This window comes from Scyliorhinus torazame, chromosome 16, assembly GCF_047496885.1.
Source record: "Scyliorhinus torazame isolate Kashiwa2021f chromosome 16, sScyTor2.1, whole genome shotgun sequence".
NCBI lineage: Eukaryota > Metazoa > Chordata > Chondrichthyes > Carcharhiniformes > Scyliorhinidae > Scyliorhinus > Scyliorhinus torazame.
In genome coordinates this window covers 159014941-159159119 of record NC_092722.1, presented here as the reverse complement: position 1 = coordinate 159159119, position 144179 = coordinate 159014941, and the positions used below count along the sequence as shown (strand labels likewise).

Here is a 144179-nt window from a genome sequence, read left to right as displayed (position 1 = left end):
TCCTGAATACTGAATACCCCTGGATGTTCAGTTCTCATCCCTGGTCACCCTGAAGCCATGTTTCAATAATCCCAACTATATCATAAACATTTACATTTATTTGCGTGATTAATTCATCCACATTATTGCGAATGCGCCGCACATTAAGGCACAAAGCTTTAAGACTTGTCTTTATAACATTCCCTGTCCTGTCCTGTTCCATTAATTTTCCCTGTTGCCCTGTTTGATTCTGGTGCCTGGTTTCTCTGCTATCACTTTTCTTGTTCCTCTTTCTGTCTTTTGTTCCCTCTCCTCTGACTCCTTGCATACGTTCCCATCCCCCTGCCATTGTAGTTTAAACCCCCCCCAACCATTCTAGCAAATACTCCCCGCGGACGTCAGTCTTGATCCTGCCCAGGTGCATCTTGTCCACTTTGTACTGGTCCCACCTCTCCCAAAACCAGTCCCAATGTCCAGTAATCTTAAACCACCCCCTCATGCTGTCTGTTCTACCATGTATTCATCTAATATATTGTGCTATTTCCTCTCTGACTAACATGTGGCACTTGCAATAATGCTCAGATCCCAACCTTTGAGGTCTGACTTCACAACTTTCTTCTTAACTCCCTGGGCGCAATTCTCCGCTCCCGCGACTAAGTGCCCACGCTGTCGTGAACGCCGTCGAGGTTCACGACGGCGCGAAACGGCCCCGATCTCGACCGATTCAGGGCCCGAAAATGGGCTAGGATCGGGGCCGTGAGAAACTCGGTGGGCGTGTCGTGAAAGCAGCATCGTCAGCGCGCGCCTGGCATTGGCGCCGCATAAAAGTGTCGCCGCGTCATCCGCCGCGTAACTGGCGTCACCCGCGCATGCGTGTGTTGGCCAGCGGCAGCCGGTGCCAACCCGCGCATGCGTGGTTGCCGTCCTCCCCGAGGCCGCCCCGCAAGAAGATGTCGGATGGATCTTGCGGAGGAAAGGAGGTCCTCCTTCAGAGAGGCCGGCCAGCCGATTGGTGGGCACCGATCGCAGGCCAGGCCCCTTTAGAGTCCTACCCCGGTGAAAGAACCCCCCTCACCCCCCCACAGGCCGCCCCCCGCCAGCGTTCCCGCGCTGTTCCCGCCGGCAGCGACCAGGTATGGATGGCGCCGGCGGGAAGCTGTCGTTTTGGGCAGGCCGCTCGGCCCACCCGGGCCAGAGAATAGCGGGCGTAGCGGAGAATCGCCATTTTGGGTGTCCCGGGCGATTCTCCGGCCTGCGCCGCACAGAACTCGACGGGGCCGTTCTCGCCGCTTGGGTGAATCGCGGGAGGCGTCGGACCGGCATCGCAGGGAAAAATGGCGCGGCAGGCAATTCTCCCAACCAGCGCGGGAGGGGAGAATCGCGCCCCCTATATTTGGCTTTTAGGATCTCATCCCTTTATTTAACATGTGTCCTTTGTACCAATGTGTATGGCAACCACTGGCTGCCTTCCCCTTACAATTGAATCACCCATAACTACTGCATTCCTACAAATTTTGCTTCTCTCCCTTGCATTAGAATCAACCATGGTGGAACAATTTGACTGTTGCTGCTTTCCCATGAGTGGCCATTCCCCCCAACAGTATTCAAAGCATTATATCTGTTTTGGGGAATGGCCACAGGAAATTCCTGCACTTCCTGCCTAGACCTGTTGCTCCATCTGATGGTCACCCATTCCCTTCCTGTCTGCGGATTCTTAGCCTACAGTGTGACTACTTCTCTGTATGTGCTATCCACGCTACACACCGCCTCGCGGATGCTCCACAAAGTTCCCAGCTAACGCTCCAGCTCTTAAACCAGCTGGCGATACTTCCTGCATACATGCTGGTCCGTGGCATTGGAAATGTTCTTGGTTTCCCACAAAGAGCAGGAGGAGCACACAACATCCTTTAAATGAAACCTTTTGGAACATACTTAAAATCAAATAATATCAATTACTCTAGGGCCATTTTCCCCTTGTCCTCATTACTGCAGAATATAGCCCTTACAAATTATAAACAACTTATAAAATAGTAGTGATAAAAGCAGTGAATATCTACCCACCTGTACCCACCTAATCAGCTACTTTCACTTGTTCTGCCTCACATTTGAACCCTGAAATCACCTCAGGAGCTCCAAACTCCAATTTCTCACTGCACTTTTCAATCTCCTCTCACATTCTCCTTTAGGTGCTGTCCTTGGTAAACAGCACGCAAACCTCATGCTGTCTTCTCATTTGAATGATTTCAACATGCAGTGCAGTGAAAACATTATATTGATTGACTGCACACTCCAAAGGAGGTCCAGAGGATAGTGTGACTAGCACATATTTTGACTCACCTGTACATCTTAAGGCAGCCTGCTCCTCTTACTGGGGAGCGACACGCATTATATAGAAAATGTTGGTGGCGGTGTTCTCTTACATTCTTTCACAGGATGTGGCCATCTCCAATTGGCCTTGAGAAGGTAGCAATGAGCGCTATTTTGAACTGCCACAGTACACTAGGTACGCGGTTCCATAGTGGTATTGTTGCTGGATTAGTAATTCTGAGAGGGTAATGATCTGGAGACCTGGCTTTGAATCCCAGCACGGCAGGTGGTGAAATTTAAACTCAATAAAATATCTGGGATTAAAAGTATAACGATGACCTTGAAACCATTGTCAACTGTGGTTGACCAAAACAATGGTTCACTAATGCCCTTTAAGGAAGGAAATCTGCCATCTTTATCTGGTTTGGTCTACATGTGACTCCAGATCCGCAGCAATGTGGTTGACACTTAACTGCCCACTCAAGGTCAATGAGGGATGGGCGATAAATGCTGGCCCTATCTACGACGTCCACATCCCATGAACTAATTTTTAAAACAGTGAAGGAATGTATTTCCAAATCAGGGTGATATGTGACTTGGAGGGGAACCTGCAGGTGGTGTGTTTCCATTCATCTGTTGTCCTTCTAGGTGGTAGTGATTGCAGGTTTGGAAGGTGCTGTTGAGGGAGTATTGATGAGCTGCTGAGGTGCATCTTATACATGGTACACACTGCTGTCATTGTGTGTTGGTCATGGAGCGAGTCAATGTTGAAGAAGGGAGCTGGGGTGCCAATCAACTGGGCTGCTTTGTCCTGAATGGTGTCAAGCCTCTTGAGTGTTGTTGGAGCTGCCCTCATCCAGGCAAGTGGAGAGTATTCCATTACACTCCTGACGTGTGCCTTGTAGATGGTGGCCAGGCTTTGCTGGTCAGGAAGTGAGCTACACATCTCAGAATTCTCAGTTTATGACCTGGTCTGGCAGCCACAGTATTTATGTAGCTGGCCCAGTTTAGTTTCTGGTCAATGGTAACCCCCAGGATGTTGATTGTGGGAGGGTTCAGCGATGGTAATGTTGTTGAATTTCAAGGGGCGATGGTTTGATTCTCTCTTGTTGGAGATGGCCATTGCCTGGTACTTGTGTGGCATGAATATTACTTACCACTGCTCAAGCCTGAGTGTTGTCCAGGTGTTGCTGCATTAGAGCATGGACTGCTTCAGTATCTGAGGAGTTGAGAAGAATGGAAGGTACTGAACAAAGTGCAATCATGAACATCCCCAATTCTGATCTTATAATGTAGGAAAGACCATTGATGAAACAGCTGAAGATGGTTCAGCCTAAGAGGTACCCTGAGGAACTATTGCACTGATGCCCTGGGACTGACCTGTACGCATGGAGGAATTGGCTACAAGGAGCAGCAGACCAGGTAGAGCAACATGCAAGAGAAAGGGCACTCAGTTTTTCCAGTGCTGCACGAATGTGTTAGTAAAACAGATCAAGAGGAGAAAGTCAGGTTTCTGCAACAAGATACACCAGAGAAAGGAATGGGAGTATCTGGCCAGATAAGCTATTTGCCAGGATATGGCCCTGGCAACCTGCCACAATAAGTCTAATGACCTCATGAGGATGGTCAAGGTCAGCAAATTCAGCATCAGAGGACATTTTCTGCGCACTATACCAGCAACCTCTCACACCACTAAATACACCATTATACCCATTGGCACTTTCTGGAATTCAGGCCTAGCATTTAGATACTAGATGAAGCTGGATGAACTTCGGATCATTCGAGAGGCAGAGGTGGTCATAGATAGAAGCTTCAGGGATGTAGTTACTCCGAAGAATAAAGATAGATGGAGACGGTGAGAGGGGCTTGGAGGAAGAAATCAGTACAGGGATCGCCTGTGGTCGTTCCCCTTAGTAACAAGTATACCGCTTTGGATACTGTTGGGGGGGGGGACTTACCAGGGGTAAACCATGGGGTGCAGGCCTCTGGCACAAACTCTGTCCCTGTTGCTCAGAAGGGAAGGGGGGAGAGGAGTAGAGCATTAGTCATTGGAGACTCCATAGTTAGGGGGATAGATAGGAGATTCTGTGGGAACGAGAGAGACTCGTTGGTGTGTTGCCTCCCAGGTGCCATGGTGCATGATGTCTCGGATCATGTTTTCGGGATCCTTAAGGGGGAGGGGGAGCAGCTCCAAGTCGTGGTCCACATAGGTACCAACGAAATAGGTAGGAAAAGGGATAGGGATGTAAAGCAGGAATTTAGGGAGCTAGGGTGGAAACTTAGATCTAGGACAAACAGAGTTATTATCTCTGGGTTGTTACCCGTGCCACGTGATAGCGAGATGAGGTACAGGGAGAGAGAGGAGTTGGACACGTGGCTACTGGGATGGTGCAGGAGGGAGGGTTTCAGATTTCTGGATAATTGGGGCTCATTTTGGGGTCGGTGGAACCTCAACAAACGGGATGGTCTACACCTGGACCAGAGGGGTACCAATATCCTGGGGGGGAAATTTTCTAATGCTCTTCGGGAGGGTTTAAACTAGTTCAGCAGGGGCTTGGGAACCTGAATTGTAGCTCCAGTATACAGGAGGTTGAGAGTAGTGAGGTCATGAGTAAGGTTTCAAAGTTGCAGGAGTGTACCGGCAGGCAGGAAGGTGGTTTAAAGTGTGTCTTCTTCAATGCCAGGAGCATACGGAATAAGGTTGGTGAACTTGGGTTGGTACCTGGGACTTCGATGTTGTGGCCATTTTGGAGACATGGATAGAGCAGGGACAGGAATGGTTGTTGCAGGTGCCGGGGTTTAGATATTTCAGTAAGTTCAGGGAAGGTGGTAAAAGAGGGGGAGGGGTGGCATTGTACTGTCAAGGACAGTATTATGGTGGCAGAAAGGACGTTTGATGAGGACCCGTCTACTGAGGTAGTATGGGCTGAGGTTAGAAACAGGAAAGGAGAAGTCACCCTGTTAGGGGTTTTCTATAGGCCTCCGGAAAGTTCCAGAGATATAGAGGAAAGGATTGCAAAGATGATTCTGGATAGGAGCGAAAGCACCAAGGTAGTTGTTATGGGGGACTTTCCAAATATTGAGTGGAAGCGCTATAGTTCGAGTACTTTAGATGGGTCCGTTTTTGTCCAATGTGTGCAGGAGGGTTTCCTGACACAGTATGTAGATAGGCCAACGAGAGGCGAGGCCATATTGGATTTGGTATTGGGTAATGAACCAGGACAGGTGTTAGATTTGGAGGTAGGTGAGCACTTTGGTGATAGTGACCACAATTCGATTACGTTTACTTTAGTGATGGAAAGGGATAGGTATATACCGCAGGGCAAGAGTTATATCTGGGGGAAAGGCAATTATGATGCGATGAGGCAAGACTTAGGATGCATCGGATGGAGAGGAAAACTGCAGGGGATGGGCACAATGGAAGTGTGGAGCTTGTTCAAGGAACAGCTACTGCTTGTCCTTGATAAGTATGTACCTGTCAGGCAGGGAGGAAGTGGTTGAGCAAGAGAACCGTGGTTTACTAAAGCAGTCAAAACACTTGTCAAGAGGAAGAAGGAGGCTTATGTAAAGATGAGACATGAAGGTTCAGTTAGGGTGCTCGAGAGTTACAAGTTAGCTGGGAAGGACCTAAAGAGAGAGCTAGGAAGAGCCAGGAGGGAACATGAGAAGTCTTTGGCAGGTAGGATCAAGGATAACCCTAAAGCTTTTTATAGATATGTCAGGGATAAACGAATGACTAGGGTAAGAGTAGGGCCAGTTAAGGACAGTAGTGAGAAGTTGTGCTTGGAGTCCGAGGAGATAGATGAGGTGCTAAATGAATATTTTTTGTCGGTATTCACACAGGAAAAAGACAATGTTGTCGAGGAGAATACTAAGATTCAGGCGACTAGACTAGAAGGGCTTGAGGTTCATAAGAAGGAGGTGTTAGCAATTATGGAAAGTGTGAAAATAGATAAGTCCCCTGGGCCGGATGGGATTTATCCTAGGATTCTCTGGGAAGCTAGGGAGCAGATTGCTGAGCCTTTGGCTTTGATCTTTAAGTCATCTTTGTCTACAGGAATAGTGCCAGAAGACTGGAGGATAGAAAATGTTGTCCCCTTGTTCAAGAAGGGGAGTAGAGACAACCCCGGTAACTACAGACCAGTGAGCCTTACTTCTGTTGTGGGCAAAATCTTGGAAAGGTTTATAAGAGATAGGATGTATAATCATCTGGAAAGGAATAATTTGATTAGAGATAGTCAACACAGTTTTGTGAAGGGTAGGTCGTGCCTCACAAACCTTATTGAGTTCTTTGAGAAGGTGACCAAACAGGTGGATGAGGGTAAAGCAGTTGATGTGGTGTATATGGATTTCAGTAAAGCGTTTGATAAGGTTCTCCACGGTAGGCTACTGCAGAATATACAGAGGCATGGGATTCAGGGTGATTTAGCAGTTTGGGTCAGAAATTGGCTAGCTGGAAGAAGACAAAGGGTGGTGGTTGATGGGAAATGTTCAGACTGGAGACCAGTTACTAGTGGTGTACCACAAGGATCTGTTTTGGGGCCACTGCTGTTTGTCATTTTTATAAATGACCTGGAGGAGGGCGTAGAAGGATGGATGAGTAAATTTGCAGATGACACTAAAGTCGGTGGAGTTGTGGACAGTGCGGAAGGATGTTACAAGTTACAGAGGGACATAGATAAGCTGCAGCGCTGGGCTGAGAGATGGCAAATGGAGTTTAATGCAGAAAAGTGTGAGGTGATTCATTTTGGAAGGAATAACAGGAAGTCAGAGTACTGGGCTAATAGTAAGATTCTTGGTAGTGTGGATGAGCAGAGAGATCTCGATGTCTATGTACATAGATCGCTGAAAGTTGCCACCCAGGTTGAGAGGGTTGTTAAGAAGGCGTATGGTGTGTTAGCTTATATTGGTAGAGGGATTGACTTTCGAAGCCATGAGGTCATGTTGCAGCTATACAAAACTCTGGTGCGGCCGCATTTGGAGTATTGCGTGCAATTTTGGCTGCCGCATTATAGGAAGGATGTGGAAGTATTGGAAAGGGTGCAGAGGAGATTTACCCGAATGTTGCCTGGTATGGAGGGAAGGTCTTATGAGGAAAGGCTGAGGGACTTGAGGCTGTTTTCGTTAGAGAGAAGAAGGTTAAGAGGTGACTTAATTGAGGCATACAAGATGATCAGAGGATTGGATAGGGTGAACAGTGATAGCCTTCTTCCTCTGATGGTGATGTCTAGCACGAGGGGACATAGCTTTAAATTGAGGGAAGATAGATATAGGACAGATGTCAGAGGTAGGTTCTTTACTCAGAGAGTAGTAAGGGCGTGGAATGCCCTGCCTGCAACAGTAGTGGACTCGCCAACACTAAGGGCATTCAAATGGTCATTGGATAGACATATGGACGATAAGGGAATAGTGTAGATGGGCTTAAGAGTGGTTTCACACGTCGGCGCAACATCGAGGGCCGAAGGGCCTGCACTGCGCTGTAATGTTCTATGTTCTTCTATGTTCTACTTTACCTCACCCTCACACATCTTCCAACACTGACTGCCTCACACTCGCCACTTGCTACTTTCACATGCACCCAGCTTTTCAACCATTATAGACATGTCACCAAAACACAGTGGACAGCATTTACCAACCACCCGCCGCGTATTTTATGGCGGCGGAGGTGGGCCCGCCAGCAGCATCTACCGACCCCGCCGCTGTCAACAGGATTTCTCGGTTCTAGCACCCCTCATTGCCGGGAAACCTGCGCGCCAGCGTGGGACCGGAATTTCCTTCCGTTAGGAAAGTTAGGAACTGTGAAGGAAAGGTGATGAAGGGATGATTTCTTATGGGAACTGGAGTCTCACAAACAGCCTGTCTAGAACAACAGAGCCCCTGATGCCTACTTCATATATATTTATAGCCCTTGATATTTTTAGTATCTAAAATCTATTGATTTCTGTTTTGAATACACTCAAGGACTCAGCTTCCACGGTCCTCTTGGGTAGAGAATTCCAAAGATTCACCACCCTCCTATAGAAGAAATCTCTCCAAATCTCAGTTCTATACAGTGTAGCTCTTATTCTGAGACCGTGGCCCCTGGTTCTAGATCCCCCCACCCCCCAGGGGAAACATTCTTCATGCCCTTCTTCCTCCTCCCTCCCCAAGGTGACCTCAGAAAGCCTTTTGGCGCCCTCATAACAGCTATGTTGTGGACATCCGGTCTGTGACTATGAGAGGCCACTCCCAACCCCCCCTCAAGAGGTCTAGACGGTGGAGCCATTGTTTGAGAACATCAGTGGTTTGCTCTTCTATGTTCCTTGTGGCTGTATGGCTCTTGTTAGAGTGCAGCATCCTCACATGATCAGGTGGAGGAAAAGAGTCAATGGGTCCATATTGGCAGAATGTGATTCAAATCAGCCTCAGAGGTTGTTTTATGATATGATCTGCACCCTACTGATGGCATGACTGTGCTATCATCCTTGGAAGAATGGCACACTGCACAGGCCATTCTGGGAGCATCAGGAATTGGTGTACCTGTGATTTACACTACAGCTACCATAACCCCGATTGCAGTGGGACAACGGAGCCAGATTCTCCAGCCCACATACTGATGGAACATTCTCCACAACAAAGCGTCATCATAAAAGTTCAGGTAAATCCAAACGGCAATTTATTTTAAGCCAAGAGAAAAGGCTGTAACATGGCATACAGCACAAAGGTCCCAACCGGGTCTACTGATCATGCCAGTCCCAATCCGGATATCTGGGTGGGTCCAACCCAGTTTGCAGCAATGAGTACATGGAGAGTTTTCAGGGCCCCAGCTGAGGACAGAAAGCTCCGTTGAAGAAATGCGACTAAAGTTAATTTTTGAAGGTTTCCTACATTTCATAGAAGGATCATAGAATACCAACAGTGCAGAAGAAGGCCATTCAGCCCATCGAGTCTGCACCGGCCCTTCGAAAGATCACCCTAACTAGGCCCAATCCCCCGCTTTATTCCTGCAATCGTACCCTGAGGGACAATTTCTAGGGCCATGTATAACACACCAGGTTAATGGTCTGAGAGTCTCTCCTCTTTTCTGTCTATTGGAATCCTAAATTAAACAATCGCAATATGAACCCAAAGCACAAAACGAGTCATAATTATAGACAGATTAGCACTGGTTTGGAACTTGCACACAAAGATGTTTGGAGTAGGGTTGACTACATCAAAATGTTTTATGCTCACTAAAAAATAAACTCTGATGCAGCAGGGGATGTTTTGATGAAGTTGTGGTTAAGGCATATGGAGAAAGCTTTCCTTTCTGTGCTATGCGTGGTGAAATTATAAACACATTTGTAAAAGAACATTGCTATAAATGCAAGGTTTCTAATGTTGTTATGTTTATGTATGTCTTGTTAGCTTAGGGTAAAATGGAGGAATTAAGAGAGGTCATGTGATCTGTGCCGAACTCTGCTGACAACAAGCCTGGGTGGCTCAGTCGCTAAAGGTTAAAAGGAGGCCCAGGTTGTTTTACGGGAAGAATGTTGTAAAAAATGACCAGAGTGGCTGGGCTGACGATGTTAGTCTCCAAGTCCCAGGAAGGTGTCAGGAGGGTCAGGTTTTGTAAACAGTAATCCTTTAACCTGTCCATTTAATTCCAAGGTAAAATAGAGTTGGGGTGTCTAGAGGGCAGCTAATTCACTCGCAATTCACCTGGACAGAAGACCCATGTGATTCATGTTGCCATGGAGATTGGCTTTGAGGGGGAAGAGGTCATCAGAAGCCATTGTACTATTGGGGATTACAGGTTTTCCGAAAGAGCCTGCAAGAGTCTGAGAGAGAGCAGAGAGATAGAGGCCACAATTCTCCCAAAATATTACTAATTGTGGTCTCTGGTAGGAAACTTTTATTGGACACATTCTCCCTGTGTCTGGGTGGGTCTCACCCCCACAACCCAAAACGATGTGCAGGGTCGGTGGATTGGCCATGCTAAATTGCCCCATAATTGGAAGAAAACAATTGGGTAGCCTAAATTTTGAAAAAAGAGACACTATTTTTGGAGGTGGCCGAGTTTCTCAATGGCACTTAGAGGAGCGGGGCCTAAACATGCCGGCAAACCCAGCTTCACCGAAATCGGGCTGGCCTTTTTAAATATCCAATATCCCTTGTAGACATTCTGATAATTATCAGACCCTAAGATTTGTAGGCTGGAAATTCAGTAGATTCAATGGATTCTGTCCATTTAATACTGACCAGACTAGAGTTGACAGTGTCTGTTTGAGGGCACCTCATTTACATGTGCTCGCTATGTGGTTACAGGGCCTGGGCCAAATCATACCTCCTGTTCAAAGAGGGAGGGGCTTTCCATGCCCAGGCCTTCACCCCAAGGCATGAGCAATCTTTCCTTTGGACTCTTGCCATGTGGAACAATGCAAGACATACCTCTTCAAATATTTTGGCCATGTCTTTAGGGTCCAAGGCATTCTTAGTGACCAAGGCATCATTCGAGATTGAGCTCCTTGTACCAGGCTCGAGTCCTGCACTGGGTCTGGGCTGAGGCAGAACAATAGGAACTTCTAGGGTAGGGAATTCCTTTCCACAGTTTTGGCTTTAGACCACTCCCAGAGTCAAGATGGTTCTGTAAAGGGTTGGTCGTGAAAGTAGCAGAAGGCCTGCTACATTTCCAGTGGCGTCTGTCAGACTTGTGTTGGAGCTATGCTGGGAATAAGGTGGCACCTCTGACTTACAATTATATTCTCACGGTCACAGCTGAAAGCTATTCATGCATTTGGAACGCAGTTACTGCTGTTATGCAGAAAAACACAACAGTCATGGGGATTCATCAATATTCCACTAAGGGCAATAAAATGATTCCCCAGTTAAGCTGTTTTTGCTCGTATTTGTTGCTGGAGGAATGTTGGTCAGAGACCAGCAAAATTCCTTGCTTTTTGAATTGAGCCATGTAATCTTTAATATCTAACTGAGGACGAGCAAAGAGAAATGCATGTATTTCAATTGGTAGGGCATTGGTCTCTGCGCCGGGTCTCCGGTTTGGAATCTCCTTTGCTTTCCATTTATATTTAATTTAGTCATAGGCACAAAAGGAATTCTATCAAAGTTTGTTGCTGATAACAATTTGGACTGCTTTTTTTTGGTGAAACCCCCCCCCCCCCCCCCGGGTACTTCTGCTGTCGGTTTCCTACGCTGTTCCCTGCAAGCGATTTTCTCCGCCGGGGGATCCCTGATCACCCCCCCCCCCCCCCCCTTGCCCATTTCAGTCTTCTCTGCTCTCCTTCCCGGCTGGCCCCCAGCCCGCCCCTTCTCCTACTCTCCCTGGTGCCCCCTGTCCTACGCTAGCTACGCTGACCCCTGCCTTTGGCGCCTGACTGTCTCCCGCCCAAGTGCTCGGGCCCTCCCCCCACGGACCCATTAACCTGATTGTATCTCCCCGTGCCCTTTCAAGTCCCTTAACCATCCCCTAGCCCATCCCCCCATCAGAGGCCCCGATCTCCCGCCAATAGATACCAAGTGCAGGGCCCCCCTTGCAGGCCCCCCCCCCCCCCTCGTTGCAATCTCCCAAAATTACCCTAAGCAGTGCGCCCTCCAGCCCCCGCTCACTGTCCAGGCTGAAAACAATCTTAGATAAAGCATTACAGAACAGGATAATTTAACAGACCACCGCCACACAACAGCTCTGCGAGCCCAGAGTCCTTTAGTTCAAGTCCAGCTTCTTCTTTTAATAAAAGTCCACTCCTAGTCAAAGCAAGTTAGGTTAACAGACCGCCGCCACTGTAGAGCACTGAAAAAACTAAGTGCCCATTAGTTCAAGTCCAGCTTCTTCCCTTTAATAAAGGCCCAAACCTGTTCTGGTGTCTCGAAGTAGTAATGAAGTTCCTCAAACGTAACCCAAAGCTTCGCAGGATACAGCATTCCAAACCTCACCTGCTTTTTGTAGAGGGCTGCCTTTACCTTGATGAATCCTGCACGCCTCTTGGCCAGCTCCGTTCCCAAGTCCTGGTAGATGCGCACCTCGCAGTTCTCCCATCTGCTGCTCCTCTCCGCCTTGGCCCATCGCAGCACACGATCCCTGTCAGCAAGCCGGTGAAAGCGAATCACCAAGGCTCTCGGTCAGTCACCCAGGGTCCTGGGCTTCCTTGCGGGGGCTCTATGCGCCCCATCCAACTCCAGGGGTCGAGGGAAGGCCTCCGTTCCCATCAGCGCCCCGATCATACCCATCACGTATGCACCCGCATCCGATCCCACACAGCCCTCGGGGAGGCCAACGATCCTCAGGTTCTGCCTCCTGGCTCTATTCCCCAGCTCTTCAAGCTGCTCCTGCATCCTCCTCTGGCAGGGGTTCAGCTGCTCCACCTCGAGCTCCAGCTCGGTTACCGTGTCCGCCTGGCTGGAGAGCTTCACCTCAACCTCCCTTAGCGCCTGCTCTTGGACCGCCTGCGCCTCGACCATTCGGTCCATCACCGCCCTCATCGGGTCCAACGTGTCCCTCTTCAGTTCGGTGAAGCAGTTCCTAAAAAACCCCATCTGCTGCTCCCTTGGCCAGTGAGCCTCCGCTCCCTGGTCCCTGCCGTCCGCCATGCTTCGCCGCCCGGTCTGGGGTCCCCGCTGCTCCTGCTTTGACCTTTGCCACTCCACTCGACCACTTCTGGTCCAACTGTCCATACCCCGGGGGGAAAATCTCTTCCCTTCGTCTCCTCCACCGATTATGGTCGTCAGGTCCCGAAAAAATCCTGTGAAACAGGTCCGTTTGCCCATCGCGGGCGGGAGCGATCCGACCTGCGACCTGCTTCGAGGGTGCCACCGGAAGTCCTAATTGGACTGCTTAGCAAACTGAGAGGAAGAATGTGTGGGATTGCATTTTATAATAAGGGTCAGACCCCTGGCTCTGCAGCCCCAGATTTCCTAGGCGGGATTCTCCAAGCCCACGCCGGGTCGGAGAATCGCCGGATGGGGGGGGGGGGGGGGGGGGGGGGGGCGCGAATCCCGTCACGCCGCTCCGGAGCCGGGCCGCCGATTCTCCATTGAAAGCAGACCCCATGGCGATTCCGCCGGCGTCGTTCGCGTATGGTCCTAACCGGCGAGACCTCGGCATTTTGGCTGCGGGGGCCGTCCTGGTGCGCGGGGCGGGGGGAGCTGACTCCGGGGGGGGGGGATCTCCACGGTGGCCAGGCCCGCTATCAGGGGCTACCGATTGGTGGGCACGCTCATTCCGGGGTGGGGGACCTATGTTCCTCCCTCCCGGGCCCCAGGAGGGCAGTGGCACCCAGGCGCGGACCCTCGCCGGCCGTGTAGGGCCGGCTTTCGGCGCCGGAGCAGCGCACAGCACTCTGGCATCGTTCTATCCCCCGAGGAAGGAGTGAATGACTGGGCCTGGAGGCCGGTTGACGCCAGTGTCGTTCGCACCGGGTTTGACGCCAGATTCCCGGCCTCTGTTTTCAGATTCCTAATGGACCAAAAATATTTTTTTAAAACAGAACCGGTTAAAACCAGCGGAGAACATGTGTAACCTCTCACTGCTTGTCCAGGACTGCCCTCTTGAGTTGATCTCCAAAGTTGTTTGGAGCTGAATGGGATCAAAAAGTCCAACGTCTACTGACAGGCCCATTGCTCCAGCTTCCCCTTGTGAGCTGGGCTGGCTTGTCAATCGTCGGTTGGGTCTTGCAATACTGTGAACCTGCCAGGCTGAGGTGTCAGATCACCAAGTCTGCCATGGAAAGCAGGCTTGTTCAGGCTGGTTCATTGCCAGACAGGTGGCATTGTTCCCAAAGATGTCCCACTTGTTCCTACAACACCTCCCCTTCCCCCCCCCCTCCCTTCACGCACACACATATACACTCAAACCATGCTTTCAAGGAGGCCAGTCACTAGTTGTTGAGCTTGATAATGGATAATAAATAATCCTTGGTTCATTTGGTTTCTCACATTTCTCAGAATCTTGAAAAGTTCTTTTGGTTTTCAATGAACCTTACAATTCCAGAATAAACACCAATGAAGCACTTTCATGTCTAGCTTCATGGAATAAATGAAAGATGAAGTCGAATTACTTTAAGTAACGGATATGAATATCTACACATCTGAGTCATTTTACCAAGTACTGGATTCAGGTCAAACTTTGGCCAAATGCAGTGAACGAAAATATATATTTTTGCATCCAACAAGAAAAAACACAGCTGCGAAGAAACCCAGGACTCACGTCAAAACTAAATTACTTAATCGTCTGTCATTGTCAACGGAAAACAGAACATGTTCATAATTATAATTTTAATCTTTTAAGTATTTAACCTAATGTCATATTAAAAGAGGAACTAAACCGATAATACAATTAGGATATTTTCTGACGAGTAAGGTGGCAATAATTTAAATAACCGCCTAATTCAGTTTCAAAGTGATTCATTGTAAGATATATAATCTCAAGTGAAACTTGATTAAAGTGACTAATTAGCTGCTTTTAGGCCATAGGACCATAGGCTGCTTTCCCCATTGAGAGAGAGCTGACTAGTGGTGATTTAACCTGTAGGTCACCACACCTCAGGCGAGGGGCAAGGCTGAGAAGGAGGGGCCTTCGTGAATAACCTTGTCCGATGTGGAAATTGAAGTCATGCTGTTGGTATCACCAAGCAGCTGACCAGCAACTGAACACCCCTCATTTCTATGCTGCGAAAAAGAAAGTTTGAATTATTGCCCGATGAGCTTCATCACTTCCCTTTCCTACCAATATAATCATCCATTTAAAAAAATTTGCTGAGACATTTCTTCTAGACTGGATTTTCAACTGGTTTTCCTGTGAAATCTTTGCGTATCAAAATACCCAGCTGTTGTTTCCCGAATGAATATGAAACTACCGTGACCTTTTATCGACTCTTTCCTCTGCTTTTTAGGCCCCGATTGTACGGCCTCATTGCGTCTGACTGGGTGACGTGACGAGGCCGGTAAAATTTACGACACTCGGGAGCCTCATGAGATCTACCAAGATCTTGCGAGATGTTGTGATGGGGACCTCGCCCTCAATGAGTGACATTCAGATTTGCATATTTAATTATGCAGTACGTGCATTTAAATATGTTCGCGCCGGAGTCTCCCAAGGTGTGGGATTGAACGAATCCTGGTAAACCCCGCCATGGCACCCTTTAGCACTACAAATATAGACCAGGTGTAACGGTGCATTGGGAGGTCTCCCGGGAGATCGGAGGCCCCCAGGTGGTCAGGTTCCAGGCAGGGTGTTATCCTGGCACCCATGTACCACTGGGCACCTTGGCACAGCTGCCCTAGCATTGCCACAGCTGGCACTGTCAGGCTGCCTAGTTGGCACTGCCACGATGTCAGGCTGGCAGTACCAAGGTTCCTGGGTGCCAATTTGCCCATGCTGGAGATCAGCGCCCGGGGTGCCCTGCCCTTATGACGGGTGGTTGGAGGACCCCCAGATGGGTAATTTGGGGCATTGGGTGGTCCGGTGGCCACATTTGGGGTCAAGAGGTCGGGGCCATTTAAAAATGAAGCTAAGTGCGACCTCGGCGGGGCTTTCCTCGCCGAGCCCCGAAAAAGAAACAGAGTCCCATTTAATAGCGGGGTCGTTCTCGGCGCTCCAGGTGCCAGAAAACACCATGCTAAATGTGCCCAAAATGGGACTTTGCTTTTTCCCCATTAAATCACTTAGTTTTATTTAGGGCGCGATCATCTGGCCACGCTGCGCCAGAAAAGCAGCTTCCTGCGGCGCAGCGTGGCCGGTGAAAGCCAGGAGACCCCGCTCCCGGGATCTACAAGGTTTGCTATGCCTTGCGAGATTCAACGCAATCTCGCGAGATGTTGCAAGGGGAATCCCGCCCACAATGGGTGGGATCAGTTTTTGGCAAATCTGCATATTAGAGTGAGGCAGTAAACCACACTCGAAAGTGCAGATTCCCAATGTATCTGAGGCTTTGGGATTCAATCCCTTCGCCTTGGGGAACTCGGGCAAGCGCCGTTTGGTACTAGTCTCCATAAACAGGGACTACATGGAACGGCACCTGTGGGGGCCTCCAAGGGGATTGGAAGCCCCCAGCTGCATGCCTTTTGGGCAGGGTGGTGCCTTGGCACTGCTGGTGTCACATGGGTACCTTGGCAGTGCCATCTGGGTGCCAACCTGGTATTGCCAAGGTGACCAGGCGGTTCTGGCAGGGGCACTGCCAGGGTGTTGGGGAACCTATGTTGCGTTAGGGCAGGGGGGGGGGTTGAGTATCCCGATCTCTTGCTACAATGGGAAGTTCAGGAGAGCACAGCTCCCTGTTGTATAAAATGGGGCTAAATTCCCGTTTAGGCCCCTTATTCAAAGTGAGGCGCGCTGAATAGCCATGGTTTTCAGCACAGCGAGTGCCGGCAAACACGCCGTTAAATGCGCTCACTCTGGGACTTTGTTCCCTTTTGGGAAGATTGCGCCCCAACTCTCCAAGGGGTCCGCTGGAGAAAGACAAGACCATCATTCTGTTTTAGAAGACCCTTGAGAATCTTCTTATGCCTGACTAAGCACATTTCTCCCTTAATACCCAAGACAAGTTTAAGGTAATTTGTAACAATTATACTTTTATACAGTAATATTCCATGACATTCTATGAAGCAATAATTATCATGTAAAATGCCAGAATTCTATAATGTATAAAATATTTCACCTCAGGGCATCCACAACGGTGATGAAAGTTCAAGTCCGTTGCCACTTTTGTTACTTGCAGATGTTTTTGGAAAGTTTTGAAATAGAGCCAGCAATTCCATTTGCAGGCGGTCCATTATGCTGCTTGCCCTGGAGCACAAACATGGGTGTGGATTCTGCTGCATTAAGACACCATCCATTTTAAAACCTGTCACACTTTCTGTCATCATTTCTAGTAACTCGGAGAAGCGGACGGATTAAACGTGAGGCAGTAAAGTCAAGGTGACATTGCATGCCCACGTTCCTTTTTTCTGCATCATTAGCACCAGTTCTGGTTGTCATTTGAGTTAAAATTATGTCCTGTTCTGTTTAGGTGCTGAAGACAAATCGCACAAGCCAGCAATTAAATTTGGAGGATATTTAGAAACACTGTTTTGGTATTTCTTCTTGTTTTTCTTTGTTGCTGCCAAACTATTATTTCACCTGGCTTCATGCTATTTACTGTAGGGCTACCATTTTCCACTGCCCCTCTCTCACTTCAATCTGAGCGCTATGGGTTTCCCATTGACAATTCCTGCCTATCTTTATTTTTTTGAAAGTAACGGAGAAGGACCTCAGACTGGGCTGGCCCCCTGAAGACACAAGATACTCACCAGCTTGCACCTCTCTTTCAACTTTTCTTCCCTTTGAAAAAGAGTGCAAAGGGTAGGAATTATTCATTCCCCCCGTAACATGCAGATAAATGCATAATAGGTGCAATGACAAGAAAATGTTTCAAGCAATCAAGTTTCAGGTCAGGGGTGACTGCAAGCAAGGATGTGAGTGAAGGAAGATTTCAGATGCAGGCTTGGGGGCAAAGGGTGCTTAATTACCTTATTTGTGGTAACCATGTCAGCTGCTTTAATACATTGTGAAAAGCTCTGTAATAACATGCTGATAAGAAACATTAAGCTTACTGCTCTTACCTTTCCTGACCTGGTAAAGTTGTGAAATGTTTTGGGGCGTTGAGTTGCAGTGCATGGGCTGTTGGAGTTGGCATTGACCACCTTGACCACTTCCCATCACAAGGACTCAAGTGGTCTTTTAGCTGCCCTATGCCCAATTTGCAAAGTGAGCTCCTCTCCTCTGTCCAATCTCTGCTGCAGTACTTTTGCAGCAGAATCCACAAAGTCGGTGGGGGGTGGGGGATTGGGGGGGGTTGCTTTCTGCCTGATACCTTGGGCGGGATTCTCCAATCCCACGGCAGTGTCCACGACGTTGTAAGCATCGTCGCGTTTTCCGATGGCGTGAACAGTCCGCTCCCATGTCTAATTCTGGCCCCTATAATGGGCCAGCACGGCGCTGGAGCAGTTTGCGCCGCTCCAGCTGCAGATCCCGGTGCGAACTGTGCGCCGCGGGATCCACGCGCAGTTGCACCAGCGCCAATGAGGACATGCGCAGTGGCGCCGGCGCCAGCATGCGCATGCACGGTGGCCTCCTTCAATGTGCCAGCCCCGATGCAACATGGTGCAGGGCTACAGGGGCTCGCGCGTAGGAAAGGTGGCCCCCACCCACAGAGGCCGGCCCGCTGATTGGTGGGCCCCGATTGCGGGCAAGGCCCTATCGGAGGCCCCCCCGCCGGGTCAGAGAATCGCCGGGGGCTGGTGTGAATCCACCCCCCCCGCCGGTTGCCGAAGTCTCCGGCACCGGATATTCGGCGGGGGCGGGAATCGCGCCGCGCCGGTTGGCGGGCCCCCCCGCACGATTCTCCGGCCCTTTTGGGCCGAAGTCCCGCCGCTAAAATGCCTGTCCCGCCGGCGTAGATTAAACCACCTACCTTACCGGCGGGACAAGGACAAGGGGGAGGGGCGGGGTGATCTGGCCCCGGGGGGGTGCCCCCACGGTGGCCTGGCCCGCGATCGGGGCCCACCTGGGGCGGAAATTCGTCCGGCGCCGGTCTAGCCCCTTAAGATTGGGGCTCGGCCCCCAAAGATGCGGAGCATTCCGCACCTTTGGGGCGGCGCGATGCCCGACTGATTTGCGCCGCTTTGGGCGCCAGTCGGCGGACATCGTGCCGTTTCTGGAGAATTTCACCCCAGATGTGGACGGCGCCGGTGGGTCTCTGCCTTTTTAGAGTGGCCGCTCGGCCCATCCGGGCCAGAGAATCAGCGGCCTAGGCGCATAGAGCGGTCCACGACCGGCGCTGCGCCAAATGCGCTGGCGCCAATGGCGGCTCGTGTGCCGGCGTTGGGGTGGCGTGGCGCGGTTGCGGGGACTCTCCGGCCCGACGCGGTGTTGGGAGAATCCTGCTCCTTACCTTATAGACACGCCTACACTGCTGCATTGACGGGCAGCTTTTTTACACTCTGCAGCAGAACATCATTTTCCACCTGATAAAAGATGAACTTGCCAACACTGGAAATTATTGTGATGTCAGCACTCGGACGTGGGATCCATTCTGCTCCATTTCTGGCCAGATTGTCTTCTGATTGGACAAAAGTGTCTAGACAGCAGATTTCACCAAAAAAAACACAGCAGTTTAATTTGAGCTGACATCCTTGCATTCAGCTTTGGATCATTACAATCCTATAGCAATACCAAAGGAACAAAGAATTGCGCGGCGATTTCAATCTGCATTGTTCCACCACTTGCTCACGTTAACCTTTTCAAACAGGTTGGACAGCGTGGCATTGTTCTCTCCTGTCAGACGGTAGCCCATCAAAATTGTTTTGAACATTCAAATAAAGCGTTTCTTGTTGAACCTGCTTATGGTAAAATAACTCCCTAAAGGCAATGTGGAATCCATATTTCATTTCAATCTGCTGCTATTTTTGGAAGTGTCTCCTTTTTCTAGTAATATTATAGAATTGTTATTCTGGAAGATCCAAACAGAATGTTCTTCTGACTATTTCAACAGTTTTGGCGACAATGATTTAATAGAAATTCCACACCCTCTTGTGTGGCTTTTTTCCAGGACATTTTGTTTAGGCACTTGCTGAGGTGGAGAGGGAATTGCCTCAAAAATGTTATGATATATGAGGTGAGATTATTTTCCATGTCCTGTCTCTCCAAATTTAAAATGCAGACCGGGATTCTCCGTTTTGCCGGCACCCGGGGGTTTCCCGTCGGCGTGGGGCTGCCCCACAATGGGAAGCCCCGTTGACCGGCTGGGGTAACGGAGAATCCCACCGGTCAGTCGGGGCAGAAATATGGGGCGGCGGGGTGGAGAATCCCGCCCGCAATTTCTGGGGCGGGATTCTCCGACCCCCCGCTGGGCCAGAGAATTGCTGGGGACAGCATGGATCCCGCCCCCGCCGGTTGCCGAGTTATCCGGCGCTGGGGTTTTGGCAGGGGCGGAAATCATGCCACGCCGGTCGGCGGCCGCTAGCAGCGGCCCCCTCGGCGATTCTCCGGCCCACAATGGGCCGAGCAGCCGCTGTTTTAGTCAGGTCCCGCCGGCATAAATTAGACCTGGTACTTACCGACGGGACCTAGCTCTGTGGGCGGCCTCCGGGGTCCTCGGGGTGGCGAGGGGGGGTGGGGTGCTCCCACGGTAGCCTGGCCCGCGACTGGGGCCCACCGATCCACCGGCGGGCTGTGCCGTAGGGGCACTCTTTCCCTCCGCACCGGCTGCTGTGGACCTCCGCCATGGCCGGTGCGGAGATGAACCCCCTGTGCATGCGCAGGGATGACGGCAGCAAACACTGGCGCCACGCTCATCCACCGGCTGGCAGAGGCCCATCAGCGCCGGTTGGCACGGTGCCAAGCCCCTTCCACGCTGGTTGGCGCGGCGCCAACCCCGCCAGCGATGGCCTAGCCCCTGAAGGTGCGGAGGATTCAGCACCTTTCGGGCGGCCCGACGCTGGAGTAGTTCACGCCACTCCTCAGCGCCGGGACCGCCCACCCTGCCGGGGAGAGGAGAATCCCACCAGATCTTGTTTTCAGGGATTGTGGTCTCCGTCCTCCAGAAGGTTCTGTATCTTTATTTACAACTAAGCCAGCGGCATTTTCCTGTGCTGCACACCCCCTCCGACAGCGGCACTCTCCGTTCTGCAGCCAGCCAATGGGGTTTCCCATTGTGGCCACCCCACACCGTTGGAAAACCCACGGCCATGGGTGCGCTGCCGGCGGAGAATTCCAGTGCCCACTGGAAACCTTTCATCTGAGATTTGCCAAGAACATATAATTTAGTATGCACAGAACATTTGGAAGTAATGAAGCATGTTCACTACCGAAGCCAATAGCGGTTAATACAGGTTTGAAGTTCCTTTCCGCAGGATAGCATTTGGCTGGAATTCTCCGTTTTTGAGACTAAGGGGGGATCTTGGGTCCTCTAGCTAGTAGAGGGATTCATGAGGCCCGGAGAATCGGGCATCGGGCAAAAAACGGATTTCACGCCAGCCTTCAAACCCACTGCACGTTTCCCAGCCAACCTTGCTGGGCGGGTCACCCCATCGACCCGGTGGGAACATGCAAAGTCCTCGGCGGGATTCTCCGTTCCTGAGACTAAGTGTTGACCCCAGGGCAGGATTCGTGGATTTCCATAACAACAAGATTGGTGCCGCACCTGGACTGATTCTGCTACTGTTGATGGGCTAGCTCCTGTGCCACGTGGAACACAATCGATTCTAATGAGAATCTGTGCCGGATTTGCAGGCTTCGCTATTGACAATCAGGAGGCTGACAAGCTGCAGCCGCATATACACACTTCACTCCCCACACACACCATCCCAGCCAACGAGGTGACACTGGTCGTGCTGGAGAGCGCTCATACCACTGAAAGGTTGGCTGGGGCCAGAGGGCACCTGGGGGGTGACCTTGGGGGGCACCCATACAACCCGTGGCCCTAGGTTCACAGTGGGCAGTCAGCAGCGTGTGCAGCTGCATGGCTGCCTTACAGACTGCGGCAATGGTGTTCCATGACTGTCCACCCCAACCCACAGCCCACGTCCTGACCACCCCCACTACTCTTCCCGGCCCTGGCAGAAGACTCCCCTGGTCAGTGGCACAATTGTCAGTAAACTATGCCGATGCTGGACACTTTTGGTACCCTCCCTCTCTCCCTCAGCTACCACCGCGCCTGTTTCACGATTTTTAAAAGCTCAAGTGAACCTCACTGCTGGGAATGTCCACCAGTGGAGGCGGAGAATCATGGATGCCCCAGAGAATACCGGGTCAGGCTCACTAATGATATGCAAACGATGTTTACTGTATGTGTGGAGCGGAATGCACTGACGCCTCTGTTGAGGCACCAAAGAATTGGGATTTGGCGCGAAACCGGCGCCAGCTGTAATTTCGACGTCGGAACCGATTCTGCATCCAAACTCGCTTCCTGATTTCTGCGTCAGCTGGTGGAGAATCTCACCCCTCATCTACATTCATTTGACTGTTCAAAAATCCATCTTTGACTTAAAAACATTTAACTATGTTATGGGCGAGGCGTTTTCAGAACCCCAAAATGTATGATGGAGTTCAACCAACCTCCCCCTTTAATGTATTTGTTGCTTTTCCTGGCACACGGCTTGTTCCCTAGGTGTGGGATTACAATTATGGACACGTGGGTTTTTATACACAAAACACCGTTTATTCCATGAACTCAACTTAACATCTTAAATAAACATTGGATCTCTTAACACCCCTTACTTCAAAGATAACTCCGAAAATATTACAACAGTAAATAATCCCTCAAAATGTTCCTTCAAACTTTCAAGAGACTTAACACATTCAAACAGAATCACATCAGGTTAAAGGCTTTCCTATTTTGAGTTTAAATCACCCAAATGATACAGAGATAGTCTTTCATGGCAGAGATCACAGCAAATCCAGCTCACTGCAAAACACGGACATTCCCCAAGCTCTTTTCCTCCAAACTGCAGCTCTCTGGAAACACACAGACACACACAAGCTGCTTTTTCAAACTGCAGCTCTCTGGAAACACACAGACACACACCAGCTCTTTTTCAAAAACTCAAACTTCAAAATGGCTGACATAAAACCCAGCTCCACCCACACTCTGACATCACTGCATTTTCTTAAAGGTACATTGCGTAAACATCCATTTCTTAAAGGCACTCTCACATGATAACTAGGTAGTCTGAACTGCTTCACTCGGCAGGGAATTCCACAGATTCACAACCCTTTGGGGGAAGACATTCCTCCTCAACTCAGTCCTAAATCTCTTCCCCCTTATTTTGAGGTGATGCCCTCTCATTCTAGTTTCACCCGCCAGTGGAAACAACCTCCTTGCTTCTATCTTATCTATTCCCTGCATAATTTTATATGTTTCTATAAGATCCCCATTATTCTTCTAAATTCCAATGAGTATAATCCCAGCCTACCCAGTCTCTCCTCATAAGCCAATCCTCTCAACTCTGGAATCAACCTAGTGAATCTCCCCTACACCCCCTCCAGTGCCAGTACATCCTTTCTCAAGTAAGGAGACCAAAACTGTCCTCTGCACACTTTATGCTACCACTCATCTTAGTGTCATCTGCGAACTTTGTTACATTACAATTGGTCCCCAACTCCAAATCATCTATGTAAATTGTAACAAATTGCGGTCCCAACACTGACCTCTGAGGCACACCACTAGCCCCTGGTCGCCAACCAGAAAAACACCCATTTATTTCCACACTTTGCTTTCTGTAAGTTAACCAATCCTCTGTCCATGCTAATACATTACCCATAATGCTGTGTACCTTTATCTTATGCAGCAGCCTTTTGTGTTGCACCTTGTTGAATGTCTTTTGTAAATCCAGATACACCACATCCACTGGTTCCCCGTTGTCCACAGAGCACGTAATGTCCTCAAAGAATGCCAGTAAATTAGTTAAACATGACATGCCTTTCATGAGCCCATGCTGCGTCTGCCGAATGGAACAATTTCTATCCAAATGTCTTGCTATTTCTTCCTTGATGATAGATTCAAGCATTTTCCCCACTACAGAAATTAAGCTAACGGGACGATAGTTACACACCTTTTGTCTGCCTCCTTTTTTAAACAGTGGCGTCGCATTTGCTGTTTTCCAATCTGCCAGACCCGCCCCAGAGTTCGGCGAATTTTGGTAAATTACCACCAACACATTTCTTATTTCCCTCGCTATCTCTTTTAGTACACTGGGATGCATTCCATCAGGGCCAGGAGACTTGTCTACTTTTAGCCCATTTAGCTTGCCCAAAACAACCTCCTTATTGATAATGATCATTTCTAGGTCCCCATCTGCCATTGCCTCCTTGCCATCAATTATTGGCATGTTTATTCTGTCTTCCACTGTGAACACCACACAAAATACCTGTTCAATATCTCGGCCATTTCCTCATTTCCCATTATTAAATCCCCCTTCTCATCCTCGAAAGGACCAATACTGACTTTAGCTACTCTTTTTCGTTTTATATATTTTTAGAAACATGAATTTACAGTGATAAACAATCATAAATAAGTCAAAATAACTGAAGTTCATTTGGAAACTTGTTGACTATGGACGCGATTTAGCGTCATAGTCATGCCCGACTTGGTGTCGGGATTGGGCCGTTAAATACTGCGAGAGGCCTATCGCGAGATTTGCGATGATCAAAATGCCTCACGAGATTTAATGAAACCTTGAGAGATGTCATAATCTGGAACTCGCCCTCACTGGGAGTGATCCAGATCTGCATATTTAAATGGCATATCAGACTCATTTAAATATACATTTGCAGGATTCTCCCAGCAACCGGGGCCCAGCGCCCAGAAAATGGTGACCTTGCCAGGGCACCATTTGGTACTGGTTTCCACAGGCAAGTGTTCCCAGAGGCCTCCCCAAGTTTGGGGGGGGGGGGGCTGTCAAAAACAGGGCTGTGGGATTAGATGGAGGCAGCCAGACAAAATGGCCCACCGATATGCAGGGAGCCTTTCCTGCTGGGCTTGCCAGCAGGAAATGACTCAAATGTGGCCTTGATGGAGAGAAACTCCCTGAGGCAAAAAAACAGCAAAGTGCCATTGAATAACGGCCGGTGTTTCTCGGTGCAGCAGCCGTGGAGAAACACCCCACTAAACGCGCCCATAACCGGACATAGATTTTTTTCCATTGAATCGCGCCCTACATGTGAAAGAGAAAAATCAAATGATGATAGCACAGAAGGTGGCCTTTTGGTCTGTTACGTCCATGTTGGCTCTCTGCAAAGGCAATTCAGCGTGTCCACTCCTAATGCTTTTACCACAGCCCTGCATTTTCTTTCCTCAGGTTAGTATCCAATTCCCTTTGGAAAGCCACAACTGAATCATATGCTCAGGCATGGTATTCCAGATCCTAACCAATTGGTACATAAAAAATGTTTCTTCAAATCACCTTTTGTTCTTTTCCCAACAACCTTAAATCTGTATCATCTGCCAATGGAAACAATTTCTCCCTCCCTGCTCCTCATGATTTCTCCCGATTTACCCCTCATGATTTTGAACAGATCTATTATATCTCCTCTCAAACCTCTCTTCCCTATGAAGAACCCCAGCTTCTCCATTCTATCCTCATAAATGGAATCGCTCATCTCTTGAATCATTCTTGTGGTGGTCACCACTAGTGGCATATTATATGTATTACGGCACTGCCCGTATATTCAGGGTACAAGGGTAAATCCCTGCCTGCTGACTCCGCCCAGCAGGCGGAGTATAAAAATGTGTGCTCTCCGATGCTGCAGCCATTCTGGTCCCAGCTACAGGAGGCACAACATCTTGCTCAATAAAGCCTCGATTGTTCCACCATTCTCGTCTTGTGGTAATTGACGGTGCACCAATTCTCTTAAAACTTTGTTACACCCCCGCTTTCACATCCTTCCTAAATTGTGGCGCAGAGAATTGGATTGAAGTTGTGGCTGAAAAAGCGTTGCAGAACCGATCATCATAACTTACTTACTTTCATTATTTATGCCTCAGTTGTAAAGCCCAGGATCTCATATGCCTTTTTATTCACTTTCTCAACCTGCCCACCATCACTTTCAATGATTTATGTATATATACCAAACGCCTCTCTGTGCAGCTCCTTCAGAATCGTCCACTTTAGAATATGCTGTCTCTCTTCCTTCTCCCTGCCAATATGTGTCATTTCACATTTCTCTACTCTAAATATCTTCTGCTCACCTGCCTTTAAATTCTGCCTGCCGATCAATATCCTCTTAGCCTTTCACTATCCCAGTTTTGTGCGATGTGCGGATTTTGCAATTGTGCCCTGTAGACCCAAGTCAAAGTCATTAATATAGAGCAAGAAAAACAGTAGTTCTTGTTCAGGACCCTGGGGAACACCAGTGTGTACCACCCTCCAGTCTGAAAAACAACTGTTCACCATTACTCACAGTTTCCTGACACTTAGCCAACAACATTAATTAATGAAAGAAATAACTTTTAATTACAGTTTCCCCCACTACAAACACCAAAGTTGTATAAAAGTTCCACCCCACAAAATTGATGATATGGTTTTGCTCGCCTGCTGCTAAATGACTCAGTTGTGATTCAGTCTCTGTTAGCAAGCTGTGGCTTTAAGTCACGCAGATTTCAACATTTAATAAAAGTAGGGTGCCAACTGACAAGGAAAGGAAGAAATGACCCAACAATTTAAAGTAACCAAAATATGTATACCGCTCATTTTTAAAACAAATTTGAAACAATGCCATATGAGGAATCAAGTTTTGCAACACTTGAAATAAAAATGATTTTGGTGAGTTGACTGTATAAGTAGATTTCTATCTTGTGAAATGACCTGAAGGTTTCTGAAAAGGCATTACCATACAAAGTGGGAAAGAATTGAAAACATCTTAAGGAACTGATCTGTGGTTAGAGTTTGTGCCAAAAAAGCAAAGATGGTTTTCAGAAAGAGCCTTCGGAAACTAGGGAAGGCTGCCTATTTAACTCTGTTGATACTGGAAAGATTTTACAAACCTATCAAAAGGCCATAAGGCATAGGAACAGAAGTAGGCCATTCTGCCCATCGAGTGTTCTCCACCATTCAATGAGATCATGACTGATCTGATAATCCTCCGCTTCACCTTCCCGCTTTATCCCCATATTCCATATTATCCCTTGATTCCATGACTGATTAAAAATCGGATTATCTCAGCCTTGAACATACTTAACGACCCAGCCTTCTACAGCCTTCTGCGGACAGGAATTCCATAGATTCACAACCCTCTGAAATTCCTCCTCATCTCTGTGTTAAATGGGCAACCCCTTAATCTGAGATTATGCCCTCTGGTCGTAGACTCTATCACAAGGGGAAACAAACTCTCAGCATCTAGCCTATCAAACCCCCTCTGAATCAATAAAGTCACCTCTATTCTTCGAAACTCCAATGAGTACAGGCCCAACCTCCTCAACCCCTCCTCATAAGAAAATCCTTCCATACCCAGGATCAGCATAGTGACCCATCTCTGGACGGCCTCCAATGCCAATATATCTTGCCTTAGACAAAGTGACCAAAACTGTTGACAGTGTTCCAGGTATGGTCTAGCTAATGCCTTGTATAGTTTTAGCAAGACTTCCCTATTTTTATACTCTATTACCTTTGCCTTCCCTATTACCTGCTGAACTTGAATGCTAACTTTTGTAATTTATGTACAAGGACACCCAGATCCTTCTGTGCTTCAGCTTTCTATAATAATCTTTATTATTGTCACAAGTAGGCTTACATTAGCTGCAATGAAGTTACCGTGAACAGCCCCTAGTCGCCACACTCCGGTGTCTGTTCGGGTACACACAGGGAGAATTCAGAATGTCCAATTCACCTAACCAGCACACCTTCCTGGACTTGTGGGAGGAAACCGGAGCACCCGGAGGAAACACACGCAGATATGGAGAGAACATGCAGACTCTGCACAGACAGTGACCCAAGTGGGAATCGAACCTGGGACCCTGGCGCTGTGAAGCAACATTGCTAACCACTGTGCTACCGTGCTGCCCATGCGGCCCATTCTGCAGTCTTTCTCCATTTAAATAATATTCAGCTCCTTTTTACTTCCTTCCAAAGTACATAACTTCACATTTTCCTACATTATATTCCATCTGTCAAGTTTTTTTCCCACTCACTTAACCTATATATATCCCTCTTTGTGTCATCCTCTCCCATTTGATTTCTCACCTAATTCTGGGTTACCTCCATACTTGGCTATAGTGCCTTTTCTTCCGGTCCAAGTCATTAATATATATTGTAAATAATTGTGGCCCAAGCACTAATCTCTGTGGCACTCCACTTATTGCAGGTTTTCATCCTGAAAATGCCCCTCTTATCCCAACTCTGTCTTTTATTAGTTATCCAATCTTCTATCCATGCTAATATGCTCCCCCCAACACCATGGGCTCTTATCTCATTAAGTAGCCGTTTGTCTGGTACCATATTAAAAAACATTGTCATGAGCTTCTTGGAAATCCAAGTATATTTATCAACTGGTTTCTCTTAATCTATCCTACTTGTTACCACCTCAATGAATTCAAATAAATTTGTCAGGCTTGATTTCCCCTTCATGAAGCAATGCTGACTCTGTTTGATAACATCATGTACATCTAATCATTGGGAGTTTTCCAATCCTCTGGGACTTATCCAGAATTTATGGACTCTTGGAAGGTTACCACCAGCATATCCACTAGCTCTGTAGCTACTTCCTTTAATATCCTAGGATGCAACCTATCAGGCCCAGTGGAGCTATCGGCCTTTAGTCCCCATTAGTTCATTAGTTTCCCTGGTACTTTTTCTCTAGTGATTGTTGTTGAGTTTGTTTCCTCCTTCTTCCCCCTTTGCCTCTTGATTATTTAATATTTTAAAAAATGCTTATAGTGTATTCTACCGCAAAGATTGAAGCAAAGTATTTATTTAACTTTCTTGACATTTCCTGGTTTCCCATTATTATTTCCCCAGGCTCATTGTCTAAGGGGCCTATGTTCACTTTGGCCTATCTATTCCTTTTTATATATTTAACAAACTCTTACTGTCCATTTTTATATTGCTTGCCAGTTTACCCTCATAGTTTATCTTCTCTTTCTTTTGGTCACCTTTTGTTGGTTTTTAAAATGTTCCCAATTCATATTCCTTTATGGTTGAGTAACTTAGAAGTTCTTTACTAACAATGCTTAACAAAATCAAGCTTTGATTGACAACCCCTGGACTACTTCAAAGAGAGTTAAGTGCTTTCCATTCATCTCCCTTCATGGTTGAGTGACTTTGAAGTGGTCAGTTATGAACCAACAGCACTTAACTCTGTTTGAAGTGGTCCAGGAGCTGTCAATCAGCATTTGATGTTTATATTGCAGCTAGTTTCACAGATGACCACGTCAAAGTTTCTCAACCATGAAGGGAGATGAATGGAAGAATGCTCACAGCTGGGCGTGTATCAATCACAGCCTATCAAAATCAATATCAATGAGAAATGTATGAATGGCTTGTAGATCAAAGATCTGAGCGGGTTTAAACCCAGCTGGCAGGTTTTCTCTTTCCAAGAATTGACAGGTGGTGCTTCCTCTGCCTGAGCCAGCAGGTGCAATGCCCAAGTGAGTGTTAAAGCAATGATTTTTTTCACTGCTTCTGACTGGACTGCTCTCTAGCTTCCAGACAGGATTCTCTTTTCAGGGGGCTTCCTGACGGGGTTTCTCTTCTGGGGGTCTTCCTGACAGAGGTCTGTCTTCTGGGAGGTCTGTGGAGGGGTTTCTTTATTTAGGGGGTCTCTGTGTGGGTGGGGGGGGGTCTATTTATTTAGGGGGTATGTGAGGATTGTTTCATTATATACGGGGTCCCTGGTGGGCGGTTGGTGGTGGGAGTCTGGTGAGGGTAGGGTGGGCAGGTGTTGCATTGTTGGGGGTAGGGTGGCGTGAGGTGGAGAATCCAGTCTATTGTTCATGGGATGGTCTACCATGAGTGAGAGTCAGCAAATGCACTCATGGAGTTAGCCACCGCTTCCACATTAGAGAGGATAGGTTCAGAGATCTGTGCCAAGTCCGGTGTCAAATTGGTGTTGAACTCTTCCACGCTCTTAGACAGTGACAGTAGGGTTTCTGGTATGTCCGCCAACATATAAAGCATTTAATTGTACACTCCCATCGACATTTTTCTTCACCACCTCCACAAGGTCCTTATCTAGGTCCTCAGTAGTAGAATATCTGTGTGACCTCATCCTCCATGAAACTGGCACCTGTGCAACAATTTTCCCCAATTCTGGCTGCAGGCCATTCTTGCCCTGTGACCATCTTTGTGCTGCCCCCTAAAGTAAGTGTCGATGGTGCTGCCCCCTAAAGTAAGTGCAGTGCTGTTACCTGAGTTAGTGGCTGTGAGAGTCAGATCAAATGATTTGGTCCTTCATCATTAGTCTCCAGTTCTCACTTCACGTTCTTGCACCATTGACTGGACAAGTGGCAGCTCTTGAGTATCTGGATGGAGCAAGTCACAAAGGTAAGGATGCAATGAGTGAAGGGATGAAGAAAGAGGTGCATTCTTACACCATTGAATGCCAAAAAAAGAGACATTGCCTTCATTCACCGAATCGGTAGGTGTAATGGCAACTAATAGGGGCATTGAAGAATATTTAATTACATTTTCACTTGAATTAATTCATGATTTTTCTCGATGAGGTGTGTTAAAATATATCAGAATGGAGAGTGAGATAAAACCTCAGAGGTTTATAGCACAGAAGAAGACCACTTGCTAAATGAATCTAAAACAAAACCAAAGAGTAAAATGCTGGAGATGCTGGAAATCGGAGATAAAAACAGAAAACGCATTAGCCAGTAGATCTGGCAGCGCCCTTGCACAGAAAAGCAATGCTATGATTCAGGTCAATAACCCTTTGCTGGAACTGGGAGTACTTGGATGTAACAATTTATAAGCAACCCATTGTCCTACATTCCCCATAGCCTTGTATCTTCCTCTGTATCAGGTATATAGACAGGTATATAGACAGTCCAAAGATGTGCAGGTTAGGTGGATTGGCCATGATAAATTGCCCTTAGTGTCCAAAGTTGTCTTTAGTGTTGGGTGGGGCTACTGGGTTATGGGGATAGGGTGGAGGTGCTGACCTTGGGTAGGGTGCTCTTTCCAAGGGCCGGTGCAGACTCGATGGGCCGAATGGCCTCCTTCTGCACTGTAAATTCTATGATCTATGATCTATAGCCAATCATCTCTTGAAAATATGCAATGGTATTTGGCTCAACCATTCCAAGTAGAAACTCACTACACATTCCTCTCTGTCAAGAAATGTCTTTTACCTCCTCTGCTCCCAATCACAATTGCTAATTGTAAATTGACTCCCTTGTCACTGACTTCAGACAAAATAACTTCCCCGATTCACTCTCTAAAAATCCTTCATAATATCCAAAAGGTCCATTAAATCCTCTCTTCTGCTCAAGTGAAAATAGTAAGAAGTCTTACACCAGGTTAAAGTCCAACCGGTTTGTTTCAAATGATGTTGGACTTTAACCTGGTGTTGTAAGACTTCTTACTGCGCTCGCCCCAGTCCAATCCCAGCATCTCCACATCAAGTGAAAATAGTCATTGCATTTCAAATCTCTCCTCATAATTATACTTTCCCAACCCTGGCAACATTTTGTGAATCTCCAATGTAGATCCAACCTACATTGTCTTATCCCTAAAAGGTAGATAAAATGGCACACATTAGCTGTAACTAAACAAAGGCTTGTACAAATTCATCATTACTCTTCTCTTGCACTTCTGCTCTGTTTATAAAACTGAAATTGCTGTTGACATTTTTATAGCTTTATTTAGCTGCATCTGACATTATGGTGGGAATTCTCCAGCCGTTTGCTGGCGGCAGGGTTCACTGGTTCTGCCGGCAGGTTTCCCGGCAGCATGGGTGGTTTCAATGGGAATTCCCATTGCCAGCAGTGGGAACTGATAATCCCGCTGTCAACGAAAAGTGCGCCATCTCCTGCCGCCAAGAAACATGCGGCTGGGAGGCCAGAGAATCCTACCCTATGTATTTGAAACCCTAAATAACTGTTCGTTCACATCTTTCAACATCATTCTATTTGAGTGTCAATTCCTGATACTTGTTTTTACTCCTAAGACATTGACCCAAATAGTATAATTTGGGGAGAGGCCTCTGACTCAACCTAGGTTTCTGAAAAGTGCCTGACCCCTGAGGAAGTCCCGACATACACACTGTGCACATCCGCAGTGTTTATGTTGGGAACTGGTGGTGTAGTAGTAATATTACTGGCCTACAATTCCAGAGGCCCAGGTTAATAATTGCGGACATTGGCTCAAATCCCATCACGGCAGTTGGTGGAATCTAAATTCAATTAAAAAAATCTGGAATGTAATGGTCACCATGAAACTATCATTGATTGTTGTAAAAACCCACCTGGTTCACTAATGTCCTTTAGGGAGGGTAATCTGCCACCCTCACCTGGTCTGGCCTACACGTGTGGCTGACTCTTAACTGCTCTCTGAAATGGCCGAGCATGCCACAAAATTCAAGGGCAATTAGGGATGGGCAGCAAATGCTGGCCTTGCCATGAAAGAATAAAGAAAAGTTGGTGATTTTACTTTGCCTGGCTTACTCTATGATTGACCAGAATCACAGAGGTTTTGGCTGCTAACGTTACACTCACCGTGGTTTTTTCATGGATTTACTTAGAGCTATTCATAGCAGGTATAAAGCCAACATAACTCTAAGTGAATCAGCTGGGGTGTCAACTGACTCCCGGCAATGTTCACCGTTCCCCACGCTCCCCCCTCTACCGTCCCCCCACCCACACCATCCTCCCACCCCCTCAAACCCCAATTGGCAATGTTCACCACCGCTCCCTCCCCCACCACCCCCGCAACCCTTCCCATTTTGGCAATGTTCACCCTTCCCCTCCCAGCAATGATACACCCTCATCCTCCAGCAATGTTCACCTGAACACCTTCTATTTACCCTCACTACCTCGCACCACCAGGTGGCGCTGACTCCCTCCCGCATCATCCTCTCCCAACGGACCTTCTGGAATCCTTGGCTCCTGTCTGGCTGATGTCAGAAGAATCAGCATTACTGGCGAGCCTGGGTGGTGGGTTTGAGTATTTTTGTGGGATAAGAGGGCTGAATATTATCATAGGGGTTTGGAAGGGGCTTGAACACTGTCAGATGGGGAGGGAAGGGTTTAAGCATTGTCAGGGGTTGAGGGGGGTAAGTACTGTCAGTGAGGGGCAGATGGTCAGTGTTGGGGTTGCCAGCTCCATTTTAAAACAATGAAAATCAATGAACTGAAGACAGATCTTAAGGGGAGTGTCTTTAGATCATAACAAGAAAAGGGGGTGTGGTTACACAGGAATCAAAGCTCAACAATTGGTTGTTTGACTCTGTTTACCCCTGTATCCTTGCTAGAGCAAGGTGCAAAGGCTCCAGTGCAAAATGGTTATCAGGCAGATTAAATTGTCGTCAATGTCACACTGACTGGAAAATCTGGGCCACTATCTTACAGGTCTGCACAATTGCCTGTTCGTTCTGCTTAGTTGAAACCTCCAACGGTCCATCAGACCCCCTGCTTTTGTGTCATCCTCAAATTTTGAAACTGTGGGTGAGATTTTCCAGTCACATCCACCCCGAGATCGAAAGTTCCCGCCTGAGGTCATCGGACCTCTAAATGGTCCATCAAATTTTCCGTCCCACCCATAGCGATTCTCACAACAGGCGGGGCGGGAAAATGTACTCCTGTGCACTTTTGTACACAAATCCAGATCGCCATCGAAAACAAAAAGGGAACCAGCATCCACCACTTGTCATACAGAGCAACATCCAATCATTACAGCCCTGTTTCCCACTCATGCTGCTTTATTTCCTCCTATACCAGGCACAGAATTCTTTTTTAATGAGCATCTTATGAGATACTTTATTAAGCTGGAATTCCATGTCCATCACTTCCACAGCATTCCTTTTTTCATTGTCCAGTCACTTCTGCAATTTGTTTAATGTTAATTAAATGTTATTAATTACATATTCCCTCCATGCTCATCTTTTAAAAAAAACAGTTTTATTAGGATTTATCTTTTTATACAGAGCAAACATGAATGTGAACATAGACTGAAACAATATACATTGGTTCTCATTCGTTATATACATCAGTTACAATTTCATATTTTTCAGCACGTGTCTAGTTTTAGCTAGATCTCCTGCTCCCATCTCCCCCTTTCCTCCCGATCCCCTCTCCTTCTTGTTGTTTGGCATCCCTCCTTTGTTCGTTGGGTATTCCAACCTGTACCTGTTGGGGTGGCATGGTGCTACATTTACTGTTACGTGTTGCATATGGTTGGGTTCTGTGCCTCTTTGTTCACCCTTCTTCCCCCTCCTGCCCCCACTCAACCCCCCCTCTCCTCGTCTTCCCCCCCCCCCCTTTTCATTTGTATCTGTGATTCTTCTGTGGTTCCCCTCTCCTATTGGCTGTTGGCTACAAACAGGTCTTGGAATAGATTGGTGAATGGCTCTCATGTTTTGTGGCAGCCCTCTTCTGAACCCTGGATGGCGAATTAGATTTTCTCCATTTGGAGAAATTCCGATAGGTGACAGCCAGTCTGCAGCTTTGGGTGGTGCTGCGGATTGCAAGCCGAGCAGGATTCTCTGGCAGGCGATTAGGGAGGCAAGGGCATTGGCCCTCCTCTCCATAAAGAGTTCTGGCTTGTCTGATAGTCCAAAGACTGCCACTCCCGGGCATGGCTCCACCCTCATTGCCACAACCTTGGACATTGCCTCGAAAAAGGCTGTCCAAAACCCGACAAGTCAATGGCAGGCCCAGAACATGTGGATGTGGTTGGCCGGGCCTCCTTGGCACAGTTCACATTTGTCCTCCACCATTGGGAAGAACCTACTCATTTGGGTTCTAGTTAAGTGAGCTCTGTGTACCACTTTCAGCTGCATTAGGCTTAGCCTTGTGCACGTGGAGGTGGAATTGACCCTGTGCAGTGCCTCTCTCTTGAGTCCCCACCCTATTTCAAACTCTAGTTCTTCCTCCCATTTTTGCCTTGTCTCGTCCAGTGGTGAACGTGCTCTTCCCAGTAGTCGCCCATAGATGTCCCCACAGTTTCCCCTCCCTAGGATGTCGGCTTCCTCTAATAGCAATTGTTGCGGTGGCTTTGGGTATCTCTTTGTTTCCCTCGGTAAGTTTTTGACCTGCTTTTATGTTAATTTGTTTCCCCCAGTCAGTTGGAGCCTCTCTGTTAGTCTTCTAATGTTGTCAGTCTGTCGTCTGTGTAGAAGTCCCTAACTGTCAGCGTCCCCTCGTCCTGTCTCTCGCCCTTGCTTCCCTCCCTTTCAGAGGTGAAGAACTATGGCAGCTGAGAGATACATGCTTTCAGTTAGTGACTGGGGTATATAGGAATGTGGTCAGAGTCAAAGGTCATCATCCTTCCTTCCACAATTTATTTTAGGTGCCTCTGAGATTGCCAGTGCAAGTCTGAGTGGACTTGGAGCATATTGGCCATTTGATTCGGATGTGGTGAAGTAAATAGCTAACTGCAACTTATAAAGCAATAACTCATTCAAATGTAGACATTATGATTTACTTGTCATGCCTCCAAGTTGGCCAGATACTTCACTTTTCCGAACAGCTGCTTTCCTCTCCCTCTATTGATTCAGCTGAGAATAATATAACACGATAAATATTGTTTGATTTCTGCCATTTGAACATTTAAGTGGACAACAGGACAGAACTTTTGTTGGCCATTGAGTCATGCTACTGATTCATGTGATATAAATTATAGTCAGCAGCTTCTGTGAAGGTGGAATTCCTCTGGGATTCTTCTCACTCTGCCAGTGTAAGATCGGCGAAATCCTGTTTAAGTATGCAGGCCAATTTTACACCCAGGTTGATGTGGCGGAACTGGAGAAACTCCGAGATAGTTCCCCACACCTTTCTTCCCACTTCCCCAGGTCTCATCTCCCCACCTGGTCATGGACTTTGGGACCTTGAATCGGGAGACTGCTACTGGTACTGCTGGGACTATATGACTGCTACATGGCTATTTGGATTGGCTGGCAGCTCTTTGAGATGGGATCCTGTCTGCGGGGTGTTGTCATATATGCCAGTAAACTAAGGGTTAATATATATACACAGAGAGCTACTAGAGGGAGCTAATCTCAGAGGTATATAAGAGAGAGGACAGAGCCTTTTGGGACAGAAGGTTGGAGCAGGAGCTGAGCTAGGAATACTGAAGGTAGTGAGAGAGCATGAGAATAGTTAATGAGTTAGCGAGTTAGATGTTAGATGGATATAGTTCATGTTTGTTTAATCAACTGTTAGTTCTTAGGGATATGTGTTGAATCCAATTGTAGTGTTAAATAGATAGTTTTGTTTGTTTCCAAACTCGTTGTTCTCTGCTCAACACTACACATCAAAGCCATCTGGTTAGAGGAAGGTAAAGAACAACATATGGGGCAGCCCATATTAGCGGGGGGTACCTTCCTTGCTGACTCTTCAGGGGCACAGCGGCCCTGGAGGGGAACACCATCATCCAAAATGCCCCGCCCAGTGAGCTGAAAAAAATACACTCAGTAAAGCTCTAAAAGTATGAATATTTCAAACTTTTGGGAACTCACAGGCATTATATAAAACTTCTGATAGTTTGTCACTGGAAAACATGAATTCACGACATGATAGCACACTGGAAATCGCTGGCCATTCATGCACAAGTAACAATTACTATAGTTATTTCTCCATTCAAACAATCACTCGAGTAATGCTGAATGTAGACAGCTGGCCACTCTAATCTATGGGTACGTTGTCAGCATAGAATCACAGAATTGTCACAGAGCAGAAGGAGGCCATTTGGCCCATTGGATCTGCACCGGCTCTCCAAACGAACATCATGGCTCAGTGCCATTCGCCTACCTTTTTCCCATACCCCCCAACAATCATCTAATGCCCCCTTGCACAAAATAGTGTTAGGAAGTGTGTACTCCAAACAGCCTCAGTGCGAACCGAGTGCACATGCTCAAATCTTCCTGGCGGCTGGCCAATGAGTGCCGGGGGTAGCATTACATTAAATGGATTAATCCATTTGCCAAAATGACAGACAGTGGAATGTTGCACAGACATTTTAAATATTGATCCACTGAGATTATGAAAAGTAGTTTCTAGGTTTTAAACTTTAACAGTTGGGAGGGGAGCATGTGAACAAATATGTGTAGGGGTGCCCCTGGGGCAGGAAGATTGCCATTTAGGTAGGCAGTATAAACAAGACGCTGCTTGACTCTCACTGATCATTGTCAAACCTGCAGCTTAAATACATAGGGGGGGAGGATGGGGAAATTAGTTTGAAGTGATAACAAATTGTTCACATTGCGCTTTCATGTGAAGACTAGTTTCATTCCTGGTGTTTTTATAAACACATTGTGAAGCAGCTCCCAAGGAAAAGAAGCAGTAAAAGTAATTCCAATGTCCTGCTCTCATGTTCCTAACCCACTACGACCATATGTGAGAAATTCGGGATTCAATTTTTGCAACTGTTTACATTAATGGTTAGAAATCATGAGGAACAAACCCCACGCTCCCATTCTGCCACCTGACAGTGACGGCTCCCCATCGTACGGTGAAGTCAGGAGATTACCCCGTAGAAGCTTGGCCTTGTTTTCTGAGGTTGACAATTTCCAAGCAAAACCTCAGGCAAAAGTATTCGGAGTAAAATCAGTTCAAGAATCCCTCTTCATATTTTCTTTCCACCAACACAACGTTGTAGCTTTGTGTGATTGCCAGTAACAACAACCACCAGTCCCCATTGTGAAGCTAATAATGCTGTAACGGGTTATAAAAACACTGGACAATAGTTCTCTTTCACTATCTGTTTTTAAACATCAATTCCCAATGTTGGAAGGTCAAGAACTGGCAAAGGTTTCTTCCGAGGTGACTACCGGTTTTAGCTGAATATACACTCTGTGTGAAAAAGCTTCCGGACTTCTCGTCCAATATTTTTTCCAATCATTTTAATGTCAGCTCAGCTATAATTGAACTGTAGGTTCTTTGATTTAAATAAATGTCAGATGAATAAGTTTTCATCATGACAAAATGCAACGGAAACAATTAACAAATTAGCATTCTGCTTTAAACTACAAGCATTTCAGAGTTAATTTACTCAACTGGAGCCACAGCATTTGTTTCTCTTTCTTTGCCAAATCTCTCCCCCTCCTTCTCTGTGTTTGACTTCCTTTTTCACTTATTTGCACTCTGATCGGTCCCTTTCAGTATATCACACCTTTTAAAGTATATTGTTTCGTTTATTTAGGAATGGATTTGTTAGTGTTGAATATTTTGCTGTTTCTTTTGAATTCTCTCTCTTGGTTGGGAATTTGGTAAGTTAAGCTGAGGCCACAATCAGTTCAGCCATGGTCTTATTGAACGAAGGAGTAATTAAGTAATTAATTAAGTAATTTGGACATTCTGAATTCTCTCGCTGTGTACCCGAACAGGCGCCGGAATGTGACGACTAGGGGCTTTTCACAGTAACGTCATTGCAGTGTTAATGTAAGCCTACTTGTGACAATAAAGATTATTATTATACTTAAATTGGAATTTGGGATTTAATTGTTCAATAGACTGCACCAAATATAAAGGAGCTACAGGGGGTAGTGTTGTTGAAGAAGTGATTGCTAAATGCACGAAAATTGGATTTGAAAGAATCAAGACCTTCTTTCTCATTCTTTTTGTAGTTACCATCGGAGATTAACAAGGCCGAATGGCCTGCTCCTACGGGTAATTTATATGTTTGTATAATTGGCTTTATCATCGTTTCATCTTTTCCTTCTGTAGTCGGTTATTCAGCACGTCTTGGGCCTGTTTATATTCATTCAGCAGCGATATTCCCTGTAAGCTGCTCATAGATACTGCTTGTCCACAGACGCTCTTTAAAGGTATCAGCTTCTTGAAATGAACAGGTTGTACGCAGCAAAGAAAATTGAGGACAATTGGTCAGTAACTGCAATTTGTTTGGAGGCACCACTTGCTGACTGAACAAAATATAGATAGGTTGAATTCGCTGGATAAGGGAATGATGTCTACTTATAAACATGAGCTCATCCAAAACTCTGTTGGCCATGTCATATCTTGCCCTAAGTTCTTTTCACTCATCATCCTGTGCTTGCTGAACTATATTGGCTCTTTCCTATCCCTGTAATCTCCTCCAGCTCGACAACATTCCAAGTTGTAGGTGTACAGGTCCACAGATCACTGAAAGGGGCAACACAGGTGGAGAAGGTAGTCATTAAGGCATACAGCATGCTAGCCTTCATTGGCCGGGGCATTGAGTATAAAAATTGGCAAGTCATGTTGCAGCTGTATAGAAGCTTAGTAAGGCCACACTTGGAGTATAGTGTTCAATTCTGGTTGCCACACTACCAGAAGGATGTGGAGGCTTTAGAGAGGGTGCAGAAGAGATTTACCAGAATGTTGCCTGGTATGGAGGGCATTAGCTATGAGGAGCGGTTGAATAAACTCGGTTTATTCTCACTGGAACGACGGAGGTTGAGGGGGCGACCTGATAGAGGTCTTCAAAATTATGAGGGGCATAGACAGAGTGGATAGTCAGAGGCTTTTCCCCAGGGTAGAGGGGTCAATTACTAGGGGGCAAGGTTTAGAGTAGATGTACGAGGCAAGTTTTTTACACAGAGGGTAGTGGGTGCCTGGAACTCGCTGCCGTAGGAGGTGGTGGAAGCAGGGACGATAGTGACATTTAAGGGGCATCTTGACAAATATATGAATAGGATGGGAATAGAGGGATACGGACCCAGGAAGTGTAGAAGATTGTAGTTTAGTCGGGCAGCATGGTCGGCACGGGCTTGGAGGGCCAAAGGGCCCGTTCCTGTGCTGTACTTTTCTTTGTTCTTTGTTCTTTATGTCCCTGTTCCCCCAATTAACGTCTCTTAGCTGTCAAGGCCCAATGTTCTGGAATTGCCTCTAAAACTCTCCTCCTCTCGACCTCTCATTTCTCCTTTGAGACTTTCCCCCAAATCAACCACTTTTGATCATCTGCTCCAAATGATTCAGTGTCTGTCATGATATCCACATCAGCATATCATAGTGCAATCACACACACACTGACGGACAGGCAGTTGGACCAAACAGCACACACATAACATCACAGGCAATCACCAGTGAGAGCACACGCACTATAAAACAGGGAACACCACAGTTCCCGCTCATTTTACCAGGGTATAGCTCAGAGCACTGAGATCACAGCGTGCCACTCAGACATACACCATGTGCTGAGTGCCTCTCTAAGATAGTGATCGGGCTGGGTCCACAGGTTAGCTGGTGAAGCACGTACCCAAGCCAATAGTTAGTTGTTACCGTTGATTAGATAATAAAACAGAGTTGTACCATCTACAGCCATGTTGGATCATTTGTGCATCAGAACACCCAACACGACATGGTACCAGAAATCCGCCATCCTGCTCCATGGAAAACATCAGCCCACCGCAGCCGCTCCGAATCGCTGGTAATCTCGGCGTAAACTGAAAGCTGTTTAAACAGCGCTTCCAGCTCTTCCTCGAAGCCATCGACGGGGGAATGCATCGGACACCAGGAAGATCGCCCTCCTCTGCTCCACGGCGGGGCAACACACCATCCACATCTATAACTCCCTGGCATTCGCGGAAGGCGAGGACAAAACAAAATATAAGACGGTGCTTCTGAAGTTCGATGAACACTTCGGCGTGGAAGTCAATGAGAGCTTCGAGAGGTATCTATTCCAGCAGCGCCTGCAGGGTAAGGATGAGCTTTTCCAATCTTACTTGACACACCTCCGTATCCTCGCGCAGTCCTGCGGATATGGGGCCACCTCCGACTCCATGATATGGGATCAGATAGCTTTTGGGGTCATCTCGGACACCCTACGCCAGCAGCTCCTTAAAATAAGGCGCCTCACCCTATCGACTGCCATCGGGACCTGCGTCCTCCGTGAGAACGCGACCAGCCGGTACTCCCAAATCCAGGCGGCTGAAACGGCACGGCACGGGTCCTACGAGGCGGAGCGGGTCCAGTTGATCGAGTTTCTCCCAGCCCACGGCCCGGACGAGGGCGGCCATTTCGCGTGCTTTCTGAAGCCTCCCCCGCTTGTACGCGGCAAAAGAGGGGACGTTGATGCAGAGGAACATGATGCACAGGCGCTCTCTACGCAGGACCGCACCGCGCATGCGCACTGGCGCAACAAACGCAACAAATGCCATGATGTCACGACGTGCAGCAACTGTGGCTCCGCCCACTTAAAGCGGCAATGTCCGGCCAAAGCGCGACAATGCCATCACTGTGGCAGGATGGGCCACCATGCTGCCTGCTGTCAAGCAGCTCAACCTGCCAACTCCCAACAATTCCGCCAGCCTCGCAGGGACGTGCGAGCGATTCAGCCCCCCTACACTGAGTCATGTCCAGATAGTATGCAGACCAGCGATATCGAAGACAGGGAGCCCTTTCGCGTTGCGGTAACCCACAAGAACCGGATGTCCCCAAGTCGGAACCGCCAGCTGCTGCCAGTGCACAGCACTGATCCGGGCGATGAGAGGTGTGCCACCCTAATGGTCAACCGATCCCAGATCGCATTTCGCCTGGACACTGGTGCCTCCGCCAATCTCCTTGCATGGTCAGCCTTCCAGACCTTGGAGGTTAAAACACCGATTCTGCCATCCCACTGTCAGCTGGTTGACTACAATGGAAACGTCATCCCGGCCACGGGGTCCTGCCAGCTCGATGTTACACACAACTCAGACAAAGCCACATTATCATTTGAAATTGTAGGATCCTTGAAGGACTCTGTTAGGCACACAGGCGTGCAAGATCCTCCACCTCGTTCAGCGGATACACACTCTGTCTCCAGAAGGCACGTCCGATTTCCCAGATGCAGACTTTAGGGCGCAGCTCCACTCACTCCTCGCGCACAACCAGGAGGTATTCGAGGGCATGGGCACACTACCCTACACATACAAAATACGGCTCAAACCGGACGCCACCCCAGTCATTCACGCACCTCGTAGGGTCCCAGCACCACTCAAGGACCGCCTCAAGCAGCAGCTGCAGGACCTGCAGGACCAAGGAGTGCTTTCCCGGGTCACAGAGCCGACTCCATGGGTCAGCTCCATGGTGTGTGTCAAGAAGCCCTCTGGCGAGCTCTGGATCTGCATCGACCCAAAAGATTTGAATCACATTATGAGGGAACACTACCCCATACCCAAACGAGAAGAAATCACGAGCGAGATGGCTCGGGCAAAAATATTCACCAAGCTTGATGCCTCAAAGGGCTTTTGGCAGATTCAATTGGATCAGTCCAGCAGGAAGCTGTGCATTTTCAACACTCTATTTGTCAGATACTGCTGCAATAGGATGCCATTCGACATCATTTCGGCCTCCGAAGTGTTCCATTGCATCATGGAACAGATGATGGAGGGCATCGAAGGGGTACGCGTCTACGTAGACGACGTTATCATCTGGTCCACCACACCACAGGAGCACATCAGTCGTCTCCAGCGTGTCATTGCACGGATATGGGATCAGGGCCTGCACCTTAACCGAGCCAAGTGCTCTTTTGGCCAGACTGAGCTAAAGTTTTTGGGGGACCACATCTCCCGGTCGGGTGTGGGCCGGATGCCGATAAAGTGGCAGCCATCGCAGCCATGCAGCAGCCATCAGACAAGAAAGCAGTGCTGCGCTTTCTCGGGATGGTCAACTTCCTGAGCTCAGGACTACTGTGCGTTCCATTCTGGCGCCCACAATCGACCATGCTCCAGGATTGCACAGGATGCAACTGCAGCGCGGTCGCCAGAAGAGGTCATATGACACACGGGCAACTGATCTTCTCGCCCTGGCCCCTGGAGATGAAGTCCGCATCCACCTACCAGAAGGTGGCTGGTCAGCACCTGCTGAAGTTCTCCGACGCCTGGCTCACCGCTCGTTCCTGGTTCGCATGCCTGACGGATCCGTTCATAGGCGCAATCGCCGGGCTCTTCGCCTGCTTCCACGCTCTCTACGAGAGCTTACACCGACACCGTGCCCTCCTGTTGTTCCTGATTTCGACTTTGTGGAGCTGCCTGCTACCATGCCCCTTCCGTCGTTGCCCGTGGCCAGGCCCGTTCATCAGCCGGTGGTTCCAGACCTACCCTTGAGGCAGTCAACCCGAATTCGTCACCCACCTGCTAGACTGGACTTATGAGACTGTATCTTACTGCAGTTCTCCAAGATCTTAATGAGACCACACCTGGAATATTGGGCGTCATTCTCCGACCCCCCGCCGGGTCGGAGAATGGCCGTTGGCCGCCGTGAATCCCGCCCCCGCCCCCGCCGAAGTCTCCAGTACCAGAGATTGGGCGGGGGTGGGAATCGGGCTGCACCGGTTGGCGGGACCCCCCGCTGGATTCTCCGGCCCAGATGGGCCGAAGTCCCGCCCAGAAATTGCCTGTCCCGCCGGCGTAAATCAAACCTGGTATTTACCGGCGGGACCAGGCGGCGTGGGCGGGCTCCGGGGTCATGGGGGGGGGGGGCGCGGGACGATCTGACCCCGGGGGGTGCCCCCACGGTGGCCTGGCCCGCGATCGGGGCCCACCGATCCGCGGGCGGGCCTGTGCTGTGGGGGCACTCTTTCCCTTCCGCCTCCGCTACGGCCTCCACCATGGCGGAGGCGGAAGAGACCCTCCCCACTGCGCATGCACGGGAAACTGTCAGCGGCTGCTGACGCTCCCGCGCATGCGCCGGAAAACTGACAGAGGCCGCTGACGCTCCCGCGCATGCGCCGCATTTCCGCGCCAGCTGGCGGGGCAACAAACGCCATTTCCGCCAGCTGGCGGGGCGGAAATCCCTCCGGCGTCGGCCTAGCCCCTCAATGTTGGGGCTAGGCCGCCAAAGATGCGGAGCATTCCGCACCTTTGGGCCGGCGCGATGCCCGTCTGATTGGCGCCGTCTTTGGCGCCAGTCGGCGGACACCCTGCCGTTGGGGGAGAATTTTGCCCATTGTGTGCAGTTTTGGTCTCCTTATCTATGAAACAATGGGCGCAATTCAGCGGACCTAAGTTAAAATCTGTTGTACGGCACGTTTAGCGGATGTTTTCCCTAGAAAGACCCAGTTCAATGTCACTTTGCCATTTTTTCTGGCCTCGGTGAGGAACTCTCTTTCGAGAGTCATTTCAAATCATTTTTTCATCAGTGCAGGAATGGAGCGCCATTTTAAAGGCAGCCCTGATCGTTCGACCCCATCAGCCCCCCCACCACGGCATCCGGAACCAGTGTCCTCAAACCCTGCTTCACCACACCTTGGCAAGGCCTTCCCAAGCCCGAACCTTGGCACGGTACCTTGGCAGTGCCAGCTTGAAAGTTCCACCCGGGCATCTTGGCAGTCAGGTGCCTGGATGGCGCTGCCAAGATGCCAGACTGGCAGTGCCTCAATGCCCAGGTACCATCTGGAGTGCCAGGGTACCATCCTGCCCTGTCCCCGACCACCCGGGGTCTCCAATGGCCTGTGAACCTCCCCTACAGGTGCTGTTACGATTGGTCCATGTTTGTGTGAACTGGTACTAAACAGGGCTCTGGCGCGGTTTCCCAGGTGCAGACTGGGCTAAATCGCTGGCTTTGAAAGCAGACCAAGGTAGGCCAGCAGCACGGTTCGATTCCTGTAACAGCCTCCCCGAACAGGCGCCGGAATATGGCGACGAGGGGCTTTTCACAGTAACTTCATTTGAAGCCTACTTGTGACAATAAGCGATATTAATTTCCCAATGCCGGCATGTTGCCTCCTCTGACTGGAGGGTCACAGTTTTACGATACAAAATAGGCCATTGAGGACTGAAATGAGAAATGTCTTCACTCTGAGGGAGGTGAACTTATGGAATTCTCCACCACAAAAGGCTGTGGAGGTTAAGTTATTGAATATATTTCACAGGGAAATCGATAGATTTCTTGACTCTAAAGGTGTCCAGCAGTAAGAAGAGAGCACTGGAGCATGTTGTTGAGATGGAGGATCAGCCATGATCATATTGATGGCGGAGCAGACTCGAAAGGCTGAATGGTCTACTCTTGCTCCTATTTTCTTTGCTTCTTTGTCCACCTAACATCTGATAGTCATCATCACAATCTTCAGCCTACTTTGGAAAATCCAGTGGGGCAATGATACCATTGACCCCTGTGGTCAAACCTAGCTCTTATACGATCAAGAGTTTACTTTTGCTATTCAATATCTAAACGCGTGAGGAATTTGGAGGGATGTAACAATAACACTACCTTGTGGGGGTGGGGGGGGGGGGGGGGGGATGGAATTTTATAGGAGGGCTGAAAGTTGGGGAGGAAGTCTGCCCTCCATCAGTCCTGGGAGCACCAAGAATGTATTAGTGGCCACTTCTGGAACTGCAAGACGAGGAGTAAGAAGGCGGAGTGATTCATGGGACCGATAGGTCTGGGGTCTTGGGCAGTGAGAGTTTTGGTAGGTCAGGGAGGGATGAGGAGTGGAGGGACTGTTGTTTTAAGGCTGCGGGAGGCTAAGAAGAAAGGGCTGGTTTGACCTTGGGCGATGAGGGGAAACAGCAAAGGGCACCCTCCCCCCCAAAAGATCAACCCCCTTCCATTCTGCCCTTTGAAGGGTGTATTTAAAAATTGGGCTGTCCAGCTGCCCATGCCAAAATGTTTCCTGGTGTGGGCAGCATAACGTTGGGGTTAATTGGTTTGGTAACAAGCCTAATTGACCCTTGATGACCTATTTGAATATGGTGCATGGGCAGCATGAGTGTATGGGTTTCAGACGCTAACCTGCCCCCATACCATGGGGTGAGCTTGAGGGTGGGTGGGAGGGAAGCTGGTGGGGCGGGTGGCCCATTCATGGGGTGGGTGGCCTACATTATTTTACATGCCCCCTCCTCTATTTTACTTGTCTCTCCACTGAAAACACGCACAGTACATCATGTAAAATGCAGCATCTTGTTATATGAACTGGATAGGCTGATTATTACTTCCTGAGGAACATGCCCCTCACCTTTGTCATCTGTGCCTCTGGGCTGGCCTTAGCTTGTCCTGTGATCAGCATAAGATATATTGTGTACAGTAAAAACCTGCCTCTGGATTTTCTCAACCCAATCCCCCCAGATACACAAAGTCCAGGTGGAAGTCCTGTAAGGTTTAACCCAGCCATAGAATTTCAGGGAAATTTGCAATGGGCTGAATCCTTGGCCATTGGGATGTTCTACACCATGTGGTCACAGAGATGCCACAGGTCCAATGCTGGACCGTGATTCCATTCAGCCATCTTGAACCTGGTACACAGAAATTGCAGGATGACTGGTGCATTCTTATCAAATGGTTACGCTTAGATGTGAGCTTCTTTTATTTTCAGGCAATTATTCTTCTAGTTTCCCAGCAACTAAAATGGTCATTTGCCTCATGGAAGGTGGGTGGGTGGGGTGATTGGGTAGGGGAGGGTTGCAACTTGTTATTATTTGAACTTTGAGTTTATAATTCATGAACATTAAGGTACAACTACTCTATGTGGTTGTCTGAAATGACTTTGTCATTATGTTAATATGCGTGCTTCCCCATTTCAATAAACAAGTGGCAAAGAAATTGGATAGGAATGCATTACTTGAGTGAGCTTTGTTGTGCATTCTCCCCCACAACAGTTTGTCAGCTTTGACAAAGAGTCATCCAGACTCGAAACGTTAGCTCCCTTCTCTCGCCACAGTTGCTGTCAGACCTGCTGAAATTGTCCAGAATTTTCTGTTTTTATTTCAGATTCCTGTATTCGTGGTAATTTGCTTTTATGTTGTCATTCTCCCCACCTGATTTTTGGCTCCGAATTGCAAACCAGGAACAAAAGACAAAAATCTTTCTTATGAGTGCGAGAAAGATGGAGAAATTATTCATGAGAGAAAGCTTGGATATCAATGTGGAGAGGTGAATGTATGATAAGATGTGATAGAGTTAGGTTCTGTATCCTGGTTAATCGAGACTGATGTCTCCAAATGATCAATTTTATGACTGCGTGACCTCAGAGAATGGGTTTCATGACAGTTTAGATAAATATTAACAGATATACACAACAATCAAGATGAAAGTAAATTACAAACAAGCCTGGGAAGAATGTCATACTGAATTATTAATAAATACATATGTTCGGGAGAAGTTATAAAAGAGTACAATTGAATAATACAAAAACATTGCGCAGATACAAGCATGAGACTATCTTCTTAGATAACAGTGCAGAGAAAAACACAATAACTTCCTCTCTAAAAATACAATACCACAACCAGCTACCACTGGTTTCCTCCGGGTGCTCCGGTTTCCTCCCACAATCCAAAGATGTGCGGGATAGGTGGATTGGCCACTATAAACTGCCCTTAGTGTCGAAAAAGATTAGGTGGGTTTACTGGGTTACGGGGATAGGGTGGTGGGTGGGGTGCTCTTTCCAAGGGCCGGTGTAGACTCGATGGGCCGAATGGCCTCCTTCTGCATTGTAAATTCTATGATTTTATTATTTTATCCTGGTTTTTGACAGAGTCACCAGACTTGAAACATTAGCTTCAATCTCAATCTTATGGGCAGCACGGTAGCATTGTGGATAGCACAGTCCATGATAAATTACCCTTAGTGTCCAAAATTGCCCTTCGTGTTGGGTGGGGTTACTGGGTAATGGGGATAGGGTGGAAGTGTTGACCTTGGGTAGGGTGCTCTTTCCAAGAGCCGGTGCAGACTCGATGGGCCGAATGGCCTCCTTCTGTACTGTAAATTCTATGATAATTCTATGATCTCTCTCCACAGTTGCTGTCAGACCTGCTGAGACTGTCCAGCATTTTCTGTTTTGTTTCAGATTCCAGCATCCGCAGTAATTTTCTTTTACCACTATCCTGGCTTCTATTTGTCACAATATCATTGCTGTTATTGACCTGCAGAACAACTCTTTTGTCCATGTGGAACTCTACATTTCATCTTCCCTTACATTGTATATGCAGTATAGTTTGGATACTGTGAGGTTATTCACTTTGGAAGCAAAAACAGGAAGGCAGGTTACTACTGAATGGTTGTAAATTGGGAGAGGGGAGTGTGCAGCAGGATCTTGTGCACCAATCGCTGAAGATAAGCATGCAGTGCAGCAGGCGGTAAAAAAGGCTAATGGTATGCTGGCTTTCATTGCGAGCGCTTTCGAGTATAGAAGCAGGGATGTGTTGCTGCAGTTATACAGGGCCTTGGTGAGGCCACACCTGGAGTATTGTGGGCAGTTTTGGTCTTCTTCTCTGCGGAAGGATGTTCTTGCTCTCGAGGGAGTGCAGCGAAGGTTTACCAGACTGATTCCAGGGATGGTGGAACTGTCATATGAGGGGAGATTGACTAGTTTGGGGTTGTTCTCGCTGGAGTTCAGAAGAATGAGGGTGGATCTCATAGAGACTTATAAAATTCTAATGGGACGAGACAGGGTAGATGCAGGGAAGGTGTTACAGATGATCGGTGTGTCCAGAACCAGGGGTCACAGTCTGAGGATCCAGAGTGAACCATTTCGGACAGAGATAAGGAGACATTATTTCTTCATCCAAAGAGTGGTGAGCCTTGTTGACTTCTTTATTTCTATGTGAACCACGAGCTGTTTCTTATATTGACTGAATGACCACACAACCAGTATATTAGTTCAAAGACAGTTTATTAACAAACATACTTGTTTCTATATGCAATGATTCACGTGGCTACGCACTAAACTAAACCTAATAACTAAGATGACCTTTACTTATCTTCGGGGTGACTGGCTCTGTGCGGGAGATAAGGCCTTTATCTGTGTCCACGTGGATGTTGTCTATATGGACTTCAGTAAAGCGTTTGACAAGGTCCCTCATGGCAGACTGGTACAAAATGTGAAGTCGCACGGGATCAGGTGTGAGCTGGCAAGATGGATACAGAACTGGCTAGGTCATAGAAGGCAGAGAGTAGCAATGGAAGGGTGCTTTTCTGATTGGAAGGTTGTGACTAGTGGTGTTCCGCAGGGATCAGTGCTGGGACCTTTGCTGTTCGTAGTATATATAAATGATTTGGAGGAAAATGTAACTGTTCTGATTAGTGAGTTTGCAGACGACGCAAAGGTTGGTGGAATTACAGATAGCGAAGAGAACTGTCAGAGGATACAGCAGGATTTAGATCGTTTGGAGACTTGGGCGGAGAGATGGGAGATGGAGTTTAATCCAGACAAATGTGAGGTGAGGCAATGCATTTTGGAAGGTCTAATGCAGGTAGGGAATATACAGTGAATGGTAGAACCCTCAAGAGTATTGACAGTCAGAGAGATCTAGATATACAGGTCCACAGGTCACTGAAAGGGGCAACACAGGTGGAGAAGGTAGTCAAGAAGACATATCGCATGCTTGCGTTGATTGGCCAGGGCATTCAGTATGTTGGCAAGTCATGTTGCAGCTGTATAGAACCTTAGTTAGGCCACACTTGGAGTATAGTGTTCAATTCTGGTCGCCACACTACCAGAAGGATGTGGAGGCTTTAGAGAGGCTGCAGAAGAGATTTACCAGGATGTTGACTGGTATGGAGAGCATTAGCAATGAGGAGCGGTTGAATAAATTTGGTTTGTTCTCATTGGAACGACGGAGGTTGAGGGGCGACCTGATAGAGGTCTACAAAATTATGAGGGGCATAGACAGAGTGGATAGTCAGAGGCTTTTTCCCAGGGTAGAGGGGTCAATTACTAGGGGGCATATGTTTAAGGTGCGAGGGGCAAGGTATAGAGAAGATGTACGAGGCAAGTTTTTTACACAGAGGATACTGGGTGCCTGGAACTCGCTGCCGGAGGAGGTCGTGGATGCAGGGATGGTAGTTACATTTAAGGGACATCTTGACAAATACATGAATAGGATGGCAATAGAGGGTTACGGACCCAGGAAGTGTAGAAGATTTTAGTTTAGATGGGAAGCATGGCTGGCATAGGCTTGGAGGGCCGAAGGGCCTGTTCCTGCGCTGTACACTTCTTTGTTCTTTGTTCTTGTTCTTCAGGTTTGTCTCGGCTGGGCTCGTCCTTCAGGTAGCGATCGCGGGTCATTGAACTTGGCTGGTTGATGTGCTGCAATTGGTCACGTGTAGGCCGGTCTAAGAGAGGCCGATCCTTAGTGTGCAGGTCTTCTTATCCTTCTTCTCTTTCGCACACTTTTGGGCGGTCCTAACTCCAGATCACATAAAACCATTCTGAACGGAAAGTAACGCTGGAGCTTATCTATCTTTCATTGGTATTTAGTGTGGTCAACTGTGTTCTGCCTTTGTTCTTTAGTGGACTGGTGGAGAGCTCTTAAAGCTGCCTATAAATCGGCGCATTTTTTTGTTAACTGAGTGACCTGGTGTTCAGTCTCCTCTCTTACCAAGACTGTGCGCTGTGTGGCTTGATAGGCCTTGCGTACTGGGTTCAGAAGCTGCTAAGGTGTACTATGCAAGACTGGTGGGAGCGTTTTACATCGGCGATTTCCCTGTCTTTAGGGGCTAACTTCTCCCGGAGTTCCTCAATACTTTTCTCGCTTTCCTTACTGTTTCCCTCATTCTCCTCTTCCTTCTCTACTAACTGACGGCAGAATGTCTCGACGACCACCTCGGTGCCTCGCAACTGTGCCAAACAACACATTATTGCCATTGGCTTTCTGAACTTCACTGCGTTTTTCTTATAGACTTCACAAAAAGTCTCCCACCAAGTTTGTCCTATCTTTCCTGGATCCGACTCAGTATTTGCAGAAAAATTCGACCAAAGGGGCCATCCTTTCCTCTTTAAATACTTTCTCAACACATCCTCCCATATGGGGCACTGCTCTGATTTGTCGACTACTGCGACCTCGGGTTGCTGTAGTGGATTCTCTAACATTTGCGCTGCCACCTCTTCTCTGCTTATAATTTGGAACAGGGGGAATAAGGAGTCGATCGAACAACGGGTACGGCTTACGGCTATATTCAGGTTCACAATCTATCTAGATTTGCATGCAAGTCTGACGAGTTTACCTTACCCTTCCCTGTTAGTTACGCATGCGGTTAGTGCACACTTCCGAAATTCGGTTATTTGGTCGCAATGAAACTTACTCTTGTGGTTCGTTTTTCTTTTCCCAATTCAATTCCAAGCTGTGGGCTCTCTCTCGGAGTAACAAAGTCACTTCTAATCAAGATCCCGTCAGAGTCGCCAATAAATGTTGACTTCTTTATTTCTATGTGAACCACAAGCTGTTTCTTATATTGACCGAATGACCACACAACCAGTATATTAGTTCAAAGACAGTTTATTAACAAACACACTTGTTTCTATATGCAATGATTCACGCGGCTATGCACTAAACTAAACCTAATAACTAAGGTGACCTTTGCTTAACTTCGGGGTGACCGGCTCAGTGTGGGAGATAAGGCCTTTATCTGTGTCCACGTGGGTCGGTTGGAAGTCTTCAGGTTCATCTCGGCTGGGCTCGTCCTTCAGGTAGCGATCGCGGGTCCTTGAACTTGGCTGGTTGATGTGCTGCACTTGGTCGCACACAGGCCGGTCCAAAAGAGGCTGATCCTTAGTGCGCAGGGCTTCTTATCCTTCTTCTCTTGAAATGAAATGAAAATCACTTATTGTCACAAGTAGGCTTCAAATGAAGTTACTGTGAAAATCCCCTAGTCGCCACATTCCGGCGCCTGTTCAGGGAGGCTGGTACGGGAATTGAACCGTGCCGCTGGCCTGCCTTGGTCTGCTTTCAAAGCCAGCGATTTAGCCCTGTGCTAAACAGCCCCCTTTTGGGCGGTGCTAACTCCAGATCCAATGGATCGATAAGGATCCTGGCCAATTAGGGGCCGGATACCTCGGTGGCTCGGCGGGTCGCAGCTGTAATTGTTCTAGGCACATAGGCCTTTCCAAATAAGGGGAAGTGGCACCGGTTAGTCTGCTCCTGTTGTAGTTTCTTGATTCGAACTCGATTGTCCTGGGGGAAATGGTGATTGACTTTTAATGGGTGCAAGTTTCGGTCAAGTCTGGCATCTTTGCACAATACACAGAGGCTGTGTACTTGGCTGTGTCCAAGTTGACCATAATTCCCATGGTCCTTTGCAGGTGGCCATTTTAGATGGCTACAGCCTTGTGAATTCATTACCATAGGAAGCAGTTGATGCTAAAACATTGAATATATTCAAGAGGCGGTTAAATATAGCACTTGGGGAGAATGGGATCAAAGACTAGGGGGAGAAAGCAGGATTAGGCTATTGAGTTGGATGATCAGCCATGATCGTGATGAATGGCGGAGCAGGCTTCAAGGGCCAAAAGGCCTCTTCCTGCTCCTATTTTCTATGTATCTATGTATCTGTGTAATCTTCTATTCCTGCTACTCTTTCCATGCCGGCCTTCCTGAACAGGTGCCGGAATGTGGAACTAAGGGCTTTTCACAGTAACTTCATTGAAGCCTACTTGTGACAATAAGCGATTATTATTATTATTATTATTATTATTATTATGCTCCATACCGACAGCTGCTATGACAGAAATCTGAGCCAGGCTTTCATGGGGAAGGTGTGACTGGAAAGACTGGGTTGCGAAAGTCCTGCCGAACCTCAGATATTTTTTAGCTTCACTTCCCACCCTGTAGTAAATGGACAGGCTAACTGATGACCGAGCGGGTACACCGATATCAGGAGTCTGTAACTAGAGGTCATTGGGGATAGTCCCCGGTAATCAGGAGAGGGACACAGGCCATGAACCAGGATGAGTGAGAATGGTTGTCATTCAGAAAGGGGAAAGCTCTATCGGGAACAACGACAGAGGTTTCAATTAGCAGGAGAGATAAGGTTGGACAATTTGGAGGGTTGAGTGGGACTAGCTGGTGATCAGGGCTGGGGAGACTGAAGGCTTCCTTGATGGTGTGGGAAAGACGCTCCTATCTCCAGGCCACAAGGAATGTTGAGACATGTCCATGGCTGGAGTGTGGGTGAGCACCACGGGGAGGGGACCAGTGCCCAGACCAGGTGACGTTACGAGCGGGTGTCTGGGGTGCAGGGTCTGGGGTTCTGTGAGGGGACCCGCTGCAGCCAGGAGTGCGTCGGGTGGGGAGGGGGAGGGGGGGATCAATGGGGGAATGGAGGGTCCCGGGGTGGGAGCCACCGCTGTTTGGTGGTCTAACACTCTCTCCCAGGGCCTTACAGATATTGAACGCTATGGCAGGGATTTTGGACACAGATGTTGCCCTAGTGGTGTTGCTGGTAGTCTGAGTGGTCAGACACAAGAGACGGCGGAAGCAGCAGCGTCTGCAGATGCACGAGGCGGTGGCCCATGTTCCGGTCCCTGCCCCACACCCTGAGGACCCAGCCACCCATCAGGGCAGGAAGGGACCCAGATGGGGAGTCCTGCAATGGCCCAGGGTGTACAGGCGTTGCTGTTAGTTCAAGCAGATGATGGACAGCGCCTCAACAAGGAGATGGTGCGACATCTGTGCCATGTCCTCACAGACTTCACGTCGCTACAACACTTAGATATTTTCCTGAGAATTGCACCCATAGCTTCTGTGGTAAACCACTGTTGCACCTCTATTAGGTGATGTATGGTAGGACCTGTACTTTGGGTACATTGGTAGTCCCTGCCTGCTGGCTATGCCCAGTAGGCAGAGTATAAATATGTGTGTCCTCCATGCTGCAGCCATTTCGCCAGCTGCTGTGGGAGGCCACACATCTTAGAGCAATAAAGCTTCAGTTGTACCCAACTCAAGTCTTTGTGCAATTGATCGTACCTCAATTTATTGCTCTAAGATTTTCAAAAGATGGACCTCCGTATCAAACCAGATCGCCTGCAGCTGGATCCGCATTCAAGCGACGCCAAAAATGACTTTCAACATTGGCTAGCTTGCTTCGAGGTGTACATCAACTTGGCGTCTACCCCTGTCTCGGAGGCTCAGAAGATACAGATCCTGTACTCAAGATTGAGCTCCAGCGTCTTTCCGCTAATCCAGGACGCGCCGAACTACGCCAAACCCATGACGCTTCTCAAGGAGAATTACGCACAGAAGACAAACACGCTCTTCGCCAGGCACGTACTCGCCACTCGCTCTCAACTCCCTGGTGAGTCCATAGAAGACTTCTGGCGGGCCCTAATCCATCTCGTCCGGGACTGTGACTGTCAGGCCGTTACGGCCACTGAACATTCAAACTTCCTTATGCGGGATGCATTTGTTACGGGGATTGGGTCGGACCTCATACGCCAGTGAATGTTAGAGGGGTGAGGCACGATCAATTGAACAAAGACTAGAGTTGGATACAACTGAGGCTTTATTGCTCTAAGATGTGTGGCCCCCCACAGCAGCTGGCAAAATGGCTGCTGAATGGAGGACACGCATATTTATACTCCGCCTACTGGGCGGAGCCAGCAGGCAGGGACTACCGGCGAACCTGTAGTACAGGTCCTGCCTTACATCACCTAATACAGGTGCTACAGTGGTTTACCACATTCACCCCCTGTTAAAATTGAGTCCGGCGGGAGTGGTGGAGAACTATATACAGCAATGAATTTATATTTACAGTATTTGATCAGAAAAAAAGGTCTTTTGAAGTCCGGTGCCAGTCAGAGAATTAACCGGTCTGGTGCCTTGATGTTCCGCTGGGAGCGAGGTAGCGATGGCGGCAAAGTCGATGCTGGCCTGATGCTTGGTGACTCCGGGAGCATGCCGAAATCCTCTTCATCCTCGGGCGTGGGCAGGGGACGAACGGATGGTCCTGGTGGGGTTAATGTTGTGAGCGCCGGGGGAGGGGAGGGTGGCGCCGGGCCGTAGGCACGTCCGCCTCCACAAGGCGGACCCGTTGGTGGAAAGGGTGCAATTGCTCCATGCGAACCCCCAGTATGCCTACGTGGCGTACCCCGATGACTGCCAAGATACTGTCTCCCTCAGGGACCTGGCACCAGCAGGTTCCACACACACACACCTCTCCGGCCCGGGGGTACTGTACGGACTGAAATATTTTTGTTAAATCGGGCCCAAGATTTCGGATGACATTATTACTTAAAAAAATGTTTTTTTTAGCGTACCCAATTAGTTTTTTTCCAATTAAGGGACAATTTAGTCTGGCCAATTCACCTGCGCTGCACATATTTTGGATGTGGGGGTGAGATCCACACAGGTGTGGGGAGAATGTGCAAACTCCACACGGACAGTTACCCAGGGCCAGGATCGAACCCGGGTCCTCAGCGCTGTGAGGCAGCAGTGCTAACCACAGTGCCACTGTGCCGCCCCGTGATGACATTATTACGAACAAAATTTAACTGTGAATAAACCTATGATTTTTTCAGATTCTTGTATTACTTCATTTTTGCTTTTAGCTCAATGAAACAACTGACTTCAAAAGCTTCTGATGTACTTCCTATAAAATCTTGATCAACTTGTTGTCCACTTACTAAATGAGCCATTGGATGATATTGGATCCTGTGTGAATGAGGGCATGGTCTCAATGTAGTGCATGCTCCACACGCCTTGAGGTCAGCAGCCAAATCTGTTAAGGTCCTGCCATCTTAGGTGCGATTCTCCACTCCCACGCCGGTTGGGAGAATCGCCTGGGCCGCCAAAATCTCCGGGGACGCCGGTCCGATGCCCTCCCGCGATTCTCCCAAGCGGCGGGAACGGCCCGGTCGAGTTTCGTGGGCCGCAGGCCGGAGAATCGCCGGAGATACCCAAAATGGCGATTCTCCGGCATCCCCACGATTCTGAGGCCCGGATGGGCCGAGCGGCCAGGCCAAAATGGCGGGTTCCCCCCGGCGCCGTCCACACCTGGTCACTGCAGTCGTGGGCGGTGCGTGAACGCTGGGGGCGGCCTGTGGGGGGGCGAGGGGGGATCCTGCACCGGGCTTCACCTGCAATGTGGGGTGGCCCGCGATCGGTGCCCACCGATCGTCGGGCCGTCCTCTCTGAAGGAGGACCTCCTTCCTTCCGCGGCCCCGCAAGATCCGTCCCCCATCTTCTTGCGGGGCGGATTTGGACAGGACGGCAACCACGCATGCGTGGGTTGCCGCCGGCCAAACCGCGCATGCGCGGATGACGTCCGTTATGCGGCGCCGGCCACGTCATCTATTCGGTGCCGCTTTTACGCGGGCGACAAGGCCTGGCGCGGGTAGATGACGCGGCCCCAATACTGGCCCATTGTCAGGGCCTGAATCGGTCGGGACCGGGGTTTTCCGCGCCTTCGTGAACCTCGACGCCGATCACGACGGCGCGGCCACTTCGGCGTGGGGGTGGAGAATCCCGCCCCAGGTCTTTGAACAAATTCAAACAAACTTTATTGCAAAGTTATGCACACTGCCCAGAGTAACATTGTTTAAATTCTAAGTTTAAGTGCCAGATAGCACAGATTAACAGAAAATAATATAAATATAACATTGAATAAAACAAACTGCACAATTAAAAGCAGGTGACTTGATAAAAGGTAAATTGCACATGTAGCAGTTTTGCGGTCTGTTTAGATTAAACAGAACATGCAATTTTTAAAAGGTTTATTACCTTTAAAAAAATAATGACAAGGTGTTCATATTCACAGACAATAAAACAATGCTATCATGGCCAATGCCAAATATGCATATCAGCTTAAAACATCATAAAATACCATTTGTGATATTTACACGGCTATATTTGACATTAACAAACATTGCAGTTTGCACTCTGAGTTTATTGGCTGCTGTTTTGGAAAGTATACACATTCAATAGGGAATAGTAAATTATATTACTTGATGTTATAGAAGTTTGTAACACACCCATCCCATTGGGTATAAATGAAAGGTGCTGTTCATATTCTTGTAACATAGCAGAAAATGGCATCCAAAGCAAGAGTTATTTTGCATGTCTTTCTCATAACCTTTGCTTACGCTGAGGGTTACGGTAAGTGAGAAAATATTTATTATTACTGCGCTTAATGTTGCATGGTTCAAAAGTGACACTGACAAATTATTATTTTAAAAGAACTAAAGTGATTTGCAAAAGAAGCAAGTGTGAGGTGAGAAGAAGCTTTTTCACACAATGAGTGGCTCGGGTCTGGAATGCGCTGTCTGGAAGTGTGCGGAGGCAGGTTCAATGAAGACATTCAAGGGGACATTAGATGACTAATTGAACAATAAACAATGTTCATGGGTATGGAGAAAAGGCAGGGGAATGGCACTGAGGCATGATGCTCGTTTGGGGAGCCAGTGCAGGCACGATGGGCAGAATAGCCTCCTTCTACATCATAACAATTCTGTGATTCTGTGAATTGAAGGAAAGGCAGTTCATGATATTATGAATTTGGTCACTTGAGCACATGTCAGCTCTGAAAAACAGATAATTATAAAGTAAAGAACAATGATGCCACATTTTGATTTATATCAATGTCAGCACGTTTTTGAGTGATAAAAATTGAACTGAATATTAAAAGTTATTCAGGCACAGACAGCAGCAAGTATTCAACCGGCATCACCTCTTGCTGATAAGAACATAAGTGGCGGATGAAAATCAAACGTTAAAATCAGATTAACTATGGGAAATAATTTTTTATGAGGTGAAACTTTTTAATATTAACAAACACAATCCTGCAAGAACATGTAATAAAAATATTTAAAATTCAAAACTGTTTTGTGCATGACTATTGTGTGCAATGCTGATAAACTTGTCATTCATATGGGAACTGAACATCTAAACATTTGGTATCAGTCCCTGCACTTCAACCAGGAAAGTTAGATGACAAACTTGAAAGGTAAATGTCAAGATTTGCCCATTATGGAAGAGCTGATGCTCATCTATACCTTGTCCATAATAAGAAAGCAGAGACAAACAATTCTCTTTTATCTTCCATTGTAAGATAAAGATTAATCAGACTCCACTGGCAAAATAAATCCTTACAAGAGATGGATGGACATGGGTCGAAAAATCAACTCATTTGCACAATTTGTAGCAAAACTCCATTTTCCAAACTAAGACTTTGGAGTGAGAAGCAAGTCCACCTCAAGCATTTTACAAACTTAATTTGAGTTAACGTTGGATTATGGGTTCCATATGGATTCCACAAACTCCAGCAAGGCACCTCACTCAGACAAGAAGGATGACAACAGATAAGATGAACGCTACTTTCAAGTGCTTTTCATAGAATAATTATTGTCCTTTCAGTTGCTGTTACAGTCTAGTTTTTTGACAGTGCATTAAACATGGTGCACATTTTAAATTCTTTCTGCACTTCCTCTTTTTCACTGAAGTCTTCAGTCCGCTAAACCGCATTTTAGTCTTATCACGAGCTAGCGAACAAATTTGAATTTGCAGGCTGAGCTTTTCCAGCATTTTATGTTTTTAGCTCAGATCTCCAGCATCCCCAGTATTTCCCGATTCTTTTGAAATGGTAAGGAAAGCCAATTTTGCACAGTGAGTGCGTTGCCCAATAGTGTGGTAGAGGCAGGTTCAATCATTGCTTCCAAAAGGGAATTGTACGAAAACCTGAAGAGAAATGATGGCCATCACTTTACAGCCTCTATTTATGAAATCCAGGATCCCTTCCCCCCTTTTTTTAAAACAGTTTCCTCTTCCTTGGAGAAGACAAATTCAAAGTGCTCATTTAGAACCTCAGCCATGCCCTCAGCCACCATACATAGATCCTATTTTAGTCCATACTTGGTTTCATCCATCATCCTAAATCTTAGCTCAGTGAATACATATTCATTGCAAATATTAAACATTTACAATGAGTTTTGGGTAGATCCAGGACAATCCTTATATTTGGAGCAGCAATGAGAGAGGAATCAATTTCCTTTATTCCACCCAAGTGTAAATATTTTTTATCTTACTAACACTTTTTTGCTTTTATTCAGCTTTCTATCCCTTTTACGTGGAGCAAATGATGTTGTGTGTTTATTAAGATTCCAATGGGAAATGTCAATCAAATTCATAGGATCATAGAATCCCCACACTGCAGAAGGAGGCCATTTGGTCCATCGAGTCTGCACCCATCCTCCAAAAGAACACCCCACCTACGGCCACTCCCCCATCCTATCCCTGTAACCCCACCTAATCTGCACATCCTTGGACACTAAGCAATTGAGCATGGCCAATCCACCTAACCTGCACATCTTTGGACTGTGGGAGGAAACCGGAGCACCCGGAGGAAACCCACGCAAATTCCACACAGACAGTCACCCAAGGTCGGAATTGAACCTGGGTCCCTGGCGCTGTGAGATGGCAGTGCTAACCACTGTGCCACCGTGCCACCATTCTCTCATGAAGATGGCAGAGACATTGGGCGGGAGTCTCCGTCCCGCTGCCGGTGGCGGGGTTCTTGGTCTCACCAGCCGGCCAATGGGGTTCCCCACGCAGCCCCACACCATCGGGAAAATCCCCGGGCATGGGTGCACTGCCGGCACAATGGAGAATCCCGACAGCAGAGAATCCAACCGATTATACTTCAAGGGGGGGATTCCCCGTTGCCGACGCCGATATCATAATCGGTGATCGGGCGGAGAATCCTTGTTTATGACTGAAACGGGGGCAGCGCCTGTTTTCGGATGCTCCGCCCCCTCTAAAATGGCATCATCGTGGAGTACGCCGCACGCCGTTGGGACCGCCTCAGGACTTTACCTGAAAGCCCTCCCCCGATGCTCCGTCCCCGATGGGCCGCGTTCCCGATGGCACAGGACACGTGCTCTCAGTTTTCGTGCACCCGGTGTGGCGGCTGCAGACTGTGTCCAGTGCCGCCACAGTCGGGAGGGAGCTGTGCCGCTGGCCTGGGGGGCTTTGGCAAGGGTTGGGGGGACTGATGGGGGGTGGCCCAGAGGTGGGGAGGGGGTGTCCAGAGGGGCACTATCTGGGCGGAAATTTTCTGGCCGTTTATTTTGTGAAGGCTGTGTGTTTTACGTGCTAGCTAGCCCCTCACTGGTCGGAGGGTCGGTCCTGGGGCCTCGCCAATTTTTTCATCATAAAACTAGACACTTCCTCCGGACATCCTTCAAATTCGGAGAATCCAGCCCCGTATGTTTGGCTGGAAAATCCATATTACCAGGTTACTAAAGGGCCAAAAAAAGGAGTTTGCAGTCTTAACATCCCATTAGCCTCAACATTCAGCCTGCTGTCATTTTCAATGGACATTTAGCTTGGTGGCCACCATACTGCCAAATTCTTTCAGGCAGCCCTTTTTTAACATGCAAATTGGTGTCCTTGACTGCACATTGGTCGCTGATTTCCATTTTAAAAGAGAACTAATTGAATTGCGCACTGTGCCCTCTTCACAGAGAAAGTCTTCTGGCGCAGTGGGTAGTGACCCTCTCTCTGAGCCAGAAGTGTCTTGTTAGAGTCCCACCTTAGAACTTGTTGGCCAAGGAAGGTGCATTCATAATGCGGCCAAGCAGGTTGATTATGATCCTGCAAAATCTTTCCAGCATGCGAATTGGTAAGTGGTAAGAGCGGGAGAGACTCCTGGTCAGCCATTCTTGATATGGAGTGGTGTCCCTCTGGTGACAGACAAGCACCCTGATCCATGAATTTGTGGGCGGAATTCTCTGATAATGGGACTATGTCCCCACGCCCGGGAGAAAACGGGCGCGATTCACCGGAGAAAGTCCAGAGTGATTCTCCGTTTTGAAGGGGGCCAGCAGGGCCCCGGAGTAGTCCTCGCAATTTCAGCTGCCGATATGGGGCCCTGCACTTCTGGCCACGGGTCCGCGCATGCGCGCGGTCCCTGGAGAATCACGGGAAGGCTGTTGGTCTGACGCCCCATTCTCTGCGCCGAGCGCGATTGCGGCGCAGAGGCTCGGAGAATCCCAGCCACTAGCTATTGAACTGATGAAAGTCTACCGAAAGGGCGGCACGGTGACACAGTGATTAGGACTGCAGCCTCACGACGCTGAAGACTCGGGTTCGATCCCGGCCCCAGGTCACTGTCCGTGTGGAGTTTGCATATTCTCCCCGCAACCCTAAAGATGTGCCGGGTAGGTGGATTGGCCACGCTAAATTTCCCCTTAATTGGGTACTCTAAATTTATTTTAAAAAAATGAAAGTCTACCTTAGTGCATCATTAGGTGCAGGAAGAAGGCAACTCTCCAAAGGCAATAGTGCAGAAAGAGACATCAAAGATACAATTTTAATTTATTTAAAACAATTATGGACCTGGCCTGACCACTGATGATAATACAATAAACAACTCTTCTAAAATACAAACATTCATGTTTATTTTCAAGTTGTAATGAGTAACCTTATTAGAAATGGAGATATTTTCACATCTAAGCTTACATTTACTGTACAACAGGATATGGCTCCTGCAGATACAACTGTGGAGGATATTCTTCAGACTGTTCCTGTGATTACAACTGTTGGAACTATGGCAATTGTTGCTCTGACTTCTGTGATCACTGTTCCTACATGAGTTATGGTAAGAGAACTTTCGGAAAATAAACCAATCTTTAAATGTATGTTCGAGTTAAAATATAAAATGATTAACGGATTGTCAGAATTACCAATCAGATGTTATTGAAGGTTATTGTGAATTAGCGTAGCTGAGTCCTGATAATGTTAGACATTTTTCTGTGGTGTCGGATTTGATCCTTAGGGTTATTGTCAAGACAACTCTGTGCTTATACTAATTCAAATATCAAAATTGATTCAACCTGAAACAGTAACTCAGCTCAGTTACTCATGTCCGGCTTTTTGATACACCTTTCACATTGGTGAGTTTATTGTTGTCTTCACTGTTTTGTGGTGAGAAAAGGAGAGATCAATAGTAATTTAAAGAGACTAAATACTGACAGTGTAACATTGTGAAGGGGAGAGGCATAATGTTACATCCTGAGATATTTACAAAACCTAAAATTTCAAAAATGATTAATGCTGTAATATGTAAGGTTATTCATTTTATTCACATTGAGATTCTGGAGGAATGGAATCTGAGGAAAAGGAAGATGACCTGTTGCTCTGGGGGACGAGGTTACTAGGCTGCATTCTACCACCCCTCCCACCACAAGAACACCAGGGGCGATACGCAGACAATGGAAAGTCCATTGACCTCGGGTGGGTTTCTTCTGTCGCCGGGCGGACGTGGCCGGAGAATCCCGCCCACAGTCTCATGTTGTAAAAAAGCCGAATTCTCCGGCTCCGGTTTTTTGGCAGGGGCGGGGATGACTTCGCGCTGGTCGAGGGCCATTCGCAGTTGCCCCCCGGCGATTCTCCGGGCCCCGATGTGCCGAGCGGCCGCCCGTTTTCGGCCGGTCCTGCCAGCGTGAAATACACAAGGTCTACACCGGCGGGACCTGGCTCTGAGGGCGGCTTGCGGATTCCTCGGGGGGGGCGTGGGCGGATCCGGCCCCGGGGGGAGCCCCCACAGTGACCTGGCCCACGATCGGGGCCCACCAATCTGCAGGCGGGCCTGTGCCGTGGGCGCACTCTTTCCCTCCGCACCGGCCTCTGCAAAGCTCCACCATGGCTGTCGCGGAGAAGAAACTCCCTGCTCATGCGTAGGGATCACACCAGCGGTTCTGCGTATGCACCAGATCACGCTGGCGCCTCCGCGCATGCGCCATCCCGCGCTGGCTGGCGGAGGCCCTTCGGTGCCAGTTAGTGTGGCACCAACCACTCCAGTGCCGACCTAGCCCCCGGAAGTGCAGAGGATTCCGCAACATTCGGGCGGCCCGACGCCGGAGTGGTTCACGCATCTCATTTGTGCTGGTGCGGCCCGCCTGCTGGTTGGGGGAGAATCTCGGCGGTCTACTCAATTTGCCATTGAACAACAAGAAAAGAAACATACTGCTCTCAATCTATCTCACTGTGGGAGAATTGTGGACTCAGGGTCAGGCAGATCAGAATTCAACTCCTCTCTCCAGAGTTTCTCCACCAACTGCCTCTCTGCATTCAAAATCTCTCTCTGCCTTCCTTTGATCCACCCAATAATGACTCTTCATCTCCCCAAGCTGAAGAACAAATTATCTCATCTCTGCAGGCTGCAAAGCACATTGACTCCCCAGGGACTTACCGAGTCAAATCGCAGTCCATTAGCCTAGACTGAAAAATGCATGCCATTGTCAATTTCACCTCTGGCTGCTAAAAACACCCGTTCTGTAAAACAGAATTATTTAAAAAAGAAACATGACCATTGCAGTCAAACACACTCTAACCCCAGGCTTTCAACTCTTACATTGCCCAACACCTAGAATCCAATATCCCTAAAGTCTTCCTGTCATCATACCATGGACCAAGCCCCCTGGCTCAACATAAAACATAGAACATACAGTGCAGAAGGAGACAATTCGGCCCATTGAGTCTGCACCGACCCACTTAAACCCTCACTTCCACCCTATCCCCGGAACCCAATAACCCCTCCTAACCTTTTTGGTCACTAAGGGCAATTTATGATGGCTAATCCACCTAACCTGCACGTCTTTGGACCGTGGGAGGAAACCAGAGCACCCAGAGGAAACCCACGCAGACACAGGGAGATTGTGCAGACTCCGCATATACAGTGACCCAGCGGGGAATCGAACCTGGGACCCTGGCGCTGTGAAGCCACAGTGCTATCCACTTGTGCTACTGTGCTGCCCAAGTGAACAACGATTTGCCGAAGACCTTCAAACAGCAGCTGGGCCTGTTTTGGCGGAGGTGAAATCACTTCAGACCAAAGGTTGCTCCTGAAATGCAAAATACAGGGCAGGAGGCACCACCTGGATGGGTTTTAGCCGAAGAAGGATTTTCCATATTTCTTTCACAAATTGCCTGAGATTTTATTTTATTGTATTTCCAGATGGGGTAGTGGCATATTGTGTGTGACAGGCTGTCTGCAACAGGGAGACTTTTCCTGTCCATTTATTCATTAAAAAAATTAATAATATCTAATGTTAATTATGTCTTTTGACATGTTATATTAATATTTGTGTGAGATGGATGCTAGAAGATTCTTCAAAAACACTTAACAAAGTGAATAAGTTGAATGTTTTCCTCTACAGGAAATTGCAATTATTATTCAACAACAGGTCAGTAATATTTAAGCTCATTTTCCGTTCATTTGTCAGGTTGCACATTTGCTGATCCTGTATCAGTCACAATTAATCTTAACGGCTATACTCAAGCGAATCACATCATTGATTTGGTAAAGTCTTTGCAAACAGCAGTCTACAATCTGCACAATATCTCTGTAAACCTGAGGCCATCCAAAACTCTGCTGTCCATTCACTATTTGGCAGTTACACTTGGCCGTAAGTCATAAGCATCTAGGGAGACTGATCTCACTACCATGTCAAATTAAGTTTGATGCTTGAACAAATATAATAAATATTCTTGTTATTATGCAACTCAATTTATTATTTTGACAGAGACAAGCTCAGTACGGGCAATAGATATGAAAAATGTCCTCCAGAAAATTCATATCAAGTCCTGTCCAGTCTGAAGACATTAGTTTTTGTTTCCGATTAACAGGCAGCAACGAACATCTTTTGGACAGCAAGATGTAACTGTCCTCTGTTCATAGATTCTCCTATTTAGTCAAAATGTCGGATAAGGGATTTCCTTGTCGGTGCCACTGATGGTGGTAAGAAGGGAACAGAATAGGAATTTACAACAGGCTGCACAAAGATTTATCAAGCCTGGTCATCCTTTATTTAATTCTGTTTAAAAGGATCAAATCAGATATGAAGCTTGAAGGGGTTTGTTATGGGCCAGGGTTCAGAGAACCCCAAAGTGTATCATGGAGTTCACCTGACCCACAACTTGTATTAGATTGTGATATGGGGAGCACACGGCCCACTCTACAGGTGTGGTAGAGCAGAAATGGAAAATATTTTTAAAAGAAAAACAATGTATTTTCTATGAACTCAAGTTAACCGTTTTAAAATATACAGTGAACATCTTAGCAACCATTAATTCAAATACAACCCCCAAAGAATACAACACTAAGTAATCCTTTTAACTTTCCTTTTAACATCCTTACGACTTAAAACACCTTTTACCAGAAGCACATCAGGTTAAAGTCACTACTGTTATTAGTTTTAAATCACCAGGATTGATTTACAGTCTTTAGGTTACAGAGAGAGACTCTAATACACCTTCTGGCTGTGACTGCAGCTATCCAGCTCTGAAAACGAAACTAAAACACACCCTGCAGCAACAGCATAAAACAAAATTAAAAAGCTAACAGACAGCCCAGCTCCACCCACTCTCTAACATCACTGCAGTAATAAACACCCATTTCGTAACGTTACTCTCACTACAGATACTTATATACATACCCATTTATACACACCCATTTCATAAAGGTACTCTCACATGACACCTCCCCCCAAGAAAAAAAAATAAACCATCAACTTCAAGATGGTTTCATTTTTCACCTTTTCACTTTCCTTTAAGAAATGCACACAGTAAATATACTTTTTAGTTTCAAAAAACAACACATGCGAACAGATATAATAATGTAGTCCATTTTTTTTTTCTTCCTCCAACTGAAATCCTTCTCGATTGACTGTCTCTTTGAACAAGGAGGTCTCTGCACAATCCGTCCATTTCTCTACGCCTCGGCATTTCGCTTTAAAGTCAGACACTTTAGTTCAATCTGTTCACAAAGTCCCTTGTAATTCTCCAACACAGGAGCATTGGTTATCACAGCTTTCAGGCAGTCGAATGCCTGTTGACACTCCGCTGTCCACTGGAATTTGTTATGCTTCTTCAGCAAGTCCATCAGTGGAGCAATCACGCTACAAAACTTTTGCACAAATATTCGATCAAATCCACTCATGCCAAGAACTCGCATTATTTCCCTTCGTCTTGAGGGTATCGGAAACTCCTCAATAACTGTTGGTTTCACATCCCGTGTGACCATTCGACCCTATCCAATTGTATGGCCAAGGAAAGTGACTTGGGCTTTTCCAAATTCTCTTTTGGCTAGGTTTATCACCAAACCCGTCTCCTGAAATTGATCGAATAACTCCATCAGATGTTTTAAATGTTCTTTCCATGCCTGGCTGAAATTTACCAGATCGTCGATGTATACCGCACAATTGGGTAATCCTGAAACGACTTTGTTAGTTGTCCGTTGAAAAGTGGCTGGGGCGTTTTTCATGCCAAATGGCATAACTTTGAATTGGTATCTGCCATCTGGAGTCACAAAAGCTGAAATCTCCTTCGCCCTTTTGGATAAAAGCTGATTGTCCCACTTTCTCAATGCAATCCTCCAAACATGGGATAGGATAAGAGTCCGCTCTGGTAACTGCATTAACCTTTCTATAGTCCACACACAACCATTGGGTACCGTCTGGTTTAGGTACCATCACTATGGGTGAGCTCCATTGGCTGCAGCCCACTTCAATTATACCATTTTTAAGCATACTCTCAATCTCTTTGTTAACCTGTGCCAATTTTAAAGGGGTACGTCTGTATGGATGTTGTTTGATTGGAACAGCAATTCCCACATCTACATCATGTGTAGCCATTTTAGTACTTCCCAATTTATCTCTACAAACTTGCCCACGTGATATCAATAACTCTTTAAGGTCAGTCCGTTATTCCTCTGGAAGGTAAATCAACAATTTATCCCAATTTTTAAGAACATCCTCATTTTCCAATTTAATTTGAGGTATGTCAAATTCACCGTCATCTAGATTTGGTTTGTCACTTTGAGTTAGAATCATTAAAACCTCCTCATTTTTCTCTCCTTCCCTTTCAAAGTACCTTTTAAGCATATTCACATGACACACTCGGTGAGTCTTCCTTCTATCTGGTGTTTTTACCACAAAATTCATCTCATTTAATTTCCTTTCAATCTGATCAGGTCCACAAAACCTAGCTTTTAAAGGTTCACCTACCACTGGCAAAACTAAGAACTTTGGATTTCTTGTCCGCTACCCGTTTCATCACATTTTGTGCAACTTTTAAATGTTGTCCAGCCAATTCACCTGCTCTATTTAATCATTCCCTGAAATGTGACACATAATCCAATAATGTAATTTCTGATTTCTCATTCATCAATTTTTCCTTAATCAATTTAAGTGGTCCTCTTACCTCATGACCAAAAATTAGTTCAAAAAGACTGAATTTGTTTGATTCATTAGGTGCATCCCTAATTGCAAACAATATGAATGGAATTCCTTTATCCCAATCCTCTGGATACTCTTGACAATAAGCCCTCAACATTGTCTTTAATGTCTGATGCCACCTTTCTAACGCTCCCTGCGATTCTGGATGGTACGCAGTTGATTTAAATTATTTTATTACTAAGCTTTCCATAACTTCTTTGAATAACCTTGAGGTAAAATTCGATCCTTGACCCGATTGTATTTCTGTGGGTAGTCCATATCTAGTCCATATTATTTAAGTAACTCCTCCACAATCTTTTGAGCTGTAATATTATGTTCTGGGATGGCCTCTGGAAACCTAGTAGACACATCCACTATAGTCAAAAGATAATGATTCCCACTTTTTGTTTTAGGAAGCGGTCCTATGTAATCAATTAGGACCCTTGCAAAAGGTTCCTCAAATGCTGGAATGGGCATTAAGGGTGCTAGTTTTATCACTGCTTGAGGTTTCCCTATCACTTGACATGTGTGACATGCTTGACAAAATTTAACTGCATTTTTATGTAGTCCAGGCCAATAAAAATATTTCTGGATTTTAGCTTGAGTTTTCCTTATTCCCAAATGACCTCCCACTGGTACCTCATGTGCAACACCTCCTTTCTATACCCTACCGACAATACTACTTGATGAACTTCTGCCCACTGTTCATCCAACTGCATATGTACAGGTCTCCATTTTCTCATCAAGACATCACTTTTACGGTAATAACACTCTGGTATACACTAAGATTCCTCTTCTATGTAAGCTTTCTGATACATCCGGTTTATTTCTATATCTTTTTGTTGTAACTCCGCCAATTTTCCTGGACTAAAAATATCCGCGCCCATCCTCCACCTGTTCTTGTTCTTTTTCAACCATCTGATCAAAAATCATTTCTGATAATTGCACTTCAACGTTATCTTCACTGTTTGATTTCTCCTCTTGTCTTAACCTGTGCCTTTGCGACCTTGTTACTATACAATCCGGAAAAATCCCAGGATATTTGTCCTTCATAACTTCAGTTGTTTGATTTTCCACTGGCTGATCAACCACAGTAGGCATCACTCCCACCTGCGATCCAGCTATATCATTACCGAAGATAAACTGTATTCCTGGACAAGATAGTTTCTCTATTACTCCTACTATCACTTCACCACTTTTCACTGAACTTTCCAACCTTACCTTATATAATGGAACACTACTCCTCTCACCCTGAATTCCACATATTACCACCTTTTCTGGCAACATTCTTCCCAAACAACATAATTCCTCATCTCTTACCATTAAAGATTGACTAGCTCCCGTATCTCTTAAAATTGTGAAATCTTTACCTGCTCCTCCTGATACACATGAGTAAACTTTACCCACACAAATAAATTCTTCAAAGAGATCTGGCACCTTCTTATCAATCATCTCTTGATCAGGCTGTACAATATTTTGCACCTCCTTCGCTTCACTTGGGCTTTCCTTTACCACTTTAACAAACCCCACTGTCTTATCCTGTTTTCTCACATCAGCCTTCCCAGTGCTTTCTTCAACCACCAACACTCTGACTTTACTTGGCCTAGTTTATTACAGTGAAAACATTTGAAACTTTTCATTTCTTTTCCACCCTCCTGGATTTCTTTTTTAATCTGAGGTACACTCTCCTTATTATCTCCCATCAGATAACCTTTACCTTTACCACTTGAGTATTTCTCATGTCCCCAGTTTCTATCCCTCACAGGCTGAAACTGATGTCAGAAACCAAGCTTTGATTTATGAACTAATTCATAATCATCTGCCATTTCTGCTGCTAATCTCGCAGTTTTAACCCTCTGCTCTTCCACATGAGTTCTCACTACATCAGGAATTGAACTTTTAAACTCCTCCAAAAGTATAATTTCTCTGAGAGCTTCATATGTTTGGTCTATTTTCAAAGCCCTTATCCACCTATCAAAATTACTCTGTTTGATCCTTTCATACTCCATGTGTGTTTGACCAAATTCTTTCCTTAAATTTCTAAACCTTTGTCTGCTGGCTTCAGGCACTCGTTCATATGCACCTAAGATGGATTTTTTCACCTCCTCATACGTCTCAGATACCTCCTCCGGTAGTGATGCAAAAACTTCACTAGCCCTACCTATCAGCTTTGTTTGAATCCGTAATACCCACATTCTTATGGCCATTTCATTTGTTTAGCTACCCTCTCAAATGAAATGAAAAAGGCTTCCACCCCCTTCTCGTCAAACCTTGGCAATGCTTGGACATTGTTAAATAGATTCCCACCAAGCCGTTGACTATGACGCTCTTTCTCACTATCCTCATCACTATCCACCAATTGTACGTTTCCCTTTACGTCTGCCAATTTTAACTGGCTGTCATGTTTCATGGCCATTTTCTGAAGTTCAACCTCTCTCTCTTTATCTTTTTTCCTGATCAGTATCTCCCTTTCTCTTTCTTTTTGTTCTGGTAGGACTATTCTTTCTGTTTTCCTTTCTTCTCTCCCTTTTTCCTCTCTCTCTCTTTCTCTTTCTTTTTCCTCTTTCTCTCTTTCAAATTCAAGCTGCTTTAATACTTTCTCACGTTCCATTTGTTTAATTTATAACTGAATGTTTGCTATTTCCAATGAGTCAAACTGTATCTCAGGCAACTTTAAGTGCTCAGCCACTGCCATAATGACCTCATCTTTTCGCATTTTGTCAGGTAATGTTAACGGCATTGTTTTTGCCAAATCTGACAGTCTGCTTTTAGTCTCTGTCCGTAAGATACTGCGCGTGACCGTCTCCACCCCCAAAAACTTCAGAGCCTCTGCAAGAGCAATTGTCCACAACACACTCCCCACTTAAACTAAAATACCACACCTGAAAAGCAACAAAAATATGCTCACCCCTCACTGTCTTTAAGTTCACTAAGCCAATCCAATAGATAGATTTTTATCCCGGACGAGCCCCCAATTTGTTGTGGGCCAGGGTTCAGAGAACCCCAAAGTGTATCATGGAGTTCACCTGACCCACAACTTGTACTAGATTGTAGTATGGGGAGCACATGGCCCACTCTCCAGGTGTGGTAGAGCAGAAATGGGAAAGTATTTTTTAAAGAAAAACAATGTTTCTTCTATGAACTCAAGTTCACCTTTTTAAAACATACAGTGAACATCTTAGCAACCATTAATTCAAATACAACCACCAAAGTATACAACATTAAGTAATCCTTTAAGCTTTCCTTTTAACATCCATAAGACTTAAGACACCTTTTACCAGAAGCACATCAAGTTAAAGTCACTACTGTTATTAGTTTTAAATCACCAGGATAGATTTCAGTCTCTAGGTTACAGAGAGAGACTCTAATAAACCTTCTGGCTGTGACTGCAGCTATCCAGCTCAGAAAACGAAACTAAAACACACCCTGCAGCAAACAGCCTAAAACAAAAGTAAAAAGCTGACAGACAGCCAAGCTCCACTCCTCTCTGACATCAATGCAGTAATAAACACCAATTTCTTAAAGGTTCTCTCATTACAGATACTTATATACACACCTATTTATAAACACCCATTTCTTAAAGGTACTCTCGCATGGCAGGTTTGGAAAATATTCTTTTTACTTTAACATTTATTTATTTTTTTTACAGAGATTTCTGAACCTCCATCAATAGGTATGGAAAAAAATCTTTAAGTGAATATATCAATCACTTTTGAATGATAGAATTTCATATCTCATCTTTGGAAATTTTAATCTACAGTATTCTTCACAATCAACATAACTTCACCATGAGAAGGAGTAGGAGCAGGAGCAGGCCATTTGGCCCATGAGGCTTATTCCATCATTCAATAAGATCAAGGCCGACCTGATTGTGGCCACATCTCCATTTTTCTGTTTGCAACCCTTTACTCCCTTTGTGACCAAAAACCTGTCTAACTGAGTCATGAGTACATTCAATGACTCAAACTCACTGTTCTCTGTGGTGGAGATTGCCAAAGATTAATGTATTAAATGTGAGTTCCCAAATTCACAAACTGTGCAGCCTAATACGAAGATAGAATAATCCCGGCTGAATTTTACGGGTCACCCACAGGTGGGAAATGAGATGAGTGGGCACATCAATGCAGGCACTGGGCCATGGGTGGTGTCCCGCCTACCTGCCTAAACCCATCCTGGATTGATAGGTTGTGATTGAGATGTCGGGGGCAGTATCTGCCTGTGGCTCTATGGAGGCCTTTAAGTTGGCAGTTAATGCACGATTAAATGTCTCATCCCACCGCTGCTCGGAGTTAATAGGCAGCGGGACATGTAACATGTAGCCCAGCAAGTTTAACCCTGTGGGCTGACGCTCAGTGAATGGGAGGGTATGCCTTCACAGTCCCCAATTGGGTGGGACAACACGCACCTGGTTCCAGTCTTCTCTATCTAATTATAGCCACAAAATCACTTGCAATAATTCCTCATCCTGCTCCTGCACGGTCTCCTCTCGTATCCCTCAATATACGTATAATTTACATAGAATTTACTGTGCAGAAGGAGTCCATTCGGCCCATCATGTCTGCATCGGCCCTTGGAAAGAGAACCCTACCTAAGCCCACACCTTCACCCTATCTCTGTAACCCAGTAACCCCACCTAATTGTTTTGGACACTAAGGGCGATTTAGCGTGGCCAATCCACCTAATCCTACACATCTTTGGACTGTGGGAGGAAACTGGAGCACCCGGAGGAAACCCACGCAGATACGGGGAGAACGTGCAGACTCCGCACAGACAGTGACCCAAGCCGGGAATTGAACCTGGGACCCTGGAGCTGTGAAGCAACTGTGCTAACCACTGTGCTACCATGCTGCCCTTTGATGTGTCCTTAGACTGTCTCGTATTTCTCACCTACCTGCTGCCCCTCATTGACATCAACCGAATGCACAGTGTTATTTTTCAGATGTTAATTGATGTGTCTCAGGTCTACATCACCAACAACTCTCTCTCGACCCCTTCACTGTTGATAAACTATCAGACAATTTATCCAACACCCAGTACTGGGTGATCTGGGGCGGGATTCTCTTCTACCCGGCGTGGCGGGGGGTCCTGGTGCCGAGGAGTGGAGTGAACCACTCTGGCGTTGGGCCGCCCCAAAGGTGTGCAATCCTCCGCACCTTCAGGGGCTAGGCCGGCGCCGGAGTGGTTTGCGCCTCGCCGGCTGGCAGGGAAGGGGCTTGGCGCCATGCCAACTGGCGCCGAAGGGACTCCGGCAGCCAGCACGAGTTGGCGCATATGCGGGAGCGCCAGCGTGTGCTGACGTCATCCCTGCGCATGCACAGTGGGGTTTGTCTCTGCACCGGCAATGGCGGACCGCTACAGCCGCCGGTGCGAAGGAATAGAGTGCCCCCACGGCACAGGCCCGCCCGCGGATCGGTGGGCCCAGATTGTGGGCCAGGCCACCGTGGGGGCACCCCCCGGGGACAGATCCCCCCGCGCCCCCCTCGTGGAGCCCGGAGACCGCTCGCGCAGCCGGGTCCCGCCGGCAAATACTTGGTGTAACATATACAGGTGGGACTGGCCGAAAATGGGCGGCCACTCGACCCATCGCGGGTCGGAGAATCGGCGGGGGGGGGCGCTGCCAGGAGTCGCGGACCGGCGGGGGGGTCGGAGAATCCCGCCCCTGAAATTTTCTTCAATTAAATATTGGGAAGGCTGATGCCATTGTTTTGAAAGCATCACTTCAAGATGCAATCTCCGCTTTTGAATGATACATTTCTGTTTAAATGTTTAATCGCAGCTTGGTTAGCAATGAACACAATTTCAGATCTAACTCGACATTTACTGTATAACAGGACACGGTTCCTGCAGATACAACTGTGGAGGATCTTCTTCAGACTGTTCCTGTGATTACAACTGTCAATATTATGGCAGCTGTTGTCCTGATTTCTGTGATCACTGTCCAAACATTAATTATGGTAAGAAAACGTTCGGATCATAAACTAATATTTAAATTCATTCTGTTAGTATATTATAATTAAAATGATGACTGCTTATTTTAACTCAACTGAAGACCATATTTCTCATTGTGAATCAGTGTAGCTGAACCTAAGATGATGTGAGATTTTTTTCTGCAGTCTGTGCTGTGATCGGTGACATTATGGCCTGGACAGATTTGTGCTGTACTTTTCAAATGTTAAAACTAGGTCAGTCTGAAGTACAGTGTCTGCAAAATGTGTTTCCATGGCGCCCATATTTGTCAGTGACACATGCTAGGCCTGATTTTAGCAAGTGCGTTGGTCGCTCATAAGGACTGTGCAGTGGAAGTATGGAGACTGATCATGACGTTGTACAGTGTGACACTGATTTGAGGCTCACCCTGGCATGTCCGACCTCATCATTCCAGATGATGCCCCCTCTTAACCTCGCACAGCTGGACATGTATTCAGGAGCAGGAAGGACCACCCATCAACGCGATATAAAAGAATCATCAACTACTTCTATGTTACTGCCAAATTTAGATTTCAACAGAGTTTTGCTGACTTTAAAAAGTTTTGTGAGGTTTCCACCAACGTTTAAAGTTATTAAACTTTGCAGGGCATAGTGTCACACATGATGAAGTTCTTTGTTCTCACTTCAAGGTTTCAGCTCAGACCACTTGCACTCATCCATGGGTGATTTATTTCCCAGCATCCCTGGCCGGCATAGATTGAGCAAACACAGCCCAAGAGAGGAGAATGGGGAGAGGAAGGGCCCTGAAAACAATGCTGAATGAAACTGTTACCTTCAGGGAGTCAATCACTGAGCCCAACCTCACTAAACTGAATGGCGTGAATCTTGTTGAGGCATCAATGCTGTTTTCTGCCAGATGGAGAGACAGAGTGAGACCCGATGATTCTCCATACGGGAAGGTCCATAAAACCACAGGCCAATCAGGCAGTGGTGAGGCCTGTGGCATTCCGTTCCCTGTAATCCAGAACCATGTGCGCTGGTCTCACCTATTGAGAGATGGCAGCCAATCAGTGGCTGTGATCTCTTCTGCTCAGCAGAACCAATGGGAGACAATAGCTGCCTATGGAAGGACAGATGCTGGAGTCCAAGGAACATGGAGTGACCCAAGCCACATATAAGCAGTGTTGGGTGGTATGGGGGTTTTGGCAGGTTGACCGTCTTGTAAGATGCATGCAGGGCGGTCAGTGGCAATGCCAAGGGGGCTGTCTCTCAACACACCCACTACAACCCAATGTCCAGTTCCAGGGACTGAGTACCTTGAGCAATACCTCTTCCCCTGTTGATGGTGACAAGCTCGTCAATGAGCTTTACTTGTCCTGTATGTTGCATGGAGACATGACCGTCTCCTGTTTGATTAATGCCAGTGGTGGCAGGAAGCTACCCAGAAATGGTCATCATTTGTTCACCCAAGGGCCTTAGTTGACAGAAGGGTGGGGTGACTGAACATGGGCCTTCCCCTCTGGAAATTCATTCCAGAGGAGGTGGGAGGGGGTGGGTTTTTACGCCAACATTCTGCCTTAGTAAATATGCTTCGCACCTCAATCTCGCCAATAGTGAGAGCAGAAGATTCCAGCCAAGGTGTGTGTCATTTCTGTCTCACAAAGCAGCTGCACATTGAAATCTTTTGCACCTGGGAGGCAGAGTTGCATTCCCAGAGTAGGACAAGGATGGCACTTATCGTGAATGTGACCACAAACTGCCTCTCTCAGTTTGCTGACCATTGCGATATTGGAGGTGACAGATAGTCAGTGGTCCAAGACGGGAGAATTCAGTTTCTTCTCTCTTGTGACCGTATAATCAGGATAGTGGCTTTCCCCATTGTGCAGAGTGTCATTGATGCATACAAGTGGCTTTGTAGATTCTGTATCTGAACGCAGAGATGTACCCCAACCACAAAGGTTTCCACTCTCCGAATGTGCAGTGGAGCGAGGCCATTCTCAGCACATTGTCTTTTATTTCTGGATGGGGATGGGTTGTCTATTCTGTGTGTGACAGGCTGGCTTTGTTCCTTTCTTCAGAAAAATGTGAATGATCTCTGATGTTAATAATTTATTTTTGTAATGTGATGTATTCATGTTTCTGAGTATGAATGGTAGATGATGCTTCAAAAACACTTGACAAAGTGAATAAGCTGAATTTTTTCCTCTACAGGATACTGCAGTGTTTCTTCAACAACAGGTCAGTAATATTTAAGTTAATTTTCAGTTAACTTGGCAGTTTGTATATTTGCTGATCCTGTTGCAGCCACCAAAATTAATCTTAATGGCTGTACTGTACTCATTGTTCATTGGGTTAAATTTTTATAAATAGCTGTCAAACGCCTGTGCAATATCTCTGAAAACCTGAACTCTGCTCCTCATTCACTATTTGGGAGTTACAATTGGACATCGGACATAAGGATCCAGTGAGACTGCTCTCTCCATCATGTCTAAAGGTGATGGGTCATTGGCATTTACCGAGAGTGTTAAATCTCTGCCGCGTTTGCAGCAGTTTACACAGGCACGACCCTACAGTGATCAAATGGAGGTTGAGGTTTGAATGGGTTTGCAAAATGTTCTTAATACTTATACATTCATTTTTATTATTTTACAATGGGACCTACAGATATGGAAAAGACCTTCAACAAAATATACCCATCCACATCTGAATGATAGAATTTCATGATGTGTCTGGAATTGGTACTCTGCAGCCTTGTTTACAATCAACATAACTTTACCATGAGAAGAAATAGTAGCAGGAATAGGCCATTTGGTCCATCAAGCCTGTTCCATCATTCAATCATAGCACTCCTTCTGAGGCTCTGATTGACCACCTGGCTTATCTACAGGGGGGACTTTGCAAGAGCGTGTGCCATGTGGTCATCAATGGAAACAGCTGGTAGCACAGTATGTCCCAGCGGAAGTGCACATGGTGTGGGGTATGGGAGAACAGAAATAGAAGCAGATTAGTGTTCTGTTCTTTGGGTCTTAAGTAATGCATTTCAGTCAGACTTAGAGAGCCATTTCAGTTCTCCCTAGACTTGTAAATACAATCAACATTTCCTATATGTTTACGTGGGGGATGTGGTGGGAGGAAGAACAAGTGGCGAGTGTGGATGCCCTTGTCCACCACACCTGACCATGTGAACTTTACTCAGCTAAATGACGGCATGGTGGCACAATGATTAGCACTGCTGTCTTACAGCGCCAGTGATCCGGGTTTGATTCTGGCCTTGGGTGACTGTGTGGCATTTGTTAGTTCTCCCAGTGAGTGCGTGAGATTCCACTGGGTGCTCCGGTTTCCTCCCACAGTCCAAAGATGTGTAGGTTAGGTGAATTTGCCATGCTAAATTTCCCCTTAGAGTTTAAAATGTGCCGGTTATGTAGGGTTACAAGGATAGGGTGGGGGAGTGGGCCTTGGTAGGGTGCTCTTTCACGGGTATGTGGTGACTTCATAGGCCAAATGCTCTCCTTGTGCTCTGACGGCATTCTATGGATCCATGTAATTCTATGGAATGGCAGATTTCATTGGGGAAGATTTCACCTTTTTGGGTGCTTTTCTGACCAATGATTCTGGTTCTCAGTTTTACGTACATTTGATGTTTGTTTAATTCGGAAAGTTAATTGTGGCTTTTTAAATTATTTTGTCTGACATGACTGGACCAAAAGGCGCAAATGCCTTCAAGTTGACAGATGTCCTTTGCAGTCTATAAATAATGTTTTGGTCTATTAGCCGGTAGCACTGAGCTTCTTTTCTGCAGCAAGTTTTACCTGGTCCCTGTTCATAGGTTTTCATAATTTCCCAAAAGATCGGAGTTCCTTGTTGGTGCTCCCTGTGGTGCTAAGGAGGGAAAGGAGTAGGAATTTACAAGGAGTGGTACAAATCTATATCAGAGCTGGTAATTCTTTCTTTAATGCTGTTGAAAAAGATCAAGCTAAGTTTGAGGATTGAATGTGTATGAAAACTATTCTTTTTACTTACGTGTTTATTTCCATTATTTTGATAGAGTCTCAGTCAGAAGTATCAAGAGGTATGGAAAAAAGCTTAAAGAAAATGTATTGATTTGATGTTGAATGATAAAATTTCATTACATTTCTTTTTAAATGTGTAATCGCAGCTTGGTTAGCAATGGACACAATTTCTGATCTAACTTGGCATTTACTGTATAACAGGACACGGTTCCTGCAGATACAACTGTGGAGGATATTCTTCAGACTGTTCCTGTGATTACAACTGTCGGTATTATGGCACCTGTTGTTCTGATTTCTGTGATCACTGTCCATACATTAATTATGGTAAGTAAACGTTCGGATCATAAACTAATATTTAAATTCATTCTGTTAGTATGTTATAATTAAAATGATGACTGCTTATTTTAACTGAAATGAAGACCATATTTCACATTGTGAATCAGTGTAGCTGAGCCTAAGATGATGTGAGATTTTTTTCTGCAGTCTGTGCTGTGATCGGTGACATTATGGCCTGGACAGATTTGTGCTGTACTTTTCAAATGTTAAAACTAGGTCAGTCTGAAGTACAGTGTCTGCAAAATGTGTTTCCATGGCGCCCATATTTGTCAGTGACACATGCTAGGCCTGATTTTAGCAAGTGCGTTGGTCGCTCATAAGGACTGTGCAGTGGAAGTATGGAGGCTGATCATGACGTTGTACAGTGTGACACTGATTTGAGGCTCACCCTGGCATGTCCGACCTCATCATTCCAGATGATGCCCCCTCTTAACCTCGCACAGCTGGACATGTATTCAGGAGCAGGAAGGACCACCCATCAACGCGATATAAAAGAATCATCAACTACTTCTATGTTACTGCCAAATTTAGATTTCAACAGAGTTTTGCTGACTTTAAAAAGTTTTGTGAGGTTTCCACCGACGTTTAAAGTTATGAAACTTTGCAGGGCATAGTGTCACACATGATGAAGTTCTTTGTTCTCACTTCAAGGTTTCAGCTCAGACCACTTGCACTCATCCATGGGTGATTTATTTCCCAGCATCCCTGGCTGGCATAGATTGAGCAAACACAGCCCAAGAGAGGAGAATGGGGAGAGGAAGGGCTCTGAAAACAATGCTCAATGAAACTGTCATCTTCAGGGAGTCAATCACTGAGCCCAACCTCACTAAACTCAATGGCATGAATCTTGTTGAGGCATCAATGCTGTTGTCTGCCAGATGGAGAGACAGAGTGAGACCCGATGATTCTCCATACGGGAAGGTCCATAAAACCACAGGCCAATCAGGCAGTGGTGAGGCCTGTGGCATTCCGTTCCCTGTAATCCAGAACCATGTGCGCTGGTCTCACCTATTGAGAGATGGCAGCCGATCAGTGGCTGTGATCTCTTCTGCTCAGCAGAACCAATGGGAGACAATAGCTGCCTATGGAAGGACAGATGCTGGAGTCCAAGGAACATGGAGTGACCCCTGCCACATATAAGCAGTGTTGGGCGGTATGGGGGTTTGGCAGGTTGACCGTCTTGTAAGATGCATGCAGGGCGGTCAGTGGCAATGCCAAGGGGGCTGTCTCTCAACACACCCGCTACAACCCAATGTCCAGTTCCAGGGACTGAGTACCTTGAGCAATACCTCTTCCCCTGTTGATGGTGAAAAGCTCTTCAATAAGCTTTACTTGTCCTGTATGTTGCATGGAGACATGGCCGTCTCCTGTTTGATTAATGCCAGTGGTGGCAGGAAGCTACCCAGAAATGGTCATCATTTGTTCACCCAAGAGCATTAGTTGACAGAAGGGTGGGGTGACTGAACATGGGCCTTCCCCTCTGGAAATTCATTCCAGAGGAGGTAGGAGGGGGTGGGTTTTTACGCCAACATTCTGCCTTAGTAAATATGCTTCGCACCTCAATCTCGCCAATAGTGAGAGCAGAAGATTCCAGCCAAGGTGTGTGTCATTTCTGTCTCACAAAGCAGCTGCACATTGAAATCTATTGCACCTGGGAGGCAGAGTTGCAGCCCCAGAGTAGGACAAGGATGGCACTTATCGTGAATGTGACCACAAACTGCCTCTCTCAGTTTGCTGACAGTGATAGTGGCTTTCCCCATTGTGCAGAGTGTCATTGATGCACACAAGTGGCTTTGTAGATTCTGTATCTGAACACAGAGATGTACCCCAACCACAAAGGTTTCCACTCACCGAATGTGCAGTGGAGCGAGGCCATTCTCAGCACATTGTCTTTTATTTCTGGATGGGGATGGGTTGTCTATTCTGTGTGTGACAGGCTGGCTTTGTTCCTTTCTTCAGAAAAATGTGAATGATCTCTGATGTTAATAATTTATTTTTGTAATGTGATGTATTCATGTTTCTGAGTATGAATGGTAGATGATGCTTCAAAAACACTTGACAAAGTGAATAAGCTGAATGTTTTCCTCTACAGGATACTGCAGTGTTTCTTCAACAACAGGTCAGTAATATTTAAGTTAATTTTCAGTTAACTTGGCAGTTTGTATATTTGCTGATCCTGTTGCAGCCACCAAAATTAATCTTAATGGCTGTACTGTACTCATTGTTCATTGGGTTAAATCTTTATAAATAGCTGTCAAAAGCCTGTGCAATATGTCTGAAAACCTGAACTCTGCTCCTCATTCACTATTTGGGAGTTACAATTGGACATCGGACATAAGGATCCAGTGAGACTGCTCTCTCCATCATGTCTCAAGGTGATGGGTCATTGGCATTTACCGAGAGTGTTAAATCTCTGCCGCGTTTGCAGCATCTTACTCAGGCACAACCCTACAGTGATCAAATGGAGGTTGAGGTTTGAATTGGTTTGCAAAATGTTCTCAATACTTATACATTCATTTTTATTATTTTACAATGGGACCTACAGATATGGAAAAGGCCTTCAACAAAATATACCCATCCACATCTGAATGATAGAATTTCATGATGTGTCTGGAATTGGTACTCTGCAACTTTGTTTACAATCAACATAACTTTACCATGAGAAGAAATAGTAGCAGCAATAGGCCATTCAGTCCATCAAGCCTGTTCCATCATTCAATCATAGCGCTCCTTCTGAGGCTCTGATTGACCACCTGGCTTATCTACAGGGGGGACTTCGCAAGAGCGTGTGCCATGTGGTCATCAATGGAAACAGCTGGTAGCACAGTATGTCCCAGCGGAAGTGCACATGGTGTGGGGTATGGGAGAACAGAAATAGAAGCAGGTTAGTGTTCTGTTCTTTGGGTCTTAAGTAATGCATGTCAGTCAGACTTAGAGAGGCATTTCAGTTCTCCCTAGACTTGTAAATACAATCAACATTTCCTATATGTTTACGTGAGGGATGTGGTGGGAGGAAGAACAAGTGGCGAGTGTGGATGCCCTTGTCCACCACACCTGACCATGTGAACTTTACTCAGCTAAATGACGGCATGGTGGCACAATGATTAGCACTGCTGTCTTACAGCGCCAGGGATCCGGGTTTGATTCTGGCCTTGGGTGACTGTGTGGCATTTGTTAGTTCTCCCAGTGAGTGCGTGAGTTTCCACTGGGTGCTCCGGTTTCCTCCCACAGTCCAAAGATGTGTAGGCTAGGTGAATTGGCCATGCTAAATTTCCCTTTAGAGTTTAAAATGTGCCGGTTATGTAGGGTTACAAGGATAGGGTGGGGGAGTGGGCCTTGGTAGGGTGCTCTTTCACGGGTATGTGGTGACTTCATAGGCCAACTGTTCTCCTTGTGCTCTGTCGGCATTCTATGGATCCATGTAATTCTATGGAATGGCAGATTTCATTGGGGAAGATTTCACCTTTTTGGGTGCTTTTCTGACCAATGATTCTGGTTCTCAGTTTTACGTACATTTGATGTTTGTTTAATTCGGAAAGTTAATTGTGGCTTTTTAAATTATTTTGTCTGACATGACTGGACCAAAAGGCCCAAATGCCTTCAAGTTGACAGATGTCCTTTGCAGTCTATAGATAATGTTTTGGTCTCTTAGCCGGTAGCACTGAGCTTCTTTTCTGCAGCAAGTTTTACCTGGTCCCTGTTCATAGGTTTTCCTAAATTCCCAAAATATCGGAGTTCCTTGTTGGTGCTCCCTGTGGTGCTAAGGAGGGAAAGGAGTAGGAATTTACAAGAAGTGGTACAAATCTATATCAGAGCTGGTCATTCTTTCTTTCATGCTGTTGAAAAAGATCAAGCTAAGTTTGAGGATTGAATGTGTATGAAAACTATTCTTTTTACTTACGTGTTTATTTCCATTATTTTGATAGAGTCTCCGTCAGAAGTATCAAGAGGTATGGAAAAAAGCTTAAAGAAAATGTATTGATTTGATGTTGAATGATAAAATTTCACTACATTTCTTTTTAAATGTGTAATCGCAGCTTGGTTAGCAATGGACACAATTTCTGATCTAACTTGGCATTTACTGTATAACAGGACACGGTTCCTGCAGATACAACTGTGGAGGATCTTCTTCAGACTGTTCCTGTGATTACAACTGTCGGTATTATGGCACCTGTTGTTCTGATTTCTGTGATCACTGTCCATACATTAATTATGGTAAGTAATCGTTTGGATCATAAACTAATATTTAAATTCATTCTGTTAGTATATTATAATTAAAATGATGACTGCTTATTTTAACTCAAATGAAGACCATATTTCTCATTGTGAATCAGTGTAGCTGAGCCTAAGATGATGTGAGATTTTTTTCTGCAGTCTGTGCTGTGATCGGTGACATTATGGCCTGGACAGATTTGTGCTGTACTTTTCAAATGTTAAAACTAGGTCAGTCTGAAGTACAGTGTCTGCAAAATGTGTTTCCATGGCGCCCATATTTGTCAGTGACACATGCTAGGCCTGATTTTAGCAAGTGCGTTGGTCGCTCTTAAGGACTGTGCAGTGGAAGTATGGAGACTGATCATGACGTTGTACAATGTGACACTGATTTGAGGCTCACCCTGGCATGTCCGACCTCATCATTCCAGATGATGCCCCCTCTTAACCTCGCACAGCTGGACATGTATTCAGGAGCAGGAAGGACCACCCATCAACGCGATATAAAAGAATCATCAACTACTTCTATGTTACTGCCAAATTTAGATTTCAACAGAGTTTTGCTGACTTTAAAAAGTTTTGTGAGGTTTCCACCGACGTTTAAAGTTATGAAACTTTGCAGGGCATAGTGTCACACATGATGAAGTTCTTTGTTCTCACTTCAAGGTTTCAGCTCAGACCACTTGCACTCATCCATGGGTGATTTATTTCCCAGCATCCCTGGCCGGCATAGATTGAGCAAACACAGCCCAAGAGAGGAGAATGGGGAGAGGAAGGGCTCTGAAAACAATGCTCAATGAAACTGTCATCTTCAGGGAGTCAATCACTGAGCCCAACCTCACTAAACTCAATGGCGTGAATCTTGTTGAGGCATCAATGCTGTTGTCTGCCAGATGGAGAGACAGAGTGAGACCCGATGATTCTCCATACGGGAAGGTCCATAAAACCACAGGCCAATCAGGCAGCGGTGAGGCCTGTGGCATTCCGTTCCCTGTAATCCAGAACCATGTGCGCTGGTCTCACCTATTGAGAGATGGCAGCCGATCAGTGGCTGTGATCTCTTCTGCTCAGCAGAACCAATGGGAGACAATAGCTGCCTATGGAAGGACAGATGCTGGAGTCCAAGGAACATGGAGTGACCCCTGCCACATATAAGCAGTGTTGGGCGGTATGGGGGTTTGGCAGGTTGACCGTCTTGTAAGATGCATGCAGGGCGGTCAGTGGCAATGCCAAGGGGGCTGTCTCTCAACACACCCGCTACAACCCAATGTCCAGTTGCAGGGACTGAGTACCTTGAGCAATACCTCTTCCTCTGTTGATGGTGAAAAGCTCTTCAATAAGCTTTACTTGTCCTGTATGTTGCATGGAGACATGGCCGTCTCCTGTTTGATTAATGCCAGTGGTGGCAGGAAGCTACCCAGAAATGGTCATCATTTGTTCACCCAAGGGCATTAGTTGACAGAAGGGTGGGGTGACTGAACATGGGCCTTCCCCTCTGGAAATTCATTCCAGAGGAGGTAGGAGGGGGTGGGTTTTTACGCCAACATTCTGCCTTAGTAAATATGCTTCGCACCTCAATCTCGCCAATAGTGAGAGCAGAAGATTCCAGCCAAGGTGTGTGTCATTTCTGTCTCACAAAGCAGCTGCACATTGAAATCTATTGCACCTGGGAGGCAGAGTTGCAGCCCCAGAGTAGGACAAGGATGGCACTTATCGTGAATGTGACCACAAACTGCCTCTCTCAGTTTGCTGACCATTGCGATATTGGAGGTAACAGATAGTCAGTGGTCCAAGACGGGAGAATTCAGTTTCTTCTCTCTTGTGACCGTATCATCAGGATAGTGGCTTTCCCCATTGTGCAGAGTGTCATTGATGCACACAAGTGGCTTTGTAGATTCTGTATCTGAACGCAGAGATGTACCCCAACCACAAAGGTTTCCACTCACCGAATGTGCAGTGGAGCGAGGCCATTCTCAGCACATTGTCTTTTATTTCTGGATGGGGATGGGTTGTCTATTCTGTGTGTGACAGGCTGGCTTTGTTCCTTTCTTCAGAAAAATGTGAATGATCTCTGATGTTAATAATTTATTTTTGTAATGTGATGTATTCATGTTTCTGAGTATGAATGGTAGATGATGCTTCAAAAACACTTGACAAAGTGAATAAGCTGAATGTTTTCCTCTACAGGATACTGCAGTGTTTCTTCAACAACAGGTCAGTAATATTTAAGTTAATTTTCAGTTAACTTGGCAGTTTGTATATTTGCTGATCCTGTTGCAGCCACCAAAATTAATCTTAATGGCTGTACTGTACTCATTGTTCATTGGGTTAAATCTTTATAAATAGCTGTCAAAAGCCTGTGCAATATGTCTGAAAACCTGAACTCTGCTCCTCATTCACTATTTGGGAGTTACAATTGGACATCGGACATAAGGATCCAGTGAGACTGCTCTCTCCATCATGTCTAAAGGTGATGGGTCATTGGCATTTACCGAGAGTGTTAAATCTCTGCCGCGTTTGCAGCATTTTACACAGGCACAACCCTACAGTGATCAAATGGAGGTTGAGGTTTGAATGGGTTTGCAAAATGTTCTTAATACTTATACATTCATTTTTATTATTTTACAATGGGACCTACAGATATGGAAAAGACCTTCAACAAAATATACCCATCCACATCTGAATGATAGAATTTCATGACATTTCTTTGGAATTGGTACTCTGCAACCTTGTTTACAATCAACATAACTTCACCATGAGAAGAAATAGTAGCAGGAAAAGGCCATTTGGTCCATCAAGCCTGTTCCATCATTCAATCATAGCACTCCTTCTGAGGCTCTGATTGACCACCTGGCTTATCTACAGGGGGGACTTTGCAAGAGCGTGTGCCATGTGGTCATCAATGGAAACAGCTGGTAGCACAGTATGTCCCAGCAGAAGTGCACATGGTGTGGGGTATGGGAGAACAGAAATAGAAGCAGATTAGTGTTCTGTTCTTTGGGTCTTAAGTAATGCATGTCAGTCAGACTTAGAGAGGCATTTCAGTTCTCCCTAGACTTGTAAATACAATCAACATTTCCTATATGTTTACGTGAGGGATGTGGTGGGAGGAAGAACAAGTGGTGAGTGTGGATGCCCTTGTCCACCACACCTGACCATGTGAACTTTACTCAGCTAAATGACGGCATGGTGGCACAATGATTAGCACTGCTGTCCTACAGCGCCAGGAATCCGGGTTTGATTCTGGCCTTGGGTGACTGTGTGGCATTTGTTAGTTCTCCCAGTGAGTGTGTGAGTTTCCACTGGGTGCTCCGGTTTCCTCCCACAGTCCAAAGATGTGTAGGTTAGGTGAATTGGCCATGCTAAATTAGAACATAGAACATAGAACAATACAGCGCAGTACAGGCCCTTCGGCCCACGATGTTGCACCGAAACAAAAGCCATCTAACCTACACTATACCATTATCATCCATATGTTTATCCAATAAACTTTTAAATGCCCTCAATGTTGGCGAGTTCACTACTGTAGCAGGTAGGGCATTCCACGGCCTCACTACTCTTTGCGTAAATAACCTACCCCTGACCTCTGTCCTATATCTATTACCCCTCAGTTTAAGGCTATGTCCCCTCGTGCTAGCCATTTCCATCCGCGGGAGAAGGCTCTCACTGTCCACCCTATCTAACCCTCTGATCATTTTGTATGCCTCTATTAAGTCTCCTCTTAACCTTCTTCTCTCTAACGAAAACAACCTCAAGTCCATCAGCCTTTCCTCATAAGATTTTCCCTCCATACCAGGCAACATCCTGGTAAACCACCACTGCACCCGCTCCAAAGCCTCCACGACCTTCCTATAATGCGGTGACCAGAACTGTACGCAATACTCCAAATTCGGCCGTACCAGAGTTCTGTACAGCTGCAACATGACCTCCTGACTCCGGAACTCAATCCCTCTACCAATAAAGGCCAACACTCCATAGGCCTTCTTCACCACCCTATCAACCTGGATGGCAACCTTCAGGGATCTATGCACATGGACACCTAGATCCCTCTGCTCATCCACACTTTCAAGAACTTTTCCATTAGCCAAATATTCCACATTCCTGTTTTTCCTTCCAAAGTGAATCACCTCACACTTCTCTACATTAAACTCCATTTGCCACCTCTCAGCCCAGCACTGCAGCTTATCTATATCCCTCTGTAACCTGCTACTTCCTTCCACACTATCGACAACACCACCGACTTTAGTATCGTCTGCAAATTTACTCACCCACCCTTCTGCGCCTTCCTCTAGGTCATTGATAAAAATGACAAACAGCAACGGCCCCAGAACAGATCCTTGTGGTACTCCACTTGTGACTGTACTCCATTCTGAACATTTCCCATCAACCACCACCCTCTGTCTTCTTTCAGCTAGCCAATTTCTGATCCACATCTCTAAATCACCCTCAATCCCCAGCCTCCATATTTTCTGCAATAGCCTACCGTGGGGAACCTTATCAAACGCTTTGCTGAAATCCATATACACCACATCAACTGCTCTACCCTCGTCTACCTGTTCAGTCACCTTCTCAAAGAACTCGATAAGGTTTGTGAGGCATGACCTACCCTTCACAAAGCCATGCTGATTATCCCTGATCATATTATTCCTATCTAGATGATTATAAATCTTGTCTCTTATAATCCCCTCCAAGACTTTACCCACTACAGACGTGAGGCTCACCGGTCTATAGTTGCCGGGGTTGTCTCTGCTCCCCTTTTTGAACAAAGGGACCACATTTGCTATCCTCCAGTCCTCTGGCACTATTCCTGTATCCAATGATGACATACAAATCAAAGCCAATGGTCCAGCAATCTCTTCCCTGGCCTCCCAGAGAATCCTAGGATAAATCCCATCAGGTCCCGGGGACTTATCTATTTTCAGCCTGTCCAGAATTGCCAACACCTCTTCCCTACTTACCTCAATGCCATCTAATCTATTTACCTGGAGCTCAGCATTCTCCTCCACAACATTATCTTTTTCCTGAGTGAATACTGACGAAAAATATTCATTTAGTATCTCGCCTATCTCTTCAGACTCTACACACAACTTCCCATCCCTGTCCTTGACTGGTCCTACTCTGTCCCTAGTCATTCGCTTATTCCTGACATACCTATAGAAAGCTTTTGGGTTTTCCTTGATCCTTCCTGCCAAATACTTCTCATGTCCCCTCCTTGCTCGTCTTAGCTCTCTCTTTAGATCCTTCCTCGCTACCTTGTAACTATCCATCGCCCCAACTGAAACTTCACACCTCATCTTCACATAGGTCTCCTTCTTCCTCTTAACAAGAGATTCCACTTCTTTGGTAAACCACGGTTCCCTCGCTCGGCACCTTCCTCCCTGCCTGACCGGTACATACTTATCAAGAACACGCAGTAGCTGATCCTTGAACAAGCTCCACTTATCCAGTGTGTCCAAAACTTGCAGCCTACTTCTCCACCTTATCCCCCCCAAGTCACGTCTAATGGCATCATAATTTCCCTTCCCCCAGCTATAATTCTTGCCCTGCGGTGTATACTTATCCCTTTCCATCCTTAACGTAAACGTCACCGAATTGTGGTCACTGTCCCCAAAGTGCTCACCTACCTTCAAATCCAACACCTGGCCTGGTTCATTACCCAAAACCAAATCCAATGTGGCCTCGCCTCTTGTTGGCCTGTCAACAAACTGTGTCAGGAAACCCTCCTGCACACACTGAACAAAAAACGACCCATCTAATGTACTTGAACTATATCTTTTCCAGTCAATACTTGGAAAGTTAAAGTCTCCCATAATAACTACCCTATTACTTTCGCTCTTATCCAGGATCATCCTCGCCATCCTTTCCTCTACATCCCTAGAACTATTTGGAGGCCTATAGAAAACTCCCAACAGGGTGACCTCTCCTTTCCTGTTTCTAACCTCAGCCCATACTACCTCGGAAGATGAGTCCCCATCTAGCATCCTCTCCGCCACCGTAATACTGCTCTTGACTAGCAGCGCCACACCTCCCCCTCTTTTGCCTCCTTCTCTGAGCTTACTAAAACACCTAAACCCCGGAACCTGCAACATCCATTCCTGTCCCTGCTCTATCCACGTCTCCGAAATGGCCACAACATCGAAGTCCCAGGTACCAACCCATGCTGCCAGTTCCCCTACCTTATTTCGTATACTCCTGGCATTGAAGTAGACACACTTCAAACCACCTACCTGAACACTGGCCCCCTCCTGCGACGTCAAATCTGAGCTTCTGACCTCTATACTCTCATTCTCCCTTACCCTAAAACTACAATCCAGGTTCCCATGCCCCTGCTGCATTAGTTTAAACCCCCCCAAAGAGCACTAACAAATCTCCCCCCCAGGATATTTGTGCCCCGCAGGTTCAGATGTAGACCATCCTGTCTGTAGAGGTCCCACCTTCCCCAGAAAGCGCCCCAGTTATCCAGAAATCTGAATCCCTCCCGCCTGCACCATCCCTGTAGCCACGTGTTTAATTGCTCTCTCTCCCTATTCCTCATCTCACTATCACGTGGCACGGGCAACAACCCAGAGATAACAACTCTGTTTGTTCTAGTTCTGAGCTTCCATCCTAGCTCCTTGAAAGCCTGCCTGACATCCTTATCCCCTTTCCTACCTATGTCGTTAGTGCCAATGTGGACCACGACTTGGGGCTGCTCCCCATCCCCCTTAAGGACCCGGAAAACACGATCCGAGACATCACGTACCCTTGCACCTGGGAGGCAACATACCAAACGTGAGTCTCTCACGCTCCCACAAAATCTCCTATCTGTGCCCCTGACTATAGAGTCCCCAATTACTAATGCTCTGCTCCTCTCCCCCCTTCCCTTCTGAGCAACAGGGACAGACTCTGTGCCAGAGGTCTGTACCCCATGGCTTACCCCTGGTAAGTCCCCCCCCCCCACAAGTATCCAAAGCGGTATACTTGTTTCTCAGGGGAACGACCGCAGGGGATCCCTGCACTGACTGTTTTTTCCCCGTCCCTCTTACAGTTACCCATCTATCTCCAATCTTTGGTGTAACTAATTCCCTGAAGCTGCTATCTATGACCCCCTCTGCCTCCCGAATGATCCAAAGTTCTTCCAACTCCAGCTCCAGTTCCCTAACTCGGTCTTGGAGGAGCTGGAGATGGCATTACTTCCTGCAGGTAAAATCAGCAGGGACACTAACGGCATCCCTCACCTCAAACATCCTGCAGGAGGAACATTGCACTCCCTTCCCTGCCATTCCTCTAACTTTCTACCAAGATCTGGCTAACAACTAAATTAAATTTTTTTATATATTAAAAAAAATTATTAATAACAATAATAAAATATGGTACTTACCTCACACCAAAGGGTTTTATTATTAGGTTAGAGGAGGAGGGTGGGTGGGAGACACTACACGTGTAGTGTCTCGGGTTTCCTCTCCACCAGAATTTATTTGTGAGGGTCTTCCCAGAAGTCCGCGGGTCGACTTCCTGTTCCCACCTAAAACACTAGAATTTTTTTTTTAAAAATGTATTTAAAGGAGAAACTTACCTCCCAGAAATCACTTCCGCACTGCCCCCACTGAAATGGACTAGCCTGCTCCGCTCCTGCTGAAATCGACTTGGCCTGCAAGGTAAGCAAGTTGTTAATCTGCGCTTTTTCAAAATTCCCGCGCTGATTCTAAGGTCCCAGCTCTCACTCCCGAACTCAACAGCTGACCTGCAAGGTAAGTAAGTTAATCTGTACTCACCTCACCACAGACAGCGACCTTTTAAATTTCCCCTTAGAGTTTAAAATGTGCCGGTTATGTAGGCTTACAAGAATAGGGTGGGGGAGTGGGCCTTGGTAGGGTGCTCTTTCAGGGGTATGTGGTGACTTCATAGGCCAAATGCTCTCCTTGTGCTCTGACGGCATTCTATGGATCCATGTAATTCTATGGAATGGCAGATTTCATTGGGGAAGATTTCACCTTTTTGGGTGCTTTTCTGACCAATGATTCTGGTTCTCAGTTTGACGTACATTTGATGTTTGTTTAATTCGGAAAGTTAATTGTGGCTTTTTAAATTATTTTGTCTGACATGACTGGACCAAAAGGCCCAAATGCCTTCAAGTTGACAGATGTCCTTTGCAGTCTATAGATAATGTTTTGGTCTCTTAGCCGGTAGCACTGAGCTTCTTTTCTGCAGCAAGTTTTACCTGGTCCCTGTTCATAGGTTTTCCTAATTTCCCAAAAGATCGGAGTTCCTTGTTGGTGCTCCCTGTGGTGCTAAGGAGGGAAAGGAGTAGGAATTTACAAGAAGTGGTACAAATCTATATCAGAGCTGGTCATTCTTTCTTTCATGCTGTTGAAAAAGATCAAGCTAAGTTTGAGGATTGAATGTGTATGAAAACTATTCTTTTTACTTACGTGTTTATTTCCATTATTTTGATAGAGTCTCCGTCAGAAGTATCAAGAGGTATGGAAAAAAGCTTAAAGAAAATGTATTGATTTGATGTTGAATGATAAAATTTTATTACATTTATTTTTAAATGTGTAATCGCAGCTTGGTTAGCAATGAACACAATTTCAGATCTAACTCGACATTTACTGTATAACAGGACACGGTTCCTGCAGATACAACTGTGGAGGATCTTCTTCAGACTGTTCCTGTGATTACAACTGTCGGTATTATGGCACCTGTTGTTCTGATTTCTGTGATCACTGTCCATACATTAATTATGGTAAGTAATCGTTTGGATCATAAACTAATATTTAAATTCATTCTGTTAGTATATTATAATTAAAATGATGACTGCTTATTTTAACTCAAATGAAGACCATATTTCTCATTGTGAATCAGTGTAGCTGAGCCTAAGATGATGTGAGATTTTTTTCTGCAGTCTGTGCTGTGATCGGTGACATTATGGCCTGGACAGATTTGTGCTGTACTTTTCAAATGTTAAAGCTAGGTCAGTCTGAAGTACAGTGTCTGCAAAATGTGTTTCCATGGCGCCCATATTTGTCAGTGACACATGCTAGGCCTGATTTTAGCAAGTGCGTTGGTCGCTCTTAAGGACTGTGCAGTGGAAGTATGGAGACTGATCATGACGTTGTACAATGTGACACTGATTTGAGGCTCACCCTGGCATGTCCGACCTCATCATTCCAGATGATGCCTCCTCTTAACCTCGCACAGCTGGACATGTATTCAGGAGCAGGAAGGACCACCCATCAACCCGATATAAAAGAGTCATCAACTACTTCTATGTTACTGCCAAATTTAGATTTCAACAGAGTTTTGCTGACTTTAAAAAGTTTTGTGAGGTTTCCACCGACGTTTAAAGTTATTAAACTTTGCAGGGCATAGTGTCACACATGATGAAGTTCTTTGTTCTCACTTCAAGGTTTCAGCTCAGACCACTTGCACTCATCCATGGGTGATTTATTTCCCAGCATCCCTGGCCGGCATAGATTGAGCAAACACAGCCCAAGAGAGCAGAATGGGGAGAGGAAGGGCTCTGAAAACAATGCTCAATGAAACTGTCATCTTCAGGGAGTCAATCACTGAGCCCAACCTCACTAAACTCAATGGCGTGAATCTTGTTGAGGCATCAATGCTGTTGTCTGCCAGATGGAGAGACAGAGTGAGACCCGATGATTCTCTATACGGGAAGGTCCATAAAACCACAGGCCAATCAGGCAGTGGTGAGGCCTGTGGCATTCCGTTCCCTGTAATCCAGAACCATGTGCGCTGGTCTCACCTATTGGGAGAAGGCAGTCAATCAGAGTCTGTGATCTCTTCTGCTCAGCAGAACCAATGGGAGACAATAGCTGCCTACGGAAGGACAGATGCTGGAGTCCCAGGAACATGGAGTGACCCAAGCCACATAGAAGCAGTGTTGGGAGGTGTGGGGTTTTGGGTAGCTTGAGGGTCTGGGAAGATGCATGCAGGGTGGTCTGTGGCAAAGGCAAGGGGGCTGCCTCTCAACAGACCCTCTGCTACCCAATGTCCAGTTCCTCAACCAGGCACGGAGTACCTTTGAGTACCCCCCCCCCCAACCCTTATTGAAAGTGACAAGCACTTCCGTGAATTTTACATGTCCTGTATGTTGCATGGTGACAGGGCCACCTCCTGTTGGGTTAATACCAGTGATGGCAGGAAGCTATCCAGAAATGGTCATCAGTTGGCCACTTAAGGACCTTAATTGACAGAAGGGTGGGGTGACCTAACATGGGCTTTCCCCTCTGGAAATCCATTCTAGTGGGGGCAGGAGGGGCGGGTCCAACAGTCCTCCTGAGTAAATATGCTTAACACCTCCAATCCCTCCGATCGTGAGAGCTGAAAATTCCAGCCAAGCACATTGCACAAACAGCTGCACATTGAAATCTATTGCATCTGGGAGGCAGAGTTGCAGCCCTAGAGCAGGTCAAGGATGGCACTGTTACTGAATGTGACCACAAACTGCGTCTCTCAGTTTGCTGACCACTGCGATATTGGAGGTGACAGTCAGTGAAACGAGGTGGGAGAATTCATTTTCTTCCCTTTTGTGACCGTAGCTTCATCGGGACAGTGGTTTTCCCCATTGTGCAGAGTGTCATTGATGCACACTCGTGGCTTTGTAGATTCTGTATCTAAATACAGAGATGTACCCAAACCACAAAGGCCACTGCCTGATTATCCAGTGGAGCGAAGCCATTCTCAGCACGTTGTCTTTTATTTCTGGATGGGGATGGGTTGCCTATTCTGTGTGTTGTGTATAACAAGCTAGCTGCAACAGGCAGACTTTTCCTGTCCCTTTGTTCATGAAAATGTGAATAATCTCTGATGTTAATAATTTATTTTTGCAATGTGTTACATTAATATTTCTGAGTATGAATGGTGTATGATTCTTCAGAAATACTTGACAAAGCGAATATACCGAATGTTTTCCTCTACAGGATACTGCAGTGTACATTCAACAACAGGTCAGTAATATTTAAGTTAATTTTCAGTTAACTTGGCAGTTTGTATATTTGCTGATCCTGTTGCAGCCACCAAAATTAATCTTAATGGCTGTACTGTACTCATTGTTCATTGGGTTAAATCTTTATAAATAGCTGTCAAAAGCCTGTGCAATATGTCTGAAAACCTGAACTCTGCTCCTCATTCACTATTTGGGAGTTACAATTGGACATCGGACATAAGGATCCAGTGAGACTGCTCTCTCCATCATGTCTAAAGGTGATGGGTCATTGGCATTTACCGAGAGTGTTAAATCTCTGCCGCGTTTGCAGCATTTTACACAGGCACAACCCTACAGTGATCAAATGGAGGTTGAGGTTTGAATGGGTTTGCAAAATGTTCTTAATACTTATACATTCATTTTTATTATTTTACAATGGGACCTACAGATATGGAAAAGACCTTCAACAAAATATACCCATCCACATCTGAATGATAGAATTTCATGACATTTCTTTGGAATTGGTACTCTGCAACCTTGTTTACAATCAACATAACTTCACCATGAGAAGAAATAGTAGCAGGAAAAGGCCATTTGGTCCATCAAGCCTGTTCCATCATTCAATCATAGCACTCCTTCTGAGGCTCTGATTGACCACCTGGCTTATCTACAGGGGGGACTTTGCAAGAGCGTGTGCCATGTGGTCATCAATGGAAACAGCTGGTAGCACAGTATGTCCCAGCAGAAGTGCACATGGTGTGGGGTATGGGAGAACAGAAATAGAAGCAGATTAGTGTTCTGTTCTTTGGGTCTTAAGTAATGCATGTCAGTCAGACTTAGAGAGGCATTTCAGTTCTCCCTAGACTTGTAAATACAATCAACATTTCCTATATGTTTACGTGAGGGATGTGGTGGGAGGAAGAACAAGTGGTGAGTGTGGATGCCCTTGTCCACCACACCTGACCATGTGAACTTTACTCAGCTAAATGACGGCATGGTGGCACAATGATTAGCACTGCTGTCCTACAGCGCCAGGAATCCGGGTTTGATTCTGGCCTTGGGTGACTGTGTGGCATTTGTTAGTTCTCCCAGTGAGTGTGTGAGTTTCCACTGGGTGCTCCGGTTTCCTCCCACAGTCCAAAGATGTGTAGGTTAGGTGAATTGGCCATGCTAAATTAGAACATAGAACATAGAACAATACAGCGCAGTACAGGCCCTTCGGCCCACGATGTTGCACCGAAACAAAAGCCATCTAACCTACACTATACCATTATCATCCATATGTTTATCCAATAAACTTTTAAATGCCCTCAATGTTGGCGAGTTCACTACTGTAGCAGGTAGGGCATTCCACGGCCTCACTACTCTTTGCGTAAATAACCTACCCCTGACCTCTGTCCTATATCTATTACCCCTCAGTTTAAGGCTATGTCCCCTCGTGCTAGCCATTTCCATCCGCGGGAGAAGGCTCTCACTGTCCACCCTATCTAACCCTCTGATCATTTTGTATGCCTCTATTAAGTCTCCTCTTAACCTTCTTCTCTCTAACGAAAACAACCTCAAGTCCATCAGCCTTTCCTCATAAGATTTTCCCTCCATACCAGGCAACATCCTGGTAAATCACCACTGCACCCGCTCCAAAGCCTCCACGACCTTCCTATAATGCGGTGACCAGAACTGTACGCAATACTCCAAATTCGGCCGTACCAGAGTTCTGTACAGCTGCAACATGACCTCCTGACTCCGGAACTCAATCCCTCTACCAATAAAGGCCAACACTCCATAGGCCTTCTTCACCACCCTATCAACCTGGATGGCAACCTTCAGGGATCTATGCACATGGACACCTAGATCCCTCTGCTCATCCACACTTTCAAGAACTTTTCCATTAGCCAAATATTCCACATTCCTGTTTTTCCTTCCAAAGTGAATCACCTCACACTTCTCTACATTAAACTCCATTTGCCACCTCTCAGCCCAGCACTGCAGCTTATCTATATCCCTCTGTAACCTGCTACTTCCTTCCACACTATCGACAACACCACCGACTTTAGTATCGTCTGCAAATTTACTCACCCACCCTTCTGCGCCTTCCTCTAGGTCATTGATAAAAATGACAAACAGCAACGGCCCCAGAACAGATCCTTGTGGTACTCCACTTGTGACTGTACTCCATTCTGAACATTTCCCATCAACCACCACCCTCTGTCTTCTTTCAGCTAGCCAATTTCTGATCCACATCTCTAAATCACCCTCAATCCCCAGCCTCCATATTTTCTGCAATAGCCTACCGTGGGGAACCTTATCAAACGCTTTGCTGAAATCCATATACACCACATCAACTGCTCTACCCTCGTCTACCTGTTCAGTCACCTTCTCAAAGAACTCGATAAGGTTTGTGAGGCATGACCTACCCTTCACAAAGCCATGCTGATTATCCCTGATCATATTATTCCTATCTAGATGATTATAAATCTTGTCTCTTATAATCCCCTCCAAGACTTTACCCACTACAGACGTGAGGCTCACCGGTCTATAGTTGCCGGGGTTGTCTCTGCTCCCCTTTTTGAACAAAGGGACCACATTTGCTATCCTCCAGTCCTCTGGCACTATTCCTGTATCCAATGATGACATACAAATCAAAGCCAATGGTCCAGCAATCTCTTCCCTGGCCTCCCAGAGAATCCTAGGATAAATCCCATCAGGTCCCGGGGACTTATCTATTTTCAGCCTGTCCAGAATTGCCAACACCTCTTCCCTACTTACCTCAATGCCATCTAATCTATTTACCTGGAGCTCAGCATTCTCCTCCACAACATTATCTTTTTCCTGAGTGAATACTGACGAAAAATATTCATTTAGTATCTCGCCTATCTCTTCAGACTCTACACACAACTTCCCATCCCTGTCCTTGACTGGTCCTACTCTGTCCCTAGTCATTCGCTTATTCCTGACATACCTATAGAAAGCTTTTGGGTTTTCCTTGATCCTTCCTGCCAAATACTTCTCATGTCCCCTCCTTGCTCGTCTTAGCTCTCTCTTTAGATCCTTCCTCGCTACCTTGTAACTATCCATCGCCCCAACTTAAACTTCACACCTCATCTTCACATAGGTCTCCTTCTTCCTCTTAACAAGAGATTCCACTTCTTTGGTAAACCACGGTTCCCTCGCTCGGCACCTTCCTCCCTGCCTGACCGGTACATACTTATCAAGAACACGCAGTAGCTGATCCTTGAACAAGCTCCACTTATCCAGTGTGTCCAAAACTTGCAGCCTACTTCTCCACCTTATCCCCCCCAAGTCACGTCTAATGGCATCATAATTTCCCTTCCCCCAGCTATAATTCTTGCCCTGCGGTGTATACTTATCCCTTTCCATCCTTAACGTAAACGTCACCGAATTGTGGTCACTGTCCCCAAAGTGCTCACCTACCTTCAAATCCAACACCTGGCCTGGTTCATTACCCAAAACCAAATCCAATGTGGCCTCGCCTCTTGTTGGCCTGTCAACAAACTGTGTCAGGAAACCCTCCTGCACACACTGAACAAAAAACGACCCATCTAATGTACTTGAACTATATCTTTTCCAGTCAATACTTGGAAAGTTAAAGTCTCCCATAATAACTACCCTATTACTTTCGCTCTTATCCAGGATCATCCTCGCCATCCTTTCCTCTACATCCCTAGAACTATTTGGAGGCCTATAGAAAACTCCCAACAGGGTGACCTCTCCTTTCCTGTTTCTAACCTCAGCCCATACTACCTCGGAAGATGAGTCCCCATCTAGCATCCTCTCCGCCACCGTAATACTGCTCTTGACTAGCAGCGCCACACCTCCCCCTCTTTTGCCTCCTTCTCTGAGCTTACTAAAACACCTAAACCCCGGAACCTGCAACATCCATTCCTGTCCCTGCTCTATCCACGTCTCCGAAATGGCCACAACATCGAAGTCCCAGGTACCAACCCATGCTGCCAGTTCCCCTACCTTATTTCGTATACTCCTGGCATTGAAGTAGACACACTTCAAACCACCTACCTGAACACTGGCCCCCTCCTGCGACGTCAAATCTGAGCTTCTGACCTCTATACTCTCATTCTCCCTTACCCTAAAACTACAATCCAGGTTCCCATGCCCCTGCTGCATTAGTTTAAACCCCCCCAAAGAGCACTAACAAATCTCCCCCCCAGGATATTTGTGCCCCGCAGGTTCAGATGTAGACCATCCTGTCTGTAGAGGTCCCACCTTCCCCAGAAAGCGCCCCAGTTATCCAGAAATCTGAATCCCTCCCGCCTGCACCATCCCTGTAGCCACGTGTTTAATTGCTCTCTCTCCCTATTCCTCATCTCACTATCACGTGGCACGGGCAACAACCCAGAGATAACAACTCTGTTTGTTCTAGTTCTGAGCTTCCATCCTAGCTCCTTGAAAGCCTGCCTGACATCCTTATCCCCTTTCCTACCTATGTCGTTAGTGCCAATGTGGACCACGACTTGGGGCTGCTCCCCATCCCCCTTAAGGACCCGGAAAACACGATCCGAGACATCACGTACCCTTGCACCTGGGAGGCAACATACCAAACGTGAGTCTCTCACGCTCCCACAAAATCTCCTATCTGTGCCCCTGACTATAGAGTCCCCAATTACTAATGCTCTGCTCCTCTCCCCCCTTCCCTTCTGAGCAACAGGGACAGACTCTGTGCCAGAGGTCTGTACCCCATGGCTTACCCCTGGTAAGTCCCCCCCCCCCACAAGTATCCAAAGCGGTATACTTGTTTCTCAGGGGAACGACCGCAGGGGATCCCTGCACTGACTGTTTTTTCCCCGTCCCTCTTACAGTTACCCATCTATCTCCAATCTTTGGTGTAACTAATTCCCTGAAGCTGCTATCTATGACCCCCTCTGCCTCCCGAATGATCCAAAGTTCTTCCAACTCCAGCTCCAGTTCCCTAACTCGGTCTTGGAGGAGCTGGAGATGGCATTACTTCCTGCAGGTAAAATCAGCAGGGACACTAACGGCATCCCTCACCTCAAACATCCTGCAGGAGGAACATTGCACTCCCTTCCCTGCCATTCCTCTAACTTTCTACCAAGATCTGGCTAACAACTAAATTAAATTTTTTTATATATTAAAAAAAATTATTAATAACAATAATAAAATATGGTACTTACCTCACACCAAAGGGTTTTATTATTAGGTTAGAGGAGGAGGGTGGGTGGGAGACACTACACGTGTAGTGTCTCGGGTTTCCTCTCCACCAGAATTTATTTGTGAGGGTCTTCCCAGAAGTCCGCGGGTCGACTTCCTGTTCCCACCTAAAACACTAGAATTTTTTTTAAAAAAATGTATTTAAAGGAGAAACTTACCTCCCAGAAATCACTTCCGCACTGCCCCCACTGAAATGGACTAGCCTGCTCCGCTCCTGCTGAAATCGACTTGGCCTGCAAGGTAAGCAAGTTGTTAATCTGCGCTTTTTCAAAATTCCCGCGCTGATTCTAAGGTCCCAGCTCTCACTCCCGAACTCAACAGCTGACCTGCAAGGTAAGTAAGTTAATCTGTACTCACCTCACCACAGACAGCGACCTTTTAAATTTCCCCTTAGAGTTTAAAATGTGCCGGTTATGTAGGCTTACAAGAATAGGGTGGGGGAGTGGGCCTTGGTAGGGTGCTCTTTCAGGGGTATGTGGTGACTTCATAGGCCAAATGCTCTCCTTGTGCTCTGACGGCATTCTATGGATCCATGTAATTCTATGGAATGGCAGATTTCATTGGGGAAGATTTCACCTTTTTGGGTGCTTTTCTGACCAATGATTCTGGTTCTCAGTTTGACGTACATTTGATGTTTGTTTAATTCGGAAAGTTAATTGTGGCTTTTTAAATTATTTTGTCTGACATGACTGGACCAAAAGGCCCAAATGCCTTCAAGTTGACAGATGTCCTTTGCAGTCTATAGATAATGTTTTGGTCTCTTAGCCGGTAGCACTGAGCTTCTTTTCTGCAGCAAGTTTTACCTGGTCCCTGTTCATAGGTTTTCCTAATTTCCCAAAAGATCGGAGTTCCTTGTTGGTGCTCCCTGTGGTGCTAAGGAGGGAAAGGAGTAGGAATTTACAAGAAGTGGTACAAATCTATATCAGAGCTGGTCATTCTTTCTTTCATGCTGTTGAAAAAGATCAAGCTAAGTTTGAGGATTGAATGTGTATGAAAACTATTCTTTTTACTTACGTGTTTATTTTCATTATTTTGATAGAGTCTCCGTCAGAAGTATCAAGAGGTATGGAAAAAAGCTTAAAGAAAATGTATTGATTTGATGTTGAATGATAAAATTTTATTACATTTATTTTTAAATGTGTAATCGCAGCTTGGTTAGCAATGGACACAATTTCAGATCTAACTTGGCATTTACTGTATAACAGGACACGGTTCCTGCAGATACAACTGTGGAGGATCTTCTTCAGACTGTTCCTGTGATTACAACTGTCGGTATTATGGCACCTGTTGTTCTGATTTCTGTGATCACTGTCCATACATTAATTATGGTAAGTAATCGTTTGGATCATAAACTAATATTTAAATTCATTCTGTTAGTATATTATAATTAAAATGATGACTGCTTATTTTAACTCAAATGAAGACCATATTTCTCATTGTGAATCAGTGTAGCTGAGCCTAAGATGATGTGAGATTTTTTTCTGCAGTCTGTGCTGTGATCGGTGACATTATGGCCTGGACAGATTTGTGCTGTACTTTTCAAATGTTAAAGCTAGGTCAGTCTGAAGTACAGTGTCTGCAAAATGTGTTTCCATGGCGCCCATATTTGTCAGTGACACATGCTAGGCCTGATTTTAGCAAGTGCGTTGGTCGCTCTTAAGGACTGTGCAGTGGAAGTATGGAGACTGATCATGACGTTGTACAATGTGACACTGATTTGAGGCTCACCCTGGCATGTCCGACCTCATCATTCCAGATGATGCCTCCTCTTAACCTCGCACAGCTGGACATGTATTCAGGAGCAGGAAGGACCACCCATCAACCCGATATAAAAGAGTCATCAACTACTTCTATGTTACTGCCAAATTTAGATTTCAACAGAGTTTTGCTGACTTTAAAAAGTTTTGTGAGGTTTCCACCGACGTTTAAAGTTATTAAACTTTGCAGGGCATAGTGTCACACATGATGAAGTTCTTTGTTCTCACTTCAAGGTTTCAGCTCAGACCACTTGCACTCATCCATGGGTGATTTATTTCCCAGCATCCCTGGCCGGCATAGATTGAGCAAACACAGCCCAAGAGAGCAGAATGGGGAGAGGAAGGGCTCTGAAAACAATGCTCAATGAAACTGTCATCTTCAGGGAGTCAATCACTGAGCCCAACCTCACTAAACTCAATGGCGTGAATCTTGTTGAGGCATCAATGCTGTTGTCTGCCAGATGGAGAGACAGAGTGAGACCCGATGATTCTCTATACGGGAAGGTCCATAAAACCACAGGCCAATCAGGCAGTGGTGAGGCCTGTGGCATTCCGTTCCCTGTAATCCAGAACCATGTGCGCTGGTCTCACCTATTGGGAGAAGGCAGTCAATCAGAGTCTGTGATCTCTTCTGCTCAGCAGAACCAATGGGAGACAATAGCTGCCTACGGAAGGACAGATGCTGGAGTCCCAGGAACATGGAGTGACCCAAGCCACATAGAAGCAGTGTTGGGAGGTGTGGGGTTTTGGGTAGCTTGAGGGTCTGGGAAGATGCATGCAGGGTGGTCTGTGGCAAAGGCAAGGGGGCTGCCTCTCAACAGACCCTCTGCTACCCAATGTCCAGTTCCTCAACCAGGCACGGAGTACCTTTGAGTACCCCCCCCCCCAACCCTTATTGAAAGTGACAAGCACTTCCGTGAATTTTACATGTCCTGTATGTTGCATGGTGACAGGGCCACCTCCTGTTGGGTTAATACCAGTGATGGCAGGAAGCTATCCAGAAATGGTCATCAGTTGGCCACTTAAGGACCTTAATTGACAGAAGGGTGGGGTGACCTAACATGGGCTTTCCCCTCTGGAAATCCATTCTAGTGGGGGCAGGAGGGGCGGGTCCAACAGTCCTCCTGAGTAAATATGCTTAACACCTCCAATCCCTCCGATCGTGAGAGCTGAAAATTCCAGCCAAGCACATTGCACAAACAGCTGCACATTGAAATCTATTGCATCTGGGAGGCAGAGTTGCAGCCCTAGAGCAGGTCAAGGATGGCACTGTTACTGAATGTGACCACAAACTGCGTCTCTCAGTTTGCTGACCACTGCGATATTGGAGGTGACAGATAGTCAGTGAAACGAGGTGGGAGAATTCATTTTCTTCCCTTTTGTGACCGTAGCTTCATCGGGACAGTGGTTTTCCCCATTGTGCAGAGTGTCATTGATGCACACTCGTGGCTTTGTAGATTCTGTATCTAAATACAGAGATGTACCCAAACCACAAAGGCCACTGCCTGATTATCCAGTGGAGCGAAGCCATTCTCAGCACGTTGTCTTTTATTTCTGGATGGGGATGGGTTGCCTATTCTGTGTGTTGTGTATAACAAGCTAGCTGCAACAGGCAGACTTTTCCTGTCCCTTTGTTCATGAAAATGTGAATAATCTCTGATGTTAATAATTTATTTTTGCAATGTGTTACATTAATATTTCTGAGTATGAATGGTGTATGATTCTTCAGAAATACTTGACAAAGCGAATATACCGAATGTTTTCCTCTACAGGATACTGCAGTGTACATTCAACAACAGGTCAGTAATATTTAAGTTAATTTTCAGTTAATTTGGCAGTTATGATATTTGCTGATCCTTTCGCAGCCGCAATAATTAATGTTAATGGTTGTACTGATTGTTCATTGGGTGAAATCTTTATAAACAGCTGTCAAAAGCCTGTGCAATATCTCTGTAAACCTGGACTCTGCTCCTCATTCACTATTTGGGAGTTACAATTGGACATCGGACATAAGGATCCAGTGAGACTGCTCTCTCCATCATGTCTAAAGGTGATGGGACATTGGCATTTACAGAGAGTGTTAAATCTCTGCTGCATTTGCAGCATCTTTGACAGGCACAACCCTAAAAAGATCAAATGGAGGTTGAGTTTTGAACGGGTTTGCAAAATGTTCTTATTACTTATACATTTATTTTTATTATTTTACAGAGCGACCTACAGGTATGAAAAAAACCTTCAACAAAATATTCCCATTCAGATCTGAATGATAGAATTTCATTTTATTTCTTTGAAAATTGTAATCTGTCACCTTGTTTACAATCAACATAACTTCACCATGAGAAGAAATAGGAGCAGGGGGAGGCCATTCGGCCCCTCAAGCCTGTAACATCATTCAATAAGATCAAGACTTATCTGATTGGGCCACATTTTCATTTTCCTGTTTGACCCCGATAACCCTTAACTCCCTTTTTGAGCAAAAGCATGTCTAACTGAGCCTCAAATATATTCAGTGACTAAATCTCACTGTTCTCTGTGGTAGAGATTTCCAATGATTAATGACCCTCCGAGAGAGGAAAGTCCTCCTCATTTCTGTGTTAAATGGGAGGTCTTTGGGTTGTGGGGGTGAGACCCACTCAGACACAGAGAGAATGTGCAAACTCCACAGGGACAGTGACCCAGGGCCAGGATCGAACCGGGTCCTTGGCTGCATGAGGCAGAAGTGCTAACCACTGCGCCACCGTGCCGCCTGTGTTTGCTGACCGATATTGCCTTCCAGTGAATCTATGTTTTGTTTTTCAAATTTTCAGCTTTTTAGTCAGATCGCTCCATGGTCTCGCTCTTTTCGGTTTCTGTAATTCTGTCTTGCCCCACAACACTCGGAGTTATCTACAGTTCTCTAACTCGGGCCCCTTGCGCATCACCAATTTGAGTTTCCCCACCATGGGTGACCATACCCTTAGTTGCTTTGGCCCTGAGCTCTGGAATATCCTCCCTACACCACTCTGCCTCTCTACTTCACTTTACTCCCTTAAGACAGTCCTTAAAACTTAACTCAATGGACAAGCAATTGATCATCTGACCTAGAACCAGATTTTAGTTACTGAGAACGATATCTCTGTCTGAGCAGCCTCAGGGAAAGAACCACAAAACGTATGTTTGTTGGGTGGCTGTACCGAGTGGCACGGTAGCAGAGTGTTTAGTACTGTTGCTTCACAGTGCCAGGGATCCGGGTTCGATTCCCGGCTTAGGCGACTGTCTGTGCGGAATTTGCACGTTCTCCCTGTGTCTGCATGTGTTCCCTCCGAGTGCTCTGGTTTCCTCCCGTAATTCCTGAAAGAGCTGAATGTTAGTTGAATTGAACATTCTGAATTCTCCCTCACTGTACCCGAACAGGCGCCGTAATGTGGCAACTGGGGGATTTTCACAGTAACTTCATTGCAGTGTTAATATAAGCTTACTTGTGACACTAATAAAGAATATATTTATTATTTTGGGGGTGTTGGTGCGAGGTAGTGTCGGACCCAATGGGCCTGGAAGGAAGCCGGACATGCCGATGGGGGCTGATGAGTGCTGATGTGGGCTGGTTAGATGATCCATGTTGGTTCTCTGGCTCTTTGTCCCAGATGTTCTACAAGGTGTAAGGTCCTCACTTTCACACTCCCTCACCCCCAGCTCACTCCCACATGGCTCAAACCATCCATGTCACCTCCACAGTAACTTACACAGTATCCAACATGTGCAGATTCAGGAGCCACTTGGAGATGAAAGAATATAAAATTCTAACAAGCCAATAAAGCTCCAACTACTACACACTTGATAGTGAAGTAACAACCATTTATAACATCCATTAAAAACTATTAAATATTCTAAATTGGTTAATTGGTCTTCTTCAAAATAAACCTCTTTCAGATCCAAGATCAGAGCAAGTTAAGAATCTAATAGCCTCTTTAAGTTGTCAGTTTACTGTGGACTCAAAGTCCTGTTGCTGCAATTGTACCTTTTTAAACTCAACCGAGCATCTATAATGCCACAGTGATAGCCCTTGTAGAAATGTTCAAAAAATCTGCATTGAAACATAGAATATACAGTGCAGAAGAAGGCCATTCAAACAAAGAACAAAGAAAAGTACAGCACAGGAACAGGCCCTTCGGCCCTCCAAGCCACTGCCGACCATGCTGCCCGACTAAACTACAATCTTCTACACTTCCTGGGTCCGTATCCCTCTATTCCCATACTATTCATGTATTTGTCAAGATGCCCCTTAAATGTCGCTATCGTCCCTGCTTCCACCACCTCCTCCGGCAGCGAGTTCCAGGCACCCACTAACTTCTGTGTAAAAAACTTGCCTTGTATATCTACTCTAAACCTTGCCCCTCGCGCCTTAAACCTATGCCCCCCAGTAATTGACCCCTCTACCCTGGGGAAAAGCCTCTGACTATTCTCTCTGTCTATGCCCCTCATAATTTTGTAGACCTCTATCAGGTCGCCCCTCAACCTCCTTCGTTCCAGTGAGAACAAACCGAGTTTATTCAACCGCTCCTCATAGCTAATGCCCTCCATACATTCTGGTAAATCTCTTCTGCACCCTCTCTAAAGCCTCCACATCCTTCTGGTAGTGTGGCGACCAGAATTGAACACTATACTCCAAGTGTGGCCTAACTAAGGTTCTGTACAGCTGCAACATGACTTGCCAATTCTTATACTCAATGCCCCGGCCAAAGAAGGCAAGCATGCCGTATTCCTTCTTGACTACCTTCTCCACCTGTGTTGCCACTTTCAGTGACCTGTGGACCTGTACATCTAGATCTCTCTGACTTTCAATACTCTTGAGGGTTCTACCATTCACTGTATATTCCCTACCTGCATTAGACCTTCCAAAATGCATTACCTCACATTTGTCCAGATTAAACTCCATCTGCCATCTCTCCGCCCAAGTCTCCAAACAATCTAAATCCTGCTGTATCCTCTGACAGTCCTCATCGCTATCCGCAATTCCACCAACCTTTGTGTCGTCTGCAAACTTACTAATCAGGCCAGTTACATTTTCCTCCAAATCATTTATATATACTACAAACAGCAAAGGTTCCAGCACTGATCCCTGTGGAACACCACTAGTCACGGCCCTCCAATTAGAAAAGCACCCTTCCATTGTTACTCTCTGCCTTCTATGACCTAGCCAGTTCTGTATCCACCTTGCCAGCTCACCCCGATCCCATGTTACTTTACCTTTTGTACTAGTCTACCATGAGGGACCTTGTCAAAGGCCTTACTGAAGTCCATATAGACAACATCCACGGCCCTACCTGCATCAATCATCTTTGTGACCTCTTCGAAAAACTCTATCAAGTTAGTGAGACCTGACGTCCCCTTCACAAAACCATGCTGCCGCTCACAAATATGTCCATTTGCTTCCAAATGGGAGTAGATCCGGTCTCGAAGAATTCTCTCCAGTAATTTCCCTACCACTGACGTAAGGCTCACTGGCCTATAGTTCCCTGGATTATCCTTGCTACCATTCTTAAACAGAAGAACAACATTGGCTATTCTCCAGTCCTCCGGGACATCACCTGAAGACAGTGAGGATCCAAAGATTTCTGTCAAGGCCTCAGCAATTTCCTCTCTAGCCTCCTTCAGTATTCTGGGGTGGATCCCATCAGGCCCTGGGGACTTATCTACCTTAATATTTTTCAAGACGCCCAACACCTCGTCTTTTTGGATCTCAATGTGACCCAGGCTATCTACACACCCTTCTCCAGATTCAACATCCACCAATTCCTTCTCTTTGGTGAATACTGATGCAAAGTATTCATTTAGTACCTCGCCCATTTCCTCTGGCTCCACACATAGATTCCCTTGTCTATCGTTCAGTGGGCCAACCCTTTCCCTGCCTACCCTCTTGCTTTTTATGTACATGTAAAAAGCCGTTGTTCCTTAACCCTATTTGCCAATGACTTTTCGTGACCCCTTCTAGCCCTCCTGACTCCTTGCTTAAGTTCCATCCTACTTTCCTTATATTCCACACAGCCTTTTAGCCCTGACAAATGCCCCCTTTTTTTTGGACGAGGCCTACAATATCTCTCGTTTTCCAAGGTTGTCAAAAATTGCCGTATTTATCCTTCTTCCTCACAGGAACATGCCGGTCCTGAATTCCTTTCAACTGACACTTGAAAGCCTCCCACATGTCAGGTGTTGATTTACCCTCAAACATCCGCCCCCAATCTAGGTTCTTCAGTTCCCGCCTAATATTGTTATAATTAGCCTTCCCCCAATTTAGCACATTCACCCTAGGACCACTCTTATCCTTGTCCACCAGCACTTTAAAACTTACTGAATTGTGGTCACTGTTCCCGAAATGCTCCCCTACTGAAACTTCTACCACCTGGCCGTGCTCATTCCACAATACCAGGTCCAGTACAGCCCCTTCCCTAGTTGGACTGTCTACATATTGTTTTAAGAAGCCCTTCTGGATGCTCCTTACAAACTCTGCCCCGTCTAAGCCCCTGGCACAAAGTGAGTCCCCGTCAATATTGGGGAAGTTGAAGCCTCCCATCACATCAACCCCGTTGTTTTTACTCTTTTCCAAAATCTGTCTACCTATCTGCTCCTCTATCTCCCGCTGGCTGTTGGGAGGCCTGTAGTAAACCCCCAACATTGTGACTGCACCCTTCTTATTCCTGATCTCTACCCATATCGCCTCACTGCCCTCTGAGGTGTCCTCCTGTAGTACAGCTGTGATATTCTCCCTAACCAGTAGCGCAACTCCGCCATCCCTTTTACATCCCCCTCTATCCTGCCTGAAACATCTAAATCCTGGAACGTTTAGCTGACAATCATGCCCATCCCTCAACCAGGTCTCTGTAATGGCAACAACATCATAGTTCCAAGTACTAATCCAAGCTCTAAGTTCATCTGCCTTACCCGTAATACTTCTTCCATTAAAAAATATGCACTTCAGGCCACCAGGCCCGCTGTGTTCAGCAACTTCTCCCTGTCTGCTCTGCCTCAGAGCCATACTGGCCCTATTCCCTAGTTCTCCCTCAATGTTAACTATATGTTTCCTAGCACTAGATTTCTACTATAAATGAGAAAGTTAAATACAGTATTCTCCGATCTCTGGCTTAGATTCCCCTCTAAATCATAATTAAGTAATTATGTTTAATTAGTTTACCAATGCTTAACTTTTTTAATTTAGTGTAGATTCCCAACCAGCCAATCAGGCCACAGCTTTTCTGTGATGTCACTTCAGTCCCCCCCTAAAGAGTTGGAAAATTAAAAAACTTCCAACTACATCAGTTCTGTGGGCCATATCCATCCTTCAACAGCGTTTATATCTTCTCAGTAAATTCATGACACTCATGCTGTGGGTTATGGCCCACGCAATATCCAAAATGGGTCTGTTTGAACTCAGTAATGAGTGCCCATCTTACAGCTCACTGTTTGCTCTTAACTATTAGTTCTCTGGACCTGTGAGGGTCCAAAGTCGGCAATCTGCCATCTTAGCAATTGGTGGAACCATGTGCCTTGAACATAGCGCTCCTTCTGAGGTTGTGATTGGCCACCCGGCTCACCTACAGGGGGGACATTGCAAGAGTGTGTGCCATGTGGGCATCAATGGAAACAGCTGGTGGCACAGTATGTACCTGCGGAAGTGCACATGGTGTGGGGTGAGAGAACAAATATAGAAGCAGATTAGTGTTCTGCTTCTTTGGGTCCAAAATAATGCATGTCAGTCGGACCTAAGGGGGCGTTTCAGCTCTCCCTAGATTTATAATAATAATCTTTATTTTCACAAGAAGGCTTACATTAACACTGCAATGAAGTTACTGTGAAAAGTCCCTAGTCGCCACACTCCGGTCGGCCTGTTCTGGTACGTAGAAGGAGAATTCAGAATGTCTAAATTCCCGAACAAGTACATCTTTCGGGATTTGTGGGAGGAAACCGGAGCACCTGGAGGAAACCCACGCAGACACAGAGAGAACGTGCAGACTCGGTACAGACAGTGACCCAAGCCGGGAATCGAACCTAGGAACCTGGATCTGTGAAGCAACAGTGCTAACTACTGTGCTACCGTGCCCAACCATCATTTCCAGTATGTTTGCATGAGGGATATGGTGGGTGGAAGAACAAGGGGCAAGTATGGATCCCCTTGTCTGCCACACCAAGCTAAGTTTGAGGGTTGAATGTGTATGAAAATGATTCTTTTTACTTACGTGTTTATTTTCATTATTTTGATAGAGTCTCAGTCAGAAGTATCAAGAGGTATGGAAAAATGTTTAAGAAAATGTATTGATCTGCTTTTGAATGATAACATTTCATTACATTTCTTTTTAAATGTGTAATCGCAGCTTGGTTAGCAATGAACACAATTTCAGATCTAACTCGACATTTACTGTGTAACAGGACACGGTTCCTGCAGATACAACTGTGGTCGATATTCTTCAGACTGTTCCTGTGATTACAACTGTCGGTATTATGGCACCTGTTGTTCTGATTTCTGTGATCACTGTCCATACATTGATTACGGTAAGAAAACGTTCAGATCATAAACTCATATTTAAATTCATTCTGTTAGTATATTATAATTAAAATGATGACTGTTAATTTTAAGAATGGAACTCAAATGAAGATCACGTTTCACATTGTGAATCAGTGTAGCTGAGCCCAGATGGTGTGAGATTTTTTTCTGCAGTGTGTGCTGTGATCTGTGGCATTATGGTCAGGACAGATTTGTCTCTTGTGCTCAGCAGCCCCAATGGGAGACAATTGCTGCTGTTGGCAGAACACATGCTGGAGCTCCAGGAATGTGGAGAGACCCAAGCCACATACAAGCAGTGTTGGGAGGTGTGGGTTTTTTGGCACGTTCAGGGTCTGGGAAGATGCATGCAGGGAGGATCAGTGGTGTTGGCAAGGGGACTGTCTCGCAACACGCCCGCACCCAATGTCCAGTTCCTCAACCAGGCATTGATCGAGCGATTTCCCCCTCCCCTGTTGAAGACAACAAGCCCTCCACACAGTTTTATTTGTCCTGTATGTTGCATGGAGTGGTGTTATTACTAACAGTGGCAGGAAGTTGACCGGAAATGGTCATTATTTGGTCACTTAAGGGCCTTAATTGACAGAAGGGTGGGGTGACTGTACAAAGGCTTTCTGGCCTAGAACTAAATTCTAGTGGAGGTGGGAAGGAGGCACGTTTCTGGTATGCTAACATTCCACCTTAGTAATTACACTTTGTACCCCTAATATCAGTAACAATGAGAGCCGAAACTTCTGGGCAATTTCTGTGAGATTTCTGTTTTACAAATATGATGCGCGTTAAATCTATTGAGTCTGGGAGACAGAGTTGCAGAGCCAGAGTCGAACAAGGGTGGCTTTCTTGGGGAATGTGGCCAAAACCTGTACAGCCATTCTCTGGCCGTGTTGGGTCTGGCATAAAACCCACTATGTCAGGAGAGTTACGGGAGACCCACAAAACAGGATTTGTGCTGGACGTACAGCATTTTCCGATACTCCCGGCCTGCTCCAGCTGGCGTGATCAGGACCTCATGCTGTACCACAACGTCTACCGACCGGTGGCCCTGACGCCTGTTATCATGAAATGCATCGAGCGGCTAGTCATGAGACGGATCAACGCCAGCCTCCCGGACGGTCTCGATCCATTGCAGTTCACCTGTCGCCCACCGTAACCGGTCCACAGCAGATGCTATCTCCCTGGACCTACAATCAACATTCAAACCCCTCGACAACAAGGATACCTACATCAGACTGCTGTTCATAGACTACAACACCATTATCCCGACAAGACTAATAACCAAACTCTGTAATCTTGGACTTGACCCCTCCCTGTGCAGGTGGATCCTTGATTTGCTCACCAACAGACCGCAATCTGTCAGGATAGGTAACAGCACCTCCTCTACAATAATCCTTAACACTGGCACCCCGCAAAGATGTGAGCTCAGTCCTCTACTGTACTCCATATACATACACTACTGTGTGGCAAGATTTAACTCCAATTCGATCTATATGTTTGCGGATGATACGACTGTGGTGGGTTGGTTCTCAAGCAACGACGAGTCAGACGACAAAAGGGAGGTAGATCACTTGGTTGCACGGTGTATCGAAAACAACCTCTCTCCAAATGTCAGCAAAGCCAAGGAACTGATCATCAACTTAAGGAAGCACAGTACGACACGCCTCCATCTACATAAATCACTCCAAAGTGGAGATGGTCGATAGCTTTAAGTTCCTGCGGGTCACTATCACAACAGTCTGTCCTGCTCCACTCACGTTGACACAACAGTCAAGAAAGCCCAACAATAGGTTGGATTCTCTGCAGCCCGATGCTGTAATCGCGGCCAACGCTGGGGCAGACAATCCAGTTTGACGCTGAAATCGGGCCCGGTGCCGATCCGGCGATTCTTCGGGCACCAAAAATTGGCGTCACCGTGGAGTACACCGCGCTGCCGGGGGCCCATTGCCAGAGGACCGCTCATCAATCCTCTGCTCCCGACCGGCCGAGTTCCCGACAGCGTGGAACTAACCACCTATTGCCGGTCGGGATGCTCATGGGTCGGGCGTGGGTAGATCTGAGACCAGGGGGGCCTTATAGGCGGCCGGCGATTAAATATGCGGGGCTTGAGGGTCGGGCGGGTGGCCGATCAGGGGGTCTCTTTCTTCGGTGTGGCTCTGCCATCTGAGTCCGCCATGGAGCACGGTGCAGCCGCTGGAGGTCGCCGCCGTATGCATGTGCGGCCTCTGACCCAGAGGTGTGGGGGCCCGTATCTGCAGCAAAATCTGCGAAATTCACTCCGGGTCCCTGCTAGCCCTCTACAGGGCTATGAATTCATTGAACTTGCAGGAATTTCTGGGGTAAAACTCCAGCGTTTTTACACTGGCACGGGGACATAGTCTCATTTAGGGAGAATCCAGTCCAACGTCTCTACTTCCTACGGAAGTTAAAGAAATTCACCATGTCTGCCATCTACTCTCACAAACCTCTACAGATGTGCCATATAGATGCCTCCTATCCGGCTGCATCACAGCTTGGTATGGCAACTGCTCAGCCTAAGATCGCAAGCAACTGCAGAGTGTGGTGAACTCAGCCCAATGCATCACACAAGCTTGCCACCCCCATATTTATTCTGTATACACTTCCCGCTGCCTCGGGAAGGCAGACAGCATTGTAAGGGACCCCTCCCACCCAGGCTTTGCCCCCTTCCAGACCCTTCCATCAGGCAGTAGGTACAGAAGTCTGAAAACCCGCACATCCAGACTTAGGAACAGCTTCTTCCCCACAGCTACAAGACTCCTCAACGACTCCCCCTCCGACTGATCTGTTCCCTGTAAGACACTATTCACAACGCCCTATGCTGCTCTTGCTCACGTATTTGCTTTGTTTGGCCCTTGTTCCGCACTGTAACCAATTACTTATTTGTCGATGTACTTTGTTGATTATTCTTTTTGTCTACTGCGTACGTACTGTGTATGTCCCCTTGGTCGCAGAAAAATACTTTTCACTGTACCTCGGTACATGTGACAATAAATCAATTAATCAATCTATCAATCGAAAGGTTGAAAAACTGATCACAGCACATTCGCATTCATTTAAATCTCATTAGTGAGATTTAGTTAGTCGAATGCAGCGATCTCCCGGATTCAGCCCCTCCCCCCACAGCGGGAAGTCACCCGGGCGTAAATCACTACTGGTCCTTAAAAGAGGGACCAGGTGCCATGGCCTCTGAGTGGGTGCAAGAAGGTGAGTATCCCTCCCCACTCACCTCTAGGGAGCACAAAGGCACAGCAGCCGCTGGCCAGATGCCATGGGCAGGCCCTTGAAGGGAGCTGGGATTTGGGGACTCGGGCTTGGCAGCAGGGGGCCAGGTCAGGGGTCTCCAACAGGATGGGGGTTGCTTTGGGTCTGGAAACCTTTAAGCCTGCTTTCTTTCACCCCATAACAGAGCAAAGCACAGCTGCAACCTGTCTATCCTAAAAGTGTCTCACAGGACAGAGCCATTCTGCAGCTTGTTTCTTGGAGAAATATTTCACTCCCCTTGAAGTTTCAGTAGACTCTATGGTTTCACTGTTGCAGTGTGCCTTCTTTTATCCCTGTTTACTTGCTTGTTTATATTCCATTTCACTTCCTTGAACTTCCAATAGGGTTTGTGGTTTCAATCTTGCAGTGTGTCTTCTTTTATCCCTTTGTACTTGTTTTTTTACATTGAATTTCGCACCATATTGACTTTTACATGCCCCTCAATTGACAGCTGAAGGTTACCTCGAAGGAGGGTTTTGCTTTGTTTGCTTTTAGCACTTTGCTGTCCGTTAACTCTGAAGTGCTCCCTCTTTTAACCAGTTGTCCTGTCTGACCGCATTTTCTCTGTAGTGAATTTTTTTAACGCTTAAGTGCTTCCCACAAAGATCAGGTGCTCTGTCCGAGTGCTTTTTATTCATAATGGAATTTTTATGACTCTGAAGTGTTGCTGCTTTTTCATAGTGGGCTTGTTCCTAAAAAGTGCAGGTGTTCTGCTGATTGCAATTTTTTAGAGTGGATCTGTTTCAATCTCTGATTCCGGGGACGGGGAGTGGGGGGTGACTTGGAGGTCATCGTAGCCCGCAGATGGTCACGGACATGGCTAGATAGTGCCCTGGCACTGCCCTGGCATACTGGTAGTGCCAACTTGGCAGTGACAACATGGAAGTTGAAGGTTGGCACTAGCAAGGCGTGGGGGCTGAAGGGGGAACTGTGCGGAGCCTGAAGGGGGAGGGCCTGAACGGAGGTCCCTGAAAGGGGGGGCCTTTGGCAACCCAATAGCAGGTATCGCTGATTTTGGTTTGGGATGGCCTGATTGTGGGGGTGGGGTGGGGGGGGTGGTTTGCCTGTGAGAAGTGGGGCCTGTCTGTAAAGTTATTCAGAGATGGGAGGGTGTCCCAATCTCCGAGGATCAGGTCTTGATGGCGCTTTTGGGTCCCAGACATCCCATTATTGGCACTAATCACCCAAATAAAAGGCCAAGTGTCGGTGGATTGTGATCTGGATCACACCGATCCACCCAGTGGGAATCACACTCTGTGTAGCACTGCAGACCACACTTGAATTTTTTGGACAATTTGCACCCTGCATCTCTCAGTTTTCTGTCCACTGTGATATTGGAGGTGACTGGTCATCAGTAGTCCCAAGTGGGAGAATTCATTTTCTTCTCTCCTGTGCACCGTACCTTAATTGGGATAGTGGTTTTCCCCATTGTGCAGAGTGTAATTGATGCACACTCGTGGCTTTGTAGATTCTGTATCTAAATGCAGAGATGTACCCCAACCACAAAGGTTTACACTCACCGAATGTGCAGTGGAGCAAGGCCATTCTCAGCACATTGTCTTTTATTTCTGGATGGGGATGCGTTGTCTATTCTGTGTGTTGTGTGTGACAAGCTGGCTGCAACAGGTTCGATTCCGGCTTGGGTCACTGTCTGTGCGGAGTCTGCACATCCTCCCTGTGTGTGCGTGGGTTTCCTCCGGGTGCTCCGGTTTCCTCCCACAGTCCAAAGATGTGCAGGTTAGGTGGATTGGCCATGATAAATTGCCCTTAGTGTCCAAAATTGCCCTTAGTGTTGGGTGGGGTTACTGGGTTATGGGGATAAGATGGAGGTGTTGACCTTGGGTAGGGTGCTCTTTGCAAGAGCCGGTGCAGACTCGATGGGCCGAATGGCCTCCTTCTGCACTGCAAATTCTATGATAAACAGGCAGACTTTTCCTGTCCCTTTGTTCATAAAAATATGAATAATATCTGATGTTAATAATTTATTTTTGTGATGTGTTATATTAATATTTCTGAGTATGAATGGTGGATGATTCTTCAAAAATACTTCACAAAGCAAATAAGTTGAATGTTTTCCTCTGCAGGATATTGCAGTGTTTATTCAACAACAGGTCAGTAATATTTGCGTTAATTTTCAGTAAATTTGTCAGTTTGTATATTTGCTGATCCTGTAGCAATCACAACAATATGTCTTAATGGCTGGTCTCAGAGAATCACATCTTTGATTTGGTTAAGTCTTTTTAAACGGCCGTCAAACGTCTGCATAATATCTCTGTAAACTTGAGGACATCTAAATCTCTGCTGTCCATTCATCATTTGGGAGTTACAAATGGCCATCGGATATAGGGATTAAGTGAGACTGCTCTCTCCATCATGTCTAAAGGTGATGGGACATTGGCATTTACCAAGAGTGTTAAACCTCTGCCCGCATTTGCAGCATTCTTGACAGGCACAACCTTGATGGACATCAAGAAATGACCTGCTTACTCTTCTTTCCTTACTCCTGTTCCAACACATCAAATGTAGTTTGAGGCTTGAATAGATATGAAAAATCTCCTTGTTACTTATGCATTTAGTTTTATTATTTTTGTTGGGCCGAGTGAAACTACATCAACCTGTACAACACGGCATGGTGGCACAGTGGTTAGCACTGCTGCCTCAAGGGACTCAGGTTCGATTCTGGCAGTGGCTGACTGTCTGTGTGGAGTTTGTGTGTTCTCCCTGTATCTCTGTGGGTTTCCTCTGGATGCCTGGGTATCCTTCCACAGTCCAAAGATGTGCAGGTTAGGTGGATTGCCCCTCCCTAATTGCCTTCCATTTCAGAAGGCATTTGAGAGTGAAACACATTGCTGTGGATCTGGAGTCACATGTAGGCCAGACCAGGTAAAGATGACAGATTTCCTTCCCTGAAGGACATTCTTAAATCAGATATTTTTTAAAAATGACAATCAACGATGGTTTCATGGTCATCATTGCAGTTTTTATTGAATTCAAATTATGGATATGGCAGGCTTCGAAAATGGGTCCCCACATCTTGCCCTGGGCAAAACAGATGAGATCACAGGGTGATAAAATGTTTAACATTTTGAATTTAAAAAAACTTCTTTCATGGAGTATTGCCAGCAGGATCAGCAAGTGTTGGTCACTTTTAATTGCACTTGAGAAGATAGTGTTGAACCACCTCTTTGAAGCCCTGGTATAGGTGCATCCACAGTGCTGTTAGGAAAGGTGTTCTGGAGTTTATGACCCAGTGACAGTAAAGGAATGCTGATATGGATCCAAATTGAGATGGTGTGTGTCATAAAGGGGATCCCATCCATTTGTTGCCCTTGTCCTTCTAGGTGGATCAAAAAGAATGGATAGAAATAGACTGTTCCCAGTACTTGAGGGGTCTAAAGCTACAAATAAAGTTGCTGAAAAACGTGACATACTGTCAAAGTTTTTCATCTTGCATTGATCAGCATCAATTCGCAAGAATACCAATTCTAAAAAGAACAACAATTTATACTGTCAAAGAAGAGAGTGGTGATTGGTTAGCAAGTGGACTATGATTGGTAGAATTGGTATTCTTTCGAATCTGCAATGATGAATGGAAGATGAAAAACTTCAACAGCATACCCCTTCTGAACAATACTGAGTTTCAGTACCTCAAATAGCTATAAAATGAAATGTATTTTATTTAGAACAGAAGGCAGGGGTCACTTCCTTTCACAAAGTTATGAGGAGGTTCAATTTACTTCTCAGAAGAATGTACATCAATGTTCAAGATTAAGTTGAATAGGTAGAAAAGTGGATGAAGGGATATGATAACAAATTGTAAATATGAAAGAAGTATTTACATCCATGGTGGGTAAATATTAACATGGGTCTGTTGGGTAGAATAGTCTGTTCCAATTTCTATGCTTTGTATCTGTTATCTTTTACCTGGCAAACATATTTTATCATTATTTGTTTATGATTAACTGAATCATGTTCCTAATTATAATCTACACATTTCTTTTTATCTTATCAGCACAAGCACCAGGTAACTACTTTTAAATATTCCTAATCTTTTTCTTTGAACATAATCTTCCAACCAACGAGATTCCAAAATTAGATATATAAGGGCTGAGTTCTGAACAATTCTGGCTGCTTCAATATTTTCCTTTCAAACATTTTCTCATGACCTTCCATTTCACAAACATTGTGAGTAGGCTTGGGTACAGTTACATACAGCTCAGCAACCATCTGCTACTTCAATATGTTGTCGCTTTTCATGTATGACCCTGAAGTCTGTGGGTGAGCTGATCAACAGGGGAACGTGGGCATGGTGGAGATGCCATTTATCTGCTGCCCTTGTCGTTCTCAATTTGGTTGTCATGGGTTTGTAAGGTGCTGCTTTCGGAGGCTTGGTGAGATCCTGTAGTGGATCTTAGAGACGGTACACACTGCTGTTACTGTGCGTCAGTGGTGGAGCGAGTTAATGTTTGTGGAAGGGGTGCAAATCAAATGAATTACTTTAGCCTGGAAGATGTCAAGCTTCTTGAGTGTTGTCGAAGCTTCACTCATCCAGGCGTGGAGAGTATTCCATTACACTCCTGACTTTTGCATTGTAGATGGTGGACAGGCTTTGGGGAGTCAGAATGTGAGTTACTCACCGCAGGATTCCTAGCCTCTGCCCTGGGTCAGACTTCTCCAGCTGGTGCGATTCATCTCTTCTGTTGGCAGCGCACCCACAAGTTCCTGGCGGCTTGGCATGGCTTCAATGGGAGATCCCATTGACAAGCAGCGGGAGTATAGAATCCCACCACTAGCAAACTGTGCGCTGCTGAGAAACATGCGTCTGGGGGGGCCATAGAATCCAGCCCCTGCGCTTGTAGCCACGGTATTTATATGGCTAGTCCATTTATGTTTCTAGTCAATGGTAACCCCCAGAATGTTGATAGTGGGGGATTCAGTGATGGCAATTGAATAGCTATCAAATGTTAAGGGGTGATAGTTAGGTTCTCTCCTGTTGGAACTAGTCATAGTCTGGCACTTTTATGGTGTAAGTGTTATTTCAGCCCACACCCTGTTATTGTCCAGGTCTTGCTGCATTTGGACATGGACTGTTAGGTATCTGAGGAGCTGCAGATGGTGCTGCACATATTGCAATCGTCAGTGACCATCCCCTCATCTAACCTTATGATTCAGGGAAGGTCACTGATGAAACAGCTGAAGAAGGTTGGACCTAAGGCACCACCCAGAGGAACTCCTGCAGTCATGTCCTGGATTGACATCCAACCACCATAACCATCATATAAAAAGTCAAAATTTTTGTAATGCTGTAAATATTAGTTAGAGAAATGACATTAAAATACAAAAATCTAACGGTCTGCAGAAACGTAGACCATCACAAATCATTGAAGATTGGGCAGTGTAGACTGGATTTGATTAGAAATTTCAGTGTTGCAGAGTTGCAGTTCTTCATTTGCAGTTCTTCACATTCAGATCTAAAAATCACAAAGATCACCATTTTATGAATGAGGGCAAAAACATCCATGCATTGACGTGTGGAATATTTTGCGTAACTGGCCGTTCAGAATCAAATTCTTATGTAAGTTATTTTGTTGAGTTCTACATATTAGAAAATGCATGACCGTACCAAACACTCTGAAAGTTTATTCAGTTAATAGCTGGACCAGACAAACAGGAAACCTCCAGGTCTGATTGCCAATTAGGTCATCCTGGCCTTAGCCAAGACAACAGAACGGCTGCATTGGCCTCATTGCCCAGGTAAGCTAGTAAAGTCAAACAAAGCGTCAAATCAGGCTCCTCACAAACTGTCATTGCTAGATAGTGTGTATGGACATCCGGTGAAATCCGAATCAGGATCATCTGTGAGGGCCCAACAGTTAGCTTGTGAGCATTCACTGCCAAGGCAATCAACAGCGACATAAAACATTGTGACTGGTTTCCACATGGTAGCTGTGGAACTTTATAGCAACAACGAGTGAATGGGTGTAAGAGATCCTGAGAAAAGGAAGGTTATCCATGATCACAATGAATGATGAAGCAGGCTCGAGGGCCTGTATGGCCTACTGCTGCTTAGATTTCCTGTTCAGGAAAATTGGCAAAGAATTTTGGGAAATAATGAAGAAATAGATTGCTATTTTCTGATGTATTGCACCAGGTGAACTTATCCATTTCCTTACTGTTAATAGATGGATCTTGTGGAGGATATCTTGACGATGTCTATGGTTCTGTTCACAGTCCCAATTATCCATCCTCCTATCCAAATAATGCACAATGCATTTGGTATATAAGAGGGGGCATAAACCAAAGAATAAAGCTGGTGTTCACTGACGTTGAGTAAGTAAAAATATTTCCACTTTCATATTTATTGTGAAGAATGACAGGAGTATTTGTTGTTAGTTAACCATTGTATTCACTTCACTGAACATCAATACTCTTGGGAGAACATAATCTGATGTTGAGCATCGTAAATCTTAGGCCCCATACTTTAAACTGAAATATACCCTTCAGCAAACAGCAAGGAGATATTTTGCATTTTGTCAATATTATAGAAAGCCGTTAGGTTGCATATTGAAATAAAATCCATGTGACTGAAGCATCAGGTCAGAGATCTTTGCCTGTCTGGTTGACACTCCGTAGAATAGAATCAACATTCTGCTGTTAGAAAATGTACTCATATGATCAGGTGACCAGTGTAAGACAATATGACTAATTCATTTATGTGTGCTTTGCGTGAAGGCTGGTCCTTGGCTTATTGTCTGCTGATGCTTCATGCAGAGCTTATTTTCTTGTGAGTGGTGGCTTGCACTTACACTTTCGTGGGCAAGACAAGGAGCAGGTTCCCAATCTACCCCAGTCACAACAGGAAATGAACCTACGCTGTTGGCATTATTCTTGAACCATGTGCTATTGTCCAGCCATTGAGCTAACTGCCTGCAATCTGAAGTGATATCAACCAATCAATCAGAGAGCGAGAGGAAGATGGGCAGATCTTATTGAGATAAATTCAAGTTAATGAAATAAAAAGAAAGCAGAGGACTGGAAGGTTAATGTTACTGAAGTCAATGTAGATTATATATGCCAAGAGGCCATTGGTAACCATGGACTTTTATTGGAATGGTCCAATGATGATTGACAAAGTACTGCAGTGTTTGCTATACGGCTATGTAGGAAACAGGCCCATTCTTACCACTACCATCAGATTTTCCGGTTGAAATTCAACTGTTTGGCCATGTTATCTGCTCACCTTCTGTGGCCATCAGTTGTGGGACTTGAATCCGGAGCTACTAGCTCAGAGATAAGGACGCTACTACTGTAACATAAGACCATTCAGATAGATATAAGCTAATGCAATTAAAACAAAAAATACTGGATATATCAGTAAGTCTGGGAACTTCTGTGGAGCAAGTGAAACAGAGTTAACGTTAATTCTGCTGTTCACTACACAGAGACTGCCAGACTTGCTGAGTATTTCCAGAATTTCCTGATTTTATTCAGGTTTCAAACATCTGCAGTATTTTGCTTCTGTATATTAATAAATATTGAAATAAGATAGGTAACCCCTATGTATACAACAAAGGAATGCTCATTTACAAAATTGGTAGAACCAAAAGGTATAATTGTTAATCATTCGTCGAAAGCACTCTACTGGAATAAGATTTTCCCTTATCTCTCGCTCATAGATAATGTCTCCGTCCGGTTGAATGAATATAAAAAAATGTTTATTTCTTTAAGAGCTCATTTTGGTACATTCACACAAAATTAAATCGAAAGACTTTTTTCTGCGTGCCTTGAAATGTCCTTGAGACATCAACTAGTGAAAGCAAAAATTTCAAGATAAAAGTGACTCCAGATTTACAAAGTTAAAAGTTATTTCAACAAAAGGCCTTAAAGTAATTTTTCCGAATGCTTCAAGGATTCCCCAAAGGCTAAAATTCCTATCCAATCAGTCAAACAGATCACATTCTTAAGGGATTCCTTGTCTGCGTTTAGCCCCTTACTTAGTTTCATTGGTTCTAATTCTCAGCTGAGACCCACTTGCTTCATTCAGGGAAGTGTCAGTCACTTAAGAGGTGATTGGTTAATTAGACATTAATCAATTACTCCAAATTAATTATCTTTCCCACCGCTCTTATCCCACGTTCAAACTCCCTAGGTCACGTCTGGTCTCAGTTACGAGATTGTTTCAAACTCGTTGAATATACCCTCATATCAGTCAGAGTACTTGCAGTACATTATTCGTAACATTTGAGACAGCCGTGGTCATTCAAAAGATTAGCCAATTTTATAATTTACTCATATTTCGAAAAATTCAATAATTTTCAAGAATCATTTTATTTTCCAGTATATTTTAGCTAATATTTTAAAGGACCCTTCTCTATAATTGTTGAATCCAACAGTCAATATGAAGTTACTATAGCTCCAAGGGCAATCAAGTACTAGAAACATCTCAAAGACATTTAGTTACAAGTCAAAATTACCACGTATCAAGGACAGTAATTGTGTAGGATCTAGAGAGGAATGGCAGGACGTAAGCTGGGAAACTCCTCTAGTGTGTCCCAATTTTGCTGCTGTATCTGTAATGTTCACTCAGTCTGTCCGATGTTCCTGAATATCCTACGCTGAAGCTGCAGAAATTCCTTGCATTCATTCTTAAATTATGAAGAAACTTCACAGAATCAAACTAGGTCTTAACTGGGGAAATTCTAAAGCAAACACACTCAGGATGTTTGAACGGCATTTAATTTGAATTGGGAGCAAAACTGCTGAACATACATGTTCAAAATTATTATAGGTGGGAATAAACAGCCTGAGTTGAACAATGGAAGTTGAAACTAGATAGATATTCAAGTAAACTGGGGTCGGTTAGCTTAGACGGTTGGTTCGTGATACGGAGTAATGCCAACAGTGTGGGTTCAATTCCCGTATCGGCTGAGGTTAGCCTTCTCAACCGTGCCCCTCACCTGAGGTGTGGTGATTCTCAGGTTAAATCACCACTAGCCAGGGGAGAGCAGCCTATTGTCCTCGGGGACTATGGTGGATTTCATTTTGTTCAAGTAAAAGAAAAATACTGCAAATACTGGAGATCTGAAATAAAAATCGAAAGTGCTTGGAAAAATTTAGCAGGTCTGGCAGCTTCTGCGTAGAAAGACACAGATTTAATATTTTGAGTCCAATATGACTCTTCTTCGAAATGGATACTGTCAGATCTGCTGAGTTTTTCTGGCACATTCTATAGATATGCAAGTATACCCTTGATAATCTTGTAAAGCTAGGAGAGAATGTTTAGATAAATTTGTTTGAGTATTTACTAAGGCGAATCACACCAATTTGATTGAAAGAACAGGCTGGATGGATTAGGCAGCTTATGCAGGGGCTCAGTTGGTAGCACTTTTGTCACTGAATCCACAAGATTCTAGGTTCAAGACCTACTCCAGGGCTTCAGCACAAAAGTCAAGACTGACATTCCAGTGTGTGAGGAAACTCTGGGTTGATGGAGGTGATGGCTTCTGGATGAGATGTTGAACTGAGGCCCTGTCTTCCTGCTTAGGTAGATGTGGAAGATCCCATGGCACTATCTCAAAGATGTGCAGGGGAGTTATTCCTGGTATCTTGGCCAATCCCTCAGCCAGCATTACAGAAATAGAAATTTGCTGCTGCAACTTGACTGTCACTCTCCCTATTTTACAATGGTGTCTAAACTGCCAAAGTATTTAATTGGCTGTAAAATTACTTAATATTTAATTGTATTAAGTATTTAATTGGCTGTAAAATGCTTTGAGACACCTGATGGTTATGAAACGTGCTATATAAATTCAAACTTTTTTTTAACATGTCTAGTGGGGAGATGATGAGTAGAGTAGTAATGTCACTAGACTAATAATCCAGAGGCCAAGGGTAATTCTCTGGGTTCATAGGTTCAAATTCCATCATGGCAGCTAGTGGCATTTAAATTCAATACGTAATTCTGGAATTCAAAACTAGTCCATGAAACTATCATCAATTGTTATTTAAAAAAAAACACCCATCTGGTTCACTGATGTCCATTACGGAGAGAAATCTGCCATCCTTTCCTGATCTGGCCTACATGTGACGCCAGACCCACAGAAATGTGGTTGACTCTTAACTGTCCCCTGAAATGGTCTGGCAAGCCATTCAGTTCAAGATAAATAAGGGATGGAAAACAAATGCTGGCCTTGCCAGAAAAGCACGCATCCAAAGGAATTTAAGCAATATTTAATGTCCTTTGTTTAGGTCCTGAAATGTCTTTTAGTGATGCTTAAGCTTGAAGACATATATATATATATAATGATCTGATTTATTAAGTAAGTTAATTTTTTAAAAAAGAGAATGGATTGCTGCAGCATTTATTTTGAAACTATGATACTTGTCTCAACAGGCTGGAGTTTACATCAACCTGCTCGTATGATTATATTGCTGTTTACGATGGGCCCTCAACCAATTCGCGTTTGCTTTCTAAATTCTGTCAAGGATCAGATCAGATATTTAACTCATCATCGAACAGTATGACCATTTATTTTAGATCTGATTCCAGTGTTACCAGACGGGGGTTTACTGCAACCTACTACATTCTGCCAAATGATGACGGTGAGAATTATTACATTTCTTGTCTCAAAATTGCAACTTTAAGCGAGAAGAAATGTAGAGAAATGGGGCTTGGTCGATGTAACACATTTGAATTTCAATTCAAAAATCTTTATCCGTATGTTTAACTAGAAATAGAACCAAAATATTGAAATATATAGATTTCCAACTTACCACCCACGTATAATACTGGTCATACAGTCAGGCAACCATTATAGAAGCTGCCTGATATGATTTGTAAATGATTTATTGACATCAATCACAACACAAGTTTTATACAGCATCGTCAAGCTGAAAATCTATCCCACCTTTTCAAAGTAGTTGTAGTCACGTTTTGCCTTTTCATATGGACACTTTTGCAGGCTTTCTTGTTGATTTACTTACAAAGCTAGTTTAAAAAGGTGTATCCTCTGAGAAAAGGTGGATGTGAAGATACGCTAAAAAAAATGTTAGTTAATTCAACTCTTTCATGCACCACCCCCCTTCCCTGGCCCCCCCTGGATATCTGTGGACCCCCTTCCTAATGGAAAAGGCACCCCCAGGGCCCGGCTCCTGGTAGTGCAAATCTGACACATGGTTACTATGGCACTGCCAGCCTGGCACTGCACCTGGCACCCAGGCAGTGCCACCCAGGTGCGAAGGGTGGCACTTCCTAGGTATCCTGGTGGAAGTACCAAGTTGCCCGTTTGCCAAGGGAGTGCCAGGGCACTACTTTGCGCTGCCCCCAACCACTTTGGGGTCTTTAGTGGGCTGCGAGACCCCCTGAGGTACCATCACACCTGGTTCACGTTTGTAGAAACCAGTGCTAAGCATCACCCGGTCGAGGTCCCCCTGGCGTGGCTGTTGACTCCCGGGCAGCGGGTGAAAGCAGTGCCCGGATTTTTAAACGAGCCACTTAAATATGCTGATTTGGACCATGCCCAGCGAGGGCATGATCCAGACTGCGGCAGGCAGAGCAAGTCAGTTGACTTGTGATCGTTTCGGTGCCCAGCGGGGAGCCAGATTTGGGGCTCTCGTGGGATTCACCCATTGCGACCGTCTATACGCAATGCAGTAGCTGAATCGCGCCCCTGAATTCCCAGTTTCAACTCAAAGGGTTGCAAGTTTTTACATTTCCATACTTTTACTGAAACAAACCAATCAAGCTAAAATCAATCAGTCAACCAATCAATCAAACTAAAACCAATCAAACTAAAATCAATCAAACTAAAATCAATTCTGGCTAAACATTACTTAGTAGGCAATTAATACTTCAAACTACAGAAAACATATCTCCCCATTATTTCCCAACACGGCCAAAAACAACACACTGTATTTATGTTTCACACTGCGCTCTCCGCAATCTATACAGGAACCACTCTAAACTTCCAGCTTCCAACAGGCTTGTTTTCCCCCCCCCATTTTGCTAAGCTGTTGAGGCATGATCAATTTGACTGGAGACGAAGTTGAATCCAAACTGAGGCTTTATTAGTATCAGATGTGTGGCCTCCCACAGCAGCTGGCGAAATGGCTGCGAGCTGGAGGCCTGATAACATCAGAACCAATCCCAGTTACAAAAGCGCCCCGCATAAGGAGATCTGAGTGCTCCTTAGCTGTAACGTCCTGGCAGTCACAGTCCCGAACTAGTGGGATCAGTGCCCTCCAGAAGTCCTCGATTGCCTCACCAGGTAGTTGAGTACGCGTTGCGAGCGTGTGTCTGGCGAAGAGCGCATTCGTCTTCTGTTCATAATTTTCTTTGAGTCGAGTCATGGCATCAGCGTAATTGGGCACATCCTGGATCAGCGGGAAGACTTTGGAGCTGAGTCTGGAGTACAATATCTGGATCTTCTGAGCCTCTGGAACAGGGGTCGGCACTGCATTGATATACGCTTCAAAACAAGCCAGCCAGTGCTGGAAGTCCTTTCTGGCGTCGCTTGCGTGTGGATCCAGCTGCAGGCGATCTGGTTTAATCCGGAGGTCCTTCTTCTGAATCTGATACTAATAAATTGAGGCACGATCAATTTGACTGGAGACGAAGTTGAATCCAAACTGAGGCTTTATTAATATCAGATGTGTGGCCTCCCACAGCAGCTGGCGAAATGACTGCGAGCTGGAGGCCACGCATATTTATAACCCGCCTCCTGGGCGGAGCTAGCATGCAGGGGCCACAGGTGAACCTGTAGTGCAGGTTCTACCGTACAACCTCTAATATCAGAACACAGTGGTTTACCACAGCTGTTATATCCAGTGTCAGCCAAAAGTTGTTTCCCTCAGTCTTCTGAGAATCCCTGAACCGGTTTCCAGCAGTAAGGCCCACTCTGGTGACTTCTTCACCTGGCCACACCACGACAAATCATCCAATGTTCTTAGATCTTGATAAAACCTGACTTGTCAACCAATGAATGTGCTCCCACCTGCCCAGTAGCTAACAGCCTTTTTCCCTGCTATTCACAGTAGCTACTGTTTCCATGTCTCTTTCTCTTTCTTCGGGATCCTTTCTCTATTTCTCTGTCCATGATGTCTAATTCAGTAATCCTGCGACTCCGTATGTTTACCCATAGCAAAGTCATCTGCTCTTTTCTTTTGTGTTCAGCTGTTAAAGCTATCACTTGGGTATCAGTAGATCTGGACCTAGGTGCCCCATGGAGGGCATGGGCAGCATAGTTGTTAGCACTGTGGCTTCACAGCGCCAGAATCCCAGGTTCAATCCCCTGCTGGGTCACTGGCTGTGCGGAGTCTGCACCTTCTCCCCGTGTCTGCGTGGGTTTCCTCCGGGTGCTCCGGTTTCCTCCCACAGTCCAAAGACGTGCAGGTTAGATGGATTGGCCATGCCAAATTGCCCTTAGTATCAAAAAAGGTTAGGAGGGGTTGTTGGGTTTGGGGAATAGGGTGGAAGTGAGGGCTTAAGTGGGTCGGTGCAGACACGATGGGCTGAATGGCCACCTTCTGCACTGTATATTCTATGTTCTTGTTCTGTGAAATCAGGTAGTTTTACCTTGAATTAAATAGACAGTTTAAAATATAGTTATCTTATAAACAAATAACAAGTGAAATGCAGTAAAATGACACATTGTAATACTGGCGTCGGTACAGATAATCATTGTCTAAGACAAGTTCATTTCTGACGTTTAGGATTCATTAAGCTTTGTTTTCCCCCTCAGATATTTTAACTTGTTCAACAGATTATATGGAAGCAAAAATTAATAGGTCCTACCTCAACCTTCTGGGTTTTAATGAACACAATCTTTATTTGAATGATCGAAACTGCCGGCCATCAATAACATCTAATGACGTAGTGTTCAAAATACCACTTACTAGGTGTGGTACAGAACGACAGGTAAGGAAACAGCAATGGGATGGTTGGCTCCACAAAATACAAACAACTATTTTTCCGTTTTCCATGATGATATAATTGTTGAAACATTCAAGCTGCACCTTCTTACCCTTTCAACTACTCCAATATTGCCCTTGCATAAATACGTTCTAAAGATATTGTGCTCAAATAATGTACCACCTTTGGTTTTGACATAACCATTCTGCTCTCAGACACTATAATCTTTGTTAGCGATTGTGCTGTCTTCAAAGCCTCAGATATGGTTTGGTAAAATGTCCTTCTAAACTATGGCCTCCTACCTATCTTCTTCACCACTTCTTTCATCAATTGATTTTTTGCTGCAGTTGAAGTCATTCTTTGACTTGTTTTCCATTTTCCACCATCTTCCCATGGACTGTCCTCTCCTCCTTTATTTCTTTTCTGTATCAGTGAGCTTGTGCATCTTCTTGCTTTACATTCCTCCAGATCACTCGCCATCACTAACCTTCGCCACTCTCACATTCTACGATGGTCTTTTGTATTCATGCAATGAAAGTCTTGTTTCTTTCAATTCTTCACTTTAATTATGTCTCTCATTGGGCCAACCAACAGTTCCGGTCTCTTATCTTTGATGTTCTACCATTAGTCCTTTCTCATATATTGATGTTCTTAGCCTCAGGATCTCAACCTCTTACTGCCCCATTGCAAAGGTCACCTCCAATGAAGAGGGTATTTTTTTGTTTTCATGGTGGAAAGTTTATTTTTTAAGAGCTTTTAAATTTCTGAAAAGAAAATGTGTCCAAGATGTAGAGGAAGGTTATTCTACCCTAACCAGCATTCCCCATGATTTTTTGCTGGGGATAATGTCATTTCGGATAATAAACCCTGATTTTTCACTTTATGACTTTGAAAATATTAATTTATTCAGTGATCGCTGTCATCTCTCGTGCATCAAAATGTTCATCCTGTAAAAGATTTCAATTCTCATGTGCTTTCTATTCTCACAGGAAAACAGTGGCAGCATCATATATTCAAACACCATCCGAACTTCACCTGCCGACTCAGTTATAACTCGGGAAACAAACTTACAGTTCAACATTGGCTGTGAGATGCAACAGGATACAATGTTTAAAATAATGTATGTGACAAATGAAAGCTTGACAGGTGACATAGTGGACAACATAACGGAATCTGGCCGCTATAATGTCAGCATGACATTCTATGACTCGTCATCGTTTAGCTGGCCAGTGCTGGATTCACCTTATTATGTTGATCTGAGGCAAAACCTCTTCCTGCAAGTGAACCTACACAGCTCAGACCCGTATCTCGTGGTGTTTGTGGACACCTGCACTGCATCACCTTACAGCTATGACTGGATATCAAGGACCTATGATCTAATAAAGAATGGGTAAGAAATGTTAACCCTTCATCAAAATATTCCTAACTGACTGAGATTTATCGGAATTTATCCAGAATACCTTAAATCACAATTGCAACAGTCACTGTGATCTTCTGTATGTGGTAGTATGCCATAAAAGGGGGTTTAAAAGTTTCAAGCGGAATTCTTCTCAACTAACATTAGTACTCGAGGTGTGAACAATCTTTTTTATGAGCTATTGATGTGCTGTGAGAATTATATGTTTAAAAATGAGCTGCTTTCTCTTCATTGCTTTAACTGCTAACATCTAATGAATGTTACTCATGAATTTTAAAAAGTCATGAACTGTGTACAGAAGCTTAAAATAATTCCTCCCATAATTCTTACATGTCTTTTGAAGTGTTCTAGAAAGCTATCAGGTTTCTAGGAAATAGAAAATAAATGTTGGAGTTGGGTCAATGGGCATGTGAGTGTCAGAGCTTGGCAGAGGAGGCATGAGGGGTGCAAGGGGGTGAATGGTGCTGCAGAGCTTGGCATAGGGGGAATGAATGGTCAGAGGGGGTGGACTCTGGTGCAGAGCTTGGCATGGGGGGAATGAAGGAACACAGGGGGTGGATGGGTGGGGTGGGTGGAAAGGCAGAGTCTGGCATAAGAGGCCTGAAGGAATGGATTGGGCACAACTTGACATTGAGGCATGAGGAGAACTTGGGCGGGATTCTCTGTCGACCGATGCTGGAATCAGGAACGCGATTGGGTGGAGAATCGGTTTTGACGCCAAAATCATAGCAGGTGCTTGTTTCACGCCAAATCGCAACTCTCTGGTGCCTCGACAGCGGCGTGAATGCGTTCCAGAACGCACGTATGGTAAACGCCGTTGGTATATCATTAGTGGGCCTGACCCGGCATTCCCTGGGGTCTCCACGATTCTCCACCTCCACTGAGGCAGATTCCCAACGGTGAGGTTCACTGTGCATTTACAAATTGTAAAACAGGCGCCGGGGGCTGCTGAGGAGAGAGGGGGTACGAAAAGTGTCCAACATCGCCATAGTTTCCTGATGGTCATGTCATTGGCCACGGGTCTTCTGACAGGGCTGGGGGGAGTAGCGGGGTGTGGCCAGGAAGTGGGCTGTGGGGTCAGGGTGGATGGGCATGGAGCACCATTACCGCGGTCTTTGTGGTGCACAATCTGGTGAGCTCCACACAGCTGCTGATGTACATCAGGTGGAGGCAGGAACACCCAGGCGAGACAGCAGTCAGAAGTCTGCTGGATCCCAGGACCCAGCTGGGTCCCAGCCTGATGCTGAGCCTGTGGTACAGAGATACTCGGAGCTGATGGAGATGATAGGGAGCTGGCCAGAATTGATGGGGGAAGGAGCCTAGCAGAGAAGACAGTGGAACAGCAATGGCAGGAGTTTTGGGGGTTATGAGGGAGGTACAACAGAAATTCATCCCAAAGAGGAGGAAACATGCTAAGTGGAGGGAGGACAAGGCATCCATGGCTGACGAGGGATGTCAAGGACAGCATAAAGGCTAAAGAAAAAGCATACAAAGTGACGAGGAGTAGTGGGAAACCAGAGGATTGGGAAGCCTTTAAAAGCGAGCAGAGGATAACTAAAAAAGCAATAAGGGGGAGAAGATGAAATACGAGTGTAAGCTAGCTAGTAATATAAAGGAAGATTGGAAGAGATGTTTTCAATATATAAAAGGTAAGAGAGAGGCAAAAATAGACATTGGACCACTAGAAAATGTGGCTGGAGAAGTAATAATAGGAAACAAAGAAATGGCAGATGAACTGAATAGTTACTTTGCATCAGTCTTCATGGTGGAAGACACCAGTGGGATGCCAGAGCTCCAGGGGAACCAGGGGACAGAGGTGAGTGCAGTGACCATTACTAAGGAGAAGGTTCTGGGAAAACTGAAAGGTCTGAAGGTGGATAAGTCACCTGGACCGGATGGACTACACCCCAGGGTCCTAAAAGAGATAGCTGAGGAAATTGTGGAGGCATTAGTGATGATCTTTCAGGAATCACTGGAGGCAGGAAGGGACCCAGAGGACTGGAAGGTGGCTAATGTAACACCACTGTTTAAGAAGGGAGGGAAGCAGACGATGGGAAATTATAGGCTGGTTAGCCTGACTTTGGTCATTGGTAAGATTTTAGAGTCTGTTATTAAAGATGAGATCGCGAAGCACTTGGAAGTGCATGGTGAATTAGGACTGAGTCAGCACGGCTTTGTCAAAAGGAGGTCATGGCTGACAAATCTGTTAGAGTTCTTTGAGGAGGTAACAAGCAAGTTAGACAAAGGAGAATCAGTGGACGTGATTTATTTAGATTTCCAGAAGGCCTTTGACAAGGTGCCGCATAGGAGACTGTTAAATAAGTTAAAAGCCCATTGTGTTAAGGGTAAGATCCTGGCATGGATAGAGGATTGGCCGACTGGTAGAAGTAAAAGAGTAGGGATAAAGGGGTCTTTTTCAGGATGGCAGCCGGTGACTAGTGGTGTGCCTCAGGGGTCTGTGCTGGGACCACAACTTTTTACAATATACATTAATGATCTGGAAGAAGGTACTGAAAGCACTGTTGCTAAGTTTGCAGATGATACAAAGATCTGTAGAGGGACAGGTAGAATTGAGGAAGCAAGGGGGCTGCAGAAGGACTTTGACATGCTAGGAGAGTGGGCAATGAAGTGGCAAATGAAATACAATGTGGAAATGTGTGAGGTAATGCACTTTTGAAGGAGGAATCTAGGCATAGACTATTTTCTAAATGGGGAAATGCTTCAGAAAGCAGAAGCACAAAAGGACTTTCACGATTCTCTTAAGGTTAATGTGCAGGTTCAGTCGACAGTGAAGAAGGCAAATGCAATGTTAGCATTCATGTCAAGAGGGCTAGAATACAAGACCAGATATGTACTTCTGAGGCTATATAAGGCTCTGGTCAGACCCCATTTGGAGTATTGTGAGCAGTATTTTGGGCCCCATATCTAAGGAAGGATGTGCTGGCCTTGGAAAGGGTCCAGAGGAGGTTCACAAGAATGATCCCTGGAATGAAGAGCTTGTCGTATGAGGAACGTTTGAGGACTCTGGGTCTGTACTCGGTGGAGTTTAGAAGGATGAGAGGGGATCTTATTGAAACGTACAAGATACTGCGATAGCGTGGATATGGAGAGGATGTTCCCACTTGTCGGAAAAACTAGAACCAGAGGACACCATCTCAGATTAAAGAGACGATCCTTTAAAACAGAGATGAGGAGGAATTTTTTCAGCCAGAGGGTGATGAATCTGTAGAACTCTTGCCGCAGAAGGCTGTGGAGGCCAATTCACTGAGCGTCTTTAAGACAGAGATAGATAGGTTCTTGATTAATAAGGGGATCAGGGGTTATGGGGAGAAGGCAGGAGAATGGGTATGAGAAAATATCAGCCATGATTGAATGGCGGAGCAGACTCGATGGGCCAAGTGGCCTAATTCTGCTCCTATGTCTTATGGTCTTCAAAATAAGCTGTTGACATGGGTTTATCTCCAGGCAGATTCAGTGTAAAGTCACATGGGCTTATCTCCAGGCAGATCCTATATGAGGTCCCAACCACCTCTCCAAACAACTCAATTTTACCTTGAATTAAAGGAGACAGTTTTAAACATAACTGTTTTATAAAGTCCAGCATTCATAACAGCTGTAACATAGCAATGCATTTACATTTACAGCAAAACTCTAGTTTGGACTAGGATTTTATGTTCCAGTATTAACACTAAATTTATTTTATAGGTGTGCGAGGGATGGGACATACGAGACGTATCCTTCACCAGCTAATGGTGTTGCACGATTCAAATTCAACGCTTTTAAATTCCTCAACCTTCATCCTTCAGTCTACTTGCAGTGTAAAGTTGTGGTCTGTAAAGCTTATGATTATTCTTCTCGCTGTTACCGTGGGTGCCTATCTCGAAAGAAAAGGGCCACGTGTTCTTCGAGAGGAAGCACTGATGTTCTCATCGGACCCATCGAACTGAAGAAAACTATGAAGGTGGAGGTGAGCCAATTGTGTTACTTACTGATTACATCACCGAAAGCATGGTTAAATTGGAAACTTGGGTGGGATTCTCCGCAAACGGCGTGATGTCCACCGACCGGCGGCAAAAACGGCGCGAATCAGTCCGACATCGCGCCGCCCCAAAGGTGCGGAATCCTCCGCATCTTGAGGGGCCGAGCCCTCACCTTGAGGGGCTAGGCCCGCGCTGGACTGATTTCCGCCCCGCCAGCTGGCGGGAAAGGCCTTTGGTGCCCCGCCAGCTGGCGCAAAACTGACTTTGCAATGCGGCGCATGCGCGGGAGCGTCAGCGGCCGCTCACAGCATCCCCACGCATATGCAGTGGAGGGGGTCTCTTCCACCTCCGCCATAGTGGAGACCATGGCGAAGGCGGAAGGAAAAGAGTGCCCCCACGGCACTGGCACGCCCGTGGATCGGTGGGCCCCGATCACGGGCCAGGCCACTGTGGGGGCACCCCCCGGGGCCAGATCGCCCCGTGCCCCCCCCCAGGACCCCGGAGCCTGCCCGCGCCGCCTTGTCCCACCGGTAAGAGAGGTGGTTTGATTCTCGCCGGCGGGACAGGCATTCCAGCAGCGGGACTTCGGCCCATCGCGGGTCGGAGAATCGCTGGGGGGGGCCCGCCAACCAGCGTGGCCGGATTCCCACCCCCGCCGAATATCCGGTGCTGGAGAATTCGGCAACCGCCAGGGGCGGGATTCACGCCAGCCCCCGGCGATTCTCCGACCCGGCGGGGAGTCAGAGAATCCCGCCCCTTGAGTTTCAATGATGCGCTGTAATTTAGTAGCTCCCGCTACTGATAGTCATTGTTGAAAAATGCGAAATTGTTTTTAATATTTTTCAGGGCTTGGAATAAAAAAAGTGGGAGGAGCTGATGAGCCAACTAGCCAATCCAGTTTTCAATTTCTTCTTTCTCTGTTGCGGTTGGTTAAGTTTTGGTTGCCACGGTGTTAAAACTACACAGCAGTCAACAGAGGGACTCTGCTCGTGAGCAGCTTGGAGCCAATTTTCCAAGTGTAGCTGCTCACCAAATGGAATCGTCTGTAGAATTCTGCTCTGAAGTGATTCTGTCAACCAATAATCAAGATGATTATAAATTGAACACTGCTTACCATTCCATATCGAACTTACTGCATGGACAAAATTCAAGAGTTGATCAAAATGAATTGAAAGATTATCTGAAGTAACTAACTTAGCTGCTGGGATCAAGTTAAAATAAATGAGAATGTGTTATCTGTTGTGCCTCAATAATCGCTAATTGGAATACAGCAATATTTGAATGTATTTGCTCAATTGTTTCTGCTTTCATTAAATCTGTTGCAAAAAATACTTGTTACCTGCAATTAATAATAATGCAATAAAATATTTTCTTCTGCACATCATTGTTGTACTTTATTAAGTTCTCGCAAGAAGATGACTTTCACATACGAAGAAACCATGAAACTTTCTTTTATCACAAAATGTTTTAATCTTTTGGACCTTACTACTTCCTGTCGCCAGGCTCGAGGGTGAAGAAAACAAAATCAGAAACAAACAGACTTTTTAGAAGGGCAGGCATTAGTTTCCGGTTCAATCAGAATTGGAAAAAATCAGAAGTGTAAGAGGATTTAAGCAAGTAGACAGGGAAAGGGGGAAGGGGAGGAAAGAACAAAAGGGAAGGTCTATGTTAGGGTGGAGGGTAGGAGAGCTTAAATAACAAAATGGAGGATGCTATAAAATGAGTGGTAATGGGGCAAGAAAAGAAACAAAGATGGGTCGTGAGGAGGTGGAAATGGCAATAAAAGCATCATTGCCAATTGGTGCTGTGGCAGGACTGTCACAGCTATTCGACTATAGTGTTCCTCACTCCCCAACTGAACAGCCGAGCTGTAACAGGGGAGCTAAACATCCACCCGCTCTCTGATCAAATACAATACAGAGCAATTATACTGTTGCTTTTCTTCCAAGTAATTGACATGTACCAATCAAAAGAACACATTTGTACAGGAATTATCTGTATCCATTCAGAACTAATAATTAGGATTACATAATGGATAATTTATGAGTATAAAAATAATAATAATCACTTATTGTCACAAGTAGGCTTCAATGAAGTTACTGTGAAAAACCCCTAGTCGCCACATTCCGGCATCTGTTCGAGGAGGCTGGTACAGGAATTGAGCCTGCCCTGCTGGCCTTGTTCTGCATTACAAGCCAGCTGTTTAGCCCACTGTGCTTACCAATTGTAATCTGGGCACGTATACTTATTTAGAATATCACCAAGCATGTATTTGTCTCAACTTACCCAATAACTGCTGGACATGAGTAAGACAAAGATATGCTTGGCCAATGTGTACCATACTCCCCTTCCATTGTCCTGTGTGTTAGTGGACACACATGAGTTGCAGCTGCATAATGATCAAGTGAATTTTCTGAGTTTGAGCTGCCTCCCTAGAATTAATAGAGCAAGGGTTCTTGACTCTCTGCAGATAGTCTGAGCTGAAGTAACTAGTTTTCTGTCTTTGAGAATTTAGCAGCTAGTAACTTGTTTTCAAACCTGTATGACCTTTAAACCCTTTCAGTGCTGTCTGATAAAAAGGGAACAGTTGTTATGATCTGAAATCATTAAATTCATTGTTGATTCTAGGAGGCTGTAACATGCCTAACTGAAAGGTGATTCCCTCAAGCTTCATGGGAACAGTGAAGGAGACCAATTGGGACCTAGAACTCAGAGTGAGAGGGCACTGGAAAACTAAAATGATAGGCGAAGAAACTCAAGGTCATGTGTGCAGAGGTGTTTTGCGGAATAATCACCCAATCCATGTTTGATCTTCCACATGTAGAGGAGGCTGCTGGGACCACATGGGCTTTGGATGTTCTTTGCTGGCATCACTGCCCCAGAATTGTATTATCAGTTTAAAACCTGAGAATGGGTGTGATTGAGCGATCTTGTCGCATGCAACTTGGTGACGCACGAGGCTCTTAAATCTCGCAAGAGGCCTCTCGCCTTGCTTGATCTAACGAGATTTTGTGAGATGTTGCGATCTGAGTCTTGCCTGCTATGGGCGAGATCCAGATTAACATATTGAATTGATCCATTAGGTTCATGTAAATATTTCTTCCGAGGCCCGGGAACTAACAGCCACGTCTGGGAGACCTCACTATGGTACCGCTTAGCAATGGTTTCCACGCAAACATGAACCAGGCATCATGGCATCTGAGGAGGGGGGGTTCTCCCAGGATCTTTGAGACACCTGGTGGTTAGAGACAGTGCAGGGTGGCACCCTGCCTCTCCCTCGCACCCGTCACGGCCACCCTGGCACTTCCAAGGTGCCCGAATGGCACTGCCAGAGTGTCTGGGTGGCAATGCCAGGGTACCTGGGTACCAGGATGGCACTGCCATGTGCTGGGGCCTGAGGGAGGCTATGCCTATGAAAGAGAGGATGAGGGGATGAACGGCGGGTATGAAGAAGACTCCTAAAGATTGGGGGTGTGAAGGGTGGGGGTCCTGAAAGGGGGAGACCTGAAAGGGGTGTGGGAGGTCTGAAAAGTGGGGGTCCTCAGCGATCCCATAGCACGGTGTCCTCACTTGGGGATGGGTAATGCCCATGTGTGTGGGGAGGGGGGGGGATGGGTGACATTGCCCATGGGTTAGGGTGTGGGGTCCCTCAAGCTCACTTAGAGATCCAGGCACCCTTTCAAAATGGAGTCCTGATCTCTGAGCAGCTGGTCTCTCTGGCGAGTTCAGCTCCCTATTGAAGGGCATGATTTACTGATTGCATCTATCTCACTGGAACCAGAACAGGATGTGGTCGGTAAATTCGGGAGAGGCACCTGCTGACAGTCGTTACATCTCGTGAGATCTGGACAGATCTTACGACGCATTGTTATCTGGATCCCGCCCACATTGGGTGGGATCTAGACTCGCATAGATAAGTGAGCTTAAAAGCCCACTTAATTATGTCTACACTGGATCGAATGGCCAACCGGCATCTCCTGGCCTTGCCGAGGAAACCCCAACCGTGTGCCGTTTAGCACTGGTCCCCAAAAATGGAGACCAGGTGGAATGGCACTTAGGGGGAGTCTCCTCTGGCCAGGCCGACATGCTGGCACTGCTGGTGCCGCCTGGGCACCTTGGCACAGTCAGCCTGGCACCCTTGCGGTGAAACCTGGCACCCTGGCAGAGCTTCCTGAGGGCCATCCAGGCTGGCAGTGCCAAAGAGCCAGGCTGGCATTTTGCCCACACTGGGGATTGGACTTGGGAGTGCCCTGCCGGTATCTGGTGGGGTGCAAGGTGTCTCAAGAACCCGCTTTTTGGTGAGTTGGGGTATTAGGGGGAGGGCCAGGGATTGCTTGAGAGTTGATAGATCGGGGAGCCATTTTTAAATGGCGGCCCAATCGCCTCCTTGAGGCCAAAATAATAACAATGTGCTGTTAGATAGCGAGGCAGTGCCGAATGACTCCACTATTCCCGCCCGGAAGGATCTCTGATTTTTTTGATTAAATCAAATAATAATTGTGGATTAGACCGAGGAACTGCCCAAAGCAGAATAGAATGATTAAGGGTGCGACCTAATGGCCACATTGCGCCCAGCATGGATCCGTGAAAGGCAGTTTGATCGTGGTAGAGGCTGAAATCGGGATCAGCGTCGGGTGTCAATCAGTTTCCAATCTAACCGGCCCACTCCCGTTGGCGGGTTCTGGTTCCCAACTGACTGGCAAGGTTCCAATTGACGCCAATTGAGAGAAAACTCCATATCATTAACGGCATGGACAGCTTCTCGAGACCTACCTGGTTCCCCAGCAAGCGGTTACGTGGGTGCCCTTTAGCACACCTATTTAAAAATGGGAACCTGGCAAAATGGCTGCTGAGGAGAGGAGGTGAGTAGCCATCTTTGAAGTTGGGCCTGCAGCCCGGGGGCTCTGGAGCTGCTGCCCCAGTAATTAGTGGGGGGTGAGGGGGAGGGTGGGGGAGCCCCTGGGGGGGGGGGGGGGCGAGCCTGTGGCCACCTTCATCGATACTGAGGCGCCGCATCCGGGCGGTGGCCTGTACACTCTCTGCCTCGTGGGAGGCAAGTTGTTCATGTTCTGCCGATTTAAGATGGGAGTACCGACTTTTCGCCGGTTCATGCACTTTACATGTCTCGAGTGCGACTGGCAGGGTCATGTTTTTTATTTTTAGGAGCTGCTCCCGCAGGGCGTCGGAGTGGACCGCAAACACGATCTGATCCCTGATGATGGAATCAGCGGTGTCACCATAGTTGCAGGACTGCGCTAATATATGGAGGTGAGTTATAAAGGATTGGAAAGTTTCATCCTTACCCTGAAGGTGTTGCTGGAAGACATAGCGCTCAAAGCTCTCATTCGTTTCGGCTTCACAGTGACTGTCGAATTTAGCTAAAACGGTCCCGAACTTGGTCTTGTCCTCGTCATCGGCAAAAGTAAGCGAGTTGAAAATTTGGATGGCTTGGTCCCCCGCAGTTAATAGGAGCAGCACGATTTTTCTGGCATCGGACACATCCTCGAGGCCCGAGGCCTCAATGTAGATACTGAACTTCTGCTTGAAGACCCGCCAGTTGGCGCCGAGACTGCCGGAGATCCGTAGCTGTGGAGGGGCCTGGATCTTCTCCATGCTGCTGGAAGGCACTTGCTGGTTGTCACCGAATCACTCAAGGGTTTATCACTTAGATAAAGTAGACTAATGGTACCATGTCGTGTTATTCACCCTGGGGTAAAACGGACTGCAACTGGATGCAGTTGTACTGGAAAGTAAGACACCAAACTTAGACGTTGGTTCAATACGATTTATTGAACTTCTGTAACAGTGCACATAGCTTGCTGTGCGTTGACACTAATCTAAGTGTGCTAACTATAACTAACTAGACCAGACTAGCTCTGAGCCACGTGTACAAGGTGCTAACTGATATATACACCTTGACTGTCACTACAGTTGTCACCAGTGGAAAGAGGCAGAGTGCTGATGCGTTGTGTGCTTTATAGTGGGAGAACCCCCCTCTAGTGTTCTGTCTGGTGATTGGTTGTGTTCTGTCCTGTGTGTTGATTGACTGTATTGGGTGTCTGTCACTGCCTATCTGTATCTCATTATGTGCATGAGTGCATATCATGACAGGGCATGCAGCCTGGGGGCTCTGGAGCTGCTGCCCCAGTAATCAGTGGGGGGTGAAGGAGAGGGTGGGGGGGGAGGGGGGGGGGCAAGCCTGGTCCCTAGTCAGTGGGGCTGGGTGCCATCGGTGGGCAGGTGCCCCTCAGAGGGCACCCAGCACCTAGAGGTCCCACAGGACCTCAGGCCTCCCTCCTGATTATGTATCCTCATAACAGTGGCAACTTCAGCTGCTGCCTGTCCGTCCTCCTGAACACACCCACCCATGGTAATATTGTGAGGGTCACTTTAACTCCCTCTGCCTGTGAGCAGCCTATAGCTGTACAGCTGAAGGTTATTGCTAATAGGGAATTTGGATTGTTAGTTATTTGAGTACTCCACAGCTCTCGAGTGGAATCCCGTGGGTACACCCGTCATATCCCAGGCGACTGTTCCTGCCTAGCTTCCCAATCAAACTGTGAGGACTGGCTGCTTTTTCCTAAACCCTGGAGACGTCAACACCACAGAGGCAGCAGTCAACAATCAAACTCCCTAAATCTGGCCTTCAGCACTGGCGATATCCCCGTGGCCAGAGGTTGAGTGTGTGTAGATTTAGGGAGGGAGCCCGAGCCCGGTCAAAGTAATGTCCTCGGCAGGGGTCTGGGGTCCAGAGTCTGGGGCCCGGTGTCTAGGGCCCTTGCCGTTGTCGGGGTTGTCTGTGCAGGGTGAGGTCCCCCAGCACAACCAGCTCATTGCATGGCACCCTGAGAGAAGATGGCGAACGTATGGGTGGGAGGCTTGGGAGAATGCGAGGGTCCAGGGGTGGAGGCCATAACTGATTGTTGGTCTCGCACCCTCTCCAATTCCTTACAGACATGACATTATGGATGGTATTGTAGACCGTGCAGCAGCTGCCCACACGGTGCTTGTGGCAGCCCAGGCAGCCAGACCCCAGAGAAGGCAGCGGCAGCAGCATTGATGCAGGTTCGAGGTGGCAGCCCATGTACAGGGGGCTTCCCCACACTCTGAGGAACCAGCCATCCATCACACTGGGGATGGACGCAGAGGGGGAGGCGGACAGATGTCGTTTGTCATTTGAGGAGATGTCGGACAGCATGTGCCACAGGAGGCTCAATCTCAAAAAGGGGATGGTGCTGCACCTGTGCCACGTCTTCGCAGATTGAGGAGGATACCCTCTCCCAGTTGCCGTCAAGGTCATCGCAGCCCTGAACCTTTACTCCTCAGGTTCATTCCAGGGCTCAAGCGGGGACTTGTGCATCATTTCCTAACCTACAGCCCACAAGTGCATCCATGTAGTCACTGATGTCCTGTATGCCTGGGCAGCAGACTATAGAAATGGCGAGCTCGACCAAACCCACCAGGATGCCCGGGCAGCAGGATTCTCCGCCATCGCTGGGATGCCCCAGGTCCAGGGGGTAATTGATTTCATGCATGTTGCCTTGTGCACACCAGGGCAAATGCCCTTCATTTGCAGGAATGGGCTCCATTCTCCAAATGTTCAACTTGTTTGCGACAACCTCCGGATGACGCATGTGTGTGCACGCTCCATGGAGCAGGATGAAATGTGCTCGTGTTTCTTCTTCCTAAATGTGCACAGAGAAACCTCTGTGATAAGCAGCCTGAGGGAAGAAGACAGCTCAGTAAAATCATTGCAGTCTGATATCCTGAGGATCAGCAAATCTTTTTATGCTGAATTGTGTGATCTGAAGCCAACAGACAGCATGGCTTCCCAGTCTTTCCTGGTGTCTATCATGGAGGTCTTAGACGCCAGCAAGTGGGAAAGCCTGGACATTCCGCTAACTCTGGAGGAGCTGACAAAGATCATCAAGCCCTTTGAGACAAGTAAAACACCCAAAAGTGACGGGTTTCCTCCAGGTGCTCCGGTTTCCTCCCACAATCCAAAGATGTGCGGGTTAGGTGGATTGGTCATGCTAAATTGCCCCGTAGTGTCCAAATGTTAGGTGGGGTTGCTGGGTTACGCGGACAGGGTGGAGGTGTGGGCTTAGGTGGGGTGCTCTTTCAGGGGCCGGTGTAGGCTCAATGGGCCGAATGGCCTCCTTCCGCACTGTAAATTTTATGATGCTATCCACCCTGAGCAGACCTGTGCTGTACCAGGCAGGAAGATCTCTGATAGCCTCGCGTTACTCAAGGACACAATTGCCAGCCTCGCGTTACTCAAGGATACAATTGCCTACATGCAGGACAGGAGGGTGGACACCTGCTTCATTAGCCTGGACCAGGAGATGCATCCATCTACATGATGGATGTGCTCTCCAAAATGGGGTTTAGGGAGAGAATCTACAATTGGATCCAACTGCTCTTTTCAAACATCTGTAGCATAGTCTCAATCAATGGATGGGAACCAGAAAGCTTTCAGATGAAATCTGGAGTCAGGCGGGGATGCTCCCTCTCCCCTGTCCTGTTTGTGTGTTGCACAGAACCTTTTGCTGAGTCAATCAGGAAGGATCAAGACCTGAGGTGTGACGATCCCAGGCAGCGGAGGCATTCAGGTCAAAGCCTCCCAGTACATGGATGACATTGCCTTCTTCTGCTCAGATCCGATAATAGTGCGCAGGCTCTTCAACGCATGTGACCAGTTCAAACTGGCCTCAGGAGCGAGGATAAACCATGGCAAGAGTGAGGCGATGTTCTTTGGGAACTGGGCTGGCCGGTCCTTTATTCCCTTCACCATCAGGTCAGATTATCTGGATTCTGGGGCTATGGTTTGTAGCGGTTGTGGCGTGCACCAAAAAGTGGAAGGAGCATAATGCCAAGGTAAGGCATAAACTATGGGCAGCACAGTAGCATAGTGGTTAGCACAATTGCTTCACAGCTCCAGGGTCCCAGGTTCGAGTCCCGGCTTGGGTCACTGCCTGTGCAGAGTCTGCACATCCTCCCCGTGTGTGTGTGGGTTTCCTCCGGGTGCTCCGGTTTCCTCCCACAGTCCAAAGATGTGCAGATTAGGTAGATTGGCCATGATAAATTGCCCTTAGTGTCCAAAATTTCCCTTGTGTTGGGTGGGGTTATTGGGTTATTGGGATAGGGTGGAGGTGTGGGCTTGGGTAGAGTGCTCTTTCCAAGAGCCGGTGCAGACTCGATGGGCCGGAAGGCCTCCTTCTGCACTGTAAATACTATGATTCTATAAACTGGGCATATGGGAGCAACGCACTCTCTCCATTGCAGGCAAAAACCTGGTCATCAGGTGTGAGGTACTCTTGGTGTTGCTGTACATGGTGAAGCACTGACCCATACCCCAATTATGTGTCACAGCAGTCACCCGAGCCATCTTCAAATTCATCTGGAGATTCAAGATGGATTGAATCTGAAGGGACACATGCACAGGGAGGGAGAAAAGTACTCAGTGCTGCCCTCATCCTGATGGCCACCTTTCTGTTTGGCGGCATCAAGCTGTGTGTGGACCCCTGGTATGTAAACACCAAGTGTCACTGAGTACTGTGGTTCTATCTGTCCCCGGTGTTGCGAAGTATGGGTCTGGTCATGTGGACGCGGAAGGCTCCAAGTAGTTGGACTGTGCTGTATCACCTGTCTCTCGTGGAACAATTTTAAAATAGTGTAAATAAACTAGCTTTGTTTGAAATACATAGCTTGATGTTCTTTGTCAGCATCAATAATAATAGTAATAACCTTTTATTGTCACAAGTATGAAGTTACTGTGAAAAGCCCCTAGTCACCACATTCCGGTGCCTGTTAGGGTAAGATGGTACGGGAATTGAACCTGCGCTGCTGGCCTTGTTCTGCATCACAAACCAGCTGTCTAGCCCACTGAGCTAAACCAGCCTATTGCGACTTTTAGCTACATTGAGGAACTCAACGGAGACCATCACATGGTACTAGGAATGCTTACTAAAGTATTGTAGCTAGAATTAGTCAGAATCTAAAAATAACGTGCTCCGCTTCCGATTGCAAGCCTGTTGCATCTGCTCATCCAGCCAAGTCGAGACCTTATGGAGAAACTGCAGACCACAAAACAGATCCGGACGTCTGGTAATATTGATGCTAATTGGAAAACTTTTTACCGATCTGCCTCCAATGTAGAAGCAGCTAGCGATCAGCAAAAATTTGCGTTGTTTTTAACAATGGCTGGAACGCAGGCAATTGAGCGATATAATTCCTTCCATTTCTCCACTAATGATGAGAAAACAAAATTTAATGTTGCACTTGAAAAATTCGACCTTCACTGTAAAGCTCAGATCAATGAGACCTATGAGCGATATTTGTTTAGAAAGCAGGTTCAGAAACATGGCAAATCCATTGATTGTTTTATTACCGATCTGAGACTAAAGGCGCAGAACTGCAACTTTTCGATCCACCAGACTCTCTGTTGTGGGACCAAATTGTTTTTGGCATTGAGAATGAAAATTGCGAGAACGTTTACTTGGACAAAAGAATGTCAAAACTTGAAGAAGCAATCGAAAGGTGTACGAGTGAACTTGCACAAGATCAGTACTCAGACATACTGATTTGTGAAAGTGTTGCAAAAAGACAAAATGTAGCTGACGGCATTGAAGCTGTTGCGTACTCAAGAAAACAGCGCGCTACAGTTGGTGGCCATTTTGTCTATGACACAAGCAGCGTCATGATGTGCAGATGTGTGGATACGCCCACCCAAAGAAAAAATGCCCGGCTCTCAGTAAACAGAATCATTTCGCTGCACAGTGCCATTCAGTGACAAAAGGGCCACAGTTTACAAAATCGATTTCATTCAACAAAAATATGAATGTTCAGATTATCAATACAAATAAAGATACAGCAAAAATGGTGAAACCTGATACTGTTACACATGTCTATTATCTTGAAGATACTTTCTTTGCTGGCATTGTTGAAAAGTACCAGACAACTTTGAAGTGCAATTCTTATCCACAGATAGTGCATCCAATACGATCCACCAACTTGCAGGATGAATGGAAAATTCCATTACAAGTCAATAGATCCAAGATTGTGTTTAAACTTGACACTGGTGCAAATACTCATTTAATTAACAACTTTGATTTATCCAAACTACTTAGGAAGCCTCATGTTCAAGACACTGACCGGCAGTTACGTGACTACAATGGTAACACGATTATTTCTTTGGGTTCTTGCTATCTCGTGGTAAAAAACAAAGACACAGAGATGCCTTTGCGATTTGAAATTGTTGACGCGAGACGTTCGTCACTATTAGGTGTACAAGCGAGTCAAGACTTAAACTTAGTGAAACAAATTCACTGCACCAACAAACTTCCTGCCCCTGTGCAAGAAGACATTGAGGACATACTAGCAAAGTTTCCAGATGTATTTCAGGGAATGGGTACTTTGTTCTTTAAGTATAAAATTCAACTCAAAGCAAATGCCAAACTGGTGGTGCACCCTCTAAGAAGAATTCCTGCTCCGTTACGTTACCGTCTTAAGCAAGAACTTTTTAAAAAAATTATTTTTATAAATTTAGAGTACCCAATTAATTTTTTCCAATTACAGAGCAATTTAGCGTGGCCAATCCACTTACCCTGCACATCTTTGGGTTGCGGGGGCAACAAGGAGAGGACGTGCAAACTCCACACGGACAATGACCCAGAGCTGGGATCGAACCTGGGACCTAGGCGCCATGAGGCAGCAATGCTAACCACTGCGCCACCATGATGCCACAAGAACTTGCACGAATGCAACACTTCAGTATTATTTCCAAGGTTACAGAACCTACAGATTGGGTCAACTCAATGATTTGCATTAAAAAAAACAATGATGACCTCAGGATTTGCCTCGACCCAAAAGATCTGAATATGAACATCAGATGGCAACACTATCCCATACCGAAGCGTATGAAATAACTAGTGGAATGGCTCATGCCAAGATCTTCTCCAAGCTTGATGCTTCAAGAGAATTCTGGCAACTGCAACTAGACGACTCAAGTAAAAAACTGTGTACTTTCAATACTCTGTCTGGTCATTATGGCTTCAACAGAATGCCCTTTGGTATCATCACAGCATCTGAGATCTTCCACTGTGCCATAGAACAGATGACAGAAGGCATAGATGGACTTTGTGTTTATGTCGATGACATAATAATATGGGCTTCTAATCGTGAAGAACACAACGCAAGGCTTTTGCAGGTGTTACAAAGGATACACAAGTACAGATTAAAGCTTAATCAGACCAAGTGTCAGTTTTGCATCTCAAGTTTAAATTTGTTAGGTGTCCAGATCTCTGCAAATGGTGTGCATGCCGCTATCCAGAAAATATCCATCCCAAAGGATAAGAAAGCAGTTTTGAGATTGCTTGGTGTGGTGAATTTTCTCCCCAACCTTGTTGCACGAAATACTGCTTTGAACAACTCATGAGGAAGAACAGAATCTTTTTGTGGAATGCAGAACATCCTGGAGAGTGATCTGATTTGAAGTCAGCACTGACCACCATTTCCTTGTTTTCTTTGACCCTGGCAAGAAACAGAAATTTCTACTGATGCGAGTCAAGATAGCATTGGGGCAGTTCTCCTTCAAAAAAATGCTGATGCGTTATGGCGACCCATTGCATATGCATCCAGAGCCATGACGCCTATGGAACAACGTTATGCTCAAATTGAGAAAGAAGGTTTAGGCCTTCTCATGAGTATACAGAAATTCCATGACTATGTGTATGGACTCCCGATGTTCACGGTAGATACCGACCAATTGTGCATATTATCAAGAAAGATGTGAATGATATATCTCCAAAACTGCAGAGAATCATTATGAAACTCAGAAGATATTTCTTTCAACTGGTGTACACGCCAGAGAAACATCTTGTGGTGGCCGACGCATTGTCTCGTGCTGAAGCAAATGAGCAGCAGCCTGAGATAGTTCAACCGTAGAAGCTTAAGCGGAACTTAAGTGGAAACTCTTCCTGTCTCCAATGAAAAGCTCCAGCTCATCAGAGCAGAAGCTGAAAAAGATGCAATGTTACAATGTGTGATCAGCCATATGAAGAATGGTTGGCTGAAAGGAAGTTGTTCTGATTTCAGAAATATCAGATCTGATCCAAGTGTAATAGATGGATTTCTACTTCGTCTTGATCATGTAGTAATTCCTACAAAGCTTCGACGCATGATCCTGCATAAGGTTCATAAAGGTCATTTAGGTGTCGAATAGTGCAAACGTCGTGAAAGACAAGTAGTAAATAGGGCTGCAATAAATGCTGACATCACCAACTTTGTGTTGGAGTGTGACACATGCCAGCATCAGCAGTCGATAGAGAAAAGAGAAGCTAACAACAGGCAATCTAGAGAAGATTCTGTGGTCGAAAGTTGGTATTGATTTCTTTCATTTTCATGGTCAAGATTATATATTGATCATTGACTACTTTTCTAACTACCCAGAAGTTATGCGATTGTATGACTCTACTTCCAAATCCATGATCAAAGCCACTAAAGAAGTGTTTGCTCATCATGGAATACCTCTCAAACTCATGACGGACAACGACCCTTGCTTTGATGGTAGTGAGTGGGCAGAATTTGCTTGAATGTATAATTTCACTCATATCACATCTCGTCCTCTTCATCCGCAATCCAATGGCAAGGCAGAAAAAGGTGTTCACATTGTGAAGCAACTTTTCAAGAAAGCACTTGACTCCGGCTCATTTGTTCTTCGCATTGTTGAATTATAGAGCTACTCCTCTCACAACAGGTTTATTTCCTGTACAGTTGTTGATGAATAGATCATTGCGTACTAGTCTTCCATGTTTACAACTAGCTGATCATGATCTTCAGCAAGTCATAGAAAGAATGCAACATCAAAAATATCTCCAGGAGAAATACCACAACGAACATGCAAAATTGCTGGAACCACTTGATC

At 46.1% G+C, this 144179-nt stretch overlaps 2 protein-coding genes across 2 annotated transcripts; both read left to right on the top strand.

Annotated features, from left to right (window-relative positions):
• Nucleotides 1-56524: 56524 nt before the first annotated feature.
• Nucleotides 56525-98367, top strand: LOC140392313 (uncharacterized). The gene is made up of 16 exons (XM_072477629.1): nt 56525-56650; nt 61026-61148; nt 63709-63735; nt 70415-70438; nt 72597-72719; nt 74905-74931; nt 76739-76762; nt 76905-77027; nt 79132-79158; nt 80966-80989; nt 81132-81254; nt 83439-83465; nt 89688-89711; nt 89854-89976; nt 92174-92200; nt 98204-98367. Exons 1-16 carry the CDS (start codon nt 56584-56586, stop codon nt 98365-98367), a joined length of 1077 nt encoding a protein of 358 aa, XP_072333730.1. The 5' UTR covers nt 56525-56583.
• LOC140392312 (CUB and zona pellucida-like domain-containing protein 1) lies at nt 98368-131634 on the top strand. The gene is made up of 14 exons (XM_072477628.1): nt 98368-98446; nt 98589-98711; nt 100913-100939; nt 101349-101360; nt 107376-107399; nt 107541-107663; nt 113034-113060; nt 114962-114973; nt 117132-117279; nt 121343-121551; nt 124689-124864; nt 125848-126248; nt 129981-130242; nt 131102-131634. The coding sequence occupies exons 1-14, from the start codon at nt 98368-98370 to the stop codon at nt 131111-131113; spliced, it is 1635 nt and encodes a 544-aa protein (XP_072333729.1). The 3' UTR covers nt 131114-131634.
• Nucleotides 131635-144179: the final 12545 nt, after the last annotated feature.

Excerpts from the sequence above, each read along its gene's own strand:
- LOC140392313 (XM_072477629.1), top strand. The coding sequence starts at position 56,584 with ATGGCATCCAAAGCAAGAGTTATTTTGCATGTCTTTCTCATAACCTTT. Across the intron at positions 89,712-89,853 it reads TCCGTCAGAAGTATCAAGAG|GACACGGTTCCTGCAGATAC; the intron begins GTATGGAAAAAA and ends ACTGTATAACAG. Across the intron at positions 89,977-92,173 it reads CTGTCCATACATTAATTATG|GATACTGCAGTGTACATTCA; the intron begins GTAAGTAATCGT and ends TTTCCTCTACAG.
- LOC140392312 (XM_072477628.1), top strand. The coding sequence starts at position 98,368 with ATGTGTATGAAAACTATTCTTTTTACTTACGTGTTTATTTTCATTATT. Across the intron at positions 107,664-113,033 it reads CTGTCCATACATTGATTACG|GATATTGCAGTGTTTATTCA; the intron begins GTAAGAAAACGT and ends TTTCCTCTGCAG. Across the intron at positions 126,249-129,980 it reads TATGATCTAATAAAGAATGG|GTGTGCGAGGGATGGGACAT; the intron begins GTAAGAAATGTT and ends TTTATTTTATAG.